Source organism: Pituophis catenifer, unplaced genomic scaffold, assembly GCF_029215685.1.
Source record: "Pituophis catenifer annectens isolate HBS135680 unplaced genomic scaffold, rPitCat1.0.hap2 SCAF_4, whole genome shotgun sequence".
NCBI lineage: Eukaryota > Metazoa > Chordata > Lepidosauria > Squamata > Colubridae > Pituophis > Pituophis catenifer.
The window spans coordinates 130,840,140-130,962,035 of NW_027256884.1; the positions used below are offsets into that span (position 1 = coordinate 130,840,140).

General features: G+C 47.9%; 2 protein-coding genes and 1 pseudogene across 2 annotated transcripts; all 3 read right to left on the reverse strand.

Moving 5' to 3' along the window:
• Window positions 1-33,138: 33,138 nt before the first annotated feature.
• On the reverse strand, window positions 33,139-69,458 carry ARAP1 (ArfGAP with RhoGAP domain, ankyrin repeat and PH domain 1). The gene is made up of 26 exons (XM_070943042.1): window positions 69,392-69,458; window positions 68,292-68,398; window positions 67,422-67,621; window positions 64,836-64,921; window positions 63,462-63,644; window positions 61,277-61,451; window positions 58,566-58,700; window positions 57,337-57,472; window positions 55,575-55,677; window positions 54,451-54,646; window positions 53,069-53,108; window positions 51,750-51,913; window positions 50,695-50,907; window positions 49,231-49,336; window positions 48,040-48,187; window positions 47,298-47,384; window positions 42,885-42,953; window positions 41,871-41,988; window positions 40,964-41,077; window positions 40,229-40,371; window positions 39,457-39,539; window positions 37,796-37,846; window positions 35,616-35,679; window positions 34,917-35,072; window positions 34,176-34,213; window positions 33,139-33,445 (listed from the first exon to the last, which is right to left on the reverse strand). Exons 2-25 carry the CDS (start codon window positions 68,360-68,362, stop codon window positions 34,196-34,198), a joined length of 2,859 nt encoding a protein of 952 aa, XP_070799143.1. The 5' UTR covers window positions 68,363-68,398; window positions 69,392-69,458; the 3' UTR covers window positions 33,139-33,445; window positions 34,176-34,195.
• LOC139316848 (arf-GAP with Rho-GAP domain, ANK repeat and PH domain-containing protein 1-like) lies at window positions 69,374-74,704 on the reverse strand (annotated as a pseudogene).
• Window positions 74,705-74,733: 29 nt separating this feature from the next.
• Window positions 74,734-105,594, reverse strand: LOC139316849 (arf-GAP with Rho-GAP domain, ANK repeat and PH domain-containing protein 1-like). Its single transcript, XM_070943688.1, has 5 exons — window positions 104,883-105,594; window positions 81,369-81,511; window positions 80,240-80,310; window positions 75,887-75,985; window positions 74,734-74,811 (listed from the first exon to the last, which is right to left on the reverse strand). Exons 1-5 carry the CDS (start codon window positions 105,554-105,556, stop codon window positions 74,734-74,736), a joined length of 1,065 nt encoding a protein of 354 aa, XP_070799789.1. The 5' UTR covers window positions 105,557-105,594.
• Window positions 105,595-121,896: the final 16,302 nt, after the last annotated feature.

The window sequence follows — 121,896 nt, forward strand, 5'->3', positions numbered from 1 at the left end:
TTCATAGGCGAAACCGTGAGGATTATGCATTTCACGCTCGCAAAACTGCAGTGCAATTATCTTTTGAAATACCTCGGAAAGACGCCTAATATCAAATTGCTCACCTTTAAGTGTGCGGCACCTAAAAAGGTGCACCGTGTTCCTGTACTGCCGTGGCTCTTAAAAAAAAATGTGATTAAATTCATTTCCCTGCCTTGAGTGAGAATAATATCAGCATGTTTTTGGAAAGCCACATTCTGACATCCTACGTCTGCAATTTTCAACTTTAATGGCTCCGTTTGAATGACTTGGGACTTGATTTAAATATGTTCTTTTAAAAATCAGGGTTTTAACTCCATCTCTTCCCGAAACGAACATGGTTTTCAAATTCTGCTTCTCTTAGTTTGCAGAGGGATTGTCCCCTTCGCCTTCAGCAATAAAAATAATAGCACCTCGTAAACAACAGAAACACGATCCAATTATGGACGTGATACACAGCAGCCGGATGTTGTAATAAATTAACGAGCTGTCTAAAACATCTTTCCAATTACTAGATACAGAGGTGAGGGCCATCTTGGGGCTCGGAAGCAGCTCCCTATGCTTCAGATACGCGAAAAATTTGTGCTTTCGCTTTTGTGAAATTTCCCGTCAGTCCAGAAGCATCCGGGGGCAAGTTGCATATAAGGCCATAAGAAGAAACGCCGTCGGTCAAGCAGAGACCGAAATGGGCAGAATGGGGCAGGTTTCTGAAAGACAGAAGTTACCTTGTTCCATTTTACCAACAGAAAAGAATATTTGCAGCTCAAGAGGTTGAACTGTGGGGTGCTTGGTGTTCTCTGAGCTTGGTTGTTTTCTTGCAGAGATGAGTATGGTTTTTGTTAGTTCCTTTGATTGTTTGTCTGGGGTTAATCCCTGCTTATCTGAGTGCTAGATTGTTGGAGAAGAAATATTCTGGTCCAGCCTCATCAAGCAACTGCTAAGAAGTAAGTAGCATTTTCCTACTCACACCCTACCCAAGGAATATAAATATAGATATATATAAAGAGCGTGCAAACCCCTCTCCCTTCTGGTGCTGATGATATTCCCTAATTGGGTCATGAAATGTCTGCAAGAAAACCGCCAACCTGAGAGAGCTCCAAGCACCCCACAGTCATCTTCGTCGTCGTCCTCCTCCTCCCCCTTTCTCTTTCTACATAAACCCCACTCCCTTCTAGCACTGATGATGTTACTTACTTGGGTCATGAAATGTCTGCAACCAAGCAAAAAGCGTACCAAGGACACCCACAGTCCTCCTCCTCCTCCTCCTCTTCCTCCTCCTCCCTGCAAACCCGACTCCCTTCTAACTCTGATGACATTATCTAGAATAGAATAGAATAACAGAGTTGGAAGGGACATCGGAGGTCTTCTAGTCCAACCCCCTGCTTAGCCAAGTTGTCCAATCTCTTCTTATAAACTTCCAGTGTTGGAGCAGTTACAGCTTCTGGAGGCAAGTTGTTCCACCGATTAATTGTTCTCACTGCCAGAAAATTTCTCCTGAGTTCTAAGTTGCTTCTCTCCTTGATTAGTTCCCACATCTAGTTGGGTCATGAAATATCTGCAAGAAAACTACTCAGAGCTCAGAGGCCACCAAGGACCCCCCACTGTTCTATCTTGATAACAGTATCAGAGGCTAAACAGTCACGAGAGCTATTAATGACCTCCAGTTATCAGAAAAAGCACCCAGAGCCAATACCAATTCCTGGGATGTGTGAAGAGCATCATTTTCCTGAGGTGTGTCCAGTTTCTGAATTTCCCAGAACGTAAGAACATCTGTGCTGGTTCAGACCTTGGTCCACCTTCTAGAGCAGTGTTTCTCAACCTTGGAAGCTTGAAGATGGGTGGACTTCAACTCCCAGAATTCTCTAGCCCAGTGTTTCTCAACCTTGGAAGCTTGAAGATGGGTGGACTTCAACTCCCAGAATCCCCTAGCCCAGTGTTTCTCAACCTTGGAAGCTTGAAGATGGGTGGACTTCAACTCCCAGAATTCCCTAGCCCAGTGTTTCTCAACCTTGGAAGCTTGAAGATGGGCGGACTTCAACTCCCAGAATTCCCTAGCCCAGTGTTTCTCAACCTTGGAAGCTTGAAGATGGGTGGACTTCAACTCCCAGAATTCCCTAGCCCAGTGTTTCTCAACCTTGGAAGCTTGAAGATGGGCGGACTTCAACTCCCAGAATTCCCTAGCCCAGTGTTTCTCAACCTTGGAAGCTTGAAGATGGGCGGACTTCAACTCCCAGAATTCCCTAGCCCAGTGTTTCTCAACCTTGGAAGCTTGAAGATGGGCGGACTTCAACTCCCAGAATCCCCTAGCCCAGTGTTCTCAACCTTGGAAGCTTGAAGATAGGTGGACTTCAACTCCCAGAATTCCCTAGCCCAGTGTTTCTCAACCTTGGAAGCTTGAAGATGGGCGGACTTCAACTCCCAGAATTCCCTAGCCCAGTGTTTCTCAACCTTGGAAGCTTGAAGATAGGTGGACTTCAACTCCCAGAATTCCCTAGCCCAGTGTTTCTCAACCTTGGAAGCTTGAAGATGGGTGGACTTCAACTCCCAGAATCCCCTAGCCCAGTGTTTCTCAACCTTGGAAGCTTGAAGATGGGTGGACTTCAACTCCCAGAATTCCCTAGCCCAGTGTTTCTCAACCTTGGAAGCTTGAAGATGGGTGGACTTCAAATCCCAGAATTCCCTAGCACCGTGTTTCTCAACCTTGGAAGCTTGAAGATGGGCGGACTTCAACTCCCAGAATCCCCTAGCCCAGTGTTTCTCAACCTTGGAAGCTTGAAGATGGGCGGACTTCAACTCCCAGAATTCCCTAGCCCAGTGTTTCTCAACCTTGGAAGCTTGAAGATGGGTGGACTTCAACTCCCAGAATTCCCTAGCCCAGTGTTTCTCAACCTTGGAAGCTTGAAGATGGGTGGACTTCAACTCCCAGAATTCCCTAGCCCAGTGTTTCTCAACCTTGGAAGCTTGAAGATGGGTGGACTTCAACTCCCAGAATTCCCTAGCCCAGTGTTTCTCAACCTTGGAAGCTTGAAGATGGGTGGACTTCAACTCCCAGAATCCCCCAGCCAGCAGCACTGGCTGGGGGATTCTGGGAGTTGTAGTCCACCCATCTTCAAGCTTCCAAGATTGAGAAACATTGTTCTAGAGGCTGGAGGCTTTAAGGGAGTCCAACGGTCTGCTAATCCATTCCTGCATGCTGGCTGGGGGATTCTGGGAGTTGAAGTCCATGCATTTTAAAGTTGCTGAGATTGCAAAAGGCCGCAAACATTTCGACTCCTTTCCTTCTCCACTCTTAAAAGCTGAGAGGCACAAGACTTTTACCTTTGCAGAAGCCTGATTCTCGATTCCTTCCCCACCAGGCTCACCCTTAGACCTGTTTGCTTATTCTCTCTTTAATCACATTTCAAATTTTTCCCCTAGAGCAGGGGTTAAGGTAACAATTTGAGCTCCTGTGTAGCTCTTTCCTGATGCTGCAAAACGGACGCACGTATTAAAGAAAAGGTTTGATGCTTTTGTGGAAAAAACAAAGTATTTCATACTGAAGTTCCGTAAGACCTTTTAGTGGTTAGCCTCCTCCTGACCCATGGATTTGTCTGTTGTTGTTTTTTATTTGGTGATCCCGGTTTAACATTTTATCCACTTTTGCCTCTGTTGGCGTCAATTTGTCCGACACGTCTTCCCGTAACAAGCCAGCTCAAACACAAAGTCTGCCTTAACATCTTAGCAGTGAATTCCTCTTAGACACTCAGAAGCACAAACGTGGCATCAGAGGTGTTTGTTGCTAAAACAGGGGGCAAATCCTCCCTTGCACATGAAACCGAGCGGCATCAATGCGCAAAACAGAAAGAAGTACAACGATTTGAACATGCGGGAACCTTGGTGCTCTCTCAGTTTGGTTGTTTTCTTGCAGACATTTCATTACCCAACTAGGTAACGTCATCAGTGCTAGAAGGAAGTGGGGTTTGTGGAGATGAGGAGGAGGGGGAGGGGGAGGAAGACTGTGGGGTTTTTGGTGCTCTCTGAGCTGGGTGGTTTTCTTGCAGATGTTTCACGACCCAATTGGGTAACATCATCAGTACTAGAAGGGAACGGAGTTCATTCTGTTTATATATAAATCTGTTGCCCTGAAGTATTGGTGGAAGTGTAGCAGTTTTGTCCTTGCTTGCTCCTTGATTGAGTGCTGTTTTCTGCTAAATTGTTTGTCTGGTGTCAATCCCTGCTTATCTGGGTGTTTCACACTGATGATGATGATACTGATGATGTAACCCTAGCTGGATCATGGGTCATGAAATGTCTAAAACTGTCCTCCTTATAACATTTCAGACAAGTGGCTGTCCAATCTCTTCTTAAAAATCTCCAGTGATGGAGCACCCTCAACTTCTGGTGGCAAGTTGTTCCACTGGTTAATTGTCCTCACTGTTAGGAAGTTTCTCCTCAATTCTTCTTGATTAGTTTCCATCCGTTGCTACTTCTCCTGCCCTCAAGTGCTTTGGAGAATAGGCTGAAACCCCCCCCCCCTCTTCTTTGTGGCAGCCCCTCAAATACTGGATTGACTGCTATCATGTCCGTCCCCCGGGTCCTTCTTTTCATTAAAGTGGACATACTCAGTTCGTCCTTCGTATGTTCTAGTCTCCAGGCCTTTGATCTATGGCAGTGGTAGGTTTCAAAAATTATTACTATCGGTTCTGTGGGTGTGGCTTGCTGGGTGTGGCATGGCATGGCTTGGTGGGCGTGGCAGGGGAAGGATACTGCAAAATCCCCATTTCCTCCCAATCAGCTGGGACTTGGGAGGCAGAGAATAGATGGGGGGACGGGGCCAATCAGAATTTTTACTACCGGTTCTCCAAACTATTCAAAATTTCCGCTACCGGTTCGCCAGAATTGGTCAGAATCTGCTGAAACCCACCTCTGATTTATGGAGATTCTGAATCATCCAGGTCACGGCTGTCCCAAAGGTGATTTTTCCCCAAAAGGCAACTAAACTTTCTTGATTTCTTCTTCTTCTTTTTTTTTTTTTCCTTTGGAAAATGTTTCGCTTCTCCTCCAAAAAAAGCTTCTTCGTTTCTAACTGACCCGGTGGGGGAAACGGAAGCATTTTTATTCCTTGTAGTTTTTCCTCTTCCTTTTCTTCGAAGAATTTGGTCGGGGGGGGGAGAAGGCCTGCCTTGGATGATCCTTTTTTTTAAAATCATCTTTCTTTCCATCAAATCTGTTCATTTGACGAGATCGCCATGCAATGCTGGGATTGGGGGACAAACGGCTCTCCGGTTAAGCAGATCAAAACTCACATGGACATTCCGTAATCCGAAAGGCTCAACAGCTCTTTGTCACATAAGGGCCAGCCTCCATGAACCTCCGAAAACAAACAAACAAATAAATAAACAGACAAACAAACAGACAAACAGACAAACAGACAAACGAATAAATAGCCCAACCAAATACATGCAATTATTTTGCATCTGGTCGAAGGGATTTTGGGAAAGTAAATGCGTTATCTGGAGGGAGGCTGCATCTGGAGGGAGTCACCCGTTAAGGCTATTAAAAGAGTCTTAAATCGCCATTTCAATTCCAGGCTGCCTCTGAGAGGGTGTCAGCAAGCGGTGTTCAAATCAGCAAGTTGTAGAGCGTTCATTGCCGCCTCCAGAGTTGTGAGTGTTGGGGCCATTCAAACCTGCGAGGAAAAGGAAGATTTGGGGAACCTGTCAAAATAGAAACGGGAGAATTTCTGCAGCCTCAGCCTCTGAAAAGTCTCATTTCTGGAACCAAGGGTCCTTCCGTTATTGTTCCTAGGAGGTGAAAGAAAAAGAAAAATATAAAATACGATGGGTTTTTTGGGAAAGAAACCTGCAACATCTGCCACGTACAACCGAAACATCTTTTCTCGCTGCTCCTGTCGAGAGGGAAGCTGTGATATTTTTCCACCCTTTGGCAAATGAGGAAATTGGCACTGGGACATTTTTACATGTTTCCACCCTCCCTGGCACGGGGCAAACAAATCTCCTGCCAGATGGTTGGCATTTAAATAGCCACATTTTTCAGGGTGATCTTTGAGATCTAAACTGCAGCCGTCGCACGCGGCAGCCTGGATGTTTATTTTATTTTTCACTGGTGTTTTAATTTTTATTTTATTTTATTGAATTTTTATACCGCCCTTCTCCTGCTGGACTCAGGACGGTGAACAGCCAAGAATAAAAAAAACACCCGATACAAAATTTAAAATTATTAAAAGAATTAAACAAATTTTGGCCCAGATTTAAAACCTCCCAACTAAAATCCGTTACAATTAAAATATCTAAGGGGGGGGTTACGCCAGCCCAGCTTGGTGAAATAGAAAAGTTTTGAGGGCACGGCGAAAAGCACGGAGATCTGGTATCCTACGTATCTCCGTTTTAATTTTGCTGAATTGTTAGATGGAAGTCCCGTCTTTTATTCAGGAGGGCTACGTATGGGTGGTCCTCGGTTTACGACCAGGATTTCTGTGGCTATGATGTTAAGTGGATCAGGCCCGATTTTATCATTAACTTAACAAGCCACGCTTGTTAAGCGAATCACTTGCCGTTGTTAAGTGAACCAGCAGTTGTTAAGCAAATCCAGCTTCCCCCGTTGACTTTGCTTGTCGGAAATTGCAATCACATGACCCCGGGATACTACAATTGTTGTAAATGCAGGTAGTCCTTGATTTATGGAAGTTCATTTAGTGACCATTCAAAGTTACAACGGCACTGTAAAAAGTGACATGATCGTTTTTCACACTTACGACCGTCGCAGCGTCCCCATGGTCCCGTGATCAAAATTAGGATGTTTGGCAACTGACTCGTATTTATGACAGTCACAATGTTCTGGGGTCACGTGATCCTCTCTTGCCACTTCTGACAAGCGAAGTCCATAGGGAAGCTGGATTCACTTAACAACCGTGTGACTAATTTAACAACCGCAATGGTTCACTTAACAACTGTGCAAAAGAAAAGTCTTAAAATGGGGCAAAACTCACTTAACAAACGTTTCACTTAGCAACATCAATTCTGAGCTCAGTTGAGAAATAGCCCTGCAGCCTATACGCAGATAAGCAGGGATTAACACCAGACAAACAACAAAGCAGAAAACCAATGAAGGAACGACCAAAGAGAAAACCACAACCCAACCAACAATAACAGCAGAAGTCACTGCATATAAACAGGGGCAAACCTCATACTCATTACCGTAGCACTGATGATATTCCCTAGTTGGGTCATGAAATGTCTGCAAGAAAACAACCAAGCTCAGAGAGCACCAGGGACCCCAGAGTCCTCCTCCTCTTCCTTCTCCTTCCCCTCCTCCCTCCACAAACCCCGCTCCCTTCTAGCACTGATGACGTTCCCCAGTTGGGTCACGAAACGTCTGCAAGCAAACAATCACCACTCTCGGGGGGCACCAAGGATCCATCAATGCAAGAAATCCAGGCTACAAAATGTCACTATTTTTCAATGCCATTGTCATTTAGGACGGTCGCTAAACGAACTGTTGCAACTCAAAGGAGAGTGGGATGTGGGTTTTGTTGCTGTAGGCTGCAGCCTTTCAGATGTTTGCCAGCCAGTGTTTCCCTTCCCTTTTTCCCTTTTGTGGTTAATTAACACTTTGGGGACTTTTCTGGGAGATGAGAAGGCTTGTCGGTTTGCTACCCTCTTGGGGAGACGCTAACGATGCAACGATCCCATCGGCATTTTGAGAAGAAGCCAGAATAGAATGGTAACCTGGGATGAGCAGCTAAGCATTGTTGATGGGGCTGAAGTGCGAGAACCCTACACTCCGCGTGATTCCTCTCTCACGGCCCTCTTAGCTTTGCAGTGGCCCATTGTTGCTATAGACTAGGGTTCCTCCACCTTGGGAACTGGAAGTTGCGTGGACTTCAACTCCCAGAATTCCCCAGCCAGCTGGCTGGGGAATTCTGGGAGTTGAAATCCACGCAACTTCCAGTTCCCAATGTGGAGAAACATTGGTTTAGGCTGCGAATGGAGCTGGACATGAGTTGGCCATTGTTCCCAGAAGCTAAGGAATCAGAAGAAGAGGACCACCGAGAAGCCCAAGCTGGTGGAGATGATGGTGGCCATGCCAGGAGTCTGATGTGAATTTTTTTTTCTTGTTCTTCCTGTTTTCCCCTTCTTCCATCTTCAGCTTCTCCATGGCCCCGGATGTCTTCCATGGGATGGGACAAATAACCTTGGGCTAAGGTTGGTTCCAGCCTTTCTGAGCTACACCATCTCAAGATCTTGGGATTGGGGTTGGTGGCCATGCCAGAGAGGTGTGATGTGAATTTATTTCTGCTGTTTTTCCCTTCTTTCTTCCTCAACTGCTCCATGGCACAAGATGTGATCCATAAAATGGGTCAAATAATCCTTGGGGAAGGTTGGATCCAGCCCTTCGGTGATCCACCATCTCAAGATCTTCAGAGATAAAGCACGAAGACCTCACGGCAACAGAAACATCCCCCTCATGGTCCCCTCCGCCTCTCTCTTTTCTGTGTCATAAAGTTTAAGCGCAGAATTTTCTCAGCAACTGTTCCGAGGTGTTTTTTCACAATCGCTTTTTCCGTGTGGGAGGAGAGGCAGGTTTGAATAGCTTGTGTGGAATTACCTTGGAGACAGATTGGAAGTAGGAACCTTTGTCCTCTCCGTGCACAATCAGCCATTATTCGGCATTCTGAAAGGCAGTTTGAACCCCAACTCCTACGAGTAGCAGATTTACTCAGGCTACAATCTGCCCGTTTTTGCAATGCCCGTTGGAAGAGCAAAATTCACCGTTAGGACAGTGGTGGCCATTCCAGCTTTTTCTCCCCGTTATAGGCAACCCTTGATTTACGACCTCAACAGAGAATTTCTGTGGCTAAGCGAGACGGTTGTTAAGTGAGGCATCCGTGCCAAATGTTTTGTTTTGTTTTTTAATTTGATTTATATGCCGCCCTTCTCCGGAGACTCAGGGCGGCTTACAATGCGTTAAGCAATAGCCTTCATTCTTTTGTATATTTTATACAAAGTCAGCTTATTGCCCCCACAATTTTGCCACAGTTGTTAAACGCATCCACTGCAGTCGAATCGCGTGGTTGTGAAATGAATCACCTGGTTATTAAGCGAATCAGGCTTTCCCCATTCACTTTGTTTGTCGGAAGCCGGCTGGGAAGATCACATGATCCTGAGATCCTACAACCGTCGTAAATACAAACCTCCAAGTGGCCTCAACGACTCCCTAAAAGGATGCCAATGACCAGCTTCTGCAAGGAGTATAAACCCTTCCATTCTCCACCGTTCAGTCAGAGCTGAAGAAGCTTCTTGGGAGGAGAAGTGTAACATCTTCAAAGAAAAAACAAGAAAATCCAAGTGCCTCTTGAAAAAAAGCACTTTTCGGATAACCATGGATGACAGAGAATCTCTACAGAGGCGTGCCGCAATGCAGATTCGAGGTTTAGGCAACCCACAAACACACAACCCACAAACAAGCCACGATCCAGGAAAGGTGCGAGGGGTTTGTTTGGTGGACGGAACGATGTTTGTTCTTGCAATCCTGGGTGAATGAGTCAGCTGCAGCTGGCCACAAAATCAGGAATCAAAGCAGTATCCAAAGGATGTGATTAAAACACCAAGGAAGATAAAAACGGAGCCATTTTGCGTCGGGAGCACAACTCCAATCTCCATCCAAGATGGGCTGCTGGGAACAGGCTACAGTTGTGATGGCGAACCGATGGCACGCTTGGCAGAGGTGGCATGCAAAGGCCTCTCTATGGGCACATGTGCCATCGCCAGCTGATCTTCTGGTTTCCGGTGTGCACATGCGCCCCGGCCAGCTGATCTTCGTGAGTGCCTCAGCACCATGACTTCTGACAAGCAAAGTCAATGGACTCGCTTAACGACCGGGCTGCTAACTCATCAACTGCAGTGACTCACTTAACAACCATGGCCAGAAAGGCCGTACATTGGAGCAAAACTCACTGAACCAACGTCTCACGAGAAATTTTGGGCTCCGTTGTGGTCGTAAGTCGAGGACTACCTGTACGCAGAGTCAGTTACACGTGTTTGTGGATGCGTGCAGGAAGACACGTAAGCCCACGCGTGCTCAGAGGTCTACGGGAAAGCAAATCTACTTTGGGGCGTTTCAGGATTTGAATCCAGGCCAGGAGGGAGCTGGAAATGGTTTGGATTTCTCTCTAATGCAGTGTTTCTCAACCTTGGAAGCTTGAAGATGGGTGGACTTCAACTCCCAGAATCCCCCAGCCAGCGCTGCTGGCTGGGGGATTCTGGGAGTTGAAGTCCACCCATCTTCAAGCTACCAAGGTTGAGAAACACTGCTTAATGGAATCCAGAAGTCGATGGAGGAGCTGCTGTTTGGTAGGAGTGAGTGACCTCGATGATGGCACCTCCTGCACCCACCTCCAGACAGGGGATCGTCGAAGGGCATCCCCCCGGACCACAAAAATTCTCCGATATTCTCAGCAGATAAGTGGACGCTCCAATTTTCCTCCTCCTTAATTTCAGAGAAAATGCCGCTTTGTTCTTTTACACCTTAGGTCGCAGCAGGATCTGAAATCAAACAGCAGGAAAGTACAGGCAGTCTTTTCGACTTACAACAATTCATTTAGTGACCATTTAGTGAAGTGAGGAGGAGGAAGAGAAGGAGGAGGAGGAGGAGGAGGAGTGGAGGGTTGGACTAGATTGCCTACAAGGTCCCTTCCAACTCTGTTAATTTGTTGAATCTGTTGAATAAACAGATCTGTTGAATAAACAGAGCCTTGGTAGTACAGTGGTCTAAAGCACCCTGTTATTAAGACCAGCTGCCTGCAATTACTGCAGGTTCGAATCTCGCCAGGCTCAAGGTTGACTCAGCCTTCCATCCTTTCTAAGGTAGGTAAAATGAGGACCCAGATTGAGGGGGGGCAATAAGCTGACTTTGTATAAATATACAAAAGGATGAAGGCTATTGCTTAGCGCATTGTAAGCCGCCCTGAGTCTCCGGAGAAGGGCAGCATATAAATCAATTTTTTTTAAAAAAAAAAAACAACCCCGAGCTTCAAATATTCTCCTTTATTGGAATCTGACAGCAGAACAGAGAGGTGCCCCCTTCCCCACTTTTGCTGGAAAAGGGAGGCTGTGGAGCTACCCGTCAGTCAAGCTTTGATTGATTGGACGCCCTGCCCCAGCAACGGGTTGAGCTGGATGACCTCAAGCAGCCATTCTCACTCCAGAGCTCCCGCATTATGCTGATTGCTTTCATGCCCTTTCAGCATTTCATGCATGTGTGTGGTGTGTCTGTTTTCTCCTTTCAAGTTGTGAACAGTGTGGGTGGCAAGCTTGTCAATGGTTACACAATTGTGCGTGAATTGCGGGGGGGGAGGCAAGGTGGAGACAGGAAGGGATGAGGAAGACAGCATCCTTGAAAAGACGTTCTCAGGAAGAAAAGCGAGATTTATTCCAGAAAATGGGATCCTAAATTGAAGCTGCAGGGAGGCTGTTTCCAATGGAATGAGAAATGAATGGAAAAGCTCCCCAACAGACGAGTGTGTCGTTATTGAGGGAGGGAGGGAGGGGTCTCAGCCCTGCAAGGGGGGTGGGGACCAGAAAGGGAAAGCCAGGCCTACTGTTATTGTAATGCTGAAGTCAGAGAATCTGGCAAGTCCAAAGTGTGCATTTTCCCCTCCTTCTCTTTACCTTTCGGGATATTGGACTCAAAGAGAGGGATTGGCCCAAAGTCACCAGACTAACTTTCATGTCTAAGGCAGGACTAGAACTCACCGCCTCCTGGTGATTGGCCCAAACTCACTCAGCTGGCTTTCATCCTTAAGGTGGACCTAGAACTCACCATGCCTAAGGTAGGACTAGAACTCACCATCTCCTGGTGATTGGTCCAAAGTCACCCAGTCAACTTTCATGCCTAAGGTAGGACTAGAACTCACCATCTCCTGGTGACTGGCCCAAAGTCAGCCACCAAGCTTTCATGAGTAAGGCAGGACTAGAATTCCCTTTCTCCTGGTGATTGGTACAAAGTCAGCCAGCTAGCTATTTTCAGGCCTAAGCCAGGACTAGAATTCCCCATCTCCTGGTAATTGGCCTAAAGTCACCCAGTTGACTTTCATGCCTAAGGCAGGATTAGAACTCACCGTCCCCTGGTGATTGATGCAAAGTCACCCAGCTATTTTCAGGCCTAAGCCAGGACTAGAATTCCCCATATCCTGGTAATTGGCCTAAAATCACCCAGTTGACTTTCATGCCTAAGGTAGGACTAGAACTCACCATCTCCTGGTGATTGGTGCAAAGTCACCCAGCTAACTTCAGGCCTAAGGCAGGACTAGAATTCCCCATCTCCTGGTGACTGGCCCACAGTCACCCACCAAGCTTTCATGAGTAAGGCAGAACTAGAATTCCCTTTCTCCTGGTGATTGGTGCAAAGTCACCCAGCTATTTTCAGGCCTAAGCCAGGACTAGAATTCCCTATATCCTGGTAATTGGCCTAAAGTCACCCAGTTGACTTTCATGCCTAAGGCAGGACTAGAACTCACCGTCTCCTGGTTTCTAGACCGGCACCTTAACCAATACACCCAACTGTCTCTCCAGTTTGTTAGCAAATACCCATCATCCTCTCCCTCCCTCCCACCCAGGTCTCCGGCCACCAATCGTGCTTGTGATTGCAGGCAGGGGAAAGCTTCCTGACCCAAACCTTCCATTTTATTATTTATTTAACCTTAATTTTTATTATTTACTGCGTGCTGCATCGGGTGGGACTATCGATTCTCCCGGAAGACGGATAGTCCTGTCAGAAAATAATCAATATATATAGCCGTCTTGTGCCAAACATCAGCCTGAGTGACTGGAAGTTTGTTTGTTTGTTTGTTTGTTTGTGACTTTCAGGTAACACCGATTTTCAACCCAGCCAGATGACTTCTTTAGGGGTCTTGTAGAATAATCCAGACATAAAATATACCATGAAACCATGTTTTCCCTTCCTAAGTTCAGCATCCTTCAAGCATTAAAAGCTGATCTGGTAATACAAGCTGACAAAAAGTGATAAAAGAACCCATTTGATTCTTGTCTTAAAAATAAGGGGGAAAAACTTCCTGACAGTGAGGGCGATTAACCGGTGGAACAGCTTGCCACTAGAAGTTGTGGGTGCTTCATCACTGGAGGTTTTCAAGAAGAGACTGGGACAGCCATTTTTTTTTTTTAATTTGATTTATATGCCGCCCTTCTCCGGAGACTCAGGGCGGCTTACAATGCGTTAAGCAATGGCCTTCATCCTTTTGTATATTTTATACAAAGTCAGCTTATTGCCCCCACAAACTGGGTCCTCAATTTACCCACCTTAGAAAGGATGGAAGGCTGAGTCAACCTTGAGCCTGGTGAGATTCGAATTTACTTTAATTGCAGACAGCTGGTGTTAAATTACAGTGCTTTAGTCTGCAGAGCTATCCAGGCTCTATTTGCCTGAAATGGGATAGATTCTCCTGCTTGAGCAGGGGGTTGGGCTAGATGACCTCCGAGGTCCCTTCCAACTTTGCTATTCTGTTCACAGGCTGTTAGTGAGATTTGTATTTCCGGATTTGTTTACTTCTGTAAGCTGCCTTGAGTCACTGCGAGTTCGGCAGCCGTATAAATGCTCTTAGTAAGTAAAATTTCTCTAATCCCCGTTGAAAGCCATGTGAGATATCAGCTGTCTCCACCGCCACATCATGAGAAGGTAAGAGCCAGATATCCCCTTTGCCATGATAAAGGCTTGTGTTGGGATTTAGAGATGAGTCATCCAGCCTTCCCTATTCTGGTGCTAATTTAGGGTTCCAACGTTGAAATCCAGGCCATCTGGAGGGTATCAGGAAGAATATCTTGGATCTGTCCATTTTCATGAAAAGAAGGACTGGGGGGTGACATGATAGCAGTCTTCCAATATTTGAGGGGCTGCCACAAAGAAGAGGAGGGGGTCCATCTATTCTCCAAAGCCCCTGAAGGCAGGACAAGAAACAACGGATGGAAACTCATCAAGGAGAGAAGCAACCTGGAACAAAGGAGGAATTTCCTGACAGTGAGGACAATTAACCAGTGGAACAGCTTGCCACCAGACATTGTGAGTGCTCCATCACTGGAGGTTTTTAAGAAGACACTGGACAGCCATCTGTCCGGAATGGTATAGAGCCGTGATGGCGAACCTATGGCACGCATGCCACAGGTGGCACGCGTAGCTATATTGGTGGGCACGCGAGCTCAGCTCCAGTGGGCCTGGAAGTTGGCAAATGGGCCATTTTCAGCCTCCAGAGGGACTCCGGGGGTGTGGGGAAGGCCGTTTTCGCCCTCCCCAGACTCCTAGAAAGGTTCTGGAGCCCGGGGAGAACAAAAATCAGGCCTTCCAGTCCCACCGGAAGTTGGCAAACAGGCTGTTTTCAGCCTCCGGAGGGCTTCTGGGGGGGGGGGGTGAGGAAGGCTGTTTTTGCCCTCCCCAGACTCCTATAAAGGCCCTGGAGCCTGGGGAGAGAGAAAAACGGACCCACCGGGCCATTGTGTGCCAGGAGTGGGGGGTGGGGGGGGTTGTGCACGCATGCACAGGGGCGAGGTGCATAGAATTATGGGTATGGGCACGCGTGTGACACCCTCCCCCCCCCACGCTCCCCACGCTCCTGGCACGTGATGGCAAAAAGGTTAGCTATCACTGGTATAGAGTTTCTCCTGCTTGAGCGGTGAGCTGGACTAGAAGACCTCCAAGGTCCCTTCCATTCCTCTTATGCTATTTCCTAAGACCTCCATACATGATTTTTTTTTTTTTTGCTTTAATTTATATGCCGCCCTTCTCCAGAGACTCAGGGCGGCTTACAATGCACTAAGCAATAGCCTTCATACTTTTGTATATTTATACAAAGTCAGCTTATTGCCCCCACAAACTGGGTCCTCATTTCACCTACCTTTGAAAAGATGGAAGGCTGAGTCAACCCTCACCAGCTGCCCATCAGGAAGGAATCCCTCTCCTTCCCTTCATTTCTTCATTTCAGCAGCTCGGTGGTCTTTAATTTTCTCAAATTTTTTATTGCCTTTGATCTCCTTTCATGCCCCAATTTCTTTGGAAAGTTCCAGCCGAGATGGCTGCACCCCCAACCACCACTCGGCCAAGCTGTGATTTATTTTTTTATTTTCTTTCTATCCAAGGGGAAATCTTCCGAGCAATTAGTGTTGAAAGTTACACTGGGGCAAATTGATTGGTCTGAGGATCAATGAAGCCAGAGCCGGGCGCAGGGTAAGGCACTTATTTAATTTGGCAATTAGAGGCAGGAGAAAACGAGAGGGGCGGCATTCGCATTAGGGCCTTTCTCTGGAGAATCGGAGCTCATCTCGGCAGTCTGAGCAGGACTCGGGAAAATGTACTTAACCACGTTACAGAATTAACCTCCTTTTGGGAGTGGGCACAATGCACAGAGTCATCAACTCATCAAAGCCATCGGTGGCCTCTGTCCCACCCAACTCACAATCACAAAGCACGTTTTTATTTATTTTATTTATTACATTTTAATTTGATCTCCCCTACAAGGTGACTCTTACAGGTTTTAATCTGTAATACGTTGGGGGCGGGGGGGAAACAAGCAGTCATTTGATGATTAACCAACTGGAAGTCTCATATAGTGACTATTAGGTGACTGATTTAGCAAATGTTCAAAGTTACAATGGCAGTGACGCTTAATAGCAATAGACTTATATACCGCTTCACAGTGCTTTTACAGCTCTCTCTAAGCGGTTTACAGAGTCAGCATCTTGCCCCCAACAATCTGGGTCCTCATTTTACCCATCTCGGAAGGATGGAAGTCTGAGTCAACCTTGAGCCTTTAGTGAAATTCGAACTGTCAAACTGCAGACAGCAGAAGTAGCCTGCAGTACTGCACTCTAACCACTGCGCCACCAAGGCTTAATAATGACATAAAAAGGATTTTCACGTTTAATTACCACCTTCTTAGAAACAAAACTCCTGCTCCCAATTGGGATTGTCAATGGAGGAGCCTCTACAGGGCTGTTGTATTAAGAGATAGATGGCTGATGGGGTTTGGAGCTAATAATGCAGTCCAGATGTTTTGTATTTTTCCAGGTTTGGGAAGGGAAAATCTTTGCACATGTTTGGAAGGATAGATAAATTAGGGCTGAGATAATAAAAGTTCGTTTACTTTTGCAATGAAATGCAAACGTATCTACTTGCAAATCAATAAAAATGTTCTGATTCAAAATTCGTAATTCTCCAGGATTTTGTCATGCAATTCGCTGATTATGGATAAATCTGCAAAAATGTCCCATATGTCCAAATGACAAATGAACAACAAATTCCCTTAGGGAAATTACTTTGCAAAAACCGTGTTGGGTTCGATTGTCTTCCAAGGGGTGCAACCTTGGGAACTTTAAGGGGTGTGGACTTCAACTCCCAGAATTCCCCAGTCAGCCATGTTGACTGGCTGGAGAATTCTGGGAGTTGAAGTCCACACCTCTTAAAGTTCCCACGGTTGAGAAATATTGCGTTAGACAAAATAGTACTGCAAGATTCCCATGCTTGGAGTCGGTTGCATCGGCACACATGAAAACATTACTCCTGCTTTACAAACTGTTCTCTGGTTCTACGAATTGGACAGATTCCCGAAAAACCAAGGAATGGAAAAGGCAGGGACTTGGTAACCGTCGCCATCTCTAATGCATGCTGGAAAGTCCTCTGCCAAATGGGGTCTCCCGGCCACCAGTTAATTGTATCTGCCCAGCCATAAATCTCTTGGACGGTCCACTTGCCAAGAAGCTGACATGGCCAGCCATCCTGGAGAGATCCCAGCGACAAATTCTGGGATGAATTCAAAGGTTCTTTGTCCTACATCTCATGTCCCAGTAACCCTGCATAAATATGCTTAACCTCTTCTCTTTCTTTCTTTCTCTTTCTCTCTCTTTCTCTTTCTTTCTTTCTCTTTCTCTCTCTTTCTCTTTCTCTCTCTGTTTTTTTTCTTTTTCTTTTTCTCTTCCTCTTTCTTTTTCTCTTTGTCACTCACTCCACTCTTATTTCCCTATCTCTCTCTTTCACTCTCACTGTCTCTCTTTCTCTGTCTTTCTTTTTCTCTTCCTCTCTTTCTTTCTCTCCCTTTCTTTCTTTTTCTCACTCACTCCCATCTTCATTTCCGTCTCACTCACTTTCTCTCTCCTTCTTTTTCTCTTCCTCTCATTCTTTCTCCCCTTATTTCTCTTTCTCACTCTCCTCTTTCTGTTTCCGTTTCTCTCTCTCTTTCTCTTCCTTTCTTTCTCTCCCTTTCCTTCTCTTTCTCACTCTCTCCCATCTTTATTTCTATCTCTTTCACTCACTCACTCTTTCTCTCTCTCCGTCTTTCTTTTTCTCTTCCTCTCTTTCTCTTTCTCCCAATTTCTCTTTCTCACTCACTCCCCTTTCTATTTCCCCGTTTTTCTCTTTCATTCTGTTTATCTCTCTTTTTTCTCTCTTCCTCTCTTTCTTTCCCTCCCTTTCTTTCTCACTCACTCACTCCCATCTTTATTTCCCTGTCTGTCTCTTTCATTCTCTCTCTCTCTTTCTTTTTCTCTTCTTCTCTCTTGGGTCATGAAAGGTCTGCAAGAAAACAGCCAACCTCAGAGAGCACCAAGGAGCCCTGAGCTCCAGAGACTCCCTTCTACTGGAGGAGAAGAACCTCTGGGCCTCTTTCTCTGTTTGCTTCTCACCTGCAATACGTCATCCCATCCAGGCTTAAGGGCGGGAGATGGTTTGGACCACGAATCTTTTCTTTCTCACCTCCTTCTGCTCGTGGGCTGGAAGATCTAAGTCAGGGGTCTCTAAATGTGACCACTTTAAGATTTAGTGGACTTCCGCTCCCAGAATTCCCCAGCCACGGGCAATTCTAAGAGTTGAGGTGGCTGACTGGGGAATTCTGGGAGTTGAAGTCCACCTGTCTTAAAGTTCGGAGAGTGCTTGGTCTAGAACAGTGTTTCTCAACCTTGGAAGCTTGAAGATGGGTGGACTTGAAGATGGGCAGCGCTGGCTGGGGGATTCTGGGAGTTGAAGTCCACCCATCTTCAAGCTTCCAAGGTTGAGAAACACTGGTCTAGGTTCAATCCAGCTGGCCAGGGGTGAGGGGCCATCAGGACAGAACAAGAAGCCCCCAAAATGGCTCGGCCACTGCTAGCCGATCTAAGAATATCATCACAATGTGATTGAGGGTTTTTTGCTTGCTGTCTGTTGGGGAAGCGAGGATAATTAGATAGCTGGGTGGGCACATGCTTTGCCAGTCAATTAGCAGGAAGGCACTTTGTGGCTCCGCATTGCAAGCGACCTCTGGAAGCCTTTTGTACTTGTGGCCTAATTACGTGGCAGCCAGAGGATGAATCAGCCACGCGGACAAGCTCCGTCTCCCTCTTTCCGAGAAGCCGATGATCCCACCACTCCTCCACAAAGAAGCAGGGCAGCCTGGCACAGGGATTCAGGCAAAATTCACACGATGGTGACACAGCCCCACCCCAGCGGCACAAAACATAGCATTGAGGGGAAGACGGGGCCTGCTGCAGGCCCAAAAGTCCTCCGGGAAGGATTTGGATCATTCCTCAGCCTTGCGGGCCCAAAGCGTTTGCCTAAGCAGGCTGGGGAATTTTGGGAGATGTAGTCTATCCTCTTAAATTGGCCACGATTCAAAAACATTAGAGAGTATTTTCCGTCAGTCTACCACAACTTCCAGAATTCCCCAGCCAGTATTGTTTTGGGGGACTACAGCTCCCAGAATTCCCCAGACAGCATCATTTTGACAGCACCATTCCCAGAAACCCCTAGCCAGCATTGTTGTTATGGTCTACAGCTCCCAGAATTCCCCAGACAGCATTGTTTTTGGGGACTACAACTCAGAATTCCCCAGACAGCATCATTTTGGGGACTTCAGCTCCCAGAATTCCCCAGGTGGCATGATCCAACCTCATTGCTGTATTGGCTTAAGCTCTTCCTTCTTGGAAGCTATGCAGATAACAGAATAACAGAGTTGGAAGGGACCTTGGAGGTCTTCTAGTCCAACCTCCTGCTCAAGCAGGAGACCCTGTACCCAGACCAATGGCTGTCCAATCCCTTTTTTTAAACCTCCATTGATGGAGCACCCACATCACTGGTGGCAAGTCGTTCCACTGGTTAACTGTTCTCCCTGTCAGGAAATTCCTCCTCAGTTCCAGGTTGCTTCTCTCCTTGATGAGTTTCCATCTGTTGCTTCTTGTCCTGCCTTCAGGAGCTTTGGAGAACAGGTGGACCCCCCTTTTCTTTGGGGCAGCCCCTCAAACACAGGCAGTTGGGTTGCCTTCAGCCGGGACATCCTTTGTCAGTGGCACAGCCTTCAGCCTGCTTCCCTTAGGATCCCAGGGATAAGCCCCACCCGATTGGAGGGCTGGAGCTGAGAAGCAGAGGCCCAACATCATTTGTCCAGCTTGGCATAAGGTCTCCTGCCTTGAGAAGGGGGTTGGACTAGGAGACCTCCAAGGTCCCTTCCAAGCCTAGGATTCTATGGTTGAGACAGACGGCTTCAGACACAAGCCCAGATCCTTAGATAACAGCTAGGCTGAGGCCAATCGCCTTCTTCCCACGGCCACATTTCCCGGGTCTTCTTGCAATACGAGGGTTGTGTGAAAAGGTGTTGGGTTTGAAGAGCTGCTGAACAGAGAGGCTCAGCCAGTCTTTGTAAATGTTGAAGGTGTAAATGCTTCAGACGTTGTGAATGCTCCAACACTGGAAGTTTTTAAGAAGAGGTTGGATAACCATTTGTCTGAAGTGGTGTAGGGTTTCCTGCCTAAGCAGGGGGTTGGACTAGAAGACCTCCAAGGTCCCTTCCAACTCTCTATTCTAATTCTAATTCTAATTCTAATTCTCTTCTCTTCTCTTCTCTTCTCTTCTCTTCTTTTCTCTTCCCTTCCCTTCCCTTCCCTTCCCTTCCGTTCCGTTCCGTTCCATTCCATTCCATTCTATTCTATTCTATTCTATTCTATTCTATTCTATTCCATATTTCTATTCTATTCTATTCTATTCTATTCTATTCTATTCTATTCTATTCTATTCTATTCCATATTTCTATTCTATTCTATTCTATTCCATATTTCTATTCTATTCTATTCTATTCTATTCCATATTTCTATTCTATTCTATTCTATTCTATTCTATTCTATTCCATATTTCTATTCTATTCTATTGTCTCCTCCATCATCTTTTCTCCTCCATCCCTGAGAGAATGAAGGTTCCCCAACCTTGGTTAAAAGGTGGGGTTCCTTTTGGGACCTGATTCCTTGAAACAGATTGTTTTGCCCATTTAGTGGGTCATAACCCCAGCCATGAAGAGACATTCTGTGTGCTGAGAGAGGAAAAAGATCAGCTCTTTAACACAAACATTATTGCTGGGTTTTTTTTAAAAAAAAGAAAAGGAAAAAAAAACTTCATTTAGCACCATTCGGGGCCCAGAGCACATTTTTTCTTACATATTTTTAAGGCCTGCTGTAAGTAAAAGAGTTAATTAAAAACTTCTTTTTAAAAAAGCTGTGTGAATTAGAAACAGGCGCGGGCGCCCTCTAGAGGTGGTCTGTGCAACTGCAGTTCAGAAGGTGGCTGAGATGCCAATCGCTCGGATGATTGAAAGATCATTGTTTTCTGTGCAAAATTTCCCAGAAATCATGACTTTCAGCTTTCCCCCTCTCGCCTATCGACATAGGTTGGACTACTGCTCCCATTATCCCCAGCCAGCTTAGACCACTGCTCTTCCACCATGATTAAGCTGTGGACCAACACATGAAGGAAACTGCATTTAGTTCTCTACTTATGACCATAACTGGGACACGAATTTCCATTGCTAAGCAGGGTGGTTGTTAAGTGAGTCACACCCAATTTTATGACCTCTTCTGCCACCTCTTCCCTTTTGTTAAGCGAAACACTGCAGTTATTAAGTGAATCATCAGGTCATTAAACGAATCTTCTGGTCTTCTGTTCCTCTTTGGGGAGGGGGGAACCTCTTAAGGTCATTTTGGTAATTCTGGGAGAAAACCATAGAATGCCCTTCAATTGCCACCAAGAAAGAAATAAAGTACCTTGGGCTCCTCTCTAAATTTAATTTATTTCTAATTCGTCTGGCACAGAACAGCCATGCTGGCAGAAGGGCCTCCAAAATACTCAGGATAGTAAAATGCCAACTAGAGAACAAAAACTCAGGAGACTCCCAAAAGTGGTTCCTACCCAGGCAGCAAAACAAGAGGTGATGTTTTTTAAAAAAGGAAAAAGAGCAAAGCTATTTCTTTTGTGCAAATTTTAGGAGCATCACTGGACACCCCTTCATCTAATTCACTTGTAAGTGGAGATTAGCAGGTTTTAATTCCCAGATTTGCATGCAGAAGCCATCGCTGATTGCAGCTGGAACTAAACATAATAAGACAGCTGACCTGCGGCTTCCAGCCTGCCAGGAGAATTTTAACACCATCAAACATCCACATCTGCATCTCCCAGGTCCTTGGGAAGGACCGGAAGGGTGGATAAAAATGTCAAATCCAGCCTAAACATCTGACTGACTGTGTGGGACCAACCATAATAATGTAGAAACTCAGCACCCACCCACCCTCCTAGAGAATGAAATATTTTAGGGGATATTAAAAAGGCAGGATAGACTATTTCCACTAAAGAAGAAATGGGGGAAATATCTTAAGGGAGGCAGAAACCAGCCCCAGTCTCCCTGCCCCAAGCAGAAACTGAGGAGGCCAGCTTTTAGAAATGCAAATGTGGTAATCCATTCAGAAAGACTGGGCCAGACAGAGACTCCAGAAAAGCAACACAATTAGGCAAGCCAAAGGTTGACAAGATTAGCTCAGACAAACACCTAGGATTTGCATTTCCCCTTTTGCCTATAGCGCCGGCCATGACCCCTACATGACCCCATAGGGATCAAGAAAGGTATAAAAACCCACCCTACTCTTAACTCCATTTTGTTAGCTGTCCCAGAACTGCACACTTTGGTTCAGTTCATCGATAAAGTTTCTTTCCAGTCAGCCTCCATTTTGTTTCCAGCACCTTTCACCAGGCTTGGATGTGGACCTGGATTTTTCTTCCAACAATAACATCTATTTGCTTAATTTATCTACCACCTTTCCCTGCAAATAAAAGCAGTATGAGATTTTCCATAACACTGAGCTAAAGAGATCAAAACAGAGCTATCCTAAGTTGGAACATAAAGCACCGGATCTATTGAAGAGACTGGATGCAATCAAGGAGAATCTTTGTAGCTCAGGGTTGAAATCCTTGGGGCTCTCTGAACTGGGTGGGGGTTTTTGCAGACGTTTCATGACCCAACTAGGTAACAACATCAGGTGCTGGAAAGGAGGGGAGTTTGTGGAGAGGAGGAGGAGAATTATGGAGTCCTTGGTGCTCTCTGAGCTTGGTGGTTTTCTTGCAGACGTTTCAAGACCCAACTAGGGAACATCATCAGCACTACAGGACTAACAGTGATGATGTTACCAGGTTGGGTCATGAAACATCTGCAAAAAAACCCCACCCAACTCAGAGAGCACCAAGGACCCCCCAGTTCAACCCTAAGCTATAAATATCCTCCCTTTGTTAGTCCAAACACCCTCATCATCCTGCCGGAGGAACAATAATAATAAGTGTTGATGATCAGGGGGATAATAATTGGCAAAGTCAACAGGAAGGAGGGAAGTGAGAAAGGGCTGTGAAGAAAGGAGAGGAACAGGTTGCACTGCTACCTGGGGAGGCCGCTTGGGCCACAGGTGGCCCTCCTGGGATCTGAGAGACGAGCCACCAAGCTTCTCTTCCTTCCTGCAAACCTTCCTCTCCGAAGGCAACGAAAGGCCTCTTAGTGCGAAGGTGCCGGGCGGCTATTATTATCTGAGTTATGAAACATGTGCTCAGCGCACATGGAGGCCCAGTGCCTCCCCCTCCCCATAGGCGCCCGGTTGCCAAGGTCTCCCAGGTAGCTATGGAAACCTCCCAACAGGATACGGCGTGGATGCCAGCCCCGTGCAAAGTGAGGCTGCCTGAGTGTGACTTTTCTCCCTCTCCGATTCTGCCTTGAGGAGGAGGAGGAGAAGCAGAAGGAGAGGGAGAAAGAAAATAGAATAGGGCTGGAAGGGACCTTGGAGGTCTACTAGTCCAGCCCCCTGCTGTAGCAGGAGACTCTAGTCTATACCACTTCAGACAAGTGGCTGTCCAGTCTCTTGGTGCTCTCTGAGCTTGGTTGTTTTCTTGAAAATGTTTCATGACATGTGGTGGCAGCCGAAAAAGCCACTGCAATCTTAAATTGCATTAACAGGGGGATACAATCAAGATCAAGGGAGGTACTAATACCACTCTACAAAGCCTTAGTAAGACCACACCTAGAGTGCTGCATCCAGTTTTAGTCACCAGACCCTAGAAAAGAGGTTGAAACTCTAGAAAAAAGTGCAGAGAAGATGATTAGGAGACCAGAGGCTAAAACAGACAATGAACGGTTGCAGGAACTGGGCATAGCTAGTCTAGGGAAGAAGGAGAAGGACCAGGGGAGACATGAGAGCTGCCTTCTAATATTTGGGGGGCTGCCACAGAGAGAAGGGGGGTCGGCTTGTTTTCCAAAGCACCCGAAGGCCAGACAAGGAATAATGGATGGAAACTGATCAAGGAGAGATTCAACCTGGAAATGAGGAGAAATTTTCTGACAGGGAGAACCATTAAGCAATGGAACAGAAGTTGCCTTTGGAAGTTGTGGGAGCTTCATCCCTGGAGGTTTCCAAGAAGAGACTGGACTGCCACCTGTCAGAAATGGTGTAGGGTCTCCTGCTTGGGTGGGGGGTTGGACTAGATGACCTCCAAGGTCCCTTCCAACTTTATTAAATCTGTTAAAGTATTTTAGTACTTTGTTAAGCTAAATCCATAGTACAACAGCCCAGCACTCATGATGTTACCTAGCTGGGTAATGGAAAACCTGCAAAGAGCACCAACAGGAATCAACACAAATTCCTTACTTGAAGAGAACTTTATTCTGCCTAGGGACAGCGTGGGAAATTCCTGTCCTTTCCCCTGTTTTGCAAAACTTTGTGCTCTTCCGAGTTGCTTTGATTTCTCTTTCGAGATAACAGAATTTTTCTCTTTACAAATAGCCCCTTGCCAATATCTATCGGTAGAAGCAGAGGTGGGAGCGGGGGGCTGTGATTACGCAAATGCCTGTAGAAACGAGAGCCACGTGCTGGAAAAAAAGGGGGGAGCCACGTTTCCTCTGGCATCCTGAGTGATTCTGCCATTGTTCGAAATTTCAGTTTTCTTCTCTGGAATGTATTCTTCATCTTTAACTTAAGCCTCATTGGGTCGTCCTCATCATCCCCCCCCCCCGCAGCCCCCTTTCAGGTTGTGGGGGGAGTGGAAACAGGCTATAATTAAGGGCTGGCTCTCCTCTGCAGGCTACAATTTTCTCTGCAAGATTTATGACGGAAGGGAAGAAGGAAGGCTGGGGATTTGTAACTGCAACGGTGGGAATAAACTCTACCTGTTCTCACATGGCTTCAGCCCTGATTTCCTCGCCTGGCAGCCAGGTGAGCCTGCCCCATCAAAGCAGAACAAGGTTTTTAAGATTCTTAAGGTTCAACCTTCCTTCCTTCCTTCCTTCCTTCCCTTACTTCTTTCCTTCCTTCCTTCCCTTCCTCCCTCCGTCCCTCCCTCCGTCCCTGCCTGCCTGCCTCTCTTTCTTTCTTTCTTTCTTTCTTTCTTTCTTTCTTTCTTTCTTTCTTTCTTTCTTCTTTCTTTCTTTCTTTCTTCTGAAGGCTGCCTAGATGTTTCTACTCACACTTGGCCAATTATATGGGCCTATCCATGTTAATTTTAATGTACAGTGTATACAGCTCCCTTTCCAATTTCTTCTTCTATATATATTTATATATTTTTTTGAAAGGGCAGATTGGTGGCTTCCCAACTGAGTCTTCAGTCTGGGGATTCCTTTGCTGTCTTTCATCCAAAATCCAGTTCTGGTCACCACGATAGAAAAAGAGACGTTGAGACTCTAGAAAGAGTGCAGAGAAGAGCAACCAAGATGATTAGGGGACTGGAGGCTAAAACATACGAAGAACGGTTGAGGAAACTAGCTATCAAAGAGAAGGATTAGGGTGGACATAACTGTCTCCCAGTACATGAAGGGCCATCACAAAGTAGAGAGGATTGACTTATTCTCCAAAAAACCAGAAGGGTGGACAAGAAGCAAAGGGGGGAAACTCATCAAGGGGAGAAGCAACCTGGAACTAAGGAGAAATTTCCTAATAGTAAGAACAATCAAACAGTGGAAGAGAAGTTGCCTCCGGAAGTTGTGGGTGCCTCCATCCCTGGAGGTTTCTAAGAAGAGACTGGACAGCCACTTTGTCTGGAATGATAGAGAAGGTCTCTTGCTTGGATAGGGGGATGGACTAGAAGACCTCCGAGGAGCTCATTTCAATTCTGTTATTATGCTATTACACGGACTTCCTGCAAGCTGCCAATGGACCTCCTGCCTTGTTGCTCTTCTCCCTTCATAGTGATGGAAGCGCCACTGTCTGCTGATCATCCACAGCAGAGGTCTTCAAACTTGGCCGCTTTAAGACTTGTGGACTTCAACTCCCAGAATTCTCCAGCCAGAATGGGTGGACTTCAACTCCCAGAATTCAACTCCCAGAACGTCAACTCCCAGAATTCCACAGCCAGCCAGACCACTCTTGCAGAGGTCTTCAAACTTGGCAGCTTTAAGACTTGGGGACTTCAACTCCCAGAATTCCACAGCCAGAATGGGTGGACTTCAACTCCCAGAATTCAACCCATTCTGGCTGGAGAATTCTGGGAGTTGAAGTCCACAAGTCTTAAAGCGTCCATGTTTTGGGACCCCTGATCCACAGGAAAGTGGGGGATCTTTCAGTGGGGGGGGACCCGCTTGTCTTCCCCCCCCCTTGGAGACTGTGCTCTCGACCTCCACAGGCCCTTTGAGCCACAGGGGGAAGATGCTCCGGTCCTTCCCCACTCCAAGGTGGCCACGGCCACCATGTCCACTTCTAACAAGCTCACCAGAGCTTTTTCTCAGCTCAGAGACGCAGCTCTGCCCTCCGTGTCTCCTCTCCGTCCGAGGCCACGTTCTCCACGCTTTCCCCATCTCCCCCGGCCTCCAATGGCTCCCTTTGAAGGTTGGCAGTTGTGGCAGGAGATGCCAAGTTGGATCAATGCCTCCCGTGGATGGTCCTCCAAACTTTGGCCCCAGGATTGGAATCTCGCATTCGTGTCCTCTATTCTTCGCCCTGATCTCCCCCCCACTGGCGCCCAGAGTTGAGCTGGTGCAGCTGGTGCTCCATGCCCATTTTTATGAGTGGGGGGGGAGAGACAGGCTGCCACCATGAGTTTCATGCTCCAGCTGTTCTGGACTGCCTGGCTGGTGCAAAAAAGGCAGGCCTTCTAACTGTGAAATATGATCAGCCATGGATGAAAACTAATGAAGGAGAGAAGCAACCTGGAACTAAGGAGGAATTTCCCAACAGTGAGGACAATTAACCAGTGGAACAGCTCGCCACCAGAAGTTGTGGGTGCTCCAACACTGGAGGTTTTCAAGAAGAGACTGGGCAGCCATTTGTCTTGGGTGGGTAATAACAGATTTACAGAGTTGAGAGAGACCTTGTAGGTCATCTAGTCCAACCCCCCGCTGCCCAAGCAGGAGACCCTACACCAGTGATGGCTACCCTTTTGGCCATCGCATGCCAAAAGTGGGGGGAGCGTGAGGGGTCACGCATGCACGTGCCCACACCCATAATTCTATGAGCCCCACCCCCCGCACAAGCGCGTACGATCCCCCCACGCTCCCCCCCAGTTTTGGCACGTGATATGGCGGCCTGGTGGGCCCAGTAGGCCTGTTTTTTTGCTCCCCCCCCCAGGCTCCAGAGCCTCTCTAGGAGCTTGGGGAGGGCGAAAATGGCCTTCCCCACCTCCCGGAGGCCTTCTGGAGGCTAGAAATGGCCCGTTTGCTGACTTCCGGTGGGACCGGAAGGCCCGCTTTTTGCTCTCTCCAGCCTCCAGAGCCTCTCTAGGAACCTGGGGAGGGTGAAAATGGCCTTCCCCACCTCCCAGAGGCCCTCTGGAGGCTAGAAACGGCCCGTTTGCCGACTTCCGGTGGGACCGGAAGGCCCGCTTTTTGCTTTCTCCAGCCTCCAGAGCCTCTCTAGGAGCCTGGGGAGGGCGAAAACGGCCTTCCCCACCATCACCTCAGGCCCTCCATAGGCAGGAAACAGCCTGCGACACACCTGTGACACGTGTGCCATAAGTTCGCCATCATTTCCGACAAATGGCAGTCCTATCTCTTCTTGAAAGCCTCCAGTGATGAAGCTCCCACAACTCCCGAAGGCAACTTCTGTTCCATGGGTTGATTGTTCTGTCAGAAAATATGATATATGATCTCCTGCTTGAGCAGGGGGTTGGACTAGAAGACCTCCAAGGCCCCTTCCATCTCTGGTATTCTATTATTCTGATTCAAAATGGCTGAAGCTGCAGGAAGTCCTACACCTCCTTAGACCAGGAATGCCCTCTGGCCAGAGGCCAGGAAGGATGATGACCAACTATGGTGTCCCCAGTGCCATCTTCTCGTTGGGCATTGAGGGGCTCCTTTATCCATTCGGAGACAAAAGGGAGCCAGTTGATATAGTGGTTAAGGCACCAGGCTGAGAACCAGGCAATGGCGAGTTCTAGTTCTGCCTTAGGCATCGAAGTCGGCTGGCTGACTTTGGGCCAGTCCCTCTCTCTCAGCCCACCCTACCTCACAGGATTGTTGTTGTTGTTGTTGTGGGGAAATTAGGAGGAAGAAGGAGTTATTAGGTAGGTTTCCTATCTTGAGTTATTTATAAAAATAAGGACGGGCGCATAACAGAAAATAAGGTGAAATAAAATTATATAAAATAAATAACAACATTTCCTTCTCTGGTCCTTGCCCCACCCACTCTCTGTTTATGTGTTCTTCTCCCCTCATATATTTTTGTGTTGTACACAGAAGTTGAAATACGCCAAAGTCCCAAGAAAGGAACCCAATAACTCCAACTTCCAGCCCAACATGGAAAGTTTTCGTTCGGTTTCTCCCGTCTCCCCGAGCCGCCCCTGTTGCGAAGGGACCCATGCAGAGCCTTCCTTCACAACTCAGAGCCAGCCAAGAATTTTTCCCCTTTGTGTCTTTTTGAAGGATTTCTGCACACAATCGGCTCTGACAATACACACCTGCCCACAGGCTGCATCCTTGCATTGATCTCCACCTGTCCGTCTCCATTGGATCTATTCATGGCCTGGTCCCCTCCACTGGCCCCTCGGCCCTCCTGCTAGAGACCAAGGCCCCTTTCCAGAATAGAGACCCCCTCCGGTTTCTTCTTGTGGTTTTGTGTCTACACAAACACACAGTCAGCTGGGCACATCTCCTTCCCCGAGAACCTGAGAAACAGCTGGCTGGGTAAATATCAAGCTGGCTAGCATTAAAGCCGAGGAATTGAGGATTCTCAAATGTCAAGGCTTTACGGGCAGAATTTGGGAATTAGGGGGTAGAAAAACAAGAGAGGTAAACCCTTCGGGAGAATCAGGCAGGGGGAGAGAAAGGAAAAAGGGGTTGGGGTGAAGGCAACAGCAAAGAAAGCAAAATCCTTGCTGCGTTTCCCACAGCTGGAGGAAGGAACTGTGCACAATGATCAGTACACAGTAAATCAGAAGAACAGAGCCGGAAGGGGCCTTGGAGGTCTTCTAGTCTGACCCTCTGCCCAGGCAGGAGGCCTTACTCCATTTCAGACAAATGGCTGCCCAGTCTCTTCTTGTGGGTTGGAGCTCCCACAATTTCCGGAGGGAAACCGTTCCTGTGATTGCAGGGAGTCCTCGACATACGACAGTTCATTTAGTGACCGTTTGAAATGACGACAGCACTGAAAAAAAGTGACTTATGACCATGTATCATACTTGCGACCATTGCAGCATCCCTCATGATGCAAAATTCGGACATTCGGCTCATATTTATGACGGTCCCAGTTTACTCAGGTCACGCGATCTCCTTTTGTGATCTTCTCAAGGGAGAAGCCAGATTCAGAATCAGAATCATCAGAATAGAGCTGGAAGGGACCTTGGAGATCATCTAGTCCAACCCCCTGCTCAAGCAGGAGGCCCTAGACCATTTCAGATAGGGGGCTGTCCAGTCTCTTCTTAAAAACCTCCAGTGAGGTTGGAGCACCCACACCTTCTGGTGGCAAGCAGTTCCACTGGTTAATTGTCCTCATTCTTAGGAAGATTTTCCTTAATTCCAGGTTGCTTCTCTCCTTGCTGAGTTTCCATCCGTCGCTTCCTGTCCGTGTTACTCACTTTAACAAGTGCAGCGACTCACTCAACAACGGTGGCGAGGAAGGTCGTAAAATGGGGCAAAGCTCGCTTAAGAGCTGTCTCGCTTAACAACGGAAATGTTGGGCTCAACTGTGGTCGTAAGTCGAGGACTACTTGTTCTCACTGTTAGGAAACCTCTCCTTAGTTCCAGGTTGGTGCTCTCTTGGCGTTGCTTTCTCGGTTTTTTGAAATGCTTCCCCTCCCTCTGCTGGTTGCCTGTCTTAATCGGAGGCCTAATTTTCCACCCCCCATCCTTTGCCCTCCTGCTAAGTGGGGAGGGGGCTACTTACCAAGGGACCCACCTACCCAGAGGACAGAGAGCCTCCCTTCCATTAGCAGTAGAGGCAACCTTTGCATTAGCTTCTCTGGCCTTTTTCCAAGCCGCCTTGAGATAAAAGCATCTGGGAGAAAGTGGCTTCCCCACAAAGCCAAGTCAGGAGCCTAGGAGACCCTTGGGGGAGGGGGCTGTGAGAGGAAGGGGCACCTCTGGACACCCCCCCCTTCTAGATTTGCTTCTGGGGGGGTCAATTTGTTTTCCAAAGCCCCTGAAGGCAGGAGAAGAAGCAACGGATGGAAACTAACCAAGGAGAGAAGCCACCCGGAATTAAGGAGAAACTTCCTGACAGGGAGGACAATTAACCAGAGGAACAGCTTGCCACCAGAAGTTGGGGGTTCTCCATCACTGGAGGTTTTTAAGAAGAGACTGGACAGCCACTTGTCTGAAATAGGAAAGGGGCTTCTGCTTGAACAGAGGGCTGGACGAGAAGACCTCCAAGATCCCTTCCAACTTAGTTACTCTGTTATGCTGTTATCCATCCATCCTTCCTTCCTTCCTTCCTTCTTCTCTTCTCCTTTCTTCTTTCCTTCTTCCCTCTCCCTCCTCTCCTTCTATCCTTCCTCTTCTCCTTCTTTCCTTTTCTTTCTTCTTTCCTTCTTCCCTCCCTCCTCTCCTTCTATCCTTCCTTCCTCTTCTCCTTTTTTTTCTTTCCTTCTTCCCTCCCTCCCTCCTCTCCTTCTATCCTTCCTTCTTCTCCTTCTTTCCTTCTTCCTTCCCTCCCTCCCTCATCTCCTTCTATCCTTCCTTCCTCTTCTCCTTCTTTCCTTTTTTCTTCTTTCCTTCTTCCCTCCCTCCCTCCTCTCCTTCTATCCTTCCTTCCTCTTCTCCTTCCTTTTCTTTCTTTCTTTCTTTCTTTCTTCCCTCCCTCCCTCCTCTCCTTCTATCCTTCCTTCCTTCCTTCTCCATGACTGGAGGTTTTCAAGAAGAGACTGGACAGTCTGGAATGGCACATAAGGTCTGTCTTGCCTGAGCAGGGGGTTGGACTAGAACAGTGGTCCCCAACCTTTTTATCGCCGCGGCCCGCTGAGCGCGCGCAGGGGTGAGGCCGCGGCCCGCTGAGCGCGCGCAGGGGTGGGGCCACAGCCCAGGAGCCTTTGCGCAGGCCCATTGCGCACGGCCCAGGAGCCTTTGTGCTGAAGCGTTCCTGTCCCCCGGCCGCTGCGCGGCCCGGTGCCAGGTACTTCACGGCCCGGCACCGGTCCGCGGACCGGGGGTTCGGGACCACTGGACTAGAAGACCTCCAAGGTCCCTTTCAGCCCTAGGATTTACATTCAACCGAAGGGAGCCCACCGCTTCTCTTCACTGTTGGCTGCCTGGACAAATTGCTTTTTTTTATTTATTTATTTATTTATATGCTGCCTTTCTCCGGAGACTCAGGGCGGCTTACAGTGCGTTAAGCAGTAGCCTTCATCCTTTTGTATATTTATACAAAGTCAGCTTATTGCCCCCACAACTGGGTCCTCAATTTACCTACCTTAGAAAGGATGGAAGGCTGAGTCAACCTTGAGCCTTGGCGAGATTCGAACCTGCAGTAATTGCAGGCAGCTGGTCTTAATAACAGGATGCTTTAGACCCCTGTACTACCAAGGCTCTCTCCCTATTCCCTGGCATTGGCCTCTGGCTACCCGGAGAGCCTCATTCCGTGTCCTGCACTGCAGGAGGATCCCCAAATATCGGTTTGTCGTCTGATTGCTACCCCTGCAACTACGCGGTTTGGGAGAGAAAGGAAAAAACTTTGCTTTGCTTCTTCTATTTTTACAGCGAATATTTGCTGGGAGGCACAAGTGGAGAAACAGATCAAGGATGAAACAACCTTCCAAGCAATAAAAAGATGATTTCAGCCCCAGCAGCAAGGGGGGAAAAAACAGGCCAGGATGAAGATTGCGAACATAACTGCGAAAGAGGGCTCTTGAAACAAACAATTGTTCCCATGAGAACCGAGGATCAAAGCGGAACACGGCAGGAAACAGCGGGAAAATATCTGGCTGGCCCCGGGCCAAGTGGGCGGTAAATCACGTGGATGGGAACTGTAGTACAGGGAGTCCTCGGCTTACGACCATTCGCTTAGTGACCGTTCAAAGTTACAACAGCCCTGAAAAGAGTGACTTATGGCCGTTTCTCACACTTACGACAGTGTCCCCATGGTCACGCGATCAAAACTCAAGGCGCTTGGCAACTGACTCGTATTATGACGGTCCTCGGGTCACGGGGTCCCCTTTTGTGACCTCACAAGCAAAGTCAACGGGGAAGCCACTTAACAACCGTGATCCTAACTTAACCACGGCAGGCTGAAGAAATCTTGAAATTGTAGACCACTTTAGCTGCCTGATGAGTTCTGGGAATTGTAGTCCTCCCTTGCTAGCTGGGGAATCCTGGGAATTGGAGTCCTCCCTTGCTAACTCGAGAATTCTGGGAATTGTAGTCCTCCCTTGCTAACTGGGGAATTCTGGGAATTGTAGTCCTCCCTTGCTAACTGGGGAATTCTGGGAATTGTAGTCCTCCCTTGCTAACTCAGGAATTCTGGGAATTGTAGTCCTCCCTTGCTAACTCGGGAATTCTGGGAATTGTAGTCCTCCCTTGCTAACTCGGGAATTCTGGGAATTGTAGTCCTCCCTTGCTAACTCGGGAATTCTGGGAATTGTAGTCCTCCCTTGCTAGCTGGGGAATCCTGGGAGTTCCATACACCTTAAAAGTTGCCAACTTTGAAAAACTGGGGTCTAAAGCAACAGAGGAGCCCACCACCACCAGTAATGGGTAGAAGCCCTCCACCAACCTTCGCAAGCCCCCCACCAACTCCAATTCCTTCTGACAATTTTATTCTGATTACAAAAAGGAGACCAATAAAAATACATCGGCTGAAAACGATGGGCCCCGTCCCTTTTCCACAGCACCCGTGCAAAGCTGGGCTTTCTGTCCCTGGCCATCAGGAGGAGGAGGGGGCAGAGAGAAGCCCCCCCACCCTGCCAGCCGCAGTCTTGGTACCCTCTGCGGTGCTTGTACCGGGACGCCGCTCTCCGTGTTTCCTTCTTCCAGGTGGGCAGTTGCTGGCAAGAGAGCCCCGAGTCTGTAGAAGAGACGGGGGTGCAGAATTGGGGACCCCAAAAAGGAGGGACGAGCAGCCGGTCTTAGCCGCCGGCCACCCTGATGGATGCAGCTTCCCTCTTCTGCGCTCGGCGCCCCCTGATTTCAGGGGTTCAGAAAAAGGGACGGGAGCTGAAATGCTTGGGGTGGACAGCAGGTCCCTTCCGAGTGACCCCAAACTCCCCGCTGAGCAAAAGCTCCTCCGTGACCTTCCTCTCCTCCCAGCTCGGTCTGCTGGGGGAGCACGGGGGGGGAGGGGTCTCTTTGCACCCCAAAAATTATTGTTTCCAAAAAACGTTCCGGCGCCTGGTAAACCCAGACTACACAACGTCCGTCAGAGATGGCGAAAGGGCAGGGGTGGTCTTGGCAACGATCCCCAGGAAGTCCAGGCTGCAGGCAAGGAAGCTGCCAGACTGTGGCAGGTGAGGGGGGCAACGTCTGGTTCCTGGCACAGAAATGACCCTTTGGTGACCAGCTTCCAAGTCCAGGCTGTCTGCAAACCCCTCCCCCCCTTTTCTGGTTGGAGGCCTCGTTCTTGCTGCTTTCGGTCTTCCGTGGACTCCAAAGAGTCTGTCCTGGATACTGGGCACCCCTCCCTCCCCCACCCACCCTGCTGGAGCAGCCTCCAGCGGATGGACCGCCCTCAGCTGTGCTTGTCCTCCGTTGTCCAACCTACAAGAGGGAGAAAGAAAGAAAGAAAGAAAGAAAGAAAGAAAGAAAGAAAGAAAGAAGAAGAAAGAAAGAAAGAAAGAAAGAAAGAAGGAGGGAGGGAGGGAGGGAGGGAGGGAGGGGAGGGAGGGAGGGAGGGAGGAAGGAAGGAAGGAAGGAAGGAAGGAAGGAAGGGGGAGGGAGGGAAGGAAGGGAAGGAAGGGAAAGAAAGAAAGAAGGAAGGAAGGAAGGAAGGAAGGAAGGAAGGAAGGAAGGAAGAGGGAGGGAGGGAGGGAAGGAAGGGAAGGAAGGGAGAGAAAGAAAGAAAGAAAGAGAGGGAGGGAGGGAGGGAGGGAAGGAAGGAAGGAAAGTGAGGGAGAGAGAAAGAAGGAAAGAGAGAGGGGGGGAGGGAGGGAAGGAAGGGAAGGAAGGAAGGGAGAAAAAGAAAGAAGGAGGGAAGGAAAGAAGGAAAATGAGGGAGAGAGAGAAAGAAAGAGAGAAAGAAAGAAAGAGAGAAGAGAGAGAAAGAAAGAAAGAAAGAAGAAAAGAAAGAAAGAAAGAGTTGGGGAAGAATCTGGGTTGGGGGCCGTGTCCACAGGATTTGTCGAGATCTGGGCTATGGGAGCAGGGGAGCAGTTGGCCCCTTTAAAAGGCCAGTCCAGGATCTCCGCAAAGTCCGGGCGTCCTCTCCCTCCCCCCCCCCCAGGCAGAGGGCCAACTTCCCTGACCGCTGCAGGATGGCCACTCAACTTACCTGGTGTGCCTCTGCCAGATTCACACATCCCGAAGGAGCTGCAGAGAGAAGGAGGCAAGGTCAGAAGAGACCCCGGGATTCCTGCCCAAGGTGGGGGGTCCTCAGGCTGGACCCCTCTGGGCGCATGGAAGAGAGCCAGCTCCCACCAGGACCTCAGGGACCCCCAACCACCCAGGTCCAGGGGAAGACAAAGGGAGGAAGAAGAGCAGGGAAAGAGGGAGGGGGGGAGGGAGGAACTGGATTGTAGATGAATGAAAGATGAGAAAGAGAAAGCAAAGAGAAAAAGAAGGGAAGGGAAGGAGGGAGGAAGGAAGGAGGAAGAAAGAACAAGAGAGAGAGAAAGGAAGAGAGAAAGGAAGAGAGAAGAAAGAAAGAAAGAAAGAAAGAAAGTAAGAAAGAAAGAAAGAAAGAAAGAAAGAAAGAAAGAAAGAAGGAAGGAAGGAAGGAAGGAAGGAAGGAAGGAAGGAAGGAAGGAAGGAAGGAAGGAAGAAAGAAAGATCATCAGGGACCCCCAACCACCCAAGGGGAGGGGAAGGGGAGGAGGGAGAGGAGGGGAGGGAAGAAATGGATTATAGATGAGAGAAAGATGAGAAAGAGAAAACAGGAAAAGAAGAGAAGGAAGGAAGAGCAAGAGACAATAGAGAAAGAGCGAGAAAGAGAGTCAGGGAAGGGAAGAGAAGGGAAAGAGAGGGAGGAAGGAAGGAAGAGGAGGGGAGGGGGGAGGGGCGGGGTCAGGCTCACCGTCAAGGGGTCAGCCACGAAAGCAGCCACGCTGTTCCGCATCTCATTCTCGCTGCCTCGCAGGGGGATCAGGGAGACGTTGCCCAGCCGGGAGTCTGGTGGCGCCTGGGGCAGCCGGACCTTGGACGACTCCGAAGGCCAGATGTTGCCTCCGTGCTGGGGGAGGGGGGGGGGTCGGGGGTAAATGGGGGGGGGAGAAAGAGAGAGATTAAGGGCCTTGCATCCTTCTCCTTCAGGAAGCTCAATCCATCCAGGGCACAAACAGGGACCCCCCCCCCCCCTGCCCCCTTATCAGGGTCAGGGTCCCACCCCGGACCCTTCAGCGAGGCAGACAACCTCAGCCAGGAGCCTGCTCTGCGTGGCCAAAACGGAACAAGTTCCTAGTCCTCATGGCCAAAATCTCAGGAACTGCAACTGGGGGGAAGGGGGGGGGCAGCGGGGAAGCTTCCTGCGTCAAATGGCAAGTGTGCAAACACAGCTGGCGGGCACGAGGGATTGTGCCAATAGCAGTTCCATCACCTAAGCGGGCCCTATCCTGTTTGCTCAGAGCAGGACCTACCCCAAGAGGGGTCCCAGGCTTGGGGAAGGGGAAGGGCCTCAGTCCCGGGATGCAGGCATGGAAGACCAAGGAAGGAGACCCTCCCTGGAAAGCCTTCCCCACCCCCACCCCCGGCCCAGGTGGAGGCTGCCCTGCCTTACCTGCATGGAGAGGAAGTTGGCAAACCACGTTCGCATTTCCATCTGGGTGTCACAACAGAGGTACCTGCGGAGGAGAGGAGGGGAGGGGAGGGGGCAGGAGAGTGAGAAGGAGATGCCCATCCTGCCCCCCAGAAGAAGGGCTGCTGGTGCAGGGCCTTTTCTGCAGCGGCCCCTATTTTCGGGGACATTCTCTCCTTGGAGATGAGAAGGGTTAGAGCAGTGTTTCTCAACCTTGGAAGCTTGAAGATGGGTGGACTTCAACTCCCAGAATTTCCATGGCCGAGCAAGACCGTCGCTAAGAGAATGTCGCCCCGTTTGGCAAGTTATTACAGTTATTAAAAGAATCACTGCAGTCATTAAGTTAGCAACACAGTTGTTAAGCAAATCCAACTTCCCCATTGACTGGGCTTGTCAGTCAGTCGCAAAAGGGGATCACGTGACAGCCTGCCTCCCCCGGGACGCTGCGACCGTCATAAATATGAGTCCGTGGCCAAGCATCCGAATTTCGATCACGTGACCACAGGGATGCTGCAAAGGTCATAAGTGTGAAAAATGGTCATACTCTTAAGTCACTTTTTTCAGTGCCGCTGTAATTTCAAACGGTCACTAAACAAATTGTTGTGAGTTGAGGACTATCCGTATTGGTAACTGACTAAGTATCTCGGCTGCTGTGTATATTTATTTTATATGTTTTTAATGGTTTTTAAAATGCTTCTTATTTGATTGCATTGCTTCATTGTTTTTACACTTTGGGAATTGTAAGCCGCCAGGCGTCACTGACTGAGACAGTTTTAGCCTCACCTGAGGCAGGAAAGCCGACTGGGTGACTCTGGGCCAATTGCTAGGAGACAGGGAGTTCCAGTTGCAATTTAAGCATGAAAACCGGCTAGGCGACTTTGAGCCAATCACCAGGAGACAGGGAATTCTAGTCCTGCCTTAGGAATGAAAGCCGGCTGGGAGACTTTGGGCCAATCACCAGGAGACGGGGAGTTCTAGTCCCGCCTTAGGCAGGAAAACCAGCTGGGAGACACTATGAGCCAATCACGAGGAGACGGGGAGTTCTAGTCCCGCCTTAGGCAGGAAAACCAGCTGGGAGACACTATGAGCCAATCACCAGGAGACGGGGAGTTCTAGTCCCACCTTAGGCAGGAAAACCAGCTGGGAGACACTATGAGCCAATCACCAGGAGACGGGAGTTCTAGTCCCGCCTTAGCAGGAAAACCAGCTGGGAGACACTATGAGCCAATCACCAGGAGACGGGGAGTTCTAGTCCCGCCTTAGGCAGGAAAACCAGCTGGGAGACACTATGAGCCAATCACCAGGAGACGGGGAATTCTAGTCCCGCCTTAGGCAGGAAAACCAGCTGGGAGACACTATGAGCCCATCACCAGGAGACGGGAATTCTAGTCCCGCCTTAGGCAGGAAAACCAGCTGGGAGACACTATGAGCCAATCACCAGGAGACGGGGAGTTCTAGTCCCGCCTTAGGCAGGAAAACCAGCTGGGAGACACTATGAGCCAATCACCAGGAGACGGGAGTTCTAGTCCCGCCTTAGGCAGGAAAACCAGCTGGGAGACACTATGAGCCAATCCCCAGGAGACGGGGAGTTCTAGTCCCGCCTTAGGCAGGAAAACCAGCTGGGAGACACTATGAGCCAATCACCAGGAGACGGGAAATTCTAGTCCCGCCTTAGGCAGGAAAACCAGCTGGGAGACACTATGAGCCAATCCCCAGGAGACGGGGAGTTCTAGTCCCGCCTTAGGCAGGAAAACCAGCTGGGAGACACTATGAGCCAATCACCAGGAGAGGGGAAATTCTAGTCCCGCCTTAGGCAGGAAAACCAGCTGGGAGACACTATGAGCCAATCACCAGGAGACGGGGAGTTCTAGTCCCGCCTTAGGCACAAAAGCTGGCTGGATGACCTTGAGCCCGTCACTCCTTCTCAGCCCTAGGATGGAAGCAATGGCCAACCGCTTCTGAAAAACCTTGCCAAGAAACTGCATGTCCAGAAAGTCTCTAAGCACTGGACACGATTGGACGGAAGAAATAAAATATTGGAATGGACTAAGGAGGGACGCCCTCGTGGGATCGAACCCCTGCCCTTTTAGCTATAGGGCAGGATAAGCATCAAACCAAGGACCCCCCTCCCTCCCTCCAGCTGCCGGCCCCGGGCCCCTTACCACTGCTGCTTCTCCATCTTTTCGTTCTCAAAGAAGACAGTGAAGCCCCAGCTGGAAAAGAGAAACAAGGAGACCTTGTTGTGAGGTTGTGTGGATGTGCCTTCCGCCGTGCCCTTAAAACCTTCTTTTTCCAGCAAGCCGGGCTGGCTTAACATATTTTTTAACATATTTTTAATTTTTAATTGGTTTGTTATCTTAAACTGGGGCCAAATTAATATATATCCTTTTAATTGTTTTTTAATTTTGTATTGTATGTTTTTATCTGGCTGTACACTGCCCTGAGTCTTTCGAGAGAAGGTGCAGTATATAAATTTGAAATAAAATAAAAAAATAAAATAAATGTGTGCACAAATTCCCATCCTGGCTCCTGGGGCCCACCCAGCTTCACACTTCCCGGGTCGGCAGCCTGCAGGGGGCGCCAGAGAGTATTCAAACCAGGCCATTGGAGAATGGGGTAGACCCCAAAGTGCTTTTTCAAAAGGCACTTTTGTTTTTTCCTTGGTTTTTGTTTTCCTTTCCTTCCCCAGAACTGATGAAGCTTCTTGGATGAGAAGCGAAACGTCTTCATTGCAAAGAAAAAGAAAAAAGTCCAGTTGCCTTTTGAAAAAGCACTTTTGGGGACAATCGTGCCCTGGATAACTGAGAATCTCCGTAGACATTGGAAGGGGATCTTTCACGCAACAGGTTGAAGAGGCTGGAGGGGTTGGATAGGGGAGGAGGGGGCTTCCATGCAGTCTCCCAACTGCAGCAGGAAGCCAGAACAGATGCCCAGACTATGAAAACTATGCAGACATTGGAGCGAGTTTAAGATTTGAATTTTGCACCGACCAGCCGGTCTTCCAATGACTCTGTGGGGTGATGGAGGGGTGGGGAGGCCGGTTCCTTGGATTAAGGCTCTGGGGTTTGACGCAAGGCAGCCTATCCTGTGCACTTTGGGGGCTGGCCCCACATCTCAACCCCACACACCCTACAAGGAGGGAGGAGATTTTCTTTTCCCCTGCAGCTCAAATTCTCTTCCGGCCCATCTGCAGCCAAAGGAACACCTTCCCCCTTTCATTTGCCCACCTTGGGCACCTCTAGAAGGTCATTTTACACCTTTAAGGTCACCCCCCCCCCCCTTGGCTGGTGGGTCAGGAGCTGGACAAGGCTTGTGTCCATGGAGCAAGGCTGCTCCCTGCTGGCCCAAAACAGGAATGGCTGCATATTATTATTATTATTATTATTATTATTATTATTATTATTATTATTATTATTATTATTATTATTATTATTATTTATTTGATATATATGCCGCCCTTCTCCAGAGACTCAGGGCGGCTTACAATGCGTTAAGCAATAGCCTTCATACTTTTGTATATTTTATACAAAGTCAGCTTATTGCCCCCACAATCTGGGTCCTCATTTTACCTACCTTAGAAAGGATGGAAGGCTGAGTCAACCTTGAGCCTGGCGAGATTTGAACTTGCAATAATTGCAGGCAGCTGGTGTTACTTAACAGCGCTTTAGTCCACTGCACCACCAAGGCTCTTATCTCGCTGACAATCCAGGGTCTTTTGAGGATCTTGCTCTACAAACACACCTTGTAGGGTAGCCCACCTGCGCTCCCCTTTGCAGGGACAACCATCAGGTGGGACTCACAGACGGGCATCTGCTCCACTTACCAAGTTGGTGGACGGACCTTCTTCTTAATTCCCAGGTAGATCTTCAGGTTCTTCACCAGCCATTCTTTCTCCGGTTTATGGCTCTGTGCGAGAGAAGGAGGGCCGGATGAATGGCAAAAAAAGGGGGCTGCGTCCCCACAGCCCACAAAGAAGGGCCAGCTCAGGTCCCCACTAGGGGTGCCACATCCCACCTCCAAAAGCAGAGTGGCTGCCTTCAAAATCCACCACTAAAGGTGGGCATTAAAGGTGGACGTAGGGATCCAGTTTGGTCTCCTTCACCATGAAAACCAGCTGGGTGACTTTGGGCCAATCACCAGGAGACGGTGAGTTCTAGTCCCACTGTAGGCATAAAAACTGGCTGGAGGCCTTTGGGCCAATCACCAGGAGATGGCGAGTTCTAGTCCCACCTTAGGTGTGAAAGTTGGCTGAGTGACTTTGGGCCAATCACCCGGAGTTCTAGTCCCGCCTTAGCCATGAAAGCCGGCTGGGTGACTGGGCCATGGGTGGGGGGGGGGCTTTGTAGGTGACAACCAAGATCTTGAATTGGACCTGGAAGCAAATCAGCATCCAATGCAGCCCCCGCAAGAGAAGCATCTCGCGTGCAAACCGAGATTTGCAGGCTGCCACATTTTGACCCAATGGAAGTTTCCAGATACTCTTCAAGGGCAGCCCCACGTTGGGCGCCTTGCAACAGTCAAGCCGAGAGGCGAGTCGGGCGTGGGTGGACCCTGAGGAAGGATTGCTGGTGCAAAGTCGGAGGAAGGGGACCTACCCGGACCTCCTTGTAAAGGCGGAGGGAGTGGTTGTTGAGGATGAAGTATCGGTCGTGGAATCCGGTGCTGAGTCCCACCCCGAGCACGTTCTTCTCCTCACGGAACTTCATCAAGCCGTGTTTGCTGTCGCCCACTTTGCTGGCTGTGGGGGGGGGAGGAAGAGGGGCTTGGAGGAAGCCATTTGGGGCAGGGACAGAGGGGCTCAGTTCTGAGCGGTCTTTGGGGAAGACCAGGGGAGGAGAACTCAGGGGGGTTCCCAGGAGACCCCTCCTCCCTGTTGTCCCCACTCCATCCTGGGTGTCTTCTTGGCAGCAGTCAAGGGCCACAGGCAGGAGGGCAGGAAGGGGAGCAGCCCCACGGCCTCCCAATGATAGTTAGCATCCTTCACTGCTTAAAGGGACGCGGCTCCTCTACCCAGGGGGGCCCACCGGGCATGGCTCCCTCAACCCATCTTGTCCCCCCCAGCTGCTCTTGGGGCAATGCAAGTCACTGCCGAGGGGGGAAGAGGGGAGACTTCCCTTCCTCTCCTCTCTCCTCCCTTCTTTTCCCTCCTTCCTTCCTTCCCACTTTGTTCTCCTCCCTCCCTCCCCTTCCTTCCTTTCTTCCACCCTCCCTCCTTTCCTTCCTCAACCCTGCTCCTTTCTCCAGGCGACAGGGTGGACGGAGGCTGACCCCCCAGGAAGGGCCCCCCTCCCTCCCAGTCCCTGCCTGCCCTCTGCTGCTGCTCCACTTACCCAGGTAAAGCAGCATGTTCTCCATGGAGAGCTGCTTCTTCACCACCAGGTAGCTGTCCTTTCCCAGGCTGTGGACGATGGGGAGCACCTTCTCGCTGTAGTGCAGGGGGCGCTCTTCACCGGGAGGAGGAGGAGGAGGAGGAGGAGAGAGAAGGCACAGAAAGGGAGGCCTAAATGGTGTGAAGGGGCCAAAGCCCCTGGAGGGTCTCTCCTTGGTTGCCAGAGGTTGTCAGAGCAGGTCAAGGGTCAGATGGACTGAGCTCCCTTGTCATGCTCACTTCCTGCCCAGGAGGCCACTTGGTCTCTCCAAGGTCACCTCTGGGGTTCTCTACACTTTGGGGTCCTCTTCAGCCCTCCAAGAGAGTCCAGGATGCCTTAACCTGGTTTGGAGAAAGTCTGACCACCCCCTTCCACATCAGGGTTTCAAATCCCACTTCCCTTCACCTCACCTCACCTCCCCCTCCTTCTCCCTCCTTCTTTCTTTCTTTCTTTCTTTCTTTCTCTCTTCCTTCCTTTCCTGTCATTCTTTCTTTTCTTTCTTTCTTTCATCTTCCTTCCCTTCTTTCCTTTCTCCTGACTACCTTTCCCTCCCTCCCTCTTTTTCTTTCTTTCTTTTTTCTTTCTTTTCCTTCCTTCCTTCCCTTCCTTCCTTTTCTTCTCTATTTCCTTCCTTCCTTTTTCTTGCCTTCTCTCTTTCTTTTTCTTTCTTTCAACTTCCTTCCCTTCCCTTTCTCCTACCTTTCTTTCCCTCCCTCTCTCCCCCTTTTTCTTTCCTTCCTTCCTTTTTCCTTCCTTCCTTTCCTTTCCTTTCCTTCTCTTTCCTTTCCTTCTTCTTTATTTCCTTCCTTTCTTTTTCCTTCCTTCTTTCTTTTCCTTCCTCCCTTCTTTCAAAAGCTCCCCCACTGACCTGCCTCTTCTCGCTCATTGACTTCAAAGCAGCTCCAGAAGTCCTTCTCCTTGGTGGGGATTTTCCTCCGGTCCAAGATTGTGAAGGTCAGCTCTTCTGCTGTCATGGTGGCCGGGATCTGAGGGGAGAAGACACCCAGCTGAGCGGGAGGATCCTCCAGACTTTAGGCTAATTGCCAGGAGACGGTGAATTCTAGTTGTGCCTTATACATGAAAGCTGGCTGGGTGGTTTTGGGCCAATCACTAGGAAGCTGTGAGTTCTAGTCCCGCCTTAGGTACAAAAGCCAGCTGGTGATTTCTGGGAAGTGTAGTCCCAATGACTGCTTCAACACCTTCTGTGTTGGCTACAGTGGCTGGGATTTCTGGGAAGTGTAGTCCCAATCCACTGGGGGTTGCAAGGAGCTGGGGAAGACCAGGTAGCCTTCAAGGGCTGGTCCAAAATGCCAGTGTCAGATTTCAGTGTCGTCTTCAAATAAATTGCATTTCCAAACAAATAGTCTTTGATGAAATCTTTCATTTATTAAGCACGACGATCTGTCCCCGATCGTGGTGTAGCCAACTCTGACTTCCTGACCCCAAACCTTCCCTTTCCGTTCCCCAATTCTCTGCGTCTCATTGGCCATCTTCCAAATCACTCTCCCCATATCTACTACTTCAGCTCCCAGGAATGTCCCCCCTCCCATCTCATCTCCTAGGGGATATTATCTTCAGGGAAAATAAGTAGGTGAAAAAGTCAAGCGTCCTCTTGCCAGCTGCCCCCTCTTCTCCTTCTTATGTCAGCACTGGAACGAATGTAGTTTGGAGTGCTGACAGCCAGCAGCTCAGTTCTCCTTCCAGCACCATGGATCATTCAGAGGCAGCCAGAGCCCCTTCCCTTGGCCTGGTTTCTCTCCCCCAGCCCAGCCCCACTTGCCCCCACCCCAATTATCTTCCCCTAATCATGTGGCTTTCCTTGCCAGATTCAGACCCCCTCCCACCCCACCCCCACTGCTCTTTCTGGCCTGGGCTGCCTCACCTTCACGTGCTGCTCGGCCTCCAGCTTCTTCTCCTCCAGATACACCGTGCAGATAAAGTCCCCAGCATGCTGAGAAGGGGGAAAGAAATAAAAGAAATAAAACAAGTTTAAAAATTAGCTCTCTCTTTGGGGCGGAGAAGCTCCGAGGGACATTTGCAGGCTGGGTGTCCGACGGTCCTGGAGGCCATCTTTTACTTTGGGTCTTCAGGGATGCCACCCTTGGTGGATGGGCTGTGGGAAACATGTCCAGCCACAACAACATTCTTTTCCCTGGGAGTCAAGGACGTTCAGCCTGCACCTGGAGAGGCCCGACTGGGAAGCAACCCCAGTTGGGACGGGGACCTGATTGGACCATGCAATGGACACGTGGGTGCAGGGGAAGGGGCTTTGAGTTTGATTTGGGTGGGGAAAACCCGGAGGCCTTTCAGATTCGGGTTTTCCCAGATGTGCCAATAGGACATCTCTAATAAAATGGAACTTGGAGGGAGGTGCCCGCCTTGGAGTTTTACTTCTGCTGCGGGTGTTCCTTGGAACCCTGACATTGGGGGGCAGGGATCAGCCAGAGCTGGGGGTGCTATTAGAACCACTCCCACATCTGCCTATCATCCATCTGTCTGTCCATCTTTCTGTCTGTCTGTCATCTGTCTATCCATCCTCCCACCCTTCCTTCTTTTCTCTTTCTTTCTCTTCCTTCCTTCCTTTCTGTCTGTGTACATCTCTCTCTCTGTCAGTCCGTCCGTCTGTCTGTCATCTGTCTATCCATCCTCCCACTCTCTTTTTTCTTTCTTTCTTTCTTTTATCTATCTGTCTGTTATCTGTCTATCCATCCTCCCACTCTTCCTTCCTTCCTTTCTATTATCTATCTGTCTGTGTACATCTGTCTGTCTGCCTGTCATCTGTTTATCCATCTTCCCACTCTCCCTCCCTTTCTTTCTTTCTTTCCTTCATCTATCTATCTATCTATCTATCTATCTATCTATCTATCTATCTACCTATCTATCTCTACCTACCCACCTATTATCTATCATATATCTATCATCTATCAATCATCTATTATCTATCATCCATCCATTATCTATCTATCTATCTATCTATCTATCTATCTATCTATCTATCTATCTATCAATCTATCTATCTATCATGTCTATCTCCTATTTCTTTATTCTGTCTGTCTATTATCTGTCTGTCTATCTCTTATCTGTCATCTGTCATCCATCCATCTATTATATATCAGCCATCCACCCACCCACCCATCTATCTATCTATCTATCTATCTATCTATCTATCTATCATCCATCCATCATCTATCTATCTATCTATCTATCTATCTATCTATCTATCTATTTATCTATCATCCATCCATCATCTATCTATCTATCTATCTATCTATCTATCTATCTATCTATCATCCATCCATCATCTATCTATCTATCTATCTATCTATCTATCTATCATCCATCCATCCATATCTATCCATCCATCCATCCATCCATCCCTATCTATCTATCTGTCTATCTGTCTATCTGTCTATCTTCTATCTATCTATCTATCTATCTATCTATCTATCTATCTATCTATCTACCTATCTATCTCTACCTACCCACCTATTATCTATCATATATCTATCATCTATCAATCATCTATTATCTATCATCCATCCATTATCTATCTATCTATCTATCTATCTATCTATCTATCTATCTATCTATCTATCAATCTATCTATCTATCATGTCTATCTCCTATTTCTTTATTCTGTCTGTCTATTATCTGTCTGTCTATCTCTTATCTGTCATCTGTCATCCATCCATCTATTATATATCAGCCATCCACCCACCCACCCATCTATCTATCTATCTATCTATCTATCTATCTATCTATCATCCATCCATCATCTATCTATCTATCTATCTATCTATCTATCTATCTATCTATCATCCATCCATCATCTATCTATCTATCTATCTATCTATCTATCTATCTATCTATCTATCATCCATCCATCCATATCTATCCATCCATCCATCCATCCATCCCTATCTATCTATCTGTCTATCTGTCTATCTGTCTATCTTCTATCTATCTATCTATCTATCTATCTATCTATCTATCTATCTACCTATCTATCTCTACCTACCCACCTATTATCTATCATATATCTATCATCTATCAATCATCTATTATCTATCATCCATCCATTATCTATCTATCTATCTATCTATCTATCTATCTATCTATCTATCTATCAATCTATCTATCTATCATGTCTATCTCCTATTTCTTTATTCTGTCTGTCTATTATCTGTCTGTCTATCTCTTATCTGTCATCTGTCATCCATCCATCTATTATATATCAGCCATCCACCCACCCACCCATCTATCTATCTATCTATCTATCTATCTATCTATCATCCATCCATCATCTATCTATCTATCTATCTATCTATCTATCTATCTATCTATCATCCATCCATCATCTATCTATCTATCTATCTATCTATCTATCTATCTATCTATCTATCATCCATCCATCCATATCTATCCATCCATCCATCCATCCATCCCTATCTATCTATCTGTCTATCTGTCTATCTGTCTATCTTCTATCTATCTATCTATCTATCTATCTATCTATCTATCTATCTACCTATCTATCTCTACCTACCCACCTATTATCTATCATATATCTATCATCTATCAATCATCTATTATCTATCATCCATCCATTATCTATCTATCTATCTATCTATCTATCTATCTATCTATCTATCTATCTATCTATCTATCAATCTATCTATCTATCATGTCTATCTCCTATTTCTTTATTCTGTCTGTCTATTATCTGTCTGTCTATCTCTTATCTGTCATCTGTCATCCATCCATCTATTATATATCAGCCATCCACCCACCCACCCATCTATCTATCTATCTATCTATCTATCTATCTATCATCCATCCATCATCTATCTATCTATCTATCTATCTATCTATCTATCTATCTATCTATTTATCTATCATCCATCCATCATCTATCTATCTATCTATCTATCTATCTATCTATCTATCTATCATCCATCCATCATCTATCTATCTATCTATCTATCTATCTATCTATCATCCATCCATCCATATCTATCCATCCATCCATCCATCCATCCCTATCTATCTATCTGTCTATCTGTCTATCTGTCTATCTTCTATCTATCTATCTATCTATCTATCTATCTATCTATCTATCTACCTATCTATCTCTACCTACCCACCTATTATCTATCATATATCTATCATCTATCAATCATCTATTATCTATCATCCATCCATTATCTATCTATCTATCTATCTATCTATCTATCTATCTATCTATCTATCTATCTATCTATCAATCTATCTATCTATCATGTCTATCTCCTATTTCTTTATTCTGTCTGTCTATTATCTGTCTGTCTATCTCTTATCTGTCATCTGTCATCCATCCATCTATTATATATCAGCCATCCACCCACCCACCCATCTATCTATCTATCTATCTATCTATCTATCTATCATCCATCCATCATCTATCTATCTATCTATCTATCTATCTATCTATCTATCTATCATCCATCCATCATCTATCTATCTATCTATCTATCTATCTATCTATCTATCTATCATCCATCCATCCATATCTATCCATCCATCCATCCATCCATCCCTATCTATCTATCTGTCTATCTGTCTATCTGTCTATCTTCTATCTATCTATCTATCTATCTATCTATCTATCTATCTATCTATCTATCTATCTATCATCCATCCATCCATATCTATCCATCCATCCATCCATCCATCCCTATCTATCTATCTGTCTATCTGTCTATCTGTCTATCTTCTATCTATCCGTACTCTGTAAAGCACTGTGAAGTGGTCTGTAAATCCAAGTGCTTCTGGGGCTCCCCTCCAGCTTCCTGGACCCCTGGATTATGTTGGGCCTTGACTCCCTTGCTATAAAACTGCTGCTCCGGTCACAAGCTCCGCCTCCACCTCCACCTCCAGACCTCCCAGCCTGCAGCCGAAGGGGTCTCTCGGCCAAACTCTCTGGCAAAAGGTGCATTCACACAGAACGTGATTCCCCCCGGTTAATGAACGACTGGCCCATTTTCTCTGTGGGGAAACATCCAAGCCAACTTTTAACGGCCCAAACAAGCTCAGTGCTCTCAAATCCACCTGCCGGATGGCTACCCGTGTTGGTTAAGCGGGTTGTTTGAATGCAGCCACAGAGGCACCACGAGAGGCCAGGCACAGCACAGCCACACACAAGCAACCCACCAACCAGAAATTGGACAACCGCTTGTCTGACATGGCCCAGGGTCTCCTGCCTGAGGAGGGGGCTGGACTAGAGGACCTCCAAGGTCCCTTGTGTGACGCAACTCACCTGCGTCCCACTGGAGGTTCCCGCGATGCGCATCTTCAAGATGGCCTGGATTTCTTCCTGCTGCTTCCTCATCTCCTCCTCGTCCACCTGCCAGGCGGAAGAAGGGAGGGAGAGAGAGAGAGAGAGAGATGGGGTCCAAGGGGCGAAGGCAGCTGACCCCTCGACAGACTCCCCACCACCCTGAGCCTCCCCCCCATCTCCTGTTCCAGGGTCCGGGAGGAGCCCAATCCTGCAGCCTCAGAGAACACGGGGACGATCCCCTGTGGGGAGCGCCTGTGCAGACAGTCCTCGACTTATGACTTAGGGTCACTTAGCAATCGTTTGAAGTTACAATGGGCCTACCAGAGTTGGGCATCCCTCCTCTGTGGTCACGTGACTACATTTGACCACTTTTGGGATGAAAACCGGCACTGATTTCCGGTTTTCAGCAAAACTGCGCCCTTGACGAACCCGACCGGTTTGTTTAATGACCATGTCAGTAGCTCAATGACGGCAGATTCGCTTAACGACTGCTGCAAGAAAGGTCGTAAGAACAGATCAGTCATGGGACAGAACTATTTTACACTGTCATGACTAATAACCATGAGAGGCAGGGTCCATTACTGTCATAAGTCAAGGACCTCCTGTACAAAGATCCATTCCCTCTGGTTCTGATCGAGCTCTGATTCTGCAGGAGTGGGACGCCAAAGCCCACCCGATCCGGCCCTGCCCATTGGCCCACACTGTTCTTGGCCAAACCTACACTGAAGATCTCCATGTAGCATCTGATGAGGTCTTCCACCACTTGTCCAGCCTTGAAGTCCTTGCCGTCCGTCTGGAAGAGCGTTGGCCCAAAGACGATGGCCAGGTTGTGGGTAGTCATCTGGTTCTCGTCAGAAAAACATTGGATTCTGTGAAGGAGCCAATACAGAGCTGTGGAACATGGACCCCCATCCTTATGTGTCTGTCTAAGGAAGGGTCTACAGGAGGGGTGTCCAACCTTGGTCACTTGAAGACTTGTGGACCTCAACTCCCCAAGTTCAACTCCACTTTAAGACTTGTGGACTTCAACTCCACAGATTCAACTCCACTTTAAGACTTGTGGACCTCAGTTCCCCAAGTTCAACTCCACTTTAAGACTTGTGGGCTTAACTCAACAAATTCAACTCCACTTGTGGACTTCAACTCAAGAAGTTCAACTTCACTTAAGACTTGTGGACTTCACAAGTTCAACTTCACTTTAAGATTTGTGGGCTTAACTCAACAAATTCAACTCCACTTGTGGACTTCAACTCAAGAAGTTCAACTCCACTTTAAGACTTGTGGACTTCACAAGTTCAACTTCACTTTAAGATTTGTGGACTTCAGCTCCCAGAATTCTTCAACCAGCATGGGCTGGCTGGGGAATTCTGGGAGTTGAAGTCCATAGGTCTTCAAGTGGTCAAGGTTGGACAACCCAGGTCTACAGGGAAGGTGGGGCCAGAATACCCTTCCTTCCATCCCAGTCACAGAACCAACGCAAAGGATGGTTCAAAGAGCTGAGTCTGTCTAGGCTAAGAAGAGAAGGCTGAAGGTGTCACATAGCAATCTTCCGATTCTTGAAGGACCATCCCAGAGAAGAAGATATGGATTTATTCTCCATAATGCCCAAGGGTGGGACAAGAACCAACGGATGGAAGCTTTAAAAAAAGAGGTCCAAACTCAAAATGAGGAATCTCCTAGAGCTACGAAGCAGTGGGACAACGTCCCTACTGAAGTTGCGGTGGTCCATCAAGAACTGGACAGGATGGTCTGAGGGTTCCTTCACCGGACAGGGGTTGGACGAGAAGACCTCTGAGGCCTTCCAGCCCTGGGAGTCTAACCTTCTGAGTTCAGAAGTAGGAGCCAAAAATCAAGGATTGTCCCACCCAAGAGAAACAGACTCTCCAGTTGCCCATCCCATGTCACCACTAACCGGTAGAGATGGTTGATTAGCACCTTCAGGGTGGCTTTGTTGACAACCGGAAGGCTGTTGAGAAGCCTACGGTAACGGCTGATCCTTTCGGTGGGGTCTTCCAGAGCTGTCAAGAGGAGCACAAGGCGGAGTCACGAAAATCATCATCATCTTCTTTTAATGAACCTATAATCCCTTAGATCAGTGTTTCTCAACCTTGGAAGCTTGAAGATGGGTGGACTTCAACTCCCAGAAACCCCCAGCCAGGATTTTGGGAGTTGAAGTCCACCCATCTTCAAGCTACCAAGGTTGAGGAATACTGCCTTAGATTATAATGGAGCTGAGTGTTTACTGGCCGGATGCCTTTCCTGTTGCCAATGTGGAGTTTTGTTCAGCAGATCTATTCTCATTCTGCCCTAACTAGGATCGAACTCACAGCCTCCTGATTGTGAGGCGAGAGCTCCACCTCTAAGCCACCGCACCATTCAAGGGGGGGAGTCATGAAAATGGCCCCATAAACTTCCTCCCACGCCAGAGATACATTATGGGAGCCCACCTCACCAAAGTCCACATGGTCAGGAGAACCCAGCAGTTCCAGGCAAGGGAACAGCGCTTCCCTGCCAAAGGCCAAGAGAGCAAGGTGGACTATACAGGTGCACTGATGGATGGGGCCTGGGTGCCCCACCATTACAGGTGGTCCTCACCTTACGACCAAAATGAAGTCTAACATTTCCGTTGCTAAGCGAGACAGTTCCATGAATTTTACCCCCTTTTTACGACCTTTCTTGCCACAGCTGTTAAGGGAATCACTGCAGTTGTTAAGTGAGTAACACGGTTGTTAAGTGAATCTGACTTGACCGCAAAAGGGGAATCACATGACTGCAGGACACTGCAACTGCCGTAAGTACATGCCAGTTGCTAAGAGTCAAAATTTCGATCACGTGACTGTGGAGACGCTGCAACCGTCATAAGGGTGAAAGACGGGGGTAAGTCACTTTTTTCAGTGACGGTGCAACTTTGAACGGTCACTAAATGAACTGTCATAAGTCAAGGGCTTCCTGTGTCTCATTTTCTTTCTTGAACAGCCTGCATTTTTCAGCTGTATGACACTGAACCAGCAGGGGGCGCAAGAGGGACATTTCAGGTATAGTCCTCGACTTACAACTACCAACAGCTTCTGTCGCTAAGGAAAGCAGTCACTAAGCAAGTCGTGCCAGATTTTGCATCGCCGTTGTTAAGCGAATCACCGCAAGCGAATAAGTGAATCACCCAGTCGTTAAGCAAATCTCCACTGTTGTTGGAAGCCGCCTGGGAAGGCCGCAAACGGCGACCACGTAGCCCGAGGACACGGCACAAGACCCTGGGGATGCTGCAACGGTCATAAGGGCGAGGACTGGTCGCAAGTCCGGGTTCCGCAGTGCCATTGTAACTTCAAGCGTTGGCTAAAGAAATAGTCGTAAGTCCACACACCCGCTCCCCTTTTACCGGGTACTTTGAGCCAGGCCTGGGCCGAGTCCTTGGTGAAGACCCCCTCCTGCAGGTCCCGGAAGAAGCGCTTGAGGGTGCTGGCCACGTCGTCCACCTGGTGGTCCTCTTCCTTCAGCCGGACCTTGCGGGCGTCTCTGCGGAGGGTCTCCAGCAGGCTGGTGGTCTTGGAGTTCTGCCCGCTCTTCCGGTAGATGCCCTCCGAGGTCAGTCCTGGGGGGGAGGAGGAGGAGGAGGAGGAGGAGGAGGAGGAGGAGGAGATGAAGGTCCCGCAAAGGGTTTACCACCAACCAACTACAGGTTGCAACTCAAGGGCTACTGGCACTGAATTCTTCTGATTTGAAATTATTCCTAGATTTCTGGTTGTTTCGACTTTTTATTGCAAGGTAAGTTGGACTGGATTTCTTTGGATAGCAAAGAAAGAAAGAAAGAAAGAAAGAAAGAAAGAAAGAAAGAAAGAAAGAAAGAAAGAAAGAAGGAAGGAAGGAAGGAAGGAAGGAAGGAAGGGAAGGAAGAAGAGAAAGGAAGGAAGGAAGGCAAGGAAAGGGAAAGGAAGGAAAGAGAGACAAAGAGAGAGAAAGAGGGAGAGGAAAAGAGAGAAAGGGAAGGAAGGAAGGAAAGAAAAGACAAGGATGGAGGGAGGGAGGGAGGGAGGAGATGTGAGGGGGAAGGAAGGAAGGAAGGAAGGAAGGAGGAAGGAAGAAGGAAGGCAGGAAATAAGAGGGTAAAAGAGAGAGAAAGAGGGAGAGGAAAAGAGAGGGGAGGAAGGAAGGAAGGAAAAGACAAGGATGGAGGGAGGGAGGGAGGAGATGTGAGGGAGAAGGAAGGAAAATAAAAGGAAGGAAGGAAGGAAGGAAAGAAAGAAAGAAAGAAAAAACAAGGAGGGAGGGAGGAGATGTGAGGGAGAAGGAAGGAAGGAAAATAAAGGAAAGAAGGAAGGACTGAGAGGAAGGAAGGAAGAAAAGAGAGAAAGAAGGAAGGAAGGAAGGACGGAAGGAAAATAATTGGGGGCATCCCTCCCTCCCCTCCCAAGGCGACCCCCCCCCCCCACTTACCGCACTGTGTGATATAATCGATGCACCTGTCCACAAGGATGGGCACATCCATTTCGGTGAGTTGTTGTTCCGACAAGGTGTCCCCGGAGCTGCCAGCTGCTCTCTGGATGGCCCCCACCCAGCCCAAGAAGGTCAGCCGTCTCTCGCCCTGGATGTACAGCGTTCTGGAAGGAGGAGGAGGAGGAGGAGGAGGAGGAGGAGGAGGAGGAGGAGGAGGAGGAGGAGGAGGAGGAGGAGGAGGAGGAGGAGGAGGCAGATCATGCCAAGGTGAGTTGGGTGGGATGTGGGAAACCCTTATTGGCAAGGCTGGAGAAATCACTTTTCCCTGCCACCCCAATCCTGGCAACCCTCATCTGGCCCTTCCTTCCTTCCTTCCTTCCTTCCTTCCTTCCTTCCTTCCTTCCTTCCTTCCTTCCTTCCATCTTTCCCTCCCTCCCTCCCTCCTCCTTCCTTCATTTTCTGTCTCCATCATCTCCCTTCCTCCTTCCTTCCCTCCCTCTCTCCCTCATTCTTCCTTCCTTCCTTTTCTTCTTTCTTCTTTCCTTCTTTTCTTCCTTCCTCCCTTCCTTCCATTATTTTGTCCCCATCATCTCCCTCCCTCCCTCCCACTCCCTCCCTTCTTCCTTCCTTCCATCTTTCCCTCCCTCCCTCCTTCTTCCTTCAATTTCTGTCCCCATCATCTCCCTTCCTCCTTCCTTCCCTCCCTCTCTCCCTCATTCTTCCTTCCTTCCTTTTCTTCTTTCTTCTTTTCTTCCTTCCTCCCTTCCTTCCATTATTTTCTGTCCCCATCATCTCCCTCACTCCCTCCCCCTCCCTCCCTTCTTCCTTCCTTCCTTCCTTCTGAATAACATTGACTAAAAATAAAGTGAAAAGGTAAAATAAAACCCTGAATATTTTAATTTTAATTTCCTTGAAAGGATAGCCATCTTTACAAGTAGTCCTCGACCAACCACCCCAATTAGGACTGGAACTTTGGTTGCTAAGCGAGGCAGTCATTAAGTGAGCCACATCCAAGTTTACAGCCTTTTTGCCCTGCTGGGTGACTCACTGCAGTGCATGGTCGTTAAGTGAATCCAGCTGACTTTGCTTGTCAGAAGCCAGGGGACCACTTCAACCCGGGACTCTGCCACCGTCATAAAGAGAGGCCAGCTGCTCAGGGCCCAAAGTTTTATCACGTGACCGCAGGGATGCTGCAACGGTCGCAAATGCGAGGACCGGTTGTAGGTCAATTTTTTTCAGCAGCATTGCAACTTTGAACCGTCGCTAAATGGATGGTTATAAGTTGAGGACGGCCTGTATTGTCCCTGAAAACTTCTTACCTTCTTCTTTCGACCAGCACAAGGACGTCATTTTCGAGGGCTGCAAAGCAAATATAAGAATTAATGGAGGGCGAGATCTGTACATTAATTCATTAACCACATTAGTATCTGACATGCCCGATCCCACAGATCTACTCGGATCCCACTGAGCTTAAAGAGGATCCATTCTCAGCTCTGTTTACAGCAGCCCCCCCCATTCTGTGGGCGTGGCTTGGGGGTGGGTGGGTAATGTGACTGGGTGGGCGTGGCCAACTTTTTTTATTATTATTATTTTAACTTTTCAAAGCATTTTTTCTGCAAATGCAAAAAAATGCTTTGAAAAGCCTCTGCCGATCAGGCAACACAGCTGGGATCCTCAGAGACTTTTCAAAGCATTTTTTAAACCACTTCTTCCGCTGAAGAGGTTGCAGAAAAAAAATCCTTTAAAAGCCTCTCTGGTGAGCCCAGCTGAGTTGATCACTTTAAAAAGTGCTTTGAAAAGTCTCTCGGACGATCAGGCAGCTCAACTGGGATCGTCAGAGAGACGACCCGGAAGAGTTGGCAGAAAAAAAATGCTTTGAAAAGCCTCTGACGATCCCAGCTGAGCCGCGTGATCATCAGAGGCTTTTTTTTTTAACTTTTAAAAGCATTTTTTCTAATGCTTTGAAAAGCCTCTGACGATCATGCAACTCAGCTGGGATCATCAGAGAGGCTTTTTAAAAAATGCTTTGAAAAGCCTCTGACAATCCCAGCTGGGCCGCGCGATCATCAGAGGCTTTTTTTTTTTTTTGACTTTTAAAAGCATTTTTTCGTCAGAAGAGATTGTAGAAAAAATGCTTTTAAAAGTTTTTTTAAAAAAAGCCTCTGATGATCACGCGGCTCAGCTGGGCATGGTGGGGGGGGGGAAGAGGGATTTTTGCTATCGGTTCTCCGAACCACCCGCTGCTATCGCAGATCGGGCGATCCGGTCCGAACCGGGAGCATTTCACCCCTGCTAACAATCAACAATTACTACTTCCCTTCCCTCCCTCCCTCTCTCCTTTCCTCCTGTATCTTTCCTTCCTTCCTTCCTTCCTCCCCTCCCTCCCTCCCTCTGGACACGGCAGGGTGAAATGTGCCGGGTGAGTTGAAATTCTGGTCTCAGAATGAGGGATTTTTGTCTGTTGTCCAACCTGGATCGAGGGGGGGGGCTCCTCTGAGACCACCCGACTGCCCGCCTTGGGCAGAAAACGAGGCAGTCCTCCAGTTACGACCATCATGGAGGCTGCCCATTCCTCACGGTCGTAACTCATGCTGGATGTCAAAGGGCTCGGTCATGTGGCCGACCCGATTTTGCACCCTTTTCCCGGCGGTCGTTAAGTGAGCCGCCATGGCTTCCGAGCCGATTCAGTGCGTGGACTCACAGAGCTCCTGCAGCTTCCGCAGCTGGATGGCCTCCTCCTTGTCGCTGCCGTCCAGGAAGGCGTAGAGGGTGGAGCCCACCAGGGCGAACCAGCCCTCCTTGGCCTGCTCCAGGCTCAGGCCCCCCTTGTAGCGCAGACGCCCCAGGCGCTCAAAGTCCCCGGCCAGGAGCCCTTCGGCCGCCGGAGGGAGGAAGGCCTGCAGGGAGGGAGGGAGGGAGGGAGGGGGGGCTCAGGATGGGCAGCGCAGTGGGCGGAGACAGGCGCCTCCCCACCAGGAGACCCCAGACCCTCCTTCCCATGGCCCCCTCTTTCGCCCTGGGTGGTAAAGGGAGACACCCCTTGCCCTTCCCTCTTCTGGAGCTCTACTGATGTGATCACTAAGGGTCAGCTCCTTCCCTTCCCTCCATCCCTCCACCCCACCCTTCCTTCCTTCCTTCCCTCCCCTCTCCTTCCGTTCCTCCATTCTTTTCTTCCTCCCTCCCTCCTTCCCTCTTTCCCTCCTTCACTCCCCACTCCCTTCCCTTCCTCAATCTTTCTTCCTTTCTTCCCTCTCCCTTCCTCCTTCCCTCTTTCCCTCCTTCACTCCCCACTCCCTTCCCTTCCTCAATCTTTCTTTCCTCCCTTCCTTCCCTCCCTCCCTCCTTCCCACTCCCTCCCTTCCTTCCCTCCTCCCCTTCCTCAATCTTTCTTCCTTTCTTCCCTCTCCCTTCCTCCTTCCCTCTCTCCCTCCTTCATTCCCCACTCCCTTCCCTTCGTAATCTTTCTTTCCTCCCTCCTTCCTTCCTTCCCTCCTCCCTCCCTCCTTCCTTCCTTCCCTCTTCCCTCCTTCCCACTCCCTCCCTTCCTTTTCTTTTCTCTTCCTTCCCATTCTCTCTCCTTCCTTCCTTCCTCCTCTCCTTTCCTTCCTTCTCTTTTCTCTCTTCCTTCCCATTCTCTCTCTCCTTCCTTCCCTCCCTCCTCCCTCCCTCCTTCCCTCTCTCCCTCCTTCCCTCCCCACTCCCTTCCCTTCGTAATCTTTCTTTCCTCCCTCCTTCCTTCCTTCCCTCTCTCCCTCTTCCCTCCCTCCCTCCCTCATCTCTCCCCATCTCTTTCGAACTGCAGGGGTCCCCAAGGCCGGCGCTGACCTTGGCCAGGCACTTGACCCACTCGCGGATGGCCTTGGCGTTGTCCAGGCCAAAGAGGTAGAGCCGCTCCGTCTCCGTGTACATCTCAAAAGTGTTTGCGTACCTGGAAGGAGAGACCGGGAGAGTCAAGGCGGAAGGGGCCAAAGCAAGGAGGAGATCTGGGTCTGGGGTCTCCCTGAGCTTGCAGACATTTCATGACCCAGCTAGGTAACACCATCAGTGCTAATGGGTGTGGTCTCATGAACCAGTTACCAACTGTTCCAAGATACTAAGGAAACTAAGGACGCTTCCTCTCCAGCAGCCAAGACACAGAGAAGCAGGGATTAACACCAGACAAACAACCGAGCAGAAAAGGGTAGCCGAATCAAGGCCACAGCTCCACTAACACAGGAAGGCAGAGGCCACAGTATGTAAACAGAGAGCGAACCTCACACTCCCTCATGCTGAGGATGTTATCTAACTGGGTCATGAAACGTCTGCCAGAAAGCAATTGAGTTCAGAGAGCACCAAGGTCCCCACGGTCCCTCCTACCCCCCCACCCACTTCGAGCACTGATGATGTTCCCTAGTTGGGTCATGAAACGTCAGAAAACACCAAGGACCCCTCCTTTCAACCCTGAGCTCTAGAGGTGGGGGTACCCCTATGCTCAGGTCAAGAGGCAGCCCTCCATTTCAACCCCCCCCCCAAAATGGTCAGATCAAAAGTTCCCTGGCAAGAGGAGGCCCCCCGCTCAGTTGCTTGCCTCCAACCCCCCTAGCCCCCCCATCTCTCCTCCAGAGCCAGCCACCCCCAGGGTGAAGGAGAGGAGAGCAGGGACCCTGCACCCCACTGGGACACCCCCTCTTCTCCTGGCCTGTAGGACCCCTTTAGGGAAGAGCTGGCTGGGGCCCCATTTCCCCACGGGGGGGCTTTTCAGGGGCCAAACTTCCAACTTGTCCCCCTAACAAACCATCAGCAAGACCTTCCAAGCCCCTCCCCCAGTAACAGCCCCCCCCCCTGAGAACTTTGGCCCTGCCCACCCCCTTCCTTCCCTTCCGTTCCATACGTCCTTTCCTTTTACCTGTAGGTCAGTGTTTCTCAACCTTGGTAGCTTGAAGATGGGTGGACTTCAACTCCCAGAATCCCCCAGCCAGCAGCGCTGGCTGGGGGATTCTGGGAGTTGAAGTCCACCCATCTTCAAGCTTCCAAGGTTGAGAAACACTGACCTATAGGTAGTCCTCAACTTACAACAGTTCATTTAGTGACCGTTTGAAGTTACAAAGGCACCAGAAAAAGTGACTTGTGACCATTTTTCACACTTATGACCGTCGCAGCATCCCCAGGGTCACGTGATCAAAATTCAGACACATGGCCGCTGACTCAAACTTATGACGGTCGCAGCGTCCCGGGGTCACGAGATCCCCTTTGGCGACCTTCTTGCCAAAAAAAGTCAACGGGGAAGCCAGATTCGCTTAACAACCGTGTGACTCACTGAACGGCGGCCGTGGTTCCCTTAACAACGGTGGCAAGAAAAGTCGTTAAAACAGGGCAAAACTCCTTTAATAGGATAGAATAACAGAATAACAGAGTTGGAAGGGACCTCGGAGGTCTTCTAGTCCAACCCCCAACTTAACAACTGTCTCGCTTAGCCACGGGAATTCTGGGCTGGATTGCGGTCATAAGACGAGGACCGCCTGTATTATGCAACACACGGCCCCTTTTTCTAGGCCAAAGACATCAGACTCCCTTCCCAGGGATGGAGGGGAGCAGCCGCCAATCTCACCCGTGGGTGTCCGGAGGGTGAGTGGCCAGGCAGACGATTTCCTGCATCCGGATCTCTCCGTTGGGGACGGTGTGGGTGTTGGTCTCGTAGTAGTTGAAGACCCCCTCGTGCAGCTGGCACCAGCGGCGACTGAACTCTGCACGGGGAGGGGAGGGGAGTCAGTGAAGGAGGAGGGGGCTTGTGGCTCTGACCCCAGGGGAGGGGGGACGCTTGGGGACCCCGAAGGAAGGACGGAGCCCTTTCAGGTGAAGCCAAAATAAAGTTTCTGGACTGGGGAAAAGAGTTTCCCCCGGCAGATGGTCTCGGGGGGGGGGGGGGGGGGGCAAGGAATCGGCCCAGAAGAGCAGAGGCCTCGGCCGAAAGAAAATCTCTTCCCCTTCCAGGGTCCCAGCCGATGGGAGACCAAGCCCCCCCACTCACTCCGAACGGGCTTTGCAACAGGACAGAGACAACTTTGCATTCACTACGAATGGGGCAGTTAGAACAACGGGGGGGGGGGGGAGATAAAAGGAAAGAGAGAGAGAATGGGAAGGGAGAAAAGAGGAGGAAAGGAGAGGAGGAAGGAAGGAAGAAGGAAGGAAGGAAGGAAGGAAGGAAGGAAGGAAGGAGAGAGAATGGGAAGGAAGACAGAAAAGAGAAGGAAGGAAAGGAGAGAAGGAAGGAAAGGAGAGGAAGAAAGAAGGAAGGAAGAGAGAAAAGAGAAGGAAGGAAAGGAGAGAAGGAAGGAAAGGAGAGAATGGGAAGGAAGGTAAGGAGAGGAGAGGAGGAAGGAAGGAAGGAAGGAAGGAGAGAGAATGAGAAGGAAGAGAGAAAAGAGAAGGAAGGAAAGAAGAGAAGAGAAGGAAGGAAAGGAGAGCATGGGAAGGAAGGAAGGGAAGGAGAGGAGAGGAGGAAGGAAGGAAGGAAGGAGAGAGAATGGGAAGGAAGACAGAAAAGAGAAGAAAGGAAAAGAGAGAAGGAAGGAAAAGAGAGAAGGAAGGAAAGGAGAGGAGGAAAGAAGGAAGGAAGAGAGAAAAGAGAAGGAAGGAAAGGAGAGAAGGAAGGAAAGGAGAGAATGGGAAGGAAGGTAAGGAGAGGAGAGGAGGAAGGAAGGAAGGAAGGAAGGAAGGAAGGAAGGAAGGAAGGAAGGACTCTTCCCTTTCTTTTCCTGGGCTTTATTTTGTGCAAACACCCGTAGGGAAGCCCCACCGCTCCAGCCCCCTTCCCCCTCCCCGAGTGCTTCGCCTGACCTTCTCGGGACTTGCGTTCGAGAGCCAGCTTGGCCATGGAGGGCGTCTTGTAGAGGAAGCCATTGTGAGCCACGGAGAGCAAAATGACCGAGTAGCACTTGTCAGAGTTGGTGCCAGCGTCCAGCTGGGGGGTCTCTGAGGAGACAAGACACAGCAAAAGAGGGGCCAATGAATATTGGGCAGGGGGCCGAGGCTGCAGGAGGAAACTCAGCCACTTGTGGACTTCAACTCCCAGAATTCCCCAGCCAACCATGAATGATAAGAGTTGGAAGAGACCAGAAGGGTCATCTAAGTCCTGTATTTCTCAACCTCGGGGACTTTCAGACGTGTGGACTTCAACTCCCAGAATTCCCCAGCCAGCTGGCTGGGGAATTCTGGGAATTGAAGTCCACAAGTTTCAAGTGGCCAAATTCAGAGACCCCTGCCTCAAATCATCAGATCCAGCTGTCAGATTGCTTCCCAGTCCACTAACTGGGCTGTTCCTGCTTTTATATCTTGCTAAGGCTGGGCAGCCAAATTCAACATCCCAGGCGGCTGGAAGGAGGGAGGGAAGGAGGGGAGAACAATGAAAACCAGATGTTCCACTAACAAAACAGCCCTCCAGGTTTCCCTCCTCCCCGAAAGCCCGTCTGGTTTTTCAGTCTGTCTCTTCTCCCATCAACAGTTGCTGCCCTTCTTCGGTTTGGAAGAGACCCCTTTAATCCTCCCAATCGCTCTGAAAATAAAAGGGGCGAGGGGCTTCCCAACAGGCCAAGGGATGGGCCGATCTCCTGCAATGAACTGATGTTTTAATGCTTTTTATGGTTTTAAAGCCTTTTACTGCTTTTATTATTGTCTTGAAGACTTTCATGGTAATGTGTGCTTGGAATGGTGAGCTGCCCAGAGTCGCAGAGGGTTGGACTAGATGACCTCCAAGGTCCCTTCCAACTCTGTTACTGTTTGCTGAGATGAGCAGACATAGAAATCAAATCAAACCCAGTCAATCAATCAATCAATCAATCAATCAACAAATTATGGCCAACTAGGAAGGATCAGTCCAGGAGTTTGACAGCTTCTCCAGGGATCCGAATTCCTGCTTTTGACCCAAAAGGGAGCAGAGGAGCCCAGAGGTCAGGGGGGGGCGCTGGCTGCTTATTTGGGGATGGGGTCTTCTGCTCGAAAAGGAGGCCAACCCCCTTCCTTGCAAACATCCCTGCACAATTTTTTTAACTTCCTGATGAACCCCATGCCTTGCCAGGAAGCTGAAGGAACCGGCCAGTTGCATTTGAGTGACTCACGAAACACCCCACCACCACGGAGCTTTTTTTTCGCTGCTGGAAATTTCTCCCCAAAGGCCAGGAAAAGGCCTACACACCCTGCATTCTTTCCTTTCCACGTTTCTGCGGTCGGAGATCCGTGCGGGAAAGGAGAGAAAGTGTCAGTTCTCAGAAAGAAGAGATAAGGATGGTCTCCAGTCCAGCTGGGAAGAGATTTTCCTCTGAACTTTTTTTCTGAGCTGGTTTTTCAAATTCGCAGGCAGGTCTATAGCCCTAGGATCTTCTGGTGGTCTCCCATCCATCAATTAACCAGGGTCAAGCCAATGAATCAATAAATCAGAATAGAGCTGGAAGGGACCTTGGAGGTCTTCTAGTCCAACCCCGTGCTCGAGCAGGAGACCCTAGTCCATTTCAGACAAGTGACTCTTGTTTCTTCTTGAAAGCCTCCAGTGTTGGAGCATTCACAACTTCTGGTGGCAAGCTGTCCCACTGGTTAATGGTCCTCACTGTTAGGAAGTTTCTCCTTAATTCCATCCATTGTTTCTTGTCCTGCCCTTCAGGAGTTTTAGAGAATAGCTTGACCTCCCCCTCCTCTTCTTTGGGGCAGCCCCTCAAATACTGGAATGCTCCTTTCATGTCCCCCCTAGTCCTCCATTTCTCTAGACCGGCCAAACCCAAATCCTGCAAGGGTTCTTCCTATGTTTTAGTCTCCAGGCCTTTAATCCTCCTAGTTGCTCTTCTCTGCACTTTTTCCAAAGTCTCAACCTCTTTTTTGTACTGTGGGGACCAAAAAGGGAATGCAGGATTTCCAGGTGTGGCCTTACTAAGGGCTTTATAAATTTATAAATCACGTGAAGTCTTTATAAATAAAGACTTTGATTCAATGCCTCTGTTTACACAACCAAGGATTGTATGACTTCGAAAATCACTCAATTGCAAAAGGCAGCTTTGCTTGGAACAGCTGGCATCCTCTGAGGATATTTCACACCACCCAACCATCACATCTGCCCCTCCAAGGTCCTCGGGAAGGACTTGATAGGAGATGGATAAAAATGCCCCATCCAGCCTGAACATCTGGTTGACTGGGCCACCAACCATAATAACGTGCCAAAGGCTCAGGATTTGCTTCGTTCTTCTCCATTCGGCTGAGAAGTCTCAAAAGGACCACCCAACAGGCAGCAAATCACTCCTTGAGCCCCGAAAAGCCCACCATTGACCCTCCCTCACCTTCCAACTCCCTTCTGGGACCTGGCAGCCCATCCAGAGGCCAGGAAGACCCCATATTCCATCGGCTGCAACCTCTGGGCTTCAGGATGCCACGAGGTGAAGTCTTGGCCTGCCCTGAAGCCCCTCAAGGAGGGGTATTCACCCCCTCTTCCCTCCAGCCCCACTTCTTTTCCAATTTGCATCCCCCCCACACACACACACAGCCCTTACCACCCCCCACCCCCTTACCTGAGGTCTTGTTCTGCAGCAGGAACTCCATCTGCAACCTCTGGCCAGCCTGCTCCGCCAAGGCCAGGGGGGTGGGATAATCAGGGTCTCCGGAGTAGCAATTCACTTCAGCCCCGCAGAAGAGCAGAGAGAGGGTCTCGGCCAGGTCACTGGTGGTCACTGCCGTGCACAGGGCCTGCGGAGGGAGGGGAGAAGAGCTCACGTTCAGACCGAGAACCTCAGATCTGGGATCCACTAGTGAAGCCGGGCAGCGCCAGGGGAAAGAATACAGAGTCGGAAGGGACCTTGGAGGTCTTCTAGTCCACCCCCGCTACCCGAGCAGGAGACCAGGACGGTGGTGAAGACGAAGGAGGAGACACAGAGAAGGAAGCAGGCTGACTGGCTCCTGGATGAAAGTCCAGCGTCTCTGCACCGGCCAGCGGAGCAGAGGGTGGAGAGAGGCCGAAGGGCGAGGATCCCAGTTCTTTGGCTCTGCTGGAGCGCAGATGCTGACAACATCTGGAGGAGGCAGCCAAGAACCGCTCCCACCCCCAGATTGGCCGGCAGTCGGAAAACCCGGAGCCCAAGAGCCAAATTTTCTGGGCTGCAGCCGCCCTCACCCCGGGGGACCTGAGGATGCCGTTGGAGAGAGAATTCTTCCGCCCAACCGGAGGTCAGCTGCCCTTCTGGATTGGGCCCTCCAGGGACCCCGGAGGGAGGGGAACACACCCACCATAAATAAGCCCCTTCCGGGGCTCTTCAGCACCAGCCTTCCCCCTCCCCCAGATGGGGCAGATGTCGTGAGTCAAAAACTTCCTCTCTCTTTCCGGATCCAGCTTCCTGTTGTTTTGCTAAGGCCCTGCCCCCCTTCAAGGTTCTAGTCCTCAGTTTCACAGCTGCTTTCTTAGCTACTGCAGCCCCCTGCCTCACCTATGGGTCACTATTGACCCTAAGCACACCTTCCTTGCCTCTCTCCCCACCTGCCCCTTCTTGGGGGGGTCCTGTCCCAGGGGAGCATTTTGCCACTCAAGGGGGTTCTGAGTTCGAGTCCTTCACCTGCTGCTTTCGCCAAATCTGCCCTTCCGGCCCCTTCCAGGAAGGGCTAGAAGGGAATGGCAGGAGTTGAATCCCCTGCCGAAGGAGGAACCAGGTTATGGGGGAGGGGGAGGGCAGAGGGCCGATGGGTGGGGAGGCGGGGGGGGGGAGGTTTGGCTAGAGGGGGTTAATTTTCAGGCAGGCAATTCCTGCTCAGAGTTGCTGTTCTTGGCACCCTGAACAAAGGCTCTGCCCACAATCACAAAAATGGCTTTTTTCTTCCAATTTCCTGCAAAACCGGTTGGGTCAACAGAAAAAGGAGGAGAAGGAATTTGAGAAAAGGATGTTTTCTCTCCTCAAGAGCCTGAGGGGGGAGGGTTTTTTTTTTCCCCACCCACCCCCTTCAGAAACCGGCCTCGTTTTTTCCTCTTTTGCAAAGAGCAGGATCAGGTCTCCAATGTTGATGGAAATCATAGAATGATAGAATCCTTCCTTCCTTCCTTTTCTCTTTCTCTCTCTTTCTTTCTTTCTCTCTTTTTCTCTCTTTTTCTTCCTTCCTTCCTCTCCCTCCCCTCTCTCCTCCCCTTCTATCCCTCCATCCTTTCTCTTTCTCTCTCCTTTTCTTCCTTCTTTCTTCCTTACTCTCCCTACCCCCTCCCTCCTCTTCCTTCCTTCCTCCCTCCCTCCCTCCCTTCTTTCCTTCCTTCCTTTTCTTTCTCTTTCTCTCTCTTTTTTCTTCCTTCCTCTCCCTCCCCTCCCCTTCCCCTTCCTCCCTTTCTCCTTTTCTCTTTCTCTCTTTCTTTCTCTCCTTTTCTTCCTTCCTTCTTACTCTCCCAATCCTTCCCTCCTCCTCCTTCCTTCCTTCCTTTCTTCCTCCCTTTCCTTCCTTTCCTTTTCTCTTTCTTTCTTTCTCTCTCTCTCTTTTTATTCCTTCCCCTCCCTCCACCTCCCCTTCCTTCCTTCCATCCATCCATCCATTCTTTCTCTTTCTCTCTCCTTTTCTTCATTCTTTCCTCCTTTCTCTCCCTACCCCTCCCTCCTCTTCTGTCCTTCCTTCCTTCCTTCTTTCCTTCCTTCTTTCCTTCCTTCCTTCCTTGCCCCAGATGTTGCAACCATCCTAAGTACATGCCAGTTTCCAATCGCCACGAATTCTGATCCTCCGGCCACCAACCTTGTTGAGTTCCTCCTGATTGCCGAAAAGAGGGTGATACCGCCGGTATTTGCCCTCCCGGTATTTGGCGATGAGAAAATGCCTCCGTTCCTGGCTGTGGCTCTCGGGGGCGATGGTTTCGCTGGGGGGCACGTTGGCGGCCCAGAACTGGTTGGCTACCACGTTGCCAATCTGGAGGAAGAGCTGGGAAGGGGAGAAGGAGGAGGAGAGATTAAGGCCGTCAGGAGTCCAGGATCTCCATTCTTTGTGATTCTAACAGATGAACGAAAGGGACCTTGGAGGTCATCTAGTCCAACCCCCCACCTACACAGGAGACCCTACACCATTTCTGGCAGACGGCAGTCCAGTCTCTTCTTGAAAGCCTCCAGGGATGAAGATTCCCACCCAGAGCCCCAACCTAGTCCTCTCCTTTTAGTACTTTACAACTTACAACAATTCGTTTAGTGACCATTCAAAGTTACAACGGCACTGAAAAAAAGAGACTTATGACCTTAGGGGTTTTTTTCCTCACTTAACGACCGTTGCAGCATCCCCCTGGTCAGGTGATAAAAATTTGGGCGCTAAGCAACTGGCATGTATTTAACAGAATAACAGAGTCGAAAGGGACCCTGGAGGTCTTCTAGTCCAACCCCCTGCTCAAGCAGGAGACCCTATACAGGGTAGTCATCAACGTACGGCCACAACTGAGCCCCAAATTTATGTTGTTAAGTGAGAAATTTGTTAAGTGAGTTTTGCTCCATTTTACGACCTTTCTTGCCACCGTTGTTAAGTGAAACACTGCAGTTGTTAAGTGAGTCAGATGGTTGTTAAGTGAATCTGGCTTTGCTTTTCAGAAGGTCACCAAAAGGGATCATGTGACTCCGGGACGCTGCGACCGTCATAAATGCAGTTTCCATCCATCCTGCTGTTTACACAGCAGTGTTTTGGGGAAAATGCTGCCCCCCTGTGGCTGCTTCTGTCCATTGCAAGGATGAAAAGCAGCCCCTTTTCTCAAAGAAGTAGAAACTTCAATTTGCAGAGACAAACCTCCCTCCTCCTGTTTGCTCCATAACAACAACCCTGTGAGGTGGCTTGGGTAGAGAGAGAGGGACTGGCCCAAAGTTTCCCAGCCAGCTTTCATGCCTAGGGCAGGACTAGAACTCACCGTCTCCCACTTTTTAGCCTGGTGTCTCTAACCACTAGTACAAAATGCCTCCCTTGCCTCAGTTTACCACCCTTCTTGCCCCCGAAGCCTTCAGGATAGGCAGAGCCCAGGTCTTGACACAGGCCCCCATTGCACCTGGCCTCTCCCAGACGCTCCCTTGCCCCCAAGGGAGGACATCTGTCCAGGCCGCCGGAGAGGAGGTCCTTGTGCACCCCCCTCCTGGCCGATACCTCAATCAGCTCCTCCGTCCAGACCTTCTTGTCCATCTTCAGACTCCGCACCTTGGTCACGCTGGGTCCCAGCCCCCGATGTTCTCCTGGTTGGGGAGGAAGGGGGGAAGCCATCTGGTCATAAGCTTAGAAGGGGGGAAGGGGTTGGGCAGACTGGCTTCCCCTTAACAAGCTCGGAAGCAGGGGGGTTCCTCTTTTCACACTGGGTAGATTCTCCCAGGGAGCTTAGCCCTACCTTGACTGGGCATGCCCCACTGCGAGGGACAAGGTGGCACGTGAGGCTGCCCAGCTAAAAAGGGAGAAGGTGGCTCAACCTCCCTCTTAAGGTGGTGGCCCCAAGAAGGGCCTTTTCTATGGTGGCTCCCTCCCTGTTATTTGAAGGACCATCTTTTCCCAGTTACATCCACCTGATCCACCACAGCAGGGAGGCAGGAGATGTTACAAGACACCCCCCCCACCCTTTAAGGAGGTCCATCTGGTGGGACTAAGAAGAAGGCAAGAGAAGTCTACAATCCACACGATTGGATTAGCCTTCCAGTACACTGGAGAAGGGCCTTTTCTGTGGTGGCTTCCTCCTGTTGCTTGAAGGACCATCTTTTCCCAGTCATATCTACCCGTCCCACCAAAGTGGGGGAGGCAGGAGATGTTAGGGGTCCCCTCCCTTAAGGAGGTCCACCTTGTGGGACGTAGAAGAAGGGCCTTCTCTGTGGTGGCTCCCTCCCTGTTGCTTGAAGGACCATCTTTTCCCAGTCATATCTACCTGTCCCACCAAAGTGGAGGAGGCAGGAGATGTTAGGGGTCCCCTCCTTTAAGGAAGCCCATCTTGTGGGACCTAGAAGAAGGGCCTTCTCCGTGGTGGCTCCCTTCCTGTTGCTTGAAGGACCATCTTTTCCCAGTCATATCTAGCTGATCCACCAGAACGGAGAGGCAGATGTTATGAGTCCCCCCTCTTTAAGGAGGTCCATCTGGTGGGATCCCATGGTGGCTCCCTCCCTGTTGCTTGAAGGACCATCTTTTCCCAGTCATATCTACCTGTCCCACCAAAGTGGGGGAGGCAGGAGATGTTAGGAGTCCCCTCCCTTAAGGAAGCCCTTGTGGGATCTAGAAGAAGGGCCTTCTCCATGGTGGCTCCCTTCCTGTTGCTTGAAGGACCGTTTTTTTCTCAGTTACATCCACCTGATCCACCAGAACGGAGAGGCAGATGTTATGAGATCCCCCTCATTAAGGAGGTCCATCTGGTGGGACAGAGAAGAAGGACCTTCTCTGTGGTGGCTCCCTTCCAGTGGAACATCATACCTGTGGAGAAAGAACTGGCCCCCACCTTCATCCTCTATTCGAGAGGCCCTGAAGACGTGGTCTTGCCAATGGGCATGGAGATCCCTCAGAGGGATACGGAGCCCATCAAGGGATTGGAGTGATCTTTGTCATGAGGACGGAGGCGTTAGTGGCATTTGCACTGGGGTTTTAAGCCCCTCAGAGTCACTGTGAGTGAGTTGCGTGGCCATATTAAATGTTATAAAAAACTAAACAAACAAATCACAACTCCTATCCCACTAACGGTGTGGAGTCCTCGGTGGTCTCTGAGCTTGGTGGTTTCCTTGCAGATGTTTCATGGCCCAACTAGGTAACATCATCAGTCCTATCATCATCATTCATTAGTGCTGATAATGTTCTCTAGTTGGGTCATGAGACATCTGCCTGAAAATCACCAAGCCCAGAGAGTTCCAAGGACCCCTCCTTCTCCTCCTCCTCTTTTTCTTCCGCTCAGAAAACCCTCCTCCCTTCTAGCACTGATGATGTTCCCTAGTTGGTCAATGCAACAATCACAGCAACCACAAAGCTCAGGGAACACCAAGGACCCCACAGTTCAACCCTGAGCTACAAATATTCTCTTCTATTGGTACATTTTCAATAGTTCCTGTAGTTCTGGAGGAGAAAGACGGGGACCTTACCTTAAGAGGTGGACTACAGGGGTTGAAGGAGGAGACCAGCTGTATTCAGCACCATAAAATGATCCTTCTACTTAGCCCAATGTTTCTCAACTTCAGCAGATTTAAGATGGGTTAGACCAGAGGTCTTCAAACTTGGCAGCTTTAAGATTTGGGGACTTCTACTCCCAGAATTCTCCAGCCAGAATGGGTGGACTTCAACTCCCAGAATTCAACTCCCAGAACGTCAACTCCCAGAATTCCACAGCCAGCCAGACCATTCTTGCAGAGGTCTTCAAACTTGGCCGCTTTAAGACTTGGGGACTTCAACTCCCAGAATTCTCCAGCCAGCTGGCTGGAGAATTCTGGGAGTTGAAGTCCCCAAGTCTTAAAGCGGCCAAGTTTGAAGACCTCTGGATTAGACCTCAACGCCCAGAATTCTGGGAATTGAAGTCCACCCATCTTACAAGGGTTGAGGTTGAGAAATACAATTCTACCCAATTCATTAATGTGGATTAAGATTAAGGGAACCTTGGACAAGGCTGAACCACAGTTAAGTCCAGGCGGATGATGGGAAATTCAACCCCTTCACCTCTCTTGATCATCGTACAAGGTGGCATCTCCCAACCTTCCATCCAGCCGGTGGTGGTGGTCCTACCTGCACATTGCTTGCAGATGACCACACAGAGGTTGATGGAGGCCCAGTCCGGCTTGGGAGCCCCACAGTCGGCGCAGAAGCAGTTGTCCTTCGAGGCCCAGATCTTCTCGGCCACCTCAAAGTTGGAGAGGGCCTCGGCCACCGACTGCTGCATGGCCTCCACCCACAGCTCCTTCTCCTGGTCGGACTCAGCCATGAAGCTGGGAGGGAGGAAGAGAAGGTGAAGGGTTAGTCAATTAGTCAACCGCTTTGTAAGGCCTTGGTAAAACCACACCTGGAATACAGGTTAGTCCTCGACTTACGACCACAACTCAGCCCAGGATTTATGTTGCTAAGCGAGACAGTCGTCAAGGGAGTTTCGCCCCCGTTTTACAACCTTTCTTGCCACGGTTGTTAAGTGAATCACTGCAGTCGTTAAGTGGGTCACATGGTCGTTAAGCGAATCCGGTTTTCCCCTTGACTTGGCTTGTCAGACGATCGCAAAAGGGGATCGCGTGACACACACACACCCCCGGGACAGTGCGACCGTCATAAATATGAGTCAGTTTGCCAAGCCTCTGAATTTTAACCACGTGACTGTGGGGATGCTACAGTGGTCATAAGTGTGAAAAACGGTCCTAAGTCACTTTTTTCAGCCCCGTCATAACTCCGAACGGTCACTAAACGAACTGCTGTAAGGCGAGGATTACCTGCCCCTAACCCCGTCCCACAGAAAGGAGGGTGAGGGATCCCAAGGGCAAGGAGGGAGAGGGAAAGGGCCACTGCCCTCTGTGTGGGGGTCTCCCATGTAGGAACCCAGGAGACTTGGCAGGATCAAGTCGCTGCCGTTAACCAGGGCTAAATCCTCTTGGATCTGTCCGAGATCCCTACCTGAAGATCCGGTAAGGTGTGGTCAGATCAAAGCACCTTCGGTCCACATCTTTCACGTTTCCCACGTTCATCTCGATGTAGGTGATGCCAATCCCCAGCCGGAATTCCTGCCCCAAGACACACACACACACACCAGGGTTACCCACAGGGGAAGGAGAGGGCCCGGCTCAAGAGAGAGAGAGGAAAACTAAAGACAGGGGTGCAAAGCAGAACAATAACAGAATGACAGAATCGGAAGGGACCTTGAAGGTCATCTAGTCCAACCCCACACCCAAGCACCCCCAAACTGCCTCTCAAGCACCCCATTTTACACCTGGGTGGAAAGCAGCTTCCTGGACTCTGAAGCCAACTCTCCGAGGCTCTGGGGTTTTTTTTTTTTGTGTGTGTTATGTTTTTCAAGAAGCGTTTGGAGTTCAAAAGCCCATTTCAACCTCAAAACACTCTGATCAAAAATCAGCCAACTTCGAACTCGGAACCCCACACTTGGAAGGCAAATGGCCTCCGTCTGAGATATGACTGGGGTTTGCATTGGGGTTTTATTTGGCAACAGGTCACCGTGAATGAGTTGGGCGGCTCCCATAAATATTCTTAATAAATAATAATAAAAAATGCATTCTGCCTGCCCCCAGAAGGGGCCCTGAAGGGCATCTAGTCCAGCAGCATTTTGCAAATGGTCTGATTTATTGAGTTTTTAAATTTTATTATTTATTTATTTCTTACTGAAGTTTTATTTTTGTAATCCATCAGGAGTCACCGTATGTGAGTTGGGCAGATAATTTTTTAAAATAAATAATAATAAATGCATTCTGCGTGACCCCAGAAGGATCCTGTAGGTCAGGGGTCTCCGAGACTTGTGGACTTCAACTCCCAGCATTCCTCATGGCTGGCTGAGGAATTCTGGGAGTTGAAGTCCACAAGTCTTAAAGTTCCCAAGCTTGGAGACCCCCTGCTGTAGGTCATCCAATCCAACAGCATTTTCCACCTGGACTGAATCGGAAATATTTGCTTGTCCCCTGAAGGGGTCCGTTAGGTCATCCAGCCCAACCCCAACCTGGTTGCACAAGATTTCTTTCTTTCTACCGCTAGGACCATCCACAAACCTCGGCATTCTTATAGAGGAAGACCTTCTCCCCAGCCACGGCCACGTAGAGCTTGCTTTTAAAGCCCCTCAACTCCAGGGGTCCACTCTTGTCCACGGAGTCAAGGCTGCTGCCGGCCAGCTGCAAACGGGGCGTTCTGTGAAGGCACCTGGACTTCTTTTCGTCCACCATCTTCTGCACGGCCTTGATCCATTCATTGCGTTCAGCTGCAAGAGGGAAGGAGGGAAGGTAGGGTTACAGAATCACAAAGTTGGGAGGGACCTTGGAGGTCTTCTAATCCATCCCCCTGGTCAAACAGGAAACCCCTGGACCATTTCAGACAAAGGGCTGTCCAGTCTCTTCTTAAAAAACCTCCAATGAGTTTCTAGATCCAAGTTGTTCCACTGGTTAATTGTTAATTGTCAGGAAATTTCTCCTTAGGTTAGGAGGCCTCCAGGAAGATTATTTGGGGCAAGACCCCAAAACAAAGACTGGGATGGTTTTTGGAGTCTAGGACCCCAAAAGTGTAATTCAGAATAGGAATTCTGGTCACTGTTAGGATATGGTTTGAGCCTAACTAGTTGTTCAGGCAATATATGTGTACTGTAACTTTAATCTGAAAATGTATTATGTGACTTTAAAGTTTAACTGCTGATTCATTGTAATGCTGAGTCATGCTGTAATTAGTTAAAAACGTATTTAAGAAAGAAACTGTAACGTATTCAGTTGATGATAAGCTACCATTGTGTGAGGAGTTGCTTCCATTGTGCTATCATCGGTTGGATGGATCTGCTACCATCGTGGTTTGTGAACCAGAGTGAGTTTGTTATTCTAACCAACTACTGTTTGTGTGGTAAGAAGATTTTTGTATCGCTGGACTGATTTAACTGGCAAAGACCTGGATTGATTTAAAAGACTATGAGATTGTTTTTTCCACTATAAAGTAAACTTTTGATAAACCAGTTTGCACATCTCTTATTCATTGCTCTCCAGCAACGTTTCTCTGTGCTCTACAACTCTGCTGGTTGGTAACACAGCAACAATATCCTTAACAGTCACCATGATACAAAAAAGCAAATTAAATACCCAGACAATACAATGTTTATTAAGCACTAAGGAATGTAATTAATAGAACATTAATAAAAAAAATTAAAAAGATGTTGAGACTCTAGAAAGAAACGCAGAGAAGAGCAACAAAGATGATGAGGGGGCTAGAGTATAAAATATATGAAGAACAGTTGCAGGAATAGGGTAAGTCTAGTTTAATGAAAAGAAGGAGGAGGGGAGACATGATAGCAGCTTTCCAGTATTGGAGGGGCTGCCCCAAAGAAGAGGAGGGGGTCCACCTGTTCTCCAAAGCACCAGAAGGCAGGACAAGAAGCAACGGATGGAAAACTCATCAAGGGGAAAAGCAACCTGGAATTAAGGAGAAACTTCCTGACGGTGAGAACAATTAACCAGTGGAACAGAAGTTGCCTCCAGAAGTTGTGATTGTTCCATCACTGGAGGCTTTCAAGAAGAGATTGGACAACATTTGTCCAGAACTCAAAGGTGCTTTTTCAAGAGGCAACTGGACTTTCCTTGTTTTTTCTTCGAAGACGTTTCACTTCTCATCCAAGAAGCTTCTTCAGCTCTGAGTGGATGGTGGGGAAGAAGAAAATCAGAGCTGAAGAAGCTTCTTGGATGAGAAGTGAAACGTCTTCGAAGAAAAAAATAAGGAAAGTCTAGTTGCCTCTTGAAAAAGCACCTTTGGGACAACCAGGACCTGGGTGACGGAGAATCTCCCATAGACATTTGTCCAGAATGGTGTAAGATCTCCTGCTTGGACAGGGGGTTGGACTAGAAGACCTCCAAAGTCCCTTCCAGCTCTAAGATTCTATGCTCTATGATGTTTGGAAGTGAACATTGGCATTGGAGCGTTTATTCCACCCAATGCCAGGTCCACAAGGAGAACATCAACGCATCTTCTGGTTCTCCCACCAGAGAAATGACCCACAATCGGCAAACCCCCATATTTACCATCGCTCTCCTGCCCGGAAAGCAAACGTCCGATTGTGGGTAATAACTTCAAACTTCTGGTCTCCGATGCTGGAGACTTGGGAGATGGAGGCCACCAGGATGAAGCGCTTGGAGTAAACATCCTGCAGAGGAGAGAGAGGGGGAAGGATGGGGGAACCCAGAGGTGCTCAGTCTGTGCCCCCTTTCTCTGATAGACAGGAAGAGGAGACAACGCTAAATTCCCAGAGTGTCCCGTCTTCTGTCCATAATAGAACACCCTATGCCAGTGGTTCTCTCAATCTTTTCTTCGCCACGGACCCCCTTTAAATGCCCTTAGTGGGCACGAATCCCTAAGACTTAAATCAGAACAGTTTTTCAAGCCTTCACAGACTCCCTGTGATGATATTGTCCCCCCACAGGGAGGAAGGGAGAAAAAGAAGGGGAGGGTGGGGTGGGGGTGGGAAGAGGAAGGGGAGCAGGAGCGGGAGGGGGGGAGGGGAGGGGAAGGGAGGGAAGGGAGAAGAAGAGGAAGAGAAGGGAGGAAGAGGAGGAAAGGAAAGAGAGAGAGAAAGAAAGAAAGAAAAGAAAGAAAGAGAGAGAGAGAGAGAGAAGAGAGAGAGAGAGAGAGGGAGAAAGAAAGAAAGAAAGAAAGAAAGAAAGAAAGAAAAGAAAGAAAGAAAGAAAGAAAGAAAAGGGAGGGGAGGGGAGAGGGAAGGAAGGAAGAAAAGGAGGAGGGAGGGAAGGGAAGGGAGAAGAAGAGGAAGAGGAGGAGAAAGAGGAGAAGGAAGGAAGAAGGAAAAGAAAAAGAGAGAGAGGAGAAACAAACAAACAAACAAACAAACAAACCAGAGGGGGAGGGAAAGGGAGGGAAGGGAGAAGAGGAGGAAGAGAAGGAGGAAGAGGAGGAAGAGGAGGAAGGAAGAGAGAGAGAGAGAGAGAAAGAAAAGAAAGAAAGAAGAAAGAAGAAAGAAAGAAAGAAAGAAAGAAAAGAAAGAAAGGGAGGGAGAGGAAGGGAAGGGAAGGGAAGAAGAGGAGGAGGAGGAGGAAGAGGAGGAAGGAAGGAAGAGAAAGAAGGAAAAGAAAGAAAGAGAGAAAGAAGGAAAAGAAAGAAAGAGAGAGGAGAGAGAGAAAGAAAGAAAGAAACAAAATGGAGGGGGAGGGAGGGAGGGAAGGAAGGAAAGAAAGAAAAAGAAAGAAAATGGAGGGAGGAGGAAGGAAGGAAGGAAGGAAAGGAAGGAAGGAAGGAAGGAAGGAAGGAAGGAAGAAAAGAAAAGGAAGGAAGGAAGGAAGGAGAGTCATATACAGCCCTCCCCATCCGCCGCTTCCTTCCCCACTTACCTTTTCAGTATCAAAGTAGCGGAGGTAGTCACCGTCCAACTTCACCCAACGCTTCTGGTAGATGTAGGACCTGCAGCCAGAGAACCCCATCAGCTGCCAAGCCCAGAGACCCAGCGGGGCAGGGGGATTCTCCCTGCTCGCCAGAACCCGTTCAGGTTCCTCCCCCGTGACCCACAGAGCAGGAGGCCCCGCTGGAGAAAGGACCCAGGGGACATTTGAGTTGGAGGGGCCGAAGACGACCTGCTCACCCTTGCGGGGGGTTCTTGTCCAGCCAGCCGGCTTTGACCACCACGGGCGAGAGCGGAAGAGGACGGCCCTGCGCTCTGCATGCCGCCGCCGTCACCAATGGATGCCCAACAACACGCCGAAGGGCAGAGCGCTGGTGGCAGGGGAGGGGCCTCAGCCTGGCATCCCAGTGGCTGCTGCGGTGGGGAGGGGAAGGGAAAAGGGAAAGGGAAGGGAGGGAGAAAACCAGAACAGCTGCTATTAGCCCAACCACTTTGAACCCCCGCGCACCCCCAGCCCTGTGGAAGGGGGCAAGCCGGGGGGGGTCTTTGCAAGCAGCCCGAAGTCTTCCTCCTCGGAGCTGAATCGAGAGGAATTCAACACAGGAAGAGAAAGAGTCTGAACAACTGTTTGTCTCAAATGGCACACGGGGTCTGCTGCTTGAGCAGGGGGTTGGACTAGAAGATCTCCAGGGTCCCTTCTGTTCTTCTGTTCTTCTGAAATCTTGTTTTCTGGCAGAGCTTAAACCCCAGGACTCCTAGCTGGACTGGCCACTCTTGTCTCTCTCTCTCCATATTTTATATATATATATATATAAAAGTAGATCAGTGTTTTTCAAACTTGGTCACTGTAAGAGGGGTGGACTTCAACTCCCAGAAATCCCCCAGCCAGCCATGTGGGTTTTGTTCCTTGTTTACACGTGGCTTGTTCTGTCAATGTTGATGGGTATATAACGCGGAGTATATAAGCGGAGAGCAATGATGATGTACCCTAGTTGGGTTATGAAAGGTCTGCAACCCAGCTCCAAGGACCCTTCAGTTTTCTCATTTTCTACTACTACTACTACTACTACTACCCTTCTCACAAAACCCCACTCCTTTCTAGCACTGATGATGTTACCTACTTTGGTAATCAAACCTTCCAGAAAACCACCAAGCTCAGAAAGCACAAGGTCCCCAGTCTTTTTTTCCTCCTCCTCCTCCTCCTCCTCTCCCTCCCCCTGCAAAACCCCACTCCCTTCGAGCACTGATGATGTTCCCTATTTGGGTTGTGAAACGTCTGCAAGAAAACCACCAGGCTCAGAGACCACCAAGGACACACACACACACCCAGTTCAACCCTGAGCTACAACTACCCTCTTCTTCTAATGGTTCCTCTACTATAAATACAAGGTCATCGGCAAAAGCCTGAACCTTGTATTCTTCTCTCCTTATTTTAAACCCAATAATTTCTTGATCCTCCCTGACCTTTTTTTAACAAGATCTATTTAACAAGAAGTAGCACCAAAAACTGTTTAAGAAAATTGAGGAATTTGGAGAAGTGGCAGGACTAAAAATAAATAAATAAAATAAATCGAAACTAATAACAAAAAAAATCTCACGAAGAACCAAGAAAAAGAATTGGAGAACAGTATACAATTCAAACCACGAAGAAAATAAAATACTTAGGGATCTGGTTGTCAGCAAGAAGTTCGTCAATAAAAGGAAAACAACCACGATAAATTAATAATACAGATAAGAAAGATTTGGATAATTGGAGAAACCTACAGATTTCACTAATAGGAAGAATCTCCACCATTAAAATGGAATATCCTACAACTATCCTCTTCTATTTGTCCCCAGGCGTTCGTTCAGATCTGGAGACCCACTTCACTCCCCGCATTGCAATTCTGCTCAGCCCTTTTCCAAACATTTTATTATTAATTTTTTTCACTCCCCGGGCCATCCTGAAGTCGTTGGGATCAAACCTGCCCGTGAGCCCCTCAGCTTCCATTCCAAAACTTGCTGTCTTGGAGGCCCCCTTTAAGAAAGAGGAGCTTTGGGGAAGCTTTGGAGGCTGCGGTTTACCAAAAGCAAAGGAGCATTAAATCCACTACATTCCTAAAAGTCAACAGAGCAGCAAAGGTGGTTTATTTGCACAACCGGATCGGAAATCCTGGATCTGAGCTAAAGGGAGAAGGGCTGAGCTACACCAGCTGGGGGATTCTGGGAATGGAAGTCCACCCCTCTTAAAGCTGCAAGTTTGAGCAGAACTAATGTGGTTTAGGGGACATAGTGGCTCAGTGGCTAAGGCGCTGAGCTTGTCGATCAAAAGGTCGGGAGCTCAGCGGTTTCGAATCCCGAGTGCCGCGTAACGGGGTGAGCTCCCGTGACTTGTCCCAGCTTCTGCCAACCTAGCAGTTCGAAAGCAGGTAAAAAAAAATGCAAGTAGAAAAAATAGGGACCCCCTTTGGTGGGAAGGGAACAGCGTTCCGTGCGCCTTTGGCGTTGAGTCATGCTGGCCACATGACCACGGAGACGTCTTTGGACAGTGCTGGCTCTTCGGCTTTGAAACGGAGATGAGCAACCGCCCCCTAGAGTCAGGAACAAGTAGCACATATGTGCAAGGGGAACCTTTACCTTTTAATGTGGTTTACCCCCTGAATTCATGACTCAAACTGGGCTCAGAATTACAGGCAGTCCTCGACTTACAGCCACAATTCAGCCCAGGATTTCCCTTGCTAAGCAAGACAGTTGTTAAGTGAATTGTGCCCCCTTTTACGACCTTTCTTGCCACAGCTGTTAAGTAAATCACTGCAGTTGTAAAGCGAGTCACAGGGTCGTTAAGTGGATCTGGCTTTCCCCCGATCGACTTTGCTTGTCGGAAAGTCACAAAAAGGGGATCCCCGGACCCCGTGACATTACGACCGTCATAAATACGAATCGGTTGCCGAGTATTTTGATTCCGTGGGGAGGCTGCAATGCTTGTAAGTGTGAAAACCGGTCCTAGGTCACTTTTTTCAGTGTCGTCGTAACTTGAAATGGTCACTAAACGAGGACTACCTGCCACGCTTTTGATTTCCCTGCTGAGAAGCAAGAGCTGTTAATTTATCAGCAGCTGCCAATAGACCCCAAGAAGCCAGGCAGCCCTACCGAAAACAACCCGGCAGGAAGCTCCCCACCCCCACCCCCCGACCTTAGTGGCCGGTTCCTCTTTGAAATAATCTTCAATCAGTTCGTCTTCGCTGAACAAGCTGTTGACGCGTGGCGAACGCCGCTTCTCCACAGTGGCCTTCTGCAAATGGAAGAACAGTGAGAACAGTTAATCAGTGGAACTCCATGCCACCAGAAGTTGCGAGTGCTCCATCCCTGGAGGTTTTCAAGAAGAGATTGGACAGTCATTTGTCTGAAATAGTCTAGGGCAGTGTTTCTCAACCTTGGTAGCTTGAAGATGGGTGGACTTCAACTCCCAGAATCCCCCAGCCAGCTGGCTGGGGGATTCTGGGAGTTGAAGTCCACCCATCTTCAAGCTTCCAAGGTTGAGAAACACTGGTTTAGGGTCTCCTGCTTGAGCAGTGGGCTGGACTAGATGACCTCCAAGGTCCTTTCCAACACTGTGATTATGTTATAATTAAAAGAGAAGATTTTCAACGCCATAGACCCTCGTCCTACCCGGAAGGAGGATCCGGCACTGCCCAAGTTCTTGCAGTCTTGCTAAAGTCTCGCAAAAGTGGACAAGTACAGGCAGTCCTCAATTTAACAACTGTTCGTTTAGTGACCATTCTAAGTTAACGAATGTGAAAAGGAACCAGAAGCCCATCCTACAAGACCCTTGGCCACGATAGATTGTGCCCAACACATCAGACAGACAGACAGACAGACAGAGAGATATGGTAGACAGTTAAGATAGAAGATAACAGAATAACAAAGTTGGAAGGAACCTTGGAGGTCATCTAGTACCAACCCCCACCCACCCACTGAAACAGGAGACCCTACATCATTCCTGACCAACGGCAGTCCAGTCTCTTCCCGGAAGCCTCCAGTGATGAAGCTCCCACAACGTCCGAAGGCAACTTGATAGTACAGTGATAGTACAGTGAGCCTTGATAGTGCAGTGGTCTAAAGCACCCTGTTATTAAGACCAGCTGCCTGCAATTTACTGCTGGTTCGAATCTCCCCAGGCTCAAGGTTGACTCAGCCTTCCATCCTTTCTAAGGTAGGTGAAATGAGGATCCAGTTTGTGGGGGCGATAAGCTGACTTTGTAAAAATATACAAAAGGATGAAGGCTATTGCTTAATGCACTGTAAGCCGCCCTGAGTCTCCGGAGAAGGGCGGCATATAAATCAAATTAAAAAAAAAAAAAACCTTCTCTTCCATGGATTGATTGTTCTCACTGTCAGAAAAATTCCTCCTTATTTCCAGGTTGAATCTCTCCTTGGTCAGTTTCCATCCATTATTCCTTGTCTGGCCTTCGGGGCTTTGGAAAAATAGCTTGACCCCCCTTCCTCCTCTCTGTGGCAGCCCCTCCCTCAAATATTGGACCACTGGTATCCTGTCTCCCCTGAGAGTGCAACAGAGATAGATAGATGATAAATAAATAGATAGATGATAGAGAAGAGAGAAAGATAGACAGAGAAAGACAGAGGTAGACAGATAAAATGGAAGAAGACAGAAAGAGTATAATAGAGATAGACAGTTAAATAGACAGACAGACAGACAGACATGATAGAGAAAAGAGAGAGAGAGAGAGAGAGAGAGAGTGATGAGAGAAAGAGGAGAAAGGGAGAAAGAGGAGATCTGGAGAGCTCTGGTGAATATCCACATTGCTTCTGTCTTTTGCTCTCTATCTATGATAACTTGCTTTACTCTGTGCCAATTAATCAAAATTATTCCCTTGGGGGAAATCTTTGATGGGCTGTCATTTGCATTTCAATCAATGACGCTAATTAAAGCTGCATCAAACGGCCTGAAAGTAAAACCCAAGTTCTGAAGGAAATGCAAATTTTTACATGATTCTTTTAAACATTTTACAAAAAAAAAAAAAAAAAACAGGACCATCTGAGAACATGTCGAGAGAGTACGTGTGTGTGTGTGTGAACACTCAATGAAGAACGTCTATCTCTATGCAGAGACACCCACCTTTATGTTCTTAAAAGCTGACTCCTTAATTAGATTTTTGAAACGAATCCCAAGATTGCCTCTCTTCAAATTAATTACAGGTAGTCCTCAACTTACAACCGTTTAATGACCGTTGGAAGTTTTTCAACGGTCACCGTTGCAGCCTCCCCACCATCACGTGATCAGAATTCTTGGCAACTGGCATGGACCCCGTATTTATGACGGTCGCAGTGTCTCCGGGGTCACGTGATCCCCTTTTGCGACCTTCTGATGAGCAAAGTCAATGGAGGAGCCGGATTCGCTTAAGGACCGTGTTACTTAACAACTTCAGTGGTTCACTTAGCAACTGTGGCAAGGAAGGTCGTAAAATGGATCAAAACACACATTTAACAACTGCCTTGTTCAGCAATGGAAAATTTGGGCCCCATTGTGGTCGTAAGTCAAGGACTATATGTATCTGTCTCAATTGCCCTGTAGAGCAAACCAGCAAAAAAGAGAGGAAATTTTTCCTTCCTTCTTTCCTTCCTTCTCCTTCCTTCCTCCCTTCCTTCACTCCTTCCTTCCTTCCTCCTGCCTTCCTTCACTTCTTCCTTCCTTCCTCCCTCCCTTCCTCCCTCTCTCCTTCCTTCCCTCCTTCTCACTCCTTCCTTCCTCCCACCTGCCTTCCCTCACTTCTTTTCTTCCTTCCTCCCTTCCTTCGCTCCTTCCTTCCTTCCTCCCTCTCTCCTTCCTTCCTCCCTCCTGCCTTCCCTCATTTCTTCCTTCCCTCCTCCCTTCCTTCCTCCCTCTCTCCTTCCTTCCTTCCTTCTCGCTCCTTCCTTCCTCCCTCTCTCCTTCTTCCTTCTTTCCTTCCTCCCTCCCTTCTCTCCTTCCTTCCTTCTTTCCTTCCTTCCTTCCTCCTGCCTTCCCTCCCTTCTCTTCCTTCCTTCCTCCCTCCCTTCTCTCTCCTTCCTTCCTCCCTCTCTCCTTCCTTCCCTCCTTCTCGCTCCTTCCTTCCTCCCTCCTGCCTTCCCTCACTTCTTTCCTTCCTCCCTCCCTTCCTTCACTCCTTCCTTCCTCCCTCTCTCCTTCCTTCCTCCCTCCTGCCTTCCCTCACTTCTTCCTTCCCTCCTCCCTTCCTTCCTCCCTCTCTCCTTCCTTCCTTCTCGCTCCTCCCTCCCTCTCTCCTTCTTCCTTTCCTTCCTCCCTCCCTTCCTTCGCTCCTTCCTTCTTTCCTCCCTCTCTCCTTCCTTCCTCCCTCCTGCCTTCCCTCATTTCTTCCTTCCCTCCTCCCTTCCTTCCTCCCTCTCTCCTTCCTTCCTTCCTTCTCACTCCTTCCTTCCTCCCTCTCTCCTTCTTCCTTCTTTCCTTCCTCCCTCCCTTCTCTCCTTCCTTCCTTCCTTCTTTCCTTCCTTCCTCCCTCCCTTCTCTCTCCTTCCTTCCTCCCTCCCTTTTCTCTCCTCCCTTCCTCCCTTCCTCCCTTCTCTTCCTTCCCTCTTCCATCCCTCTCTCCCTTCCTTGGCAGTGGCAGGGCCTGGCAAATCTCTTGCTGCATCTCTTGGTGCAGAGATGCCCCGAGAAGAGCCGGCCAACGTCCTCTCCCTGCTTGGACCCCGGGAGGCTTCTGAGGCTCCTGAGCAAACAGGAAGTTGTGCAGGCCGGACCCCTCTATTTATAGCCGAAGGAAGCACCGCTGTGGGGTTTCTCAGAAGCCGCCCAGAAATCTCCCCTCCGGCCACAGGAGCAGCGAGAGAGAGAGAGAGAAACCTGTGTGCTCCGCACTGCAGGGGTCACAGCATCGAGGAGGGAAGACCTAGGCAGCCCTCGACTTACAACAGTTCGTTTAGTGGCCATTCGAAGTTACCAAAGCCCTGAAAAAAATGACTTAGGGCCGTTTTTTCACACTTAACAACCGTTGCAGCAGCCCCTAGTCACGTGATCAAACCTCGGACGCTTTGGAAACAGACTCGTATTTATGACGGTTGCAGCAACCCAGGGTCACGTGATCCCCTTCAGCGGCCTTCTCACAAGCAACGTTGGTGGGGAAGCCACTTAACAACCATGTCACTAACTGAACTAACTGAATACTATCCTAAACCAGCATTATCCTAAACCAGCATTATTCTGAACCAGCATTATCCTAAATCAGCGTTATCCTGGACCAGTGTTATCCTAAATCTGCTCCTTGGAAGAAAGTCCCACCAGCTCTGGACCACTGGCTGGTCATGGTGGATCTACAGGGGAGCTCAAGGGGTTTTGGAGAAGGTTCTGGTCAGGGGTCTCTGGACAGCCAAAGCTGGAAGCCTTCCCCACGGACAGACCCTGAGATCTGGCCATCCATCGCCCACTCTTCTCCATCTCCACGTCAGGGACAGGTGGAGAGAAATGGACCTCTGTCTTCTTCTCCTCCAAGCAACGAACCAACATCTCGCCAGAGACTTACAGACACACCTTGTCAGTCATCTCTTCCGTAAAAGTTTCCCTCTCCTCCTCAAATGGTGGGTCCTCATAATCCGAATCATCTGCAAGGCAAGAAGGCAAGATCTCCATCATCATCCTCTTTTAACAACCCCACAATCCCTTGCGGGGTGGAGTCTTGGTCAACTGAACGGAGCTGAGTGTTTTAATGGCCGGATGCCTTTCCTGTCACCAATGCGGAGTTTTGTTCAGCAGATATTTTCTCATTGTGCCCAGAGAGAGAAATATCTGGCTCTACCTAGGATCGAACTCATAGCCTCCGGATTGTGAGGCGAAAGGTAAGACCTCCGTGAACAATGGCAATGGAGTCCCATCAGCTCAGACCTTCTCCAGCTCGCCAACCTACTCCGACTCTATTTCCAAAGTTCCTACCAAGAGGAGACTTTGCATCGTGGCATTCAGTGTCCCTCACTTAAGGACAGGAACTTGGCAACTGCTCCACATTTGTGACTGCTGGCTGAGTCCAAAGATTACACGATTTGCAGAACCACCCATCAGATAGGCTAGATTCGCTTAATGACCATGTGATTCCCTTAACAACTTACTTTACAACCATCGTAAAAATCATTTTAAAAGCAACTCAGGTTATGTACTGGCTGTTTAATGACCACAGAGACTTACAATCAAAATTCTGGCTCAATTGTAGTCATAGGCTGAGGATTGCCTGTAGAGATAGTCCCCGTTTAGTGACTCCAACTGGGACCAGCAATTCAGTTGTTAAGGGAATCGGTCATTGAGTGAAGCCATGACTGCGTTTATGATGTAACTTCAAGTTTCCTTTGCTTTAAAAAACCTACAAAGGGCGTAAATTTAAGGACTGGGTGTAAAGTTACATTTTCATCACTGTTGTAACTGCAAATCGTCAGTTGCTAAAAAAGGACACATACATTACTAGAACAAATATTTATTTTACATGCAGACTTTCCAGGTTGAAATGCTCCCTCACCCCAAATTCTTGCATACGAAGGAATTTTATGCAGACTTTCATATTCCAGATCTGTAAAACTGGGAAGAGGGAGATTTTAAGAGACGTTTGGGAATTTTCATCTCAAGTCTAACTTGGACCTTAAAGCCTTTAGTGTTGCAGGAGGTGGAGACTTACCAAACTCTGGGTGCAAAAGGAGGGGGGGCTTTGGAGGGATCTCGGGGCCACTGTTCTGCTCTGGGAACTTGACACGCAGGAAGAGGGTGGGGGGTAAGGGGTGCAGGTCCACAGATCCCGGAGGTTTCTCTTTTGCAGGAGAACTGGAAGGAGAAAGCAGAGCTGTCATCTAGGACCATAAGCGGGGCGGGGAGGAGGAGGAGGAGGAGGAGGAGGAGGAGGAGGAGGAGGAGGAAGAGAAAGAGAAAGAGAAAGAGAAAGAGAAAGAGAAAGAGAAAGAGAAAGAGAAAGAGAAAGAGGGGGAGAAAGAGGGGGAGAAAGAAGAGGAGGAGGAAGAAGGAGAAGGAAGAGAAGGAAGGAGGAGGAGAGGAAGGAGAAAGGAAGGAAGGGGAGGAGGAAGAGGAGGAGGAGAAAGAAGAAGAAGGAGAAGGAGAAAGAGAAGGAGAAGAAGAGGAGAAGGAAGGGAGAGGAGGAGGAGGAAGGAGAAGAGGAGGAAGAAGGAGGAGAAGGAAGAGGAGGAAGGAGAAAGGAGAAAGGAAGGAAGGAGACGAGAAAGAGGAGGAGGAGAAAGAAGGAGGAGGACAAGGAGAAATAGAAGAAGTAGTAATAATAAAAGCCTAAGAATAAATAAAATAAATTAATATAGCTAACTGATTTTAGAAGCCCCATAAGGCTGTAATTAGATGGTGCCAGAAATGCATCAAAATACGTAAAGGATGTAGATAGCCAGAAGGAATGGGGGGGAAATCCATCAAGAGAGGCAAAGCCACAGGATGACAAGTGCAGCTTCTGAAAGACAGGCTGCTCCCTAGATCAAATACACACACACGCACACAGAGAGAGAGAGAGAGAGAGAGAGAGAGTTATCCTCATGCTTTCAACAGGTCCTACCCTGGCAAAGAACCTCCCTACCTGCATGGTCCTTGACTTACAACCAAAACTGGGATCCAAATTTACATCACCAAGCAAGGCGGCTGTTAAGTCAATCGTGCCTGATTTTGCGTCCTTTTTGCCATGGTTGTTAAACGAATCACTGCCATCGTTAAGTAAATCACATGCTTGTTAAAGCAAATCCAGCTTCCCCCATTAACTTTGCCAGCTGGGAAAGTCACAAACCGGGATCAAATAACCCCGGGACGATACGCCATAAAGACAGGCAGTCCTCAATTTATGACCATTGGAAATGATGATGGACCCACTCCCCAAAAGGTACTTACAATCGGTTCCAAACAGCTTCCCACCCTCTCACATTCCCAACAAGCTCCATTGTGGTCGTAAATCGAGGACTACCCTATAGTCCTGCAACCCTACAAGACAGACACAGACTTCAGAGGATCATTAGAACTGCAGAAAAAAATAATTGCTACCAACCTGCCTTCCATGGAGGACCTGTCTACTGCACGAGTCAAAAAGAGGGCTGGGAAAATATCTACAGACCCCTCGCACACTGGACATCAACTGTTTCAACTCCTACCCTCAAAACGACGCTATGGAGCACTGCACACCAGAACAACTAGACACAAGGACAGTTTTTTCCCAAACGCCCTCACTCTGCTAAACAAATAATTCCCTCAACACTGTCAAACTATTCACTAAGTCTGCATTACTATTAATCTTCTCATCCTTCCTATCACCCATCTCCTCCCAACAAGGAACCTTGTTCCTTGCATCCTTACAATTTATATTGACTGTTTCCTAGTATGATTCGATTGCTTATTTGTTCCCTATGACTATCATTAAGTGTTGTACCTTATGATTCTTGACGAACGTATCTTTTCTTTTATGTACACTGAGAGCTTATGCACCAAAGACAAATTCCTTGTGTGTCCAATCACACTTGGCCAATAAAGAATTCTATCTATCTATCTATCTATCTATCTATCTATCTATCTATCTATCATCTATCTATCTATGACTACCATTAAGTATTGTACCTTATGATTCTTGACGAACGTATCTTTTCTTTTATGTACACTGAGAGCCTATGCACCAAAGACAAATTCCTTGTGTGTCCAATCACACTTGGCCAATAAAGAATTCTATCTATCTATCTATCTATCTATCTATCTATCTATCTATCTATCATCTATCTATCTATGACTACCATTAAGTATTGTACCTTATGATTCTTGACGAACGTATCTTTTCTTTTATGTACACTGAGAGCATATGCACCAAAGACAAATTCCTTGTGTGTCCAATCACACTTGGCCAATAAAGAATTCTATCTATCTATCTATCTATCTATCTATCTATCTATCTGTCTATCTGTCTATCATCTATCTATCTATGACTACCATTAAGTATTGTACCTTATGATTCTTGACAAATGTATCTTTTCTTTTTATGTACACTAAGAGCTATGCACCAAAGACAAATTCCTTGTGTGTCCAATCACACTTGGCCAATAAAGAATTCTATTCTATTCTATTCATGCCAGTTGCGAAGCGCTCACATTTTGATCACATGACCGGACACTGCCACAGTCATAAGTGCGAGGACCAAATCATAAATCACTTTTCCCACTGCTTTTGTTAACTTTAAGCAGTCATTAAATGAATAAGTTGTAAACTGGGGGCTATCTGTATCCTTTCTTCCTCATCTCTCAATTTATGCCCAGCCAGAAAATCAGAAAAAAAAAAAGGCTATTTTTGTTTCCCTAACCAGCCATTTCTTCACTTTCATTTCCTCCGATTTTAGGCAATTTGCTAATTTTCCAAATTTCCCTGCAGTATCTGGGGCAACAGAGGAAGCAAAGGGAGTTTCCCCCTCATTTACTATAAAATTGCCCATCAGAAAATGTGGTGTCAAAAGGCCAAGAAAACGAGAGAAGAGAGAAAGGGAGAAAGAACCTCATCCTGGACTGACCCCCCCCCATTTCCCTCTGCAACCCACCTCCCCATTTTGATTGACAGATGGCCAAAACGGGGCGAGATTCGAATCTTTGCACACATTTAGAGGAGGTTTCGCTACTGCTAAAAATGTGCCACTGGGCATGCTTCAAATGTAATGGATGAGGAAGCGAGCGAGTGAATTCGTATTTAAAATTTAGGGTTTACCGGATGTAACAACAGAGAGTTGGAAACTGTGTGACTTCATTTTGGACACCACAAAATAAATACCATCAGCTGAATTTCAGAGCCCTTTTCCCCTTCAGCTGTTTCCTGCAGCCAAATCGACTTTTTTCCTGATGGGAACTTTAACCCCAAAACTGCTCAAGCAGAGATTTATATGCAAAGTTGGGTTATTGCGGCAGCTCTTTCACGAGGTTTCCAGGAAGGTCTGTTGTTTCTTTTTTTTCTTTTTAAAGGAACTTTAGTAAGTTTGAAGAAAAGTAAAAATACAAAGGGCAGAGGGGATCAAGTGACAGAGGAGTTAAAAGGCAATAGAAGAGGGGAGGGAGGGAAGAAGGAAGGAAGGAAGGAAGGAAGGAAGGAAGGAAGGAAGGAAGGAAGGAAAAGCAAGAATAAAAAGAGAAAAGAGGGAGGGAGATAGAGATAGAGATAGAGAGAGATAGAGAGATAGAGATAGAGATAGAGATAGAGAGAGAGAGGGGGGGAAGGAAGGAAGGAAGGAAGGAAGGAAGGAAGGAAGGAAGGAAGGAAGGAAGGAAGGAAAAGCAAGAATAAAAAGAGAAAAGAGGGAGGGAGATAGATAGAGAGAGAGAGAGAGAGAGAGAGAAGGAAGGAAGGAAGGGGGGAGAGAGAGAGAGAGAGAGAGAGAGAGAGAGAGAGAGAGAGAGAGAGAAAGAAAGAAAGAAAGAAAGAAAGAAAGAAAGAAAGAAAGAAAGAAAGAAAGAAAGAAAGAAAGAAAGAAAGACTTTATTCAGCATAGGTCCAAATATATAATAATAACCTCTTATTCTACAATATACAAACTAAGCAAGCCAAAAGAACCTTTAAAACTATTTAACAAAATAAGCACTTATTCTAAATTTAAGAACAAACCTTAAGAATATACAAATCTCTATTCTCGCCTACGGCGTGGATGGAAACCAAACCAAAGTTTTAAAAGAGCAAAGGACCATCCAACTTGGAAAGTGATTGTAACCCAGACAGTACAGGCAGTCCTCCACTTACGACCACCATTGGGATCAGAAGGTTGGTTGCTAAGCCAGACTCTGTTAAGTGAGTTGCCGCTGATTTTATGACCTTTTTTTTGTTAAGCAGTCATTAAGTGAATCAGGCAGACGTTAAGGAAATCTAGCTTCCTCCATTAACTCTGCTTATCGGAAACCAGCTTAAAACGCCACAAATGATCATATGACACACACACACACACACACACACACACACACACACACACACACCGGGAATTAAATAATGTACATACCATGTGCCAAGTGCCCAAATTTTGATTACCCCCTGATTATGAGAAAACTGTGACCGTCATAACTGCAAGGACTCCCTTTTTCCAGTGCTGTTATAACATTGAACAGTCACTAAACGAATGGTTGCAAGTCAAGGACTACCTATACCTCCTTCTAAACCACTGAACAGCTCCCTACAGATGCTTGGCCTTCTAACTCCCATCATCCACAGCCACCAAAGAAGGACATAATTGGAAACGTATTAGAAAAAATTTGCCAAGCCATTCCAGACCCCAATTCCTGAGACAGGCAGGGACTTCAGACACAGATCCCTCCTTATGGGGAAGGAGGTCAACCTACTCTCCAAAACGCCTGAAGGCAGGAGAGGAATGGATGGAAACTGATCAAGGAGAGGTCCAACCTAGAACTATTAACCAGTGGAACAGCTTGCCACCAGAAGTTGTGGTTGCTCCATCACTGGAGGTTTTTAAGAAGAGACTGGACAGCCACTTGTCTGAAATGATATAGGATCGCTTATCTGAGCAGGGGGCTGGACTAGAAGACCTCTAAGGTCCCTTCCAACTCTGGCATTCCGTATTCTGATTAAAGGACTGGAGGCTCAAACATACGAAGAACATCTTCAAAAGAAAAAATAAGAAAGTCCAGTTGCCTCCTGAAAAAGCACCTTTGGGATACGTAGAACGGTTGCAGGAATTGGGGAGGTCTAGTTTAATGAAAGGAAGAACTAGGGGTGACATGATAGCAGTCTTCCAATTTGTGAGGGGCTGCCCCAAAGAAGAGGGGGCTCAAATTATTCTCCAAAGCACCAGAAGGCAGGAGAAGAAACAACGGATGGAAACTCATCAAGGAGAGAAGCAACCTGGAATTAAAGAGAAACTTCCTAACAGTGAGGACAATTAACCAGAGGAACTGCCTGCCACCAGAAATCGTGGGTGCTCCATCACTGGAGGCTTTCAAGAAGAAACGACAACGACTTGTCTGAAATGGGATAGGGTCTCCTGCTTAAGCAAGGGGTTGGACTAGAAGATCTCCAAGGTCCCTTCCAACTCGGTCATTCCGTCATCTGAGCCCCGTGAACCCCTCTCTCCGCAGGGGAAGAGAGGAGGGGGCTCCTGACCCAGAGCCAAACCTGGGCTGCCTTCCAAACTGCAAGCTTTGTTTTCCCATCAGGGGGTGGGGAAGGGTCTCTTTGCACTGGGCCCTTCCTGACAATCCTTCTGGTCATCTGGAGGTCCGTGGGAACCACCGGAGGATAGAGGGGGGTGAGCCCACGTGGTCAGAGCCCGGATTCACTCTGGGTCAGGATGACCTAAGAGCAGGACTCCGGCCACGCCTCTACACAAACCGGCTCTATTTTATTGTGTGTTTTTTTTAATCTAGGTGAAATGTTAATACAGTTAGTCCTCGACTTACAACAATTCATTTAGTGACCGTTTGAAGTTACACCGGCACTGAAAAAAGTGACTTATGACCGTTTTTCACACTTACGATCGTAATCCAAATTCAGACACTTGGCAACCGACCCCTATTTATGACAGTTTGCAGTGTCCTGGGCTCCCCTTTTGCGTCCTTCTGACAAGATTCACTTAGCAACCTTATTACTAACTTAACCATGGCAGGGACTCGCTTAATAACGGAGGTGAGAAAGGTCGTAAAACGGAGCAAAACTCACTTAACCAATGTTTCGCTTTGCCACAGAAATTTTGGGCTCAGTGGAGGTCGTAAATTGACGAATACCTGGATTGCAACTCCGTGTACGATGTGCTGTTTGCTAAATACGTTAATTCAATTTCCAGCTTTCCCTCCTGGGCCACAGAGCCCAGAATCCTGGCAGAGTTTGGGGTGGGGCGCCCCAGATCTGACCCACGCACCAAGACCCCGGCATGCTCTTTGTGACGCCGGCTGGAGACGTTGTCAAGCCAACCCGGTTGTTAAATTACTTTAATCCCACCACTGGTCAGAACTGAAGAAGCTTCTCGGATGAGAAGTGAAACGTCTTCAAGGAAAAAAAAAAACCCCGGAAAATCCCCTTGCTTTTTGGAGGAAAAAAAGCCCCTTTGGGATAAAGGACCCCACACAGTTCCCAGAAAAACCTGCCAGGTGTGAATTATGGATGCTGCTGTATCTCTGGATGTTGCAAAAAATCTGCTGGAAGCCCGAAGCGGGCAGCCCTTTTTCAGTGCCAACGGCTGAAGGACAAAGAGCCACTTGTTCTGCCCAGCAGGAAACGGGTTTTTCCCAACTGCTCCTGACTGCCGGCTGGGGGCTCCTTCCCCCCCCTGCAAAGTTTGAGCTCCCCCAGACTCCTTAATTAGGGGCCAGAGGCTGAACCCTTCTCGCTGACCCTCTTGCACTGAGATTGCCAAGAAGGTTGCAAGATGGGGGATCTTTGGAGTTTGGCATTTATGGGGCAGGACATATAAACAGGCTGTGCCTTTTTCCTGGTCCCCCCCTCCCCAAATTCTCTGGCCAAGGTTGGTTTCCAAGGTGGAGGAGATTTATGGAGAGGAGAACAATCCTGGATAATAATAGGGTTCTTTGGGGATGGGGTGGATTGGGGTTTAGAGCAGCACATCTGTTTTAGGAAAGGGGTTAAAAAGAATTGTAGTTCTCCACTTACGAACGGTCGCTTAGCGACGTTTGAAGTTACAACGGACCTCCCCAGAGCTACTTATGACTCCCTTTTGAAGCTTGGATGGTCAATTCCTCCCTTCACCCACCCACCCACCCCGAAGTCACATGATCACATTTTGGGGACTTGGAACAGTTATGGCTGTTTGCAGCATCCTAAGATCACATGACGGTGATATACGGAATTTTTTGTAAGAAACTGGTATTTGCTTCTGGTTTCCAGCAAAAAAAAAAACCCACCCCACCCCACGGCTAAAGTGGGTTCGATTAATAACTTCTGCATTTGCTTAATGACCACAGCATTCACTCAATCCTTGGTGGCGCAGCAGACTAAAGCACTGTTAAGTAGCACCAGCTGCCTGCAATTACTGCAAGTTCGAATCTCACCAGGCTCAAGGTTAACTCAGCCTTCCATCCTTCTGAGGTAGGCAAAATGAGGACCTGGATTGTGGGGGCAATAAGCTGACTTTGTATAAAAAAAGAACACCGCTTAGGGGCCCCCGAAAGCCCTACTAAGCAGGTATATACAAAAGAATGAAGGCTATTGCTTAATGCATTGTAAGCCGCCCTGAGTCTCCGGAGAAAGGGCGGCATATAAATCGAACCAATAAATAAATAAAAAAATAAATAAATAAATAAATAAATAAATAAATAAATAAATAAACAAACAAACAACTGCTTCAAAACAGTTAGTAAAATTTGGGCAAAGTTAATGTTTAACGACTGACACAACTTGTGTCATTCCAGGCTCAGTTCTGGTCATAAATTTTCACCTGTGTAGAGTGAAAAGAAGGACTAAGGGAGACATGATAGCAATCCTCTAATATTTGAGGGGCTGCCCCAAAGAAGAGGGGGTCAAATTATTCTACAAAGCACCTGAAGGCAGGAGAAGAAACAATGGATGGAAACTAATCCAGGAGAGAAGCAACCTGGAACTAAGGAGAAATTTCCTGGCAGTGAGAATGATTAACCAGTGGAACAGTTTGCCACCAGAAGTTGTGGGTGCTGGAGGTTTTTAGGAAGAGATTGGACAATTGGAGGTTTTTAGGAAGAGATTGGACTGGAGGTTTTTAGGAAGAGATTGGACAATTATTTATCTGGAATGATAGAGGGTTTCCTGCTTGAGCAGGGGGCTGGACTAGAAGACCTCCAAGGTCCCTTCCAACTTTATTTGGAAACCAGCTGAAAAAAATCAGGAAAGACGATTGTGTGACATGTAACCAGCATAAATAGACACTGTTTGCTAAGTGCCCGAATTTTGATCAGTGCCCTAAGGATGCTGGGATGGCCCGTAAGTGCAAGGACCGGCCATAAATCACCTTTTTCACTACCATTGTAACTTTGATCCGTCACTAAATGAATTCTCGTAAATCGAGGACTACCTCTATATAGGAACTGGGATTGGGAAACCTTCAGAACGTTGAATCAGAGAACAGAGGAAAACCTAGTTAGAAGAAGTGGAATCTGTTTCCCTTTTATTTATTTACTTAAAACCTTTATATAGCTGCTTATCTTGCTCTGGGCGGCTCCCAATTTAATGTTTATATAAAACCACCGTGAAACTATAAAACTAAACACATTAAACTGTTAAAAATAACAAAGGCCTAATCCCAAGTCAAACTTCTAAGCTGCAACTAGAGTTACCGCCTGGCGAGATTGGAGGGAGTCAATAAATTTTACAAATAAATAAAAATAAATAATATCACCCGATTTTCTCCCAACCTTTGGGGAAAACCCAAAGTTTTTCAAGGTCTGGCTGAAGGCTAAAAGGGGAGGGGTCCCCAGAATGGTCCACGGGGAAGGGGTTGCCAAGGAAAAGACAGCCTTCCTAGCACCCATCAGGTGGCAATATTTAGGGGAAGGGTCTAGGAGTGGGCCCACCCTTGAGGAAACGATAGAACCGTTCATTTAGTGACTGACGGCACTGAAAAAAGTGACTTATGACAGTTTTTCACACTTATGACCATTGCAGCATTCTCGTGATCGAAATTCAGACGCTTGGCAACTGATTCATATTTATGACCGTCACATGATCTCCTTTTGCGACCTTCTGACCAGTAAAGTCAACGGAAAAGAAACCCACATTCATTTAACAACTGTGCTACTCACTGACCCGTCATGGGTCATTTTTTTCAGTGCCGTTGCAACTTCAAATAGTCACTAAGCGAAATGTTGTAAGTCAAGGACTACCCGGAATGAAAACGCACTGTGGAACATTATAAGAATAAGTAAAGGTCTGAAAATTTACAGTCGTGGCCAAAACTGTGGAAAACTTTTGGGAAAAGTGTATTTTCTAAAACTAGCTAAAAACATCACTTTTTTTTTTTTACACTAGTACCATAAAATTATATATCAATGGACAGATAATTTAATCAAGGATGTAATGCAATAACTTTTATGGAGGATTTGCTATTAGAATAGCAGTTACAGTATGAAGAAGAAAAGGGAAACACATAGAAAAAAAGAGATATATAAAAATAATTCCCAGGTCAGTTAATACTTCGTTGGGTACCCTTTATTTTATTTATTTATTTATTTTATCATATTTGTATACTGCCCTACTCCCGGAGGACTCAGGGAAGTGAACAGCCAAGATAAAAATACAAAGAACATACAAAAGTTAAAAACTATTAAAAATAGATTAAATAATTTGGGCTCAAAAAACAAATTTAAGACATCCAATTTATCTAAAACATTTAAAACCCAATTTAAAAGGATTTTAAACATGAGTTTAAACTTTAGCACGAGTTACGGCCTTACAACGTCTTCCCATGGAGGGAACCAAGTCTTTGAGTTCTGCAGCTGTTCTAATAATGTGAAACCAAGATTGGATGATGGCTTCTATTAACTGGGTTTGATTGCTGGGTCACTTCTGACTAATCAGTTTCTTTAGTCGGCTCCATAGATTTTCAATTGGGTGAAGGTCTGGGCTTATAGAATAGGATTGAGATAGGATTATCTCAAAACTCCAAAAAAAAAAGTGGTGTTATGAGCCATCAAACCTCAAAAATACACTTTTCCCAAAAGGTTTCCACAATTTTGGCTACGACTGTAAACTCCAGTCGAAATAAATCTGCCAGGGAGGGGAGGCCAGAGGACCCAGGGAGAAGTCGGGGTTTTCTCCCCTCTCTCAGCCCCCTCCAGAAGGATCCTTGTCTCTTCCCAGAAAAAGACTCATCTGCCCACTTGGCGCCACTGGGCAGAGCCTGGCCGGAAGGAGGCTGGACGCAAGTGACCTCTTGCAGACGCCAGCCTGGTGCCCACTGATAATGGCCGGCCATGAAAACAGAGATTGTCATTTCCTGGCCTGCCCTTTTTAATTGCCCATTCATGAAATCCTTGGTTGTTTGCAAACGGGGGTTTTAGCAAAACGAAAGCGCTTGTGGTGTTTCCGGGTTTTGGGGTGCAAAGGCAGCGGCATCATCACAGCCGGGGTGGGATCTGAATCATCCGCCTCCTTTTTTCCAACTCACTCTGTTTGCAACGCAAAAGGTCACAAAAGGGGATCACATGACCCCAAAATGTTTTTTTTAAAAAAAGTCAGAGCTTCATGAAAAAGGCTGGACTTTTAACCTTTGCCGAGTTAATTTTTTAAAAAAACTTTCTGTTTAAAATACAAATAGTCCTTGACTTACAAGCATTCGTTTAGTGACCATTTGAAGTTACAACAGCACATTCAAACTCTTCAAGGCGTACAAGCTGAAATGTGATACAGGGAGTCCTTGACTTAAGACCACAACTGAGCCCAGAATTAATATTGCTAAGTGGGACATTTGTTAAATGAGTTTTGCCCCAATTTACAGCTTTTCTGGTCACAGTTCTTAAGTGAATCACCGGAGTAACACGGTCAGTAAGTGAATCTGGTTTCCCCATGGACTTGGCTTGTGAGGTGGTCGCAAAAAAGGATCACGTGACCCTGGGATGCTGTGACCGTCATAACTGTGAGTCGGTGGCCAAGCGTCTGAATGTAAATCACGTGACGGTGGGGATGCAGCCGTGGTCATAAGTGTGAAAAATGGGGATGTCAGTTCTTTCAGTGGTGTTGTAACTTCGGTCACTAAATGAACCGTTGTAAGTCGAGGACTACCTCTACAGGTTAACCTCAACTTATAACAGCTCGTTTAGTGACCGTTTAAAGTTACCACGGCACTGAAAAACTGACTTATAACCATTTTTCACACCACTGCAGTATCACTACGTGATCTAAATTCGGACGCTTGGCCACTGACTCATACTTATGACGGTTGCCGTGTCCTGGGATGATGGGATCCCCTTTTGCATCCTTGTGACGAACAAAGTCAATGGGGAAGGCAGATTCACTTAGCGACTGTAGCAAGAAAGGACATAAAATGGGGCAAAATTCACTTAACAAATATCTCACTTAGCAGTGGTCGTAAATCAAGGCCCTCCAGGAGCAGGAGCAGATTAGGCTTCTTTTTCCCAGCAGCCCCAGGATTTCTTCCCCACCAATCTAAACTTTATCCTCATTATTTAATTATTTTAAAGCATCCTTCAAGCCCTGCAAAATTGCCCCCTCTGGTCCTGACCAGACCCCCCCCAACTGACCCCTGACCCCCTCCGGACAAACCCTCCAAGCAAGACAGCCGAGGGAGGGAGGGACAGGCAGCCTCCCTCCGAAGCAAATGTGGACCCTGCAGCACAAAAGGGGCCGTGTCAGCTTCCTCCGAGGGGGCAGCCCCACTGAGGGAAGCCAGGAAGGAGGGAGACCCAGTTAGAGGGCGACAGTTGATCAAGAGACCCCCACACACACACCCCGGCCCCTTGAATCTGCAGAACATTTCCTTTTCCTCTCCTCCACCTTCCCTCCTTTCTTTTCCTTTCCTTTCCTTTCCTAGCCTTTCTCCTCCTTTTATCTTCTGTTCCTTTTCTCTTCCCCACCTCATTTTTTTTTTCTTCCTTCCCTTCCCTTCCTTTACCTCCTTTCCTTCTTCCTCCCTCCCTACCCTTCTTTCCTTTCTCTTGGCTTCTTCATTTACCTCTTTTCCTTTCTCCTCCCTCCCTCCCTCTCCTTCCTTCCTTCTTTCTTTCTTTCCTTCCTCCTTCCCTTTCCTTCTCTTCATTCATCCTGTTTCCTTCTTCCTTTCCTTTCCCCTTCTTTTATTTTCCTTTCCTTTCCTTCCCTTCCCTTCCCTTCTTTTACCTCCTTTCCTTCTTCCTCCCTCCCTCCATCCTTCCCTCCCTCCCTTCCTTCCTTCGTTCATTCATTCATTCCTCCCTCCCTACCCTTCCTTCCCTTCTCTTGGCTTCCTCATTTACCTCTTTTCCTTTCTCCTCCCTCCCTCCCTCTCTCCCTCTCTTTCCTTCCTTCTTTCTTTCCTTCCTCCTTCCCTTTCCTTCTCTTCCTTCATCTTGTTTCCTTCTTCCTTTCCTTTCCCCTTCTTTCATTTCCCTCTCCTCTCCTCTCTTCTTTCTTCTCTCTCTCCTCTCCTCTCCCCATCCTTCTCTCCCCTCCCTCCTTACAGCCAAGTCCATTCCGAGAGGTGCCCGGAAAGATCTCCAAACCCTTTTCCAGTCCAGGGAGAGAAGACAAAAGACACAAAACCAGAGCCAGCAAAGTTAGAAAAAGACGACAATCACTCAGTTCCAAGAAAAAGCACCCACCGCCTTCCATCTCTCCATCCCTCCATCCCTCCATCCCCTGCGGCAGCAAAGAAACTTTCTCCATCCACCTTTCTCCAGCAGCTTCTCCCGCAAACCGAGCCAGATCCCGGACTGGGGCTTTTCTTTCTTCAGTTTCCTTGGGCAAATGTTGGCTAAATCCAGCAGCCCCCTTTCGCCTGGCAGGCTGGCAATGCCAGGGCCAAGAGAAGCCCCCCCTCGGTGCCTGCTCTGCTTGGCGTCCTGCAGGCAAGGAGCAGAAAGGCAAGAACTTCTGGGGAGGGGGCCGGGAGGGGTCCAGCTTCTGCAGGCTCACCAGGGCCGGGGGAGGAAGGAGCATGCGCAGCTGTGGCCCTGGCGGGGTTGTGGGGGGGGGCATTTCCTGGTGACAGAGGCTTCCTGCAAAGGCTGAACTTTGAAAAGGGGCAGAAAGAGGAAGGGGGGGCGGAGGGGAGCTCACTGAAGCAGCTTCACTTCCCCCCACTGCCCGCTCTAGAAGCTTGGCTTGGATTGTTTTGGGGAGGAGGGGGGAGGTCTTGCAGAGACCCCCCCAAAGGGAGGAAGCAACAGGCAGGCGCAGCACGGAGAAGCCTGGGAGAATCACAGCCATTCAGCCCTGAATGGAAGGAGGGATTGATGGGGATGGCACAATCGAAGGTTTGAAGGCTGAATTTCTCCGGCTGGACTCGGAAAGACAAAGCGCATCTTGAGAAGGGAGGGGGGAAAAAAACTCAATACAGGTCGTCCTGGATTTACAACGGTTCATTTAGCGACCGTTTGAGGTTACAACGGCACAGTCAAACTCTGCAAAGCTTTGGTAGCTTGAAGATGGGTGGACTTCAACTCCCAGAATTCTCTAGCCCAGTGTTTCTCAACCTTGGTAGCTTGAAGATGGGTGGACTTCAACTCCCAGAATCCCCCAGCCCAGTGTTTCTCAACCTTGGAAGCTTGAAGATGGGTGGACTTCAACTCCCAGAATCCCCCAGCCAGCGCTGCTGGCTGGGGGATTCTGGGAGTTGAAGTCCACCCATCTTCAAGCTACCAAGGTTGAGAAACACTGTCCTAGAGAGACCGTTGGAAGTTACAACGGCACTGAAAAGAAGGACTTAGGACCATTTTTCACACTTACGACCGTTGCAGCATCCCCGTGATCAAATTCGGCCGCTTGGCAATTGGCTCACATTTATGACAGTTGCACTATCCCGGGATCACATAATCTCCTTTCGCGACCTTCCAACAAGCAGAGTCAACGGGGAAGCCAGACTCACTTAACGACCAGGTTACTAACTTAACAGCTGCCGTGATTCACTTAACAACGGTGGCGAGGAAAGTCGTAAAATGAGACAAAACTCACTTCACCAATGTTTCATTTAGCAACAGGAATTTTAGACTCAGTTGTGGTCATAACTCGAGGACTATCTGTTCAGGGGTCCTTGAAGTACAACCATTCATTTAGTGTCCGTTCAAAGTGACAACAGCACTGAAAAAAGTGATGTAAGATCGGTCCTCACACTTATGACCGTCACAGAATCCGCATCATTACAGGATCAAAATTCGGACACTTGGCCACTGACTCATATTTATGACGGTCGCAGTGTCCCGGGGTCACGTGATCCCCTTTTGCGACCTTCTGACAAGCAAAATCAATGGGGAAGCCAGATTCACTTAACAATCGTGTTACTCACTTAACGACTGCAGCGATTCACTTAACAACGGTGGGAAAGAAAGGCGGTAAAATCAGGTGTAGGTTGTCCTCGAGTTGCACCATTCATTTAGCGACCGTTCGAAATTACAATGGCAGTCCTCACACTTACGACCATGAGAACAGCCTCACGGTCACGTGATCAAATTTTGAGCCCTTGGCAGCTGACATGTATTTATGATGATTGCAGCCTCCCAGGGACATCCACCATCTCTGACCTCCCCAGTCGACTTCCCACAAGAAAAATCAATGGGGTTCAGCCAGATTCACTTAACAACCATGTGATTCGCTTAACAACTGCACTGGTTCGCTTAACAACTCTGTCAAAAAGGTTCAACTCCTTTAACAACCGCCTTGCTTAGCAGTGGGAATCCACAGGCCCAGATCATGAGGGGAGACATGATAGCAGACTTCCAATATTTGTGGGGCTGCCCCACAGAAGAGGGAGTCAAGCTATTCTCCAAAGCCCCTGAAGGCAGGACAAGAAGCAACAGGTGGAAACAAATCTAGGAGAGAAGCAACCTGGAACTGAGAAGGAATTTCCTGACAGGGAGGACAATTCATCAGTGGAACAGCTTGCCACAAGAAAGTTATGGATGCTCTATCACTGGAGGTTTTCAAGGAGAGACTAGACAGCCACTTGTAAGGAATGGTAGAGGGTCTCCTGCCTGAGCAGGGGGTTGGACTAGAAGACCTCCAAGGTCCCTTCCAGGTCTGTTATTCCGTCATTCATGGAGTGGTACGATTTGTTGATTTGGAAGGGACCACAAAAAGATCCATGATCTTTGGAGGCCATTTAGACCATGGAAAAGGAGGAGAGAATAAGCGAGAGGCCAAGAATCCCGTGTGTGTGTGTGTGTGTGTGTGTGTGTGTGTGTTGTGTTGTGTTGCTGGGTGCAATTCTCCTCCCCCTCCCTTCTCCCTGCCAGAGGTGCCTCCACCAGCTCAGCATTTCTGAAGACACAACACAGTTGTTTCACACCAGTATTTATCTTTGCGGTTTCTCTCCCACTTTCTAAGTTTACCATTCCTGGGTCTGAAAAAAAAGAATAAAAAGGGAAATAAAAGATAGTAAAAGTAAAGTAAAATAAAAAAAGTAGGGCACAGAATACAGAGTCGGAAGGGACCTTGGAGGTCTTCTAGTCCAACCCCTGCTCAACCAGGAGACCCTGTTTGAATGAAGTAAAATAAAAGTAAAATAAAAAGTAAAAAGTAAAATAAAACACAGGTAGACAGACAGACAGGTAGTCCTTGATTTTGAGCCCAACATTTCTGTTGCTAAGCGAAACATTTGTCAAGTGAACTGTACCCCATTTTATGACCTGTCTTTCTACAGTTGTTAAGTGAATAAGGATAAGGATAAGGATAATTTTATTTCTATACTGCCCTTCTCCCGAAGGACTCGGGGCGGTGTACAGCCAGGTAAAAACACAATTCAAATATCACAATTTAAATTTTAAAAATTATTAAAAGTATTTACATTTAAGGCCAATTAACTAAAAAAAACCAAAAATTTAGAATTCCAAATTTAAAACTCAATTTATGAAGCTAGCTAGAATCACTGCAGTCATTAAGAAAGTTACATAAATCTGGCTTCTCCATTGATTTTGCTTGTCAGGTGGTCACAGAAGGGGATCACATGACCCCGGAGCTCTGCAACCGTCATAAATATGAGTCAGTTTCAAGTATCTGAATTTTGATCATGTGTAACCACGGGGAATGCTCATAGGTGTGAAAAGCAGTCACATGTCACTTATTTCAGAATCAGAATAGAGCTGGAAGGGACCTCAGAGGTCATGCAGTCCAACCCCCTGCTCAAGCAGGAAACCCCATAGAGCCTATACCATTTCAGAAAAGTGGGTATCCAGTCACTTCTTAAAAGCCTCCAGGGATGGAGCCCCCACAACTTCTGGTGGCAAGCTGTTCCACTGGTTAATTGTCCTCACTGTCAGGAAGTTTCTTTGCACTTTTTCCAAAGTCTCAACATCTGTACTAGGTTGATAGGGGGAGTAAACATATTTTAATTCCACAACAGACCAATAACATCCGGAAGCGGCTTAAAAAGACCCTGCCCTAATTCTCAGAAGAATCATAAGAAAAAGGAGATTCAGAACAATCTGGCTTCTGAAATTCTATGATGAAAGCCAATTTGAATTGAATTGAATAAAATTCTGAATAAAACGTGAATAAAACTGCCTTCCCGTGCAGACTCACATTGATTCACTGTCACACGTCAGCGGAGACCCATCATCCCCAGCCTGATATCCTCTCGGCTTGCTGAATTCCCCTTCCACGCTCTCTACAACAGCTAGAAAGCTACTTCCTTTGTTTTTCCTCTTACATTTGCATGATAATCTTAGTAGATTCGCCGCAAAGCATGCGTGGAAAACCTGAGTTCCTTTTTCATTTCATTTTTGAACCGACTCCTAAATACAGTCTGGTTTTTGGTGTCACGTTAAGATGGGCCAGCAGGTGGCAGCACCTGCCTGATTCTACCTGAAGCTAAGCAGGGACAGCGGTGGTGAACACCTGGATGGGAGACCCCAAAAATACCAAATTACGGGTGGACCTCGATTCACAATCACTCATTACTGACCGCTCAAAGTTACAACAGCACTAAGACAAGTGATCCTCAAACTTACGACCGGTGTAGCATTCCTCACAGTCACATGATCAAAATTTGGGTACTTGGCTAACTGGCATGTATTTACAACGGTTGCAGCATCCGGGGGGCACCTGATCACCATTTGAGACCTTCCCAGGGGGCCCCCAACAAGCAAAGTCAATGGGAGGGGGGTGCCGGATTCGTTTCATGACTGTATGGTTCACTTAACAACCAAGAGAAAAAACCTCGTAAAATTAGAGGGGGTCTCACTGAATAACCATCTTGCTTCTGGTTCCTACTGTGGTCATAAGTTGAGAACTGTGCAAGTGGAGCTGGGAAAATATCGCAGAATAATCCCACATACCATACACCAAACTCTTCTGCATTTATCCTACTGTGAGACTCAGTTCTGTGATATCTCTAGAACATAGACTACTAGAGTTGGAAGGGAACTCAGAGGTCTTCTAGTCCACCCACCTGCTCGAGCAGGAGACCCTAGACCCGGATTGGATCCTGCAACATTATCCTGGGACAGTATATTCGCCTTCGTTTGTGAGACGTTATCCCATTTTGAGACAAATGGTTGTCCAGTCTCTTCTTATAAAACTTCCAGTGTTGGAGCATTCACAACTTCTGGTGGCAAGCTGTTCCACCGGTTAATTGTCTTCACTGTTAGGAAGTTTCTCCTTTAATTCCAGGTTGCTTCTCTCCTTGATGAGTTTCCATCCATTGTTCCTGATCTTACTTTTTGGTGCTTTCCAAAATAATTGGAACCTATTTCCCTATTTGACCCTATTAGATAATATAAATGTTCTATTCTTGATGTTTTTTAAAAAAACGTTTCTTTGACAATGTTCTCCTTGATGGGTTCCCATCCATCGCTTCTTGTCCTGACTTCAGGTGCTTTGGAGAATAGGTGGACCCAGGGGTGAAATCCAGCAGGTTCTAACAGGTTCTGGAGAACTGGTAACGGAAATTTGGAGTAGTTCGGAGAACCTAAATTATTTAATCTGGTTTGTAATTATGTTTCTAACTTTTGTATTTATGTATTTTATTTTGTGCCTGTTCACCGCCCTGAGTCCTTTAGGAGTAGGGCAGTATATAAATTTAATAAAATAAAAAATAAAAAAATAAATAAAAAATAACCAGCAAATACCACCTCTGGCTGGCCTCTGAGTGGGGTGGGAATGGAGATTTTGCAATATCCTTCCCCTGCCACACCCACAGCAACCAGTATGGAAAAAATTTGGATTTCACCCCTGGGTAGACCCCCCCCCTTCTTCCTTGGGGCAACCCCTCAAGTATTGGAAGAAGGCCATCATGTCACCCCTAGTCCTTCTCTTCCTTAGACTAGACATAACACAGTTCTCTTAACTGTGGTTTGTATGTTTTAGTCTCCAGTCCCCTAATCATCTTTGTTGCTCTTCTCTGCACTCTTTCAACCTAGAATGGGTGCTCCATCACTGGAGGTTTGCAAGAAGACATTGGAGAGCCATTTGTCTGAAATGGTTCCATGATGGCAAACCTGTGGCACGTGGAGCCATATCTGTGGGCACACGAGTATTGCCCTAGCTCAGCTCCAGCGTGCATGCGTGCACCGGCCAGCTGATTTTCGGGTCTTCTGGGCCCACCAGAAGTCGGGAAATGGGCCTTTTTTGCAGATGAGAGTTGAGTCAGGGGTTTCCAATTCCCTCCCTGGCCAGAGTGGTTTGTACAGATCTTCCCTTTCTTTGCACTTTTGAATCTTTCTTTGAATCTTGCTATTTCGAGGGCTTCCAGAGAAGGCCGGCCAGGAAACCACGTCTTCTCCTTTGCAACGTTTCTAAGGGGGCCACGTGGAGCCTGCCCTCTGCTTGTACTCTGCAGCACCTTTTCTAGGGAAAAAGGAACAGGCTGCGTCTATTTTTCTGACCTTGAATGACGGGAACGACCACAAGGGAGCCCAACAATTATGTTCATTTAAATCGGAGGTCTTCAAACTTGGCCGCTTTAAGACTTGTGGACTTCAACTCCCAGAATTCTCCAGCCAGCTGTGCTTGGCAGCTTTAAGACTTGTGGACTTCAACTCCCAGAATTCTCCAGCCAGCTGTGCTTGGCAGCTTTAAGACTTGCGGACTTCAACTCCCAGAATTCTCCAGCCAGCTGTGCTTGGCAGCTTTAAGACTTGCGGACTTCAACTCCCAGAATTCTCCAGCCAGCTGTGCTTGGCAGCTTTAAGACTTGCGGACTTCAACTCCCAGAATTCTCCAGCCAGCTGTGCTTGGCAGCTTTAAGACTTGCGGACTTCAACTCCCAGAATTCTCCAGCCAGCTGTGCTTGGCAGCTTTAAGACTTGCGGACTTCAACTCCCAGAATTCTCCAGCCAGCTGTGCTTGGCAGCTTTAAGACTTGCGGACTTCAACTCCCAGAATTCTCCAGCCAGCTGTGCTTGGCAGCTTTAAGACTTGTGGACTTCAACTCCCAGAATTCTCCAGCCAGCTGTGCTTGGCAGCTTTAAGGCTGGAGAATTCTGGGAGTTGAAGTCCACAAGTCTTAAAGGTGCCAAGTTTGAAGACCTCTGATTTAAACGGTCACAGAGGAAGAATGAAATGAGAATGAAATTATCTTCATTTTTTTTTTCAGCTGCCAGAGGGCAAATCATCCCTTGGTCACGCAAAGCTTTTTTTTTTTTCTGGTGTAAGTCCTCATCTTACGACCGTAATCAAGCCCAGAATTTCCATTGCTAAGTGAGTCATTTGTTAAGTGAGTTTTGCCGCATTTTACGACCTTTCTTGTCACGGGTTGTTAAGTGAATCTTGGCTTCCCCGTTGCTTGTCAGAAGGTCGCAAAAGGGAATCAAGTGACAACCCCCCCCCCCCACCCGGGATGCTGCGACCGTCATAAATAGGGGTCAGGTGCCAAGCGTCTGGATGTAAATCATGTCACCACGGGGATACTGCAATGGTCGTAAGGGCGAAACATGTCATAAGTCACTTTTTTCAGTGCCGTTGTAACTTTGGACGGTCACTAAACAGACTGTTTTAAGTCAAGGACTACCGGAATACAATTAAGACTTCTTCATTTATTAATTTCCTGAGAAAATATATATAAGGCTGCCCAACTTAACATAATAACAGAATTGGAAGGGATCTGCTCCGAAATCCAAAAAGAGCATTTTTCCTCAAGTTTTGAAGACCACAGTAAACTCCTACAAGAAGGACAGAGAAATTCGCCTCTGTGCTTGGCATTGGCTGCTAAGCGGAGACCACAAACCCCATCGTCCCCCATCCCGTACGGCTCTCCGCCGGCAGCGAAAAGGACTCAGTGACAGCGAGCAAACTGCCTCTTCCGTCAATGCTCCCACACACAAATACACCCTGGACACTTCTGGAAAGGAACCATGTTGGTGTAGTGGTGGTTAAGGCACCAGGCTAGAAACCAGGAGACGGTGAGTTCTAGTCCCGACTTAGCACGAAAGTCGGCTGGGAGACTTTGGGCCAATCAGGAGGAGACAGTGAGTTCTAGTCCCGCCTTAGCAAGAAAGCCAGCTGGGAGACTTTGGGCCAATCACCAGGAGACGGTGAGTTCTAGTCCCGCCTTAGCACAAAAGTCGGCTAGGAGACTTTGGGCCAATCACCAGGAGACGGTGAGTTCTAGTCCTGCCTTAGCACGAAAGTCGGCTAGGAGACTTTGGGCCAATCACCAGGAGACGGTGAGTTCTAGTCCCGCCTTAGGCATGAAAGTCAGCTGGGAGACTTTGGGCCAATCAGGAGGAGACGTTGAGTTCTAGTCCCGCCTCAGGCACGAAAGTCGGCTGGGAGACTTTGGGCCAATCACCAGGAGGCGGTGAGTTCTAGTCCTGCCTTAGCACGAAAGTCGGCTGGGAGACTTTAGGCCAATCACCAGGAGACGGTGAGTTCTAGTCCTGCCTTAGGCACGAACGTCGGCTGGGAGACTTTAGGCCAATCACCAGGAGACGGTGAGTTCTAGTCCTGCCTTAGGCACGAACGTCGGCTGGGAGACTTTGGGCCAATCACCAGGAGACGGTGAGTTCTAGTCCCGCCTCAGGCACGAAAGTCGGCTGGGAGACTTTGGGCCAATCACCAGGAGGCGGTGAGTTCTAGTCCTGCCTTAGGCACGAAAGTCGGCTGGGAGACTTTAGGCCAATCACCAGGAGACGGTGAGTTCTAGTCCTGCCTTAGGCACGAACGTCGGCTGGGAGACTTTGGGCCAGTCTCTCTGTCTTAGCCCAGCCCACCTCAGAAGGTTGTTGTGGGGAAAACAGCCGGAGGGAGGAGTATTAAGTATAAATTTATAAATAACACCACCTGGAGTTATTTATAAAAAGAATAAAGGTGGAATATAAGTGAAAGGACTTCTGTGCCTGGCCCTTTTTCCTTGCAACGGTTGGCCAACCACCTCTGGTTCAGGGCGTGATTACAACATGAGGCAGCACTTTTGTTCCAGAGAAGAAGAAATTTCCTTCTGCAAACGTTTCTGGTTGAGAAAAAACGGGGTTGGTTGGCAAAGCTGGTTGTTATGATAGTTAGGGGTGGATCTCAGGTCAGGCCAAGGAGGATTAAGGAGGCAGAATAACTGGTTAACAGGCCCAGAAGGCAAGGAACTGCCTCTTTCATTGGAAGAAGCCCAAGAAAAGGTCACAAAAGGCTTCTTGGGGAAAGAGTTGCAGAGAAGTTGACTGGAGATCTCAGAATAACAGAGCTGGAAGGGACCTTGGAGGTCTTCTAGTCCAGCCTCCTGCTTAGGCAGGAAACCCTACACAATTTCAGACAAATGGGTGTCCAACATCTTCTTAAAAACCTCCAGTGATGGAGCATTCGCAACTTCTGGTGGCCAGCTGTTCCACTGGTTAATTGTTCTAACTGTCAGGAAATTTCTCCTTAGTTCTCAGTTGCTTCTCTCCTTGATGAGTTTCCACCCATTGCTTCTTCTCCTGCCTTCAGGGGCTTTGGAGAAGAGCTTGCCTCCCTCTTCTTTGGGGCAGCCCCTGAGATATTGGAAGACTGCCATCATGTCACCCCAGGTCCTTCTTTTCATTAAGCTAGACATACCCAATTCCAATAACTGTTCTTTATATGTTTTAGCTTCCACCCCACTAATCCTCTTTGTTGCTCTTCTCTGCACTCTTTCCAGAGTCTCAACATTTTTTGTATATTATGGTGACCAAAAATGGATGCAGGATTCCAAGTGTGGCCTTACCAAGGCATTATCTGACGAGATCTGACGAGATCCGGCCATGAATGGTGTGAATGGGTTTTAATGTCTTTTAATGTTTTTAATTTCTAAGTGTTTTTATAGTGATTTTTTGAGTGTATTGGGAGCCGCCCGGGGTCTTCGGAGAGGGGCGGCATATAAATTGAATAAATAAATAAATAAATAAATCATAAAGTGGTATGAGCACCAGAGGTGGGTTTTTCAGCAGGTTCTGACCAGTTCTGGAGAACCGGTAGCAGAAATTTTGAGTAGTTCGGAGAACCAGGAGTAAAAATTTTGACTGGCCCTGACACCATCTATTCTCTGCCTCCCAAGTCCCAGCTGATCGGGAGGAAATGGGGATTTTGCAGTAACCTTCACCTGCCACGCCCACCAAGCCACACCCACAGAACGGGTAGTAAAAAAATTGTGAAACCCACCACTGATTAGCAATTCACGTGATCTTGATTCTATCCCTCTGTTTATGCAGCCCAGAACTCTGATGGCTTAGTTTTAGCCCCAGGCCCTGGAAGGCTCTGATGCTGACCACTAACACCTTGAGTTGGACCCAAAAGCAAATTAAAGCTAGATGCCAGGTTTGCCATCTTTGGCTTGATGCCTTGCTGGCATCCTGCCATCCAATGTTAGGGGGCAGGTGGGGGAGCTGCTGCCCACGGCTGGCTCAAATACAAGTGATTGTCCACTCAGGCTCCAAGATCCCTCTCACAGTTACTACTGTTGAATCAGGTATCACCTGTACTACACCTGGGCATTCGTTTCTCTTGCCTAAGTGTAGAACCTGACTTTTCTCACCACTCAATCTCTCCTAGGTTACTGCCGTGCAGGTGATCCTTGACTTATGACCACAATTTGAGCCTGACATTTCCGTTGGTAAGCAAGGCAGTTAGGTTTTAAGTGAGTCACGCCCCATTTTGCAAACTTTTTTTGCAAATAAGCAAATCATTGCAATACTTCAGTTAGTCACACGGTTGTTAAGTGAATCCGGCTTCCCCCATTGACTTTGCTTGCCAGAAGGTCCCAAAAAGAGGATCACGTGACCCACCACCCACCCCGGACACTGGAACTGTCATAAGTACATGCCAGTTGCCGAGCGTCTGAATTTTGAACACGGATGCTGCTCATTTAATGACCGCAGTGATTCGTTTAATAACTTAATGGGGCAAAACTCACTGAACAACAGAAATTCTGGGCTCAGTTGTGGTCATAAGTCAAGGACTACCTGCATTGGGCCTACACCGTACCAAAATAATCCAAGTGTTACTTTCCTTTTTCTCACCTTCCGACCGAAAGCAAAGCCTATTTTAAGGGAACTCTTGTTGCTTGGAGACGCGGGGAAGTGTTTCTCGTCGCACACGTACTAACACACGCTTACACACTCCCCTCCCTGTGTTGCACACACGTGTGTGAGCTTACCTTGGCTTGGCTTTCTGGGCCACCACCCTGGGGGGCAGCGTGGGGGGGCGCACGGGGACGGGCGGCTTGCTTTCCAGCTGGTGGCGTTTGGCGGGCAGAGGGGGTAGAGGGGGCTTGGCCCCCTCCTCCGGAAAGGGGGGGCTGAGCCTCTCGCCACCTATCTGCGGGGGAGGGTCCAATCCTGGGTCCAAGGAAGCATCCGCAAGGAGTTCCGGGAACGAAGCGGAGAACTTGACCGGAGGGTGGCAAGTGGTCCTCGGAGGGATAGGGGGAGGAGTAAAGGGGAGGCCAGCGGGGGCTTCTGAACCCCGTTCTAGGGGCGACCCCTTGCTACTTGGTCCTGCCAAGTCCCGTCTGGCCTCTTGCTCTGGCAAGGAGGCAGCCGCACTCGAGCAAGTCCGGAAGATGTGGCGTTTCATGGGGATGGGTCTCCTCGGGGGCAGCTGGGGACCTCCGGAGACAGACGGCAACTCGGCAAAAACCTTCGTCAACCCGGAGAGGATGCGCTTGCGATGGCCGGGCAGCAGGACGCCGAAGCGGAGGAGAGCCTCATCGGTCAGGTGCTGGCAGTCCTGGAGGCATCTCAGCTGGTTCTGCTCAAAGGCCTCGGTGTACTGGTCCAGGCGAAGAGTTCGCAGCCACTCGGCCAGGGCAAGCGAAGGCCCCTCCGCCATGGCTCTGGGGGCGCTCAGCGGCTTCCTGGCCAGCAGCTCAGATCATGCCTCTCTCTCTCTCTCATCGGCGGGTTCTCAGGATCCCCGAGGACAGCGAGCACTGCGGGAGGAAGGAGAGCAGCCTCATCAGCGGCCAAGCCTTGCACCACCAACCCTGAAGGGCAGGATCACCAGAAAGATCTGCACATCTGCAAAAACATGTGGCATTTCATGGGGATCGGTCTTCTCTTTCTTTCCTTCCTTCCTTTCCTTCTTTCCTTCCTTCCTTCCTTCCCTTCCACCCTCCCTTGTAGCTTCCTTCCTTCCCTCCTTCCCTCCTCCCACCCTTCCTTCTAGTTTTCTTCCTTCCTTCCTCTTCCTTCCCTTCCAGCTTCCTTTTTTCCCTCTCTCCCTCCTAGATTGCTTGCTTGCTTCCTTTCTTCCTTCTTTCCCTCCCTCTTAGCTTGCTTCCTTCCTTCCTTTGCTCCCTCCTAGCTTGCTTGCTTGATTTGTTCTTCCTTCCTTCCTTCCTTCCTTCCTTCTTTCCTTCCTTCTTTCCTTCCTTTCTTCCTTCCTTCCTTCCCTCTCTCCCTACTAGATTGCTTGCTTGCTTGCTTCTTTCCTTCCTTCCTTCCTTCCCTCTCTCCCTCCTAGATTGCTTGCTTGCTTGCTTCTTTCCTTTCGTTCCTTCCTTCCTTCCTTCCCTCTCTCCCTCCTAGATTGCTTGCTTGCTTGCTTCTTTCCTTTCCTTCCTTCCTTCCTTCCTTCCCTCTCTCCCTCCTAGATTGCTTGCTTGCTTGCTTCTTTCCTTCCTTCCTTCCGTCCTTCCTTCCTTCCTTCCTTCTTTCCTTCCTTCCTTCCCTCTCTCCCTCCTAGATTGCTTGCTTGCTTCTTTCCTTCTTTCCTTCTTTCCTACCTTCCTTCCTTCCTTTCTTCCTTCCCTCTCTCCCTCCTAGATTGCTTGCTTGCTTGCTTCTTTCCTTCCTTCCTTCCTCCCTCCCTCTCTCGTCTCTTCCTAAAAGACTTTCAAATCTAACTCTTTTTTGGAACCGAGTCCCCAGAATGCCAAAAATGTTGAAATACAAGAAGCCGAGCCGGTCTCTCTACCAGGGGAAGGAAAGGGCTGTGCTGAGTCGTTTGGGCAGATGAAGGGTAGTGCAGTGGCTTCTGGGAGTTGAAGTCCAGCAGGATTAAAGTTGCCAAGTTTTGGAGACCACTAAACATTATAAACCCGCATATACAAAATTTAAAGTTTTAAGAGTGAAAATTTTGAGTAAGGATTCCAGGCTGTTTTCCCTGCTTGACCCCTCAAGCCCCCCCCCCCCGTCTCTCTCTGACCCTTGACCTCGCTCGAGACCCTTTGTAATACAAACACTCTCATTATCACATTATCACATTATCACATTATCACGTTTCTTCCTTCAGTCCCCTTTTCTTCCCTGACTGCCCCTTGCCTCATTTCTGCTTTTGCAAGAGACCCTCGGCAGATTTTGCTGAGAGCGAGATCTTCTCCAAAAGTCATTTCCTGTGGCTATAAATAAGAAGCCCAAATTCCCCCACCACCATTCTCCTTCTCCCATCCAGTCACACTTCTCTGACTCACCGACGCTTCTTTGCACGTTTGCACACATCCGAACACAATCCCGACACCGGATCACCGACCCTGAACACTGCAATGGCCGCCCCTTTGGCGTGCTAGTAGTCCTCACCTTACGGCCAGATTTGAGCCCCAAAGTTTTGTTGCTAAGTGAGACATTTGTTAAGTCAGTTTCGCCTCACTTTTTTGCCGCAGTCATTAAAGTGAATCGCTGCCTTTGTTAAGTTAGTAACACGGTTGTTAAGTGAATCTGACTCCCTCCATTGACTTTGTTTGTCAGAAGGTTGCCAAACGTCATAAATATGAGTCAGTGGCGAAGTGTCTGAATTTTGATCACGTGACCCTGGGGATGCTGCGACGGTCATAAGTGTGAAAAACGGCCTTAGGTCACTTTTTTCACTGCTGTGTAACTTCAATCAATCATTAAATGAACTGGGGTTTTTTTTTCCCCAAGTAATATTTAGTTTATTCAAGAAAAGTTAAAATACAAAACACTAAATGAACTTTTAAGTCAAGGGCCTCCTTTAAAAGCCCCAGGTAGTCTTCTGAACGCAACTCTCTCTTAAGCGGAGGGGAGAGGAGATCTGGTGCCTTCCCCCCTTGCAGAGATGCCAATACCCATCATCCCCAGCACCCGGGGTTGACGTCCAAGTTATCCAAAGAGACAATATCAGGGGAAGTTAAGGTTTTTTTGGGGGGGAAGGTGGGGGTTTTTTTGGGGTCTTGCCAACCTGACCTTTGGATCGGAATGCCTGGATTATTCACCAGGCAACTTTCTTATTTTTAATGTTGTTGTTTACAAAGAGGAACCCACGGGAAATATCACAAAAATGGGAACAAGGGTTGAGAAGGAAGTCAGCGCATTTCACACAGAAACGTAGAAAACCGGCAGCCGACCGAAGGCGCCATCAAGTTTGCCCCCCCCCAAGTTCTATTTTGGTTGGTTCCCTTTCTTTGCTTTTCTTTTTCATTCATTCATTCGTTATTTTTAATGATCTCTATATTTGACTGCTTTTTTTCACTTGATTCTGTAGCTTATATTTTTAGGTCGTCCTTGGCTTACAGCCCAAAATGTATGTGGCTCACTGAGAGATGGTTAAGAGAGTTTTGCCCCGTTTTACGACCTTTCCTGCCGCCGTTGTTAAGTGAATCAATGCAGTGGTTAAATTAGTGACACATTCGTTAAGTGAATCCGGCTTTCCCCTTTGACTTTTCTGGTCAGAAGTTCGCCAAATCACATGAGCCCAAGAAGACTGCAACCGTCGTAAGTACATGCCAGTTTCCAAGCATCTGAATTTTGATCACGTGTCCACGGGGATGCTGCCACGGTCGTAAGTGTGAAAAAAGGATCCTAACTCACTTTTTCAGTGCCATCGTAATTTCGGTCACTAAATGAACTGTTGCAAGTCGAGGATTAGCGGTATCTCATATTATTTTACAGGCAGTCCTCGACTTACGAACACAGTGGAGCCTTTCCGTTGCTAAGCAAGACAGTTGCTAAGTGAGAGCCTTGCCCTGTTTTACAACCTTTCTGACTGCTTTCAGAAGGAAGGACCCCGTCTGAAAAGGCTGCCTTTTCCCCTAGATATTTTTGCTGAATGCAGGATAAAAATACCCTGGCTGAGCTTATTTTAGTTTCCGGGAACGTTCGCAGGCCGAGATGTCATCCCAGCACGTGGCCCCCAGCTCTTTCCCAACCCCAAAGCCTCCTCCGGTGACCCCCCTCACCCGTCCCCCCCCCCAAACCCTGCTGCTTCCTCCGCTGGCTGGGCGGTTGGAGCATTGACTGCTACCTTTGGACGCTTTCGGTTCCTCTATTCCGTAAACTGAATTCAAATAAGCCCCTTTTTCTCAGCCGTGCTGTCGTGCAGAGGGTCCTCGACTTACGGCCACGACGGAGCCCAGCGTTTCGGTGGCTTAAGCTGTGAAATTGGCCCCACTTTACGACCTTCCTCCCCACCGTTGTTAAGGAAATCCCTGCAATGGTGAAGTTAGTCACACGGTTGTTAAGTGAATCTGGCTTCCCTGCGGACTCTGATCGTCAGGAGGTCGCAAAAGGGGATCACGTGACCTGGGGGCATGTGGCAGCCGTCATAAATACGAGTCGGCTGGCAAGTGTCCGAATTTGGATCAGATGTCTGTGGGGGATGCTGCAACGGTCGGAAGTGTGAAAAACGGTCCTAAGTCCCCTTTTTTCAGGACCGTCGTAACTTCGAACGGTCACTAAATGAACTGTTGTAAGTCAAGGACTGCCTGTTTTCTGTTACTCTGCTCAGATTTTCTATTTTCGGAAAAGCTTTGTGAAGAATTATGGCAAAAATGGGACCTGGATTAACTTCTGTATTTCCTCTTTTTTCTGTTTTAAAATTGACCCACAAATCCACTCACACCACTCTGCTGGTTTTGCAGCCCCCACCCAGCCCCCTCCCCACCAACCTTGGCAGAAAGGAAGCCCCGGTCAGGCAGGAGTCCCTACCCACCCCAGCTCATGGCTGGATGGTGGCCTTCGCCCTCGCCACTGTCCCCCCTGACCCGTGGCCCCGTGGCCCCTCCGTGTGGCTCACGCCGACAAGAGGACGTCGTTCGATGCTCCTCAGGGAACTGCCACAATTTGCCAAAGCCACAACCGTCTTGCTAAGGTTGTGGGAAGTTTCACGTTTGCAAAAGCTCTGGTCAAGTGGCAAGGGGTTCCCCAGACGCCTTTACACAGTCAGAGAAGTGACTGTCACGCGGACATCCGGTTTCAAACGCCAGCAGAGCGCAGAGGGTCTGGATGTGACTCACCCACAAAGCACAATCCCGAGGGAGGAGGGCAAAAGAGTCAAGATGGTGGCTTTGAGTGATACTCACAGACACACACACACACAAAAATGTCCCTTGCAGGTCTACTCCGAAGTAGATCCCTGCAATTCAATGGGATGAGGACAAATGCCATTTTAGCCATCGGATCATCCTCGCAAATCAGCTGCTATCACTTTTTTTTAACCTTTGAAGATTAAAAAGTACAGGCAGTCCTTGATTTATGACCACAATTATAACATATATGGGTATATCCATAATTTTGTGTCTATTAGGGGTGGAAACCCTTTGAGAGCTGCATGCAACAAAATTTCCTTTTTAATGTATGCCTATTAGTGTACATTCAAAATTCAAAGTGACAATAAAGCTATTATTCTATTCTATTCTCTACTGTATTCTATTCTATTCTACCCTACCCTATTCTATTCTTTTCTTATTTATTCATTTATTCTGTCATGTTTATGTTATATATATTAGTGGAGACCCTTTGAGAGCTACGGGTAACAAAATTTCCTTTTTAATATATGCCAATCAGTGCACATTCAAAGTGATGAAGTTATTATTCTATTATTTATTTATTTATTTATTTATTGGTTCAATTTATATGCCGCCCTTCTCCGGAGACTCAGGGCGGCTTACAATGCATTAAGCAATAGCCTTCATCCTTTTGTATATACCTGCTTAGTAGGGCTTTCGGCCCCCCCTAAGCGGTGTTCTTTTTTATACAAAGTCAGCTTATTGCCCCCACAATCCGGGTCCTCATTTTACCTACCTCGGAAGGAAGGAAGGCTGAGTCAACCTTGAGCCTGGTGAGATTCGAACTCGCAGTAATTGCAGGCAGCTGGTGCTAATTAACAGCACTTTCGTCTGCTGCGCCACCAAGGCTCTGTTATGATGTTATTCTATTGTTCTATTCTACAATGGAGCCCAAAATTTCTGTTGTGATGTGAAACATTTGTTAAGTGAATTTTGCCCTGAATTCAGACTTACAACCATACGATTTGCTTAACAACCACACAATGGTGTGGTTGTTATGAGAGCCTAATGACTTTTGTAAAAACGGTCATAAAATCAAGTCATGCGATGATTCGACTTACGACCTCAATGAGTTACCACCACAATTCTGGGGGCTCAATTGTCGCCGTAAGTGGAGGACTATGCCGGCTGGTGAATTCTAGGAGTTGAAGTCCACCCTTCTTAAAGTGGCTGAGATTGGGAAACGCTAATTTAGGAAACGGAAAGTGATGCAATTAACTGCCAACCAACCTCAGATGCAAGAATGGAACGAAATATCATCAGTGTTGTATAAAATATATATTATATTACTGCAATGCACATGATTATGACTTTTTAACCCTCCAAAAGGTTTCAGCAAGGAGTAAAGCTCAGGAATACCTTAAAAAAAAACTAAGACGCTTAAAAATTCTGCAAAAAAAGGGATTTTTTTTTTGCCAGAGAAAATACCAAACCCCCTCTCCCCCCCCCCCCCCCCGTGCGGTGCAGCTGCCATAAGCACTAAAGGGGGCTTGTTCTCCAGACCGCTTGCCTGCCAAGGGCCGGGGGGTCAGGGAGAATTTCGGACTTCCTTCCCTGGGCCTTGAATGGGGAGCTGTGTTGAGGCCCCTCCTCTCGTCTCCTCTGCCCCCAGTCTTGCAAAACTCAACCCTGCCCAAGATGGCTAAAAAACGTTTGAAAGCCACTGAAGGACAGAAGCAGCCAAGAGGTCCAAGGAAGGAGGAGCCCAAAGGCAAGAGAGGAGAACGGGCAGAAAATCCACAGGTCGGGTCACGAAGAGGAACCGGGATTGCGGAATCCTAGGGCTGGAAGGGACCTTGGAGGTCATCTAGTCCGTCTCCCTGCCGAAGACAGGAGAACTTTATACCAACCTGGACCAATAGTTCTGTTTTTGAGAAGCTCCAAAGATGGAGCACTCACAACAAGCTGTTCCATCGATCTATGGAGAGGAGGGTGTGGGTGTGAGAGAGACAGACAGACAGACTAGAAAAGATATATATAAATTTGGCCCCATAATTAAAAAACAATGACAAACCAATTAAAAAAATTTAAAAGTGTTAAGCCAGCCCGGCTTGCTGAAAAAAGAAAGTTTTAAGGGCACGGCGGAAGACATCCATCTCTATCTATCTATCTATCTATCCATCCATCCATCTCTATCTATCCATCTCTATCTATCTATCTATCTATCTATCTATCTATCTATCTATCCATCCATTCATCCATTCATCCATCTCTATCTATCTATCTATCCATCTATCCATCCATCTTTCTCTATCTATCTGTCTATCTATCTATTCATCCATCCATTCATCCATCCATCTCTATCTATCCATCCATCCATCCATCCATCTCTATCTATCTATCTATCTATCTATCTATCTATCTATCTATCTATTCATCCATCCATCCATCCATCTTTATCTATCTATCTATCTATTCATCCTTCCATCCATATCTATCTATCTATCTATCCATCCATCCATCCATATTCATCTATCTATCTATCCATCCATCCATCCATCCATATCTATCTATCCATCCATCCATCCATCCATCCATATCTATCTATCTATCTATCTATCTATCTATCTATCTATCTATCTATCTATCGTTTTATCGTTCTATCGTTCTATCAATCAATCGTTCTCTATCCTATGCATCTATCCCACATAGGATCATAAGGCTGGAAGGGACCAAAGCAGATGTCCAAAGCAGGAGACCTGCTACCATCCTGGACAAATGTCCAAGGAGACATTTTCTGACAACGGGAACAATTCGTCAACGGAACAGCTTGCCACTTGGACTTGTGGGTGCTCCACAAGTTTTCAGAAACAGTCTGGACAACCATTTGCCCGGGATGACATATAAGGTCTCCTGCCCCTGAGCAGAGGGTTGGACTAGAAGACCTCCGAGGTCCCTTCCAGCCCTAGGATTCTACGTGGCAATTGTCCACCGCGCTGGGGATTAAAACACAAAGCGTCCCAGTGAAATCAGATTAGACCCAGAGCTGGAGGAAGTGTGTTGCGTCTAACATGGCTGGCTTTTGTGTTTATTTCTTCCTCTCTTAATTAGTGCAAACCTCTTAATGAGATTTCATGTGGTGCTGGCGTGCAAGGGAGCCTGTTCCAGGGAGCTGATTAAGCTTAACGTGTTTATGGCTAAGTAGATCAGCCATGCTCGGCTCGGCTCTGCTTCCTATAATTTCATTTGCCAGATGCCCGTCCCGGGTTAGCCAACTTACTTCCCTTCCCAGGGACAGTCTTCATGCCCCCTTCCAGGTGTGCAAGCGGTCCCCTCCCAAGCAGAACGACTGCAGAGAACACCAGGAGTGAAAGTACCTGGAGTTCATTTAGCGGCCACACAATTCACTTAACAACTATGCCAAAAAAGATTGTAAAATCAGGCATGATACAATAAGCTACCACCGGGCTTGGAAAGAACGGTCCCAATTTGTGGTCGTAAATCCAGGACTGCCTGTAGCAGAGTTGGCAGCTTTAAGCTCTGTGGACTTCAACTCCCAGAATTCCCCAGCACCACCGGGATGGAAAAACGCTATCCTTATAACAATAAAATACAACTTACAACACTTCATTTAGTGACCATTCGAAGTTACAGCAGCACTGAAAAAAGGACCTGATGGCCTCTTTTCATACTTACGACCGTTTGCATGGTGGAGCAAATGCAACTCCGACCCGTGGTGTCACATGATCCAAATTCAGAGACTTGGCAACTGGCATGTACTTATGACGGTTGTGGTGTCCCGAGGTCACGTGATCCTCTTTTGCGACCTTCCCACAAGCAAAGTCATTGGGAAAGCCAGATTCGCTTAACAACCGTATTCCTCACTTAACAACTGGAGTGATTCACTTAGCAGCCGAGGCAAGAAAGGCTGTAAAATGGGGCAATGCAGTGGAAATGTTGGGCTTGCTTGTGGTTGTAAATTGAGGATTACCTGTAGCCTTCCGGTCCGCTTCCTGAGCTGGCCTACCTCGAAGGGCTGCCAAAATTAAATCTAGCTGGGTCTAGTGATGCACCATGCTCCACGGTTTCCCACCTCTGGGGAAGATGCCGCTTGTAGGGCAGGGGTCTCCAAACGTGGCCCCTTTAAGACTGGTGGGCTGACTGGGGAACTCTGGGAGTTGAAGTCCACAAGTCTTAAAGGGGCCACATTTGGAGTCTAGGGGTTTGCTCCACAATGCAAACCAGAGAGGGGTGGGCTTCGTTCCCCCCGCCCAAGAAACAAAGGCCAGTCCTTAATAGGTCCTTGCCCACCATCCTTAGGGAAGGCAAGCCCCCTCCCCAGAGGAAACAGGACCACTTTCCTGTTCATAGGACTTGTGCCTCCTATCAGCTGCCACACAGGCAGACATTCAACAGGGCTAGAGTCTCCTCTCTGGGGAATTTCAGTTGGTCAAGCATGTCGCCCTTTAGCGGAAGGAACCCTACAAAATGCCAGCAGCTGCTTTGCATACCTTCACTTCCTGCTGTATAAATACACATACACCCTCATTCAAAACCGTGCAGAACAGCAGAAAAATACATATTTATAAGTGGTGGTGGGTATTTTAAGACTAGCTTCCTGACCAGAGGGTATGGCTGTCATGGTCACCCAGGGTTCAAATGGCCTTTTCCAGCTTGGCACCAAAGTCTCAAGTGCCTTGGGTTTGATTTTCCCCACCGAATCAGCTTGATCGGTGGTGGTTTATTCAATAAACCATGATTAAACCATGGCTTTTGATGCATATGTGAAATCAGAGGGTGGGATTAGGAATCCTAGTTTGGCCAGGGATTTCTCAGGGGAAATTTGCCTCTTAGCTTCCTCTTCCTCACCAAAGATCAATGAAGACCCCACCCCCAAGAAGAAGATCAATACAATATCAGTGTAATCAATACCCCAAACAATGGCCTTAAACTACCAGAGTAGGGGCAAAGATTGCTGGGCCAGCCTTGGAAACCAGGTTCCAGCATCCTTAGCCCCAGAGGGTTGTTGATTTGGGGTGTGGGGAAGAGAATACAGCTAATCCTTGCTTAGTGACCAGAACTGGGAACGACGACAACAGACATTAAACAAAGTGGTTGCTAAGTGAAACTATGATTGTGCTTGCTATCTGGCAGCCTACAAATGTCGGCAATGCAAGGACATTTTTATCACCATTGTAGCTGCAAACGGTCGCTAAATGAGGCAGTTGCTTAATGGGGATTCCCTGTATTAAGCATATGGCCTCAAGTTCCTGGCAAGATAGAAATTTAACCCACATAGACTTCTGGGAGTTGAAGTCCACCCATCTTAAAGCATGCTGGCTGGGGAATTCTGGGACCTGAAGTCCACCCGTCTTAACACATCCTGGCTGGGGAATTCTGGGACCTGAAGTCCACCCATCTTAACACATCCTGGCTGGGGAATTCTGGGAGTCGAAGTCCATCCACTTTAAACCAGCCACGGTTGAGAAGCACTGAATTAGAGGTTTCCCAATTTGATGACCGCAATCCATCTTTCAAGACAAAACCGAAACATGACGAGGGAGTTCCATCAAAGGCCCATGACTTCCCAGGATGTGATTCATTCACACACCCGTTACAGGAGGCCCAACCGAGCAGCCCCGAAGCACCACCCAAAGAAGAGACCTCGGGCACAGAGGCCAAAAACGAAGGGGGGGGGGGTTTCCCAGCATGCTGTCACTTCTGCATCCTCTAAAAATGTGAGAAATCAGCAAAGATTCAGAGCCCCGCCCTGGAATAGGCCCCCACAGGAGTTGCCCGGAAGAAGACTCCTGCAGGCAATTCCCTAGGCTGTAAATCTGCAGTGCAAAAACAACCCATTTTCAGAAAACTCCACCCCTGCATTCCTTGTATCGTCCGTGCTCTTTTGTTTTCACCTTTTTATTTCTCTAATTGTTCATTTTAATGCTTTTCTAATTATGCTTTTATGCTATTGCAAGCCGGCCAGAATCACATTGGGGGGGGGGGGGGCTTTCAAAAAGTAGTGAATTCCTGAAAGCCGGGCAATCAAGACCGATGGCCATCAACAAACACATAGAGATAAGTAACATCTACACATCATTCAAAAGAGACAAGCAAAGAGCTAAAAACAAGACCAAACTACCCCCATATCGGCAATCATCACTAAACAGAGATTAACACCAGGATTAACTCTAAACCAACAATCAAGGGATAAACCGACACTACCCCAATCAAGGAATTAGCAACTCAGGCAAACAATCAAGCAGTAAACAATAGTCTAATCAAGGAACCACCAAGAATTGATGGGGAAGGGAGGTGTATAAGCAGAGAGCAAACCCACCCACCCCCGTTCCAGCACATTCCCTTGTGGGGTCATGAAAAATCTGCAAGAAAACCACCAAGCTCACAGTTGTCATCCTCCTCCTCCTCCTCTTCGTTCTCTCCATAAACCCCTCTCCCTTCCAACACTGATGATGCTACCTAGTTTGATCATGAAACGTCTGTGAGAAAACCACCAAGCTCAGAGAGCATCAAGGACCCCATAAATAATAAATAGGTCCCTTTAAAATTTTTGCATCAGCCTGTCCCAAACTGGAAATGCCATTTCACTTCCAGAATTCATGGGCTAAGATTTGCTCTCTGTTTCTGCAAATAGCCAAAGGAGACGCTTTGAAGTGGGGGGGGGGGGGGGGGGGAGAGTAAAAAAATATCATGATTGCTTTTCCTTTCCAAGAGGAGAAAATGAGGCTCACAAGGGGAGGGGTCTAGCCATCCCATCGAGGAGAAATCCACAAATAATCAAAGGTACCAAACAGAAGAGAATATCTGTAACTCAGAATTGAACTGTGGAGTCCTTGGAGCTCTCTGAGCTTTCTTGCAGACATCTCATTACCCAACTAGGGAATATCATCAGTGCTAGAGGGGAAGGGGTTTAAAGGGAGGAGGAGGAGGAGACTGTGGGCTCCTTGAGCTTGGTGGTTTTCGTGCAGACATTTCCGTCAAAGGATCCTCCCAAATTCCTCGTGTCTTCTGGACACATCAACCTGCCTTCTCCTAGCCACCTAAGCCAGCATCTAATTCCTTTTTCCTATCAACGGCTTCTTTTCTCCCCATAAAGTTTCGCTCTCAGATTGAAACATCACTCAGAAAAAGCCAGGAAATGGACCAGACAGGACTAGTAACATTTTTTCTTTCCCCTTTATTTCTTATAAATGAAGAAATAAACTCAAAGCTTTCTGCTAAAGGGTTTGCAGGTGCAAAGATTAGGCCCCCGGGGTCATGGAAAAAGTATTTACAAGCTGGCCAGTTTTAGAGGTGTTAAAGACACAAGCGGATTTTTTATTTTTTTTTATTATTTTTTTGCACAAACCAGTTTTAGAGGTGGAAGGAAGTGAAAGGGGTTAACAGATGCAATGTGGCCAGCCATGAAATCTAAAGCAAAACAAAAAACCTCTCTGTAATGGGACCCCAGGAGAAAAACTCATCCATCTCCAAACTTCAAAAGCATCCAAAATCACCAAGCGGAGGAGATTGTGAGCCAAACTAAAAAGCTACTGCAGATTTTATTCACAGGTGAGATACAGTAGGACTATCCCATAGAACAGGGGTCTCCAACCTTGGCAACTTTAAGCCTGGAGGACTTCAAGTCCCAGAAGCAAAGCTGGGTGGGGAATTCTGGGACTTGAAGTCCTCCAGGCTTAAAGTTGCCAAGGTTGGAGACCCCTGCCATAGAAGAGAATATCTGTAGCTCAGGGTTGAGTTGTGGGTCCCGCCTTGGTGCTCTCTGAGCTGAGTGGTTTTCTTGCAGACATTTCATGACCCAACTAGGGAACATCATCAGTGCTAGAAGGGAGTGAGGGAAACATAGAGCAAACCCCACTCCCTTCTGATGATGTAACCTAGTCAGATAATGAAACATCTGCATGAAAACAACCAAGCACCAAGTACTTCACAGCTGCCTCCTCCCCTCCTCCTCCTCCCCCCTTCTAGCACTGATGATGTTCCCTAGTTTGGTCATGAAACATCTGCAAGAAAACAACCAGACTCAGAGAGCAGCAATGATCCATAATCTTGCCCCTGCTGCTACTCTTCCTCCTCCTCCTCCTCCTCCTCCTCCTCCTCCTCCTCCTCCTCCTCCTCCTCCTCTTCTTCTCCTTCACTGTGCAACCCCCCTCCCCTTCTAGCACTGATTATGTTCCCTAGTTGGGCCACAAAAAGTCTGCAAGGAAACCACCCAGCTTAAAGACCACCAAGGACCCCACACGGCAGAACTATCCACCATGAAACCCAGAAGCTAATTCAGACGTCCCTGCTCAGCTGAATCTCCCAAAATCCTACCATGATCGGGCTTCTCCAAAGCGAAAGCGTGGGAAAACCTCCATTAAATCCGATCAGAAGGTGTGAAGTCCCAAAAATGCTGCTTAGGACTTGGTTTGGGCCCCCACCCCCCCCAAAAAAACCCTCTCACTTTTCATCCTTTCAGGGTCTTGTTTAAGGGATTAGTTGCATCTGAATTGCTAGATACCATTGAACAGAAAGGACTACATAAAATCCAAATACACAACAGAGTTTATCAACCGTGGTCACTTTAAGACGGGGGGACTTCAACTCCCAGAATTCCCCAGCCAGCAACGCTGGCTGGGGAATTCTGGGAGTTGAAGTCCCACCCGTCTTAAAGTGACCACTGTTAACAAATACTGCACTACTAAATCTATTTCAAACTAAAGGGTGAAAAAGGGAAAAATTCGAGCCACCAAACCTCTCCATTTTGCCTGCTCACGTTGCCGGTTCTCAAGATTTGCTTTCTCAAGACTTCTGAATAATCGTGCAAGGACATTCGTCTTCGGAGACCTCCGATCGCGAAAAAAACCGCAGAGAAGGAACTGAGAAAGCCAGAAAACACCCAGAAGTCCTCTACAAAAAAAAAAAGAAAAATCTCGTGCGTCGTAGGGAGAAAGTCAAAGGCCTTGCAAGCGCCACTCCCAGCCCCTTAAATCACAGGAAGCCTCAGCCCATTGGCTCCGTCAGAATAAAAGGAATAAAAGGCTGGCTGAGAATTAAAGAGATTAATTCCTTTTTTCCCCCCCCCTTAGAATGTTATTAAAGTCGAGTGTTTCTTTCCTTCCTTGTATTTATTCATCCGATTTGAAAACCAGCCGTCTCCCTCTCCAAGGGACCCTGAGTAGAAAATACAGGTAGTCCTCGTCTTACAACAGTTCATTTAGTGACTATTCCAAGCTACCAGGGCACTGAATAAAGTGATTTACGGTCATATTTACAGATTAACAGAGTTGGAAGGGACCTTGGAGGTCATCTAGTCCAACCCCCCCCGCCCAAGCAGGAGACCCTACACCATTTCTGACAAATGGCAGTCAAGTTTCTTCTTTGAAATATTTCACAGCTACGACCGTCGCAGCATCCCCAGGGTCACATGATCGAAATTCGGACACTTGTCGTATTTACAACACTTGCAGTTACCGTGGCAAGGAAAGTCGCAAAATGAGGCAAAACTCACTTCATTTGCTAAATGTTTCATTTAGCAACAGGAATTTTAGGCTCAATTGTGGTCGTAATTCAAGGACTATCTGTACAGGGGTCCTTGAAGTACAGCCATTTGTTTAATGTCCGTTTGACGTCACAACAGCACTGGAAAAAGTGATTTAAGACCTGTCCTCGCACTTACAGCCACCGCAGCATCCCCACATTCACAGGATCAAAATTCAGACGCTTGGCCACTGACTCGTATTTATGACGGTTGCAATAGTCCTGGGGTCACATGATCCCCTCTTTGCGACCTTCCGACAAGCAAAGTCAACGGGGGAAAGCCAGACTCGCTTAATGACCGTGTGACTAACTTAACAACTTCAATGATTCACTTAACATCTGTGGCAAGAAATACAAAATGGGGCAAAACTCCCTGAACTGTCTTGCTTAGTAATAGAAATGTAGGGCGAAACTGCAGTCATAAGCCGAGGATTGCCTATCCAACGAAAATAAAGATTTTATTTAAAAAAGGAACTCGTGCAGGATGAGCAGAAGAGAGGGGAAAAAAACAGGCATTGACTTCCGACACTTTCCAGTATGATAAAGTGACTAATTAAAGATTACAGTTAATTACATTTTGCACTGACGTGTAGTGAAATTGCAGGGGTGAAATCCAGCAGGTTCTGATAGGTTCTGGAGAACCGGTAGCAGAAATTTTGAGTAGTTCGGAGAACCGGCAAATACCACCTCTGGCTGGCCCCAGAGTGGGGTGGGAATGGAGATTTTGCAATATCCTTCCCCTGCCACGCCCACCAAGCCACGCCCACAGAACCAGTATTAAAAAAAGTTGGATTTCACCACTGCTACCAGGGTCCTCGACTTACAACCTTTGGTTTAGCCAGTGTTTGAAGTTACAATGGCACTTTAAAATGTGACTTATAACTGGTCCTCACACTTACAACCGTCACAGTATCACAGTCACGTGATCAAAACCAGGGGCCGTTACAACTGGCAAACATTTACAAAGATTGCAGCATTCTGGGTCAGGTAACTCCCCATTTGCAACTTTCCAAACCAACTTCCATTAAGCACACTCAATGGGGGGAGCCAGGTTCGCTTAACGACCGGGTGATTTGCTTAACAACTGAAGCAATTCTCTTAACGAGCATGGCAAAAAGTCATAAAGTTGGACTCACTTAACAACTGCCTCGCTTAGCATTGGGAATTCTGGTTCCCTTATGGTTGTAAATCAAGGACTTTCTGTACAAGCCGTTTCTATAACAATAAAGTTATCCCATTTTTTAAAAACTTCATTTTTCTTCGAGCATAAGATCCAGAAGCGATTTCCCAATGGAAACCAAACTGAATAGGATTATTAAAACAGTTGCCTTAACCAACTCAACCACATTCATTTTTCCCATCAATTTCTCCATTGGGAGAAATAATAAATCTTTCTCTTTACACTTATTGGATTTTCTACATCCTCAAACGTCTATAATGACAAAGATCTACATTATCTCTCATACCCTTTGTCCAACAGCTCTAAAGGGAAAACTTCTTAAGTTTCAATTTTATATTCGCTTCAAAAATATTCATGCCAAGGATGTGGCATTAATCACGAAGGCTGGGATTCCCACTGAACCAGGTTAATGATCTCAGCTTGATCCAGGGGGACATTGTAGAATGGGAGGGAAGAAAGACCCTCGCCCAAGTCCCCTTCACTTCAGTGGGGAAGGGGTGGTACCTTCCCAGCGGAATGTCCACCCTTAAGCAAATCCTATCTCCTTCTAACACTGATGGTGTTACCTATTTGGGTGATGAAACGTCTACAAGAAACAGCCAAGTTCAGAGGACACCAAGAAATCTACAGTCCTCCTCCGCCTCTTTCCCCTTCTCGATCTTTTCCCCTTTCTCCATCTCTTTTTCCTTCTCCTCCTCCACTCTGCAATCCCCATTTTCCTCTAGCACTGATGATGTTACCTAGTTGGGTAATGAAAGGTTTGCAAGAAAACAACCCAGCTCAGAGAGCACCAAGGACCCCTCACAGTCAGCATTATCTTCCTCCTTCCCCTCCTCTTCCTCCTCTTCGCAAACCCCACTCCCTCTTAGCACTGATGATGTTACCTGGTTGGGTCATGAAACGTCTGCAAGAAAACCAGCCATCTCAGAGAGCTCCGAGGACGCCACACTTCAGCTGCCTCTTCACACCTTCATTGAGGATGATGGCAAGGAGAATCTAAACATCTGGACAAGCACTTCAATGGGGAAGGATATTACGGGGCTTTCACAGCTGCCTGCCTGCCCGCCCTTGGGAAATAACACAATCACAAAACTACAGGAAACGGTGCTCAACCCATGTGACGGTTCAGAGATTGCATGCAGCCGAATCTCACAGCCAAAATGTGTACAATCTCCTTTTTTTTTCTCAAATGGAGATTGCCAGGAAGCTGCAAAGATCCCGGGTAAAGCAGAACAATCCGGAAAAGGAATTGTAAAAAAAAATATC

What these genes read in the sequence shown, in the direction of transcription:
- ARAP1 (XM_070943042.1), bottom strand. Translation starts at nt 68,362, where the DNA reads ATGAACGTGGGAAACGTGAAAGATGTGGACCGAAGGTGCTTTGATCTG. An exon ending in CATCTGCAAGCAATGTGCAG is followed by an intron (nt 64,922 to 67,421) that starts GTAGGACCACCA and finishes CTCCCCAACCAG; the next exon opens with GAGAACATCGGGGGCTGGGA. An exon ending in GGACGGAGGAGCTGATTGAG is followed by an intron (nt 63,645 to 64,835) that starts GTATCGGCCAGG and finishes TCCCCTTCCCAG; the next exon opens with CTCTTCCTCCAGATTGGCAA.
- LOC139316849 (XM_070943688.1), bottom strand. Translation starts at nt 105,556, where the DNA reads ATGGCGGAGGGGCCTTCGCTTGCCCTGGCCGAGTGGCTGCGAACTCTT. An exon ending in CGGAAGAGATGACTGACAAG is followed by an intron (nt 75,986 to 80,239) that starts GTGTGTCTGTAA and finishes TTCCATTTGCAG; the next exon opens with AAGGCCACTGTGGAGAAGCG. An exon ending in AAGAGGAACCGGCCACTAAG is followed by an intron (nt 74,812 to 75,886) that starts GTCGGGGGGTGG and finishes GTTGACTTTTAG; the next exon opens with GAATGTAGTGGATTTAATGC.